This window comes from Panthera tigris, chromosome D3, assembly GCF_018350195.1.
Source record: "Panthera tigris isolate Pti1 chromosome D3, P.tigris_Pti1_mat1.1, whole genome shotgun sequence".
NCBI lineage: Eukaryota > Metazoa > Chordata > Mammalia > Carnivora > Felidae > Panthera > Panthera tigris.
The window spans coordinates 91317243-91458790 of NC_056671.1; the positions used below are offsets into that span (position 1 = coordinate 91317243).

Sequence of the window (141548 nt, forward strand, 5' to 3'; positions counted from 1 at the left end):
GGATCCCGTCTGCTGGAACTTAATCCTTGGGAGCTAAGAAAAAGACAACAGCAGCAAATTGAAAAGTCCAAACATCGTAAGACTTGAAAAGTGTGCTCATGTTAACCTCTCCCATAAAATTCGAGAGAAAGGAATACTTCACAATTCCTGTTAGGAGACTAGTATTAACTTGTTACAAAGACTAGAAAAACACATACTAGGAATAAAAACAAAACAAAAGAACTACAGACTGAGGATATCCCTCATGAACACAGATGCCAAAGTTCATAACAAAATGTTAGTGAATGCAACAACATTCATTCATGATGGAAGCTCTCGCCATGTAGGAAAAGAGGGGAATGTCCTTAATATGATAAAGAACAACTACAGAAAACCTCTAGCTAATATCCTAATAGTGACAGACCGAATCCTCTCCCCTCTCATATCAGGGAGGAAAAAGATAGTTGCTATTACGCCATCTACCCGTTAGTACCATAGCTATTATCAGAAGTTCTGGCCAGCGCTCAGGGCGCCTGGGTGGTTCAGTCAGTTAAGCATCTGACGTCAGCTCAGGTCATGATCTTGCAGTCTGTAAGTTTGAGCCCCGCATTAGGCTCTGTGCTGACAGCTTAAAGCCTGCTTTGGATTCTGTGTCTCTCTCTCTCTCTCTGCTCTCTCCTGCTCGTGCTGTGTGTGTCTCTCAGAAATAAACATTAAAAGGATTTAAAAAAAAACTTAAAGTTCTGGCCAGTGCAATAAAGCCAGAAAAAGAAAGAAAAAAAGGTTCCATATTGGAAAAGAAGTAAAACAGTTTATTTTCAGGAATCATAATCAGTTACTTAAAAAAAAATCTTTTGGAATCTATAGAAAAAGCTATTTTAAGTTTAACAAGGTTTCAGGATAAACAACCAATATCAAAAAATAAATTAAGCAATCAGTTTGAAACTACATAAACAATATGTTTAACATAACATGAAAGATGTGAAATACTGGGGCACCTGGGGGGCTCAGCCGGTTAAGTGTCCAACTCTTGGCTCCAGCTCAGGTCATGGTCTACTCGTTTTGTGAGTTCAAGCCCCGTGTTGGGCTCTGTGCTGACAGCACGGAGACTGCTTGGGATTCTCTCTCTCTCTGCCCCTCCCCCACTTGTGTTCTCTTTCTCAAATAAAGAAACTTAAATAAAAATATATGAAATAGGAAGGATATATTTGACAAAAGATGGACAAGAGCTGATCACCAAAAACTAGAAAACATAGCTGAGAGAAATTAGACACCTGAGTAAGTGGAAAGAGACATTGTGGTCCCAGATTGGGGTAACTCAATATTGTTAAGGTGTGAATTTCTCTCAAATAAATTTATGGATTCAAAGCAATTTTTTAAGGTTTATTTATTTTTAGAGAGAGAGAGAGAGCATGAGAAAGGGAGGGGCAGAGAGAGAGGGAGAGAGAGAATCTCAAGCAGGCTCCTTGCAGTCAGTACAGAGCCCAATGTGGGGCTTGATCCCACAAACTGTGAGATCATGACCTGAGCTGAAATCAAGAGTTGGACACTTAACCCACTGAACCATCAAGGCGCCCCAGATTCAAAGCAATTCTACTCAAAATCTTAGTTCGCTTAAAAAAAAAAATTTTTTTTTTTGAAATTGACAAGCTGATTTTAAAATTCAGGAAATGTGTGTGGCATTGGAGATAAGCTAAACACAAAAAGTAATAAAACAGGGTCCACAAGAGACCCGTACATATATGATTAATTAACTTTAAACAATGTTGACAAGGCATTTCAATGGAGGAATAATCATCTTTTAATCAAATAATGCTGGAACAAGTGGATCACTTGTTGAAAAACAATGAAACTGAACTCTTATCTCATACCATTATATAGGAATCAACTCATAATGAAGAAAGACCTAAATATAAGAGCTAAAACTTCTGAAAGAAAACACAGAAAATCCTAGTGACTTTGGGTTTGGCAAAGTTTCCTTGAAATGACACAACAGGCATGGAACAATTGATAATGTGAACTTCAAGAAAAGCAAAAACTTATGCAATTCAAAAGACACTGTAGCGGAAATGAAAAGGCAAGCCACGTGCTAGGAGAAAATACTACAAAACATATACCTGAAAGAGAGATTGTATCCGGAATACGCAAATAACTCTTTATCTCAGTGGTGTGACAAACAACCCAATTAAAAATGGGCAAAAATTTGAACAGACACTACATCAAGGACCATACATGGATAGCAAATGAGCAGATTGAAAAGAATACTCAGTACCATTAGTTATTAGAGAAAGGCAAATAAAAGCCACAGTGAGATGCCATTGCGCATCTACTAGAAAGACTGAAATCCAGAAGGCTGACCACACCAAGTGTTGGTGAGTGATCGTGCATCGCTGGTGGAGACGTCAGATGATATAACTGCTTTGGGAAGCAGTTTAGAGGCTTGCAAAAAGTTGAAGAAACAGCTACCATATGACTGCCATCCTGCTCCTAGGTATTTACCCAAGAAAAATGAAAACATAGGCCTGTGGCCAGACTCAATGCAAATGTTCACAACAGTTTTGTTGTACAAGGTGAGGAGAGTGGAACATGGGCACAAATCTGAGAGGGAGCACCTCCTTGAGTGTCCCGCACAAGGTGCCTCGTTTTATCACCTCGTCTGGCTCCTGTTTATCATTGTCAAAACCTGAAAACAACCCAAGCGCCCATCAGTGGAAACTGGATTGAGAAACTGTGGTATATCCATAAAATGAGATACTATTCAGTGCCCTCTTTGGCAGCATGTATAGTAAAATTGGAATAAAAAAAAAATTGGAATGATACGGAGAAAATTAGCATGGCCCCTGTGCAAGCAGGACACTCAAATTTGTGAAGCATTCCATATTTTTATAAAACGAGTAAGAACTGAAAATATAATGTACAGCCTGGTGACTGTAGTTAATAGGTAACAATGTATTGTATATTTGAAATTTGCTAAGAGAGTAGATCTTAAAAGTTCTCACTACAAGGAAAAAATTGTAACTCTGTGTGGTGATGGATGTTAACTAGACTTACCAGAATCATTTTGCAGTATATGCAATTACATATAATTACATTATACACCTGAAATGAATATGTTATATGTAAATTATATCAATAAAAAAAGGAAATAAATACTACTTAGCAATAAAAAGGAATGAACTATTGATTCCTACAATACACGGGTAAATCTTAAAATAATTATTGTGAGTGAAAGAAGTTAGGTAAAAAATACATATCGTATGATTCCACTTATATAAAATTATAGAAAATGTGATCCAACTACAGTGACAAAAAGAACGGTAGTTGCCTGGGAATTGGGGATCAGGGAGGGGATGAGCGCATGGGGAAACAAGGAAGTGTTTGGGTGGTAGGATATGTTCACATCTTGATTGTACTGATGACTTCACATTTGTATACATGTGTCAGGTTTTATCACACTTTACTCTTTAATTTGTGCAGCTCATTGTATGTTAATTATATTTCAGCAAAGCTATTAAAAATAAAATGAGGCATAATAAGAATTTAAGACATGGGCCCTTTTTGGATCCTGACTGGGAAAATAAGAAACCTTAGAAATAATTGGGAGTCTTTGAATCTGGACTGGATAGTAAATATATTAGGAGAGTATTGGTACTTTTCCTACGTATAGTAATGATATTGTTGCTCTGCAAGAAAATGCATGAATTCTTTTTTTTAAAATTTTTTTTACATTTATTTATTTTTGATAGAGAGAGACAGAGCACAAGTGGGGGAGGGGCAGAGAGAGAAGGAGACACAGAATCAGAAGCAGGCTCCAGGCTCCTAGCTGTCAGCACAGAAACTGACACAGGGCTCGAACTCACAAACCGTGAGATCATGACCTGAGCCGAAGTCGGACACTTAACTGACTGAGCCACCCAGGCACCCCGGAAATGCATGAATTCTTAAGAGAGTCATGCTGGCACAGTTAGCGGTAAAGTGATCTGCAGATTATTTCAAATAGCTTGGCAAAAACAAAATAACAGGAAACAAAAACCACACACCAGAAAAACGAAAGACAATAGAAAAATAAATAGATAAAGCAAGTATGGCAAAAATATTAAGACTGTTGAATCTTAAGTGTTCAGTATATGGGAGTTCATTATACTATTTTCGAGCTGTTTTGCTTGTTTGATAATTTTGTCATTAAAAAGTTGGAAAAGCTTACCAAGTAGATTAGAAAAATAACCAAATTAGAAAAGATAAAACATAATTGAATTATCAAGCTCAATGGATAGGTTTAACTGACATAGCAGAAGATAAAATTGGTCAATTGCAAAAGAAATATTAAAAAATCATCCAAGGTGGAGGACAGAGAAAAAGAGAAAATAGGAAGGGAAAGAAAAATGGAGAATAAAATGAGAAGGCCTATCATAAGTCTGTCTGGAACTCCAAGAGAAAGAGAGAGAATGGAGCTAGGGCCATCTTTGTAGAAATAATCCCTGAGAATCCCTAGTGACTCCCTGAATGTATAAATGAAAAGAGTTCACACTTAGGCACACCTTAACGAACACGCAAGGCATCAATGGCTGAGAGAAGGTCATAAAAGTTTCCAGTGGTGGGGAGGGGGAGGGGAATGCCGTGCAAAAGAAAGAAGACTGATAACTGACTCTCCATCAATTACAACAGAAGCTAAGCTAAAAGTGGAATATTTTCAGTGGATTGAAAGAAAAGAATTGTTCAACCTAGAATTACTTAACCAGAAAGAGTATCTTCAAAGAATGATGACAAAATAAAGACATTGTCAGGTAGACAAAAAATGTAAGAGTGCTTGTTGCTAAGCCGTGTTCACTAAGTGAAATTGTGAAGTGTGTCTATGATACCAACAGAGATAGGAGATGAAGTCTGGAGGTGTAAGGAGGAATGTAGAGGACAAAAAAGTTGGAATATATGTAAGTAATTTACACAAATGAGACAAATAAAACAATAATATCTTCTGCATTTTAGAGTAGAATTGAAACACCAAAAAACAATAGTATATGAATTAGGAGAAGACTAAAGGTGTTGATTAACATTCTACTTTCATAAGTATCATCTTGAAGTTTCTAAAGTTACCCTTAACAGAATAGAGAATATAATTTTCAAACTAGCAAAAGGGAAAAAGCAGAATGAGAAAAAAAAAATGTCAGTCCAGAAAAGGCAAGAAAGTAGAGGGAAGTAAACTTAGTTGACATGGAACAAATTGAAAGCAAAAAATAAATATTTTTCATCCAGTGTTAAAAAAAAAAAACAAAACAAAAAACTCAACACCAGAAGGCAAGTGCAAAAATAGTCATAGCAGTGTGTTCACAAAAACAACAGAAAAACAACTTGACATAACCCAAAAGTCTGTCAACAATGGATTGAATGAATAAACTGTGGCATAGTCTTACAATGAAATGCTGTCCATCAGTGAAAATAAATGAACTCCAGCTGTATGTATCAGCACCGATTAATCTCACAAACCCAATATGAACAAAGATACAAGCCACAGAAGAACTTGGAAAAACTTTGAAAGTTGAAAAGCTAGACCAACTGACCAATAGATTAATTTAAAGCCATCTAAAAAGACGGTACAATCATCAAGGCAAGGGGATGGTTATCAGTGTCAGGGGAGCAGATACCTGTAGGAAGAGGGCAGCCTCAGGGAGGAGCACCTAGGAGTCTTCCAGGCTGTTGGTCCTATTCTCCAGCTGTGCCTTGTGTGGTGGTTCTGGGGAGCATAGGTTTTATGTCCCCCTTTTTGTGTCTCTATAGGTATCAATTTAAAAATGAGATGGAATAAAAGAGCAGCCTTCCATGGAACCCTCTGAGACATCTAGGAATATGAGTCTAGGAAACTAACCTACATACAACCTACCAAGACTGACTCATGAAGGAATAGAAAATTTGAACAGACCAATGAGTAAGGAGATTGAATCTAATAAAAAAAAAAAGTCTCCCACCAGAGGTGGGGCGCCTGGATGGCTCAGTCAGTTGAGTGACTCTTGATTTTGGCTCAGGTCATGATCTCATGGTTATGGGATTGAACGCTGCGTCTGGCTCCATGCTGGGTGTGGAATCTGCTTGGGATTCTCTCTCTCTCCCTCTGCCTCTCTTCTGCTTGCTCTCTCAAAAAATCTCCCAGCAAAGAAAAGCCCAGTAACAGATGGTTTCACCAGTGAATTCTACCAAACATTAAAGAATAACACCAATCTTTCTCAAACTCTTCCAAAAAACCGGAGAGGGAATACTCTCAAACTTATTTTAGGAGGCCAGGGTACCCTGATACCAAAGCCAGGTAAGGATACTACAAGAAAGCAAAACGAAACAAAACAAAACTATAGGCCAATATCCCTGATGAATATAAATGCAAAAATTTTCAATGAAATACTAGCAAACTTAATTCGGCACATTAAAAGAATTATACACCATGATAAAATGTAATTTATCCTTGGAAAGCAATGCAAATTAATGTGATACATCACTTTAATAGGATAAAAGATTCATGTTCATGTCAATAGACACAGAAAAAGAACTTGACAAAATTCAACATCCTTTCCTAATAAAAGCTCTCAACAAATTGGGTATGGAAAGAATGTACCTTAGCACAATAAAGGTCATATATGACAGACCCACAGCTACCCTCATACTCAAGGGTGAAATGTTCAAAGCTTTCCCTCTAAGATCAGCAATAGGACAAGGGTGTCCGCTGTCAGCAGTCGTACTCAACATTGTGCTGAAAGTCCTAGCCAGAGCAATTAGGCAAGAAAAAGAAATAAAAGACATCCAAATCACAAGAAGTCAAATCGCCTTGGTTTACAGATATGTTGTGTATGCATACGGATGGTAAGGAAAGAAACAATCATAGGAAACTACATAGGGATATGGTGATAGGGATACAGCTGTTTTTTTATGGGTAAGAATCTTATAACTAATCATGCCTATTTCTTGGGCTAAGACACCTGCAGTTCAACTCCTAGTCTCCTTTTATAAGTACATTGGACTTTATTAGTTTAGGCACTTACTCCCTTTGGTTTCCTACTTTCTTCCTTCATCCCAATTTCCTCATTTGTATTTTCCTGTGCTTCACGTCTTCTTTGGAACAAAATATTTGGAACAAAACATTTATACACATCGTCATCATCCAAATTGACTTACAAATTCTTATGATCTGCTTCCAGTCTATCTTCCCGGCCTTATACCTATGCTAGCCCTGATACACACGTTAATACTGTCCTACTTTGTCTAACCTTAGGCGTATTTCTGCTTTGATGCAACTGTGTACATGGGACGAACCAGTGAGATTTGGTTTGCACCTTGGGCTTGCTGACAGGCTAGGTTCTCTTGATCCAATCACTTAACCCTTCTGAACCTCAGTATCATCTGTAAAATGGTATTTGCAGGATTGTGAAAAACACTGAAACGTTAAAAACAGCGGATCGAACGTTATTCAGTACCATTTGCCACTCATTGGCCAGCTGATGTTGCTTAGATAACTTGTCTGCGCTTGTTTCTTTTCCAATAGGATCCTCTGCTTAGTTTTCTTTGGCTCCTTGTGCCGTCATGTCACCTCACTCTTTGTTGTCCCCTTAGTGTCGGAATTCTGTGGAAGCTGGTATGAGCAACAACAGAAATAAAAGACCAACACCTTTGAAAGTGTACATTTTAATGCGTTAACACCCGACGACAGGAACATCGGTGACGTCTGGGGCGGTCTTCGCCGGTCCAGCCGCCTGGGTTCGAAGTTCGGCCGTGAAGCGTGTGCCGCGGGCGGGTGTCAGAGGCCTTCCCGCGAGACCCCGCAGGACGACGTGCCGGGTGTTCCCTGCCTTAAGTGACACACGTAAACGGACACGGACACGTCCGGGGCACCTGGCACGTCAAGGACCCTGGTCTTTTTCCTTCTTGTGTGTCGCCTCCACCGGGAAAGCGCTATCTCAACACCTGTGCCAGTCCAAAGGCCACCTTTCCGATTTTCCCGACGGCTGTCCCAGCTGCGGGCTTCGGCCTGACACACTGCCATGCCCGCCCCCTCAGGCCAGACGTGGGGACGGCGGGTGACCGAGGGTGACCACAGCCCGCTCCCCTCGGACCAGGACCGAGGAGGACCACGGTCGCCCACCCCCCCCCCCCTCAGGCCACTGGCCCGGGGAGTGACCGCGGCCCTCCCGTTCCCCCCAGGCCGGCCACTGGGACCCAGGGTGACGGAGGAGGTCCACATGCCGCTCCCCTCCGACCAGGGCCGAGGGCGACCGATGGCGACCGAGAGTGACCGCGGCCCGCCCTGCCAGGCCATAGGGGCCCAAGGTGACCGAGGGTGACCGCGGCCCTCCCGCTCCCCCTAGGCCGGCCGTCGGAGGCGGCGGCCGCCAGGCGACCGCGGCCCCGCCAGGCCCGAACGGCGGAACGCGCATGCGCACGGCGCCTCTCCCCGCCCCCACCGCGCACCCGCGCCCAACGCCCCTAACGCGGCCCGCCGGGCCATGGAACCCGCCGAAGTCGGCTCGGTGCTAGCTCTCCCGTTCTCTCCCTCGGGCGCCTTCCCCCCGTGAGGCCCGCGGGCGCCCAGACAGGGCTCGGCGGCCGCCCGCCCTCCCGGGCCGCTCCGCCCGCCTCCGTCGCTCGGCCGGGCGCGCGCCGCGTCCCCGCGGCCGGTCCCCGCGCGTGCGCGCTCCGCCGAGTGTATGTGTGTGAGTGTGTGTGCGGCCGAGGGGTGGGCCGCCGCCGCCGCCGCCGACGATGCCGCGGGGCCGCCCCCCGAAGCCCAAGGAGAGCAAGGCGCGCGGCGACACCGGTAAGCGGCCTCGTCCGGGCCGGCCGCGCTGTGCCGCTCCGCGCGAATATAGTCCCCGGATGCGGCGCGGAGGGCGCCGGGAGCGGCCGGGGCCGGGGGCGGCGGGGCCGGGGGCGGCGAGCGGGGCCGGGGCCCGCCGCCGCCGCCGCCGCCGCGCCCGCCGCCGCGCCCGCCGCCGCCGCCGCCCGAGTGCGGGCCGCAGGGCGCGGGCGGAATGATACCGGCGCGGCGCGGCGGGCCCCTCCGCCGGGCTGGGCCTACTTTCCTGGGCCGGGCGGGCGGCGGCGGCGGGGGCCGGGGGCGAGGTGCGCGCCGCCGCCGCCGCCGCCCTCCTCCCTCCCCCTCCCCCTCCCCCTCCTCCCCCGGCCGCCCTCCTCCCCCGCCGTCCTCCGCCCGCGGGGATCCGGCCTCCCCGGCCCGCCCGCCGCCCAGCCCGGCCCGGCGTTCCCGGGCGGCGGGCGGCCTTCCTGAGGGAGGCGCCCTCCCCGGGCGGGTCGCGGGGACGCCGGGCCCCGCCGCCATCTCCGAGGCCGCGCGTAGCGTGGGCGGGCGGCAGGGCCCGCCCTACCCGCGGGCCTGAGGGAGCGGCGCCCCGGCCCGCCTGGCCGCCCCGGAGCGTCGAGTGCTTGCTCGCTGCGCGGCCCCGGCGGGGAGGCCCTGGGGAGGCCCTCGGGCGCGCGGCCCCCGGGGGGGTGGTGGGGGTGGGGAGGGTCGGACCTGGGGGACGGCCGGGTAGACCGGCCCCGGGGCCTGGAGGCCGGGGGACCGGGAGGGGACCAGCGGGGCCCGGGGGACTGGGGGATCCGGGGGTGGGGTGGGGACCAGAGCCGGGGCGGTCGTAGAGGGGGCTGCGTGGGCGCCGGATCCGGCTGTGCGGACTTGGAACGCGCTCCCGGGGCTGGTACCTGTCGCTGGCTGGTCCCCGAGCCCGGTGGCCCAGGCTTACCCTTCCCCGGAGGAGGAGTAAACGGGGACTCACTCAAGGGCTGGTGCCAGGCGGCGCGCACACGCACTGGCTTTCAGAACGGAGAAAGGTCAGTTCTGGAAACTGCAGGTGGATAGTGTTTAACTGTGCCCTTCGTCGCATTTAGGGAGAGAGGTCGAGACCAGCCAGCGGTGTAGACTTACTGACGGGACGTACCGACCAGACGCTCTTACTGGTCTCATCACCGATCAAGTTAACAGACGGGTGAATGAAGGAGACGTTAGGACAGGAGCGCGTGTGAATTTGAGCACGAATCCGCACGCCTGGGACAGCTCTTAGGGAGCTTAGTGGGCCGCTGGCGGGGGAACCGTGCAGGTTTGCAGATTTGTAGTTGGGCAGTAACTGCTCAGAATCTTGATTAGTGGCTCTTGGCTTCTGGAAGGAGTTCTGAAAGACCTCACTGCTTTGGCTTTGGCCTCATTTCGTCTAGTGTTTGTACTTTTGTTAATGTGCCCGCTGCCAAAAATAATAGAAGGTGCAGTGCCTCTCAGGTGCTCTAACGAAGGCTTAGGATGGAGAATGTAAAATTGGCCTTGACGGAGGGCTGGGAACCTAATCCCCCCCATCTTTCCCATCTTCCTGAATGGCATCACCGGTCACTTGGGTTTTCCAGCCCCGAACTTAAGAATAATACTCCTCTTATTCCTGAAGACGGTTCATAATGAAGTCTTGTGGCCTCTTCCTCAAAAATGTGTTTGCAGTGAGCCCCACCTCTTCTATCGCCAGTGTCCTTGGCTCCCCAGCCCCCTTGTCTCCAGGTGGACTTGAGTCCCGGGTAGTCTGGCCCCAGCCTAGGCCCATCACCTGTCCGTGGAGGGGCTCTTTAAACGTACATCAAAGGGCCACACCCTGATTAAAACTCCTCAAAGGATTTCTCTTGAAGTAAAATCTACATTCCTGCAGGATCCTAATTGATCTGGCCTTTGTCTAGGGCTCGTTTCCCTCTTTCCTTGCTGGAGCATTCAGTTCTTCGTGTTCCTCGCAGATATTCTGAGAATCCGCCTCCTCTGACTCCTCCCTTAGGTCTCAGGGCGTCAGCTTCCTAAAAAAGGCCTTCCTCAAACCTGCCTGCAAATAACTTCACTTTGCGCCAGTCTTTTTCTACCACAGTGGTTCTCAAAGTGTGGTTCGTGGACCCCTGGAGTTCCCGGAGGCACTTTCAGGGGTCTGCAAGGTGAATCTTTTCACAGCGATACTGTTTGGTTTCTCCACTTGGTTAACATTTGCCCTAATGGTACAAAAACGATTAGGAGTAAAATTGCTGACGCCTTTGCATGAATCAAGACAGTGGTGTATTTCACTCAAAACAGCATACTCAATCTAGCAAAGTAAAATAATTTGCAGGAAAATGAAACACAACACATTGATGGCAACAGAGAGAATGCAGAAGCAGATAGGATCCGCTTGTTGTGTCAGACATTAAAAAGATTTCTAAAAGTGAAAACTCTTTTCACTGTTTTTTTTCTTTTTTTGAGAATATACTTTTCATAAAAATATGTATTTGCATTAACATACGCCAGATGTTTGCTTTTAATTGAAGAGCTATTTTAAACAGTGCTCAGTTTGAGTAGGGCGAATAATGATGTAGTCTATATAAACTTAAGGTCTTCAGAGGCCTCAGTAATATTTAAGAACGTGAGAAGATCCCAGATCAAAATGTTTGAGGACTGTTGCTCTGTCACTCACTCTGTTAACGGTACCTCTCATTGCCTGAAATTACCTTGTTTTCTGTGTTACCGTTAATGAATTTTATTCCTAAGAAAATGTGGAAGATCGGTGGGGATTTTCACAGGCGGGGAAAGGCAGCTCAGAGAGGTGAAGGGATTTGGAAGGTTTCCCCGCCTAGTCAGCACAGTTGACATTTGAACCTACGTTTGACCAGACGGTGCGTCGTATTGTTCCACCTTGATAAACCTAAAGCCCTACACATGGGTTAGTTTATTTAAAGCGTTTTAAAGCACTGCCTGTCGCCGTGTAGGGGCTGGGTTGCAAAGTTCGACAGCAGAGAGGTCATCTCTGCCCTGGCCCCTCAGGACCCTGCGTCCTGCGACGGTGGGGACTCTGCTTCGGGCGGCAGGTAGCGGGCGCTGGAAGTGCGGGGTTCCCGGAGAGGATGCTGTCAGTATGGAAACCTCAAGAGGCGGTGGGGGTAGGCCCGCTGACAGACCTTTCTGGAAGTAATTGGCTCAGGACGAGTGCAGTGGTCCACCCTTCTCCGCAGTTTCCATTTCCATCTGTTCGGGCCCCGTGGGCCGAAGCACGTGATCCTCTTTGTGGCCTGTCCTCAGGAGGTCACGGTGGCCCCACGCCGTGTCCCCCTGCCTCCCAGGCCTGAGGTCACTCACCTCCCTTCATCTGGTCACGCGGGGACTGTATCATCTGTCCTCGCCAGAAGGGCGGGTGCAGCACAGTAAGAGAGAGGGCGACCCCACGCACACGGCTTCTGTAGAATGTCGTCACAGGTGTCTACTCGGTTATTAGTTCTTGGTGATCTCGTACTGTGTGCAGTGTGTGCTCAACTTTGTGGAGGTGTGTAAGCGTAGGAAAAGACCCGATGTGCAGGGTTCCACGCCCTCTGTGGTTTCTGGCATCCGCCGGGGATCTTGCAGGACACCAGCTGCGGGGGGGGGGGGGGGGACCCCGTGGTGAGTAAGCCTGGGCTCCCAGCTGAGGGGCGTGTTTGTCGAGCCCTTGCTTGGCGCCTGGCACTCTCCTGGGCGAGTAAAGCTGGGTGAGATAGGAGTGCTTCCTCCTCACGCTTTAGTTTTGCTAAGCAGTAGTGACCTTGATGGAAGCCACATTTTGGGACCTTGTCTGGCCTCCGTTTGTTTTTTCCGGTGCGCCGGTACGCGCTTTTTCTCCCAGGCTGTACCTGTGGTCGGCCTCCCGCTCGCTTTCTGTTTTCTGTCGGAGGAATATTTGTAACGCTTCATTTCCAGAGCTGAGAGCTGAGACGGAGCTTGAGCCAAATGGATCCACAAGTCCTCTGTTGCTCAGATGATCACTTCAGGCCACTCCAGATTTTATTACGCGTGTTCAGGAAGCTGCTGTCCCCTCCAAGGGCACCGGGCTAGTGGGAAGGGCTCAGCAGTAGGATTTTGTGTGCGAGACGGCAGGAGGCCCCGTGCCCTCAGATTTAGAGGTGAATCCTCTGCTTCAGCGGGCGGAACTAGGTACTCCTGGCGGTAACAGTTAAGGGGAGACAGATTCTGCTTCGAAGAAGAACTTTCTGACAATATCAGGTGTCCAAGGATGAAAATTAATTTATTTTGAGACAGAGAGAGACAGCATGAGCAGGGGAGGGGCAGAGAGAGAGGAAGACACAGAATCCGAAGCAGGCTCCGGGCTCTGAGCCGTCAGCACAGATCCTGACGTGGGGCTCGAACTCACGGAGTGTGAGATCATGACCTGAGCTGAAGTCGGATGCCCAACCAACTGTGCCACCCAGGCGCCCCGAAAAGATTTTTTGATAAAGGAGTACCCTTCACTCTCTGTAGTTGAACTTTTTAGGTAGGCAGAAACTTGGAGTTTTTAGTATTTTGAGGAAAGTGTATTAGGCAACACAAAATTTAAAGATTTTACTATCCTGGAAACAAGTAGTGAGTTAACATGAGTTCAAAATCTTGGTCTTTTCACAATAAAGGAAAAATATTTCATTATAAGGATGAATTTAAAAAAAAATCTTGGTCTCTGACACAAATACAGCCTGGGAAAACTGTACTACACCATAATTCTTCATTAGATAAAATCAATTCAGTGCTTTTTAAAATAATCGTTATCATATATCAAGGTCTTTATATTTTCTCTGTATACAAAGACTGTGTCTCTGCGCCCAACTGTTTTTCAAACTACTTTTAGTGTTAGAACTTTCTTCCGTGAAATAATACAGCAAGGTCTCAAGGGGTGGTTTTCATCCTTGGCGAAACGTTGATGAAATTACCTGAGGAGATTTAAAAAATCCCGATGACCGGGCCTTGAGTCCAGTTACTTCCAAACCGGTGAGGTGGAACCCGGGTGATTCTGCTGTGTGGTCAAGGCTGAAAACCATTGATCTGTGGCAGGGCTGTGCAGGTTGAAAGGCGTGAGACTGAGGGTTTCCGAGATGGCCCTCTAGGGTGCCGTCCCCCCAAATTCCTCTCAGCAGAGCGGGAAAACTGTTGCTTTAGTGGATTCGAATACTTTACCTAATAAGCAGCACCAACGGGGGTCTGAATTCTGAATATGGGAGTCAGCCACAGAGGCTAGCAGAGCAGGGGAAGGTAACAGGTGCCAGTGCTTCTGGGGGTTTCAGAGAAGTGTGGGGGTCCTGTTCTGTCCACGGGGGCGGGTTCCTGCTCTGCTCCGTCCAGTTATCGCCGTGGCTTGTGATTTTTCAAGAGAAGCCAGACCTGTATGTTTTTGAAAGCCTTATTACCGTATTTTGGTAATGATGTTAATCAAACAGAACATCTATACAGGAGGTGTGCGGATTTTAAAGTGAAGAACTTCACGTAGGCACAACATCGGTGGTATCTTAAAAGTTCCTTTTGTTCCTCCCAGTTACTACCACCTCCCTCTCCGCCCCACTGTCCTCTTCTGATACCTCAGGTTAGTTCGACTTGCTTTCAAACTAAGTTGGGTTCACAGTATGTACCCTTTTGTTTCTGGCTTCATTCATTCAGCGTTTGCTTTTATGCGATCATCCCTGTTCTCGTTTATGGGTTTTATTTTTTAATGCTTTTATGTATTTATTTTGAGAGAAAGAGCAAATGGGGGAGGGGCAGAGAGGGAGAGAGAGAATCCCCAGTAGGCTCTGCGCTGTCAGCACAGAGCCCTGCTGGGGGCTGGAGCTCATGAAACCTGAGATCGGGACCTGAGGCAAAATCAAGAGTCTTGACGTTCAACTCACTGAGCCACCCAGGCGCCCCTCCCTGCTATTGTTTGGCAGAGATAGGTTCATTCACATGGTTGTATATCATTCCACTGTGTAACACACTGTCAGTCTGTCCTTTCTGCTCTGGGTGCTTGGATGGTTTCCACTTTGGGGCTATTACAGGTCAGCGCTGCTGTGAACTTGTATGCGTTTCTGGGTCCCAGCAGACACTGCCGAACAGTTGTGTAGTGACTGTGCTAGTTTAATCTCCCACCGGCAGTGTCCCAGAGTCCCGTCTGCGCTGTCCTTTTAAGATCTTAACTATTCCGGTCTGTGTAGTGTCAATCTTGACTTCTAACTTGCGCTTCGGTGCTAATGAGGACTTTATGTTCATTAGCCGTTTGTTTTCTCTTGTGAGGCTCCTGTTTAAGTCTTTTCCCACTTTCCTCCTGGGTTGGATATCTTATTTATGTATTTTTAGTTAATAGACTTTGCTTTTTATAGCAGTTTCAGGCTTACGTTAAATTGAGCAGAGAGTACCTAGTTCCTCTATACTTCTTATCCCCCCCCCCCCCCCCCCCCCCCCCCCCCCAGGATTTCCCCTCTTATTCTCATCTTGTAATAGTGTTATATTTGTAACAATGGATCAATTTTGTAGTAAAGTCCCTAGTTTACATTAGGGTTCACTGTCTCCATAGTTCTGCCTGCTCTCAAGTGGGAATCATACCATACAGAGCTTCGGACTGCCCTCTTTCACTAAGCGATACGCAATTAAGATTCCCTCACATCTCTTCATGGCTTGACAGCTCATTTCTTTTTATTGTTGAATAATATCCCATTGTCTGGATGTGCCACAGTCCATTTATTTACATTTTGAAGGATATCTTGGTTGCTTCCGGTTTTGGGCAGTTGCGACTTGCTATAAACGTTTGTGTGCCGGGTTTTTTGTGCGGACATAAGTTTCCAGCTCGTGTGGGTAAACACTGTGCTGGATGGTGTGGGGAGACTGTGTTTCGCTCTGTAAGAGATCGCCGCCCTCTTCCCAAGTGGCTGTGCCATTGTGCATTCTCATCAGCAGAGAATGGGAGTTTCTGTTGCTTCACATCCTCGTTAGCATTTGGTATTGAGTTTTTTAGACTTTAGTCCTTCTCCTAGGTGTACGGTGGTGTGTCATTGTTTGAACTCGCAGTTCCCTTCTGAGATACAGTGTAAACCATCTTTTTGTATGCTTGCTTGACATCTGTATATTTTTGGTGAAGAGTTGTGTGTCTTTTCATTATTGATTTATAGGAGTTCTTTGTATATACCGTGGAGGAGTTCTTTTACTTTGCCCTTCACTCTTCTGAGGATATCTTTCCATGAAAGAAATTCCCAATCTTAATATTGTCTAACATCAGTTCTTTCACGTTTAGTACTTTTGGGACCTGTGTAGGGAATTTTTGACAGTCGTAAGATCATGGAGACCTTTCCTTAGGTGTTCCATCTAGATGCTTCATTGTTCTACTTCTCACCTGTAGATTGACAATTCTTCGTCTACTATTTAAGGGCATTTGCATTGTTTTTAGCTGCCGGCTGTCATAGTAATGCTTCTGTAAGCATTTTTAAACATGTGGTTTGATTTTTTTTTAAGAGAGGGAGAGCACGTGTGGGAGAGGGGCAAAGGGAGAGAGAATTTTAAGCAGACTCCACACCCAGAGCGGAGCCCAGTGCGGGGCTCGATCTCAGGACCATGAGATCATGACCTGAGCTGAAATCAGTTAGATGCTCAACCGACTGAGCCACCCACGTGCCCCTAAACATGTTTTTGGTCCACGTATGTGCAGGTTTCCGTGGGGCTATACCTGGGAGCTGAATTGCCGGGTTCAGGGTTTATGTGCGTTCAGCTTTGGTCAATGCTGCCAGATGGTTTTCGAGTGATTGTAGTGATTTTAACTCTTTCTCATGGTACATGCGATTTCCAGTTGCTTCATATTTCATCAATCCTTGTTTTCGTCTGTCTTTTTAATTCTGGCCTTCCTAGTAGATGTGCATTTTGCTTTTCTGGAGAAGTATTTTTTGTTTCCTATTTATTATGACTTGGATTTCCACAACCACCCTGTAAGTTCCCTGTAAGGAAACCAGCCTCATCTTTGGAGGAAGAATTGAGCCAAGCGACGGATTATCTGGTTTGCGGAGACCTTACTGACCACCTGGCAGGACGGACACTCAGAAGTCTCATGACCGCTAGGCCTGTTTTCATCACCATCTCTCTAATCTGTGACCCACGACCCAAACTTTTAAGCTATAGTTACCCGTTTTTAAAGATAGGTACGTTAAAAATAGCATGTCCTACACATACATACGTCATTGGAAATCGGGACAGGCTCTCGGACGGGGCCACGCACAGTTTTCTGTGGCAGTCTTCATTCAGCTCTACCCGATTGTTGTCGCAGTGCTGACATGAACCGTACGTTCGCAGAGATGAGAAACAGCGTTGGCAGCGAATACATCAATAAGAAATGATTCTGTCACATATGGGAAATTAGTTTTGTGCATCGTCTAAGGAGGTTATTCTCAGCAGTAACACTCTCAGATCAGTCTCAAAAAGGCCCTGTTACTTTTAGACCTTGGGCCTAGATATGTTTTAGCTAGCTGGTGGGGCTTTAGATCCTGGAGGCTTTATTTTGTTGTAATTTTAATGCACTGTAGTTTTGTTAAATTTGGATAACGTGTGGTGTCTAAATATACAGCCACCTGAGTTTAAAGTCTTTCTTTAGAAATCAAAATTTACAGGTAATAAAAGCAAATATTTGAAAGAGGATTTGATACTCCTTTTAAAAGCAGAGAAAATGTAATCTGAGTCATGAAAGGGGACCAGGTACCTACTGACGGGCATTGAAAGTGCTCCTGGGTAAAGGTGAACTTTACCGTGGGAATATGAGCGGCCTGACCCTGTTAGGGATCATGTAATGAGTTTCTGACCAAGTATTTATCTTTAACTCTGTGCCACAGATATGTTTCATATCATGTATCATGAAACCAGTGCCAGTGTTTCTGACTCTGATTCTCATTGAAACTCCTCATGGTTGTTTTTTTTTTTTTTTTAATGTTTGTTTATTTTTGAGAGAGAGAGAGAGAGAGACAGAGCATGAGTGGGGGAGGAGCAGAGAGAGAGGGAGACACAGAATCTGAAGCAGACTCCAGGCTCCAAGCTGTCAGCACAGAGCCTGACATGGGGCTCGAACTCACCAGCCATGAAATCATGACCTAAGCTGAAGTCGGACACCCAACCGACTGAGCCACCCAGGCACCCCAAAACTCCTCATGGTTTTGACCAGTGCTTTGGCCTGACAGTCCGTTGAATCTATTTTATACGGAAAGAACACAAGCAGTCTTGGGCTGATAACTGACATAAAGTACTGTTGATAGAATCCCAGTTCATCTGCTGTTTTCACAGTAGGCATAATGTTGAATTTGGGGTCTTGTCTCAGAAATCAGGACCTTAAGAGGCAGGGAAGCCTGATTCTAGGACTTGAAAGTCACTCCCACTTCTGCCCTGGCTTATTGTGTGATTTTGACCAAGGTATGGACTGTATAACTCACCATTCCCCCAGAGTAAATTTTATCTCTTACTTTTTAATTCTTTTTGAACAGGTAATACATTCTAATGGTCTGGAATTTTAAAAAATGGAAGTCCCTTTCCCAGCCCTCGTCCCACTCACGTAGTTGCCATTTTTACAGGTCACCAATGCTGTTATTTTTTTCTGTAGTTTCTCAAGGATATCGTGTGCACATAACAAGCAAACGCACGGTAAATCTCTGCCCCATCGTCCCTTTATTAAAGCAGTAATAGCACCGCGAACATACTGCTTTTTTCATCGACTACATTTTGAGAATTACCTTCCATTTCCAAATGAATATTTACTTAATAGTAGATACATTTGAATAGATGATAGAGGTCAGATTCAAACAGTGCCAGAATCTTCCCTGACAGTACTCGCCTCTCTCGGTGCGGGCACTCCTGAGTTGACAGATGCTTGTTCCTTCTGAGAGGAAAGCGGGTGCTTGTGGCTGGAGCTGTTGACCGGAGCACTGGGTTTTTTGGAAGATTCTAGGGAGAAGATAATGGCTCCTGGAACAACCGCATGGCTAGAGAACATGTGCGCAAAGTCAGAATGGTTGGTGGGTACGCAACAAGCTGGAGAAGTACCGAGTGTAACTTAGGTCATTTTGAGGCGTGAGTCAGGCTGAAAGTGGAGATTAGGTATGTTGGTCTTGGGAGCTTCAGACAACCGGGGAGAGACCGAAAGAGTCATAACTTTCATCTTATCTCCGACTACTTAGCAAATACTCGCTGGGCGCTCAGGACGTGCCAGGCTTTGAGCGAGGCTTTGGAGACACCGTGATGACCTAGATAGGCTCATGGGCCCAGACCCCCCCATGCTTGCCCCTGAGCCGCTCCTGCCCGAATGCTGGCCCGTGTGGGGGGAGCAGCAGGAATCCGAGAACAGGAGCAAGTAGGAAGCGGTGAGAGAAAGGAGAGAATGGTAGGGAAGTGGCCCCCGCATGAAGCAGGGTGGTGGCTGTCAGACTCCCCGGGGCCCGCGGGGCAGCCTCGGAAGGCAGCTGGGGTCAGGGGGCAGAGGTCACGTGGGTAGAGAGCTGGGTTCCTGGGGACAGGGCGGGGTGTTGGAAGACGGGCCTATCGCAGAAGATAGGTCAATGATATTTTGGAAGGTTTTTATTCAAAAACATGAAAAGAGATACAAAGTTTAGGGGTTAGTTCAGTCTAGAAGCTGAAACTGGTGTATCTCATTTTAATATTGATTATATAATTATAATTACATAATTAGTATGCACACTATGTAATATATAATTATAATTATATCGATTAATAATAATTATCGATACTGATATCCGATATTTAGTACTGAGAATGCCTCGGCAGGATTTATGGGTAGCCGAGGTCATCAATGCACGGTGCTTGAGAATTTCAGTCAGGAGATGCAGATTTGAGGTAGGTCAGTGGAATGCTATAAATGTAATAGATTTTGCGGAACTCTCATGTCACAGACAGGCATTTTGTAGGAGACATCAACTTAGAGGGGCACCGGACTGGCTCAGGAAGAGGAGCACAGAGCTCTTGATCCCTGGGTTGTGAGTTCGAGGTCCACACTGGGTGTAGGGATTACTTAAAAATAAGATCTTTGAAAAAAAAAAAAGAGAGGGGGGCCTGGGTGGCTGAGTCGGTTAAGCATCCAACTTCAGCTCGGGTCATGATCTTGTGGCTTATGGGTTTGAGCCCCACTTCGGGCTCTGTGCTGACAGCTCACAGCCCGGAGCCTGCTTCTGATTCTGTGTCTTCCTCTCTGCCCCTCCTCCCTTAATTGGAGATGAGGAGCAGACCTTTGCCATTAACATTTAGCTGACTGGGCTGAGCTGCCATGCCCGGTCTGGGAAGAGGACCAGTTCGTAAGAGAGCTCGTCCCGTCCCAGGTCCTTACAGAGCAGGCCTGCATAAAGCTGTGGAGCCGTGTGGTTGTGGAGGGCCGTGGAGGGCCGTGGAGTGGAAGGACAGCATTAGAGGTGGCTGTGCCCCTCAGTCATTGGCAGGCTTGTCCTCGTAGTGCCAGGAGGCGCTCTCTGTCTCATTTCATCTGAGCGACTCTGAGGCTTTATTGTTTTGGGGCTGGTCAGTTATTACATACTCTTGAGAATCTCCGTGTGGAGTTAAATGATTCTGAAACTAGCGTTCACATTTTTTTTCGAGGAAAACAAAGCTGCTCAAACAATTTTTTTAAAGTTTATTTATTTTTCAGGGGTGGGGGGGGGGGAGAGGATCCCAAGCAGGCTCCACCTCTGCGTAGAGCCTGACACAGGGCTCGATCTCACAGACCCTGAGATCTTGACCTGAGCTGAGTTCAAGAGTCTGACTCTTAACTGACTGAGCCACCCAGACGCCCCTGCTCAATTTCTGATCTTTGTACAGTCAGTGTTTGTTTAAATTTGGTGGTGAATTTGTGTCCTTGGAGTCAGGAAGGGCAGACAGTTGAAGAGAATGTGTTCGTGCCTGTGTGTGTTAGGTGACTGGGTAAACTGATCTCAGAGTGATCATCCCCTGCCTCTGGGGGCGGGGACGGGCAGAAAGGCGTACTTGAAAAATCCTGGCCTGAGTGAACTCTTAGATTTGGGCCCTGCTGGATGCAGGTGGCTCTGTGCTTACTCTGCGTGTGTGGAGTCGGGTACCGAGGACACCGACCTGATTTGGACAGCATCAGGAACGTGTGCTGCCCGAGTGTCACGTGACGTTCCTCGGGCCGCTTCTTAACAATGCAGCTGTCCCCAGGAGGGCGGACCGTTCGTGTGATCACGCCTTACTTAGATCCATGGCCCCTTAAACAATCTGGTGGCCTCTGTGGCTGCGGACATGCTACCTCTCCCCCAGCACAATGGGAAGTGCGTGGACGTGTGGGTTTCACAGGGTTTGTGGACCTCCTAAGCTCATCCTAAGGATACATTTGTTTCATGGGCTTCTTTCTGAACAACACGTACTCTGTGGACCGGAAATTGGAAATTTGAATGAACTTGAAGAGGTGATAGGCGAAAGAGTTCTTTGTAAGGCCCGGGACGCTGTCCGGAAAGAACAGTGTGCATGATAGAGCCCACCTCGCCCTGGGAGGAAGGCTTCGTACTTTCTCAGTGCAGAGAAATGACGTGTGCAAAGCCTGTGCCCCCAAAGCAGAGCGAAAGTCGAGAGATGCTGTGGATTTTAAAATTATGCTCGCTGTGGAAACTAAGACATGTTTTCCCCTTGTAGTTACGCTTTGATTTGAATAATCGTTTTAAGTTTGTGTTTGAACCAAATTAATAGTGTATTATCACTGGTGGAAGGGACGTACTGAAAACATGATTTTAGTATGTTTTGAGCTTCGTTAAGGAGGGAGGTCTTGCTTCTTAAGATAAAAATCTTCCCTGGAAAAGTCTTAATTCGTAAGCAAAACAATGTGATTTTCAGGTTTGAGTGTATAGTCTCTTATCTCTTGGGTTTTATCTGTTAGTTGCAGGTAATTACATAATTACATCCTTTCTCATTTTGGGCTGTCATTAAGCAGTTTCAGCATAGACGCTATGAACATTGTTTCGTTCTACGTCCCGAAGTAGCCTTTTAGTTTTGTGTTTATTGAGGAGCTCTGTCACCACTGTGTTCAGCCATTCGGTGGAAACAGTCGCTACTGAGTTCTTAAAACACAATTTTCAACAGTTATTTTACTTGAACATTCTCAACCTCCCAAACTGTTTCTTTCCATAGTATAAACTTTTCCAAAGGGAATAATATATCAATTGATGTCCCAGCAACCATTTTTGGGGGGACCTGGGGAGTCCTAAAACATTTGTTACTAATTTACTGTAGAAATGTTGAATGCATGTCTGTGAACAGAATGTGGATATAGTTGAAGATAAATAGAGTAAAAGTTATGTGCATCTTTTCTATAGTAGACCCGTTTGTTTCTGGATGAAGTTGTGGTCTATCGAACTATGTCAGTGTTTCTAGAAACGAATCGGCTTTACCCGGGGTCCGCCGGAGGAATTCTTGAAGGTGCCACCCACTCTCTGTGCCCGGCCACCCCACCTCCTCCCGTGGCCTGGCCTCTGCCCCGCCCCCCCCGTCCGTGGCCACACTTCTCCTTCAGGGCACTTGCACCTTAGGAGAAGGACTTTTGGCCAAACTTGGAACTGTGGCTTCTTTTCTCAAGGGAGGCATTTAAAGGTCTTTTGAAAATGTGGAATGCCCATGTTTACCACATGGACGTTTGAGAAATAGAACACTTTCTGGAGCTTACTTTAACACTAGAGTCTTAAAATCAACCCTACTTTACTTCCAGATTTCTAAATTTTAATGTTTTTGAGTCAGATTTGATACAAAGAGTCGTACGTGCTGTTATTTCTAGCTCTCGTATCATTAACATGTATTATGTATTTGTGTCTAAATTATAGGAAGACTTGGAGTTTATTTAAAGAGTTGTAGCAGTTTTGGACATCTTTATTTCCTGAAATTCTTGACGAATTTTTGTGATTATTGCATATTTTTATTAGAAAATACTCTTATGTTTGTAGCTGTTGACCTGAGTGGTGTCGAGAAGCGTATCGTGAGGCCCAGGGCTCATCCGGAGGGAGCACCGCCGGCCTCCGTCCGTCTGACCGGTAACCGTCGGGGGACGAGTTTTCTCCTCGTTGACTTATCTTGCTCTGCGGCAGTTTTCAGAGGTGGATTGAGTGCTCCGGTTAGCTTTTCTGTCTCCACCCGAGTTTTGTTTGCTGCGTGATGGAAGAGGAACAGTGGGGGTTATCGGTGAACCCTCAAAGTGGCTTAGAGGTGAAATGCCTCTGCGATTTCAGGTGGCTTTGAAACCATGTTAAGGCCAAAGGCAAGGCGAAGAGACTTGGCTTTCGTGTGTCTTTGTGTGGATATCAAGCTCAGGAGTTTAGCTTCAGGTTTCTAAAAACCCTGCCACGGGGACTTAGAATTCTTTCGTGCTGTGCCTCAGGCGTCCCAGCGTTTCTCGTATCTAATTTAAGAACGTGTCCGCCGAAAACATTGAAGATACCATTAATTTCTTCTAAATTCTCTCGTAAATCTCTGACGTCATTTGGTTTCTACATAATAACCAAATAACTTAGTTTTATTTATGTGATGAGAATAACAACTGGTATTTATTGTCTATACTTATGCAATTTTGTAGATGGAGTTTTAACATTGAATGCGGAGAACACTAATTATGCCTATCAAGTTCCAAACTTCCATAAGTGTGAAATCTGTCTGCTATCTTTTCCAAAAGAGTCCCAGTTTCAACGCCACATGAGGGATCACGAGCGAAATGACAAGGTATGTATTCTCAAGAGGGGTGTCAGAAATGTGAGCGTTGAAACTGGAGGTATTGTGAAAATCACCACGTCAAATAAGACTTTTCCTTGTAAGTTAGATTCCTCAGTCGTGGAGCGTTTTATCTTACGTCAATAAATCGTTGACGTTTTGTGTTAAGTTGTAGTCGTTTCCTAGCCATTATATTGGTTAATGAGACGAAGGGGGGGTTCGCCTAGGGAATCTAGGTGTTGAAGTTCTCTGTCAGCGGACGAAAGAAATAATCTCGAAACGGGACTTTCAGTAGTTCGCTTTCTGTATGCCTGAACACAACATTGGTGTATCTTGATGGGTTTGTCTCCAGCAGGGAGCGTTATCCTTAAGGTGTCTTGCATTTTATAAGAGATTCCAGATACTTTAGGTCGAATTTCAGCAGGGACTAACACTATCTTAAATAGAGATTTGAATCTTTCTTTTCAAGGCCCCTTGTGGGCTAGGTTAAGAGTATTAGCGTCCTAATGGAATGATCTGCCCGATAGATAGGAAGTGGCATTAGAACCACCATTAAAAAGTGGTTGTTGACTTTCCTCTGGCTGAGGAGAACGTAAGCCGGTGAGCCATTCGAGTTCAGATGACCAGGGAAGTCTCCTCTGGAGAACAAGAGGTGACTCACTCTGGCTTTGTCTGCAGTGCGAATATTAGAGATAACATATGACCAAGTATAATAACGTTAGTGCTGGTACCGACTGGGACCACCCTCCCAAGAGGAAAATCTGAAAATACTGACTCTTCAGGGTCTTGATACTTCAGAAATGCCAGCGATTACTTTATCTTTCTACAAGTAAGTGGCAGAATACTTTTCATTTGGGGGAAATTTTAGACCGTGAGAATCAACTCTCTGAAAACCTAAAAATGTTGATTACTTGTTTTACTTGAAGTGATGTTGTTCAGAGCAGTAGAGTTGATCAGCAAAGAACGGAAAAATCCAACCCAGTGAGTTGAAATTTCTCCCCTTTCTTTTCTTTTCTTTTTTTTTAATGTTTGTTTGTTTATTTATTTGAGAGAGAGAGAGAGGGAACACGAGAACGCCCAAGTGGGGGAGGGGCAGAGAGGGAGGGAGACAGAATCCGAAGTAGGCTCCAGGCTCTGAGCTGTCAGCACAGAGCCCTACTCGGGGCTCGAACCCACGAACTGCGAGATCATGACCTGAGCTGAAGTCAGACGCTTAACCAGCTGAGCCACCCAGGCGCCCATACGTATATTTTTTTAAATGTTTATTTATTTATTTTTGACAGAGAGCAAGAGAGCATGAAGGAGCACAAGTGAGGGAGGGGCAGAGACAGAGAGACAGAACCTGAAACAGGCTCCGGGCTCTGAGCTGTCAGCACAGAGCCCAACGTGGGGCTTGAACCCACAAATTGCGCTCAGTCGGATGCTCGACCGACTGAGCCACCTAGGTGCCCACGTTTATTTTCATAGAGACTATATCCTGATGCATTTATATGCAGCATTTCTTTTTCAAGATATTTTCTACATACACGTGTTGTCATCCTTATAATCTTCTGAGGAATTTTGCCAGGAGCTTTGCTGTGTCCATTTTGGATTTATTGACTTCAGGTCCAGAAGAGACTTCAGAAATTCCTTAGAAAGATTGTAGATCGTGGTACTTGTTGATATTTGAATGACATTTATTATGGAAAGATTGTGTTTCAGTGGCTTCTTGACTTTTCTCTCCAAATAGCCACATCGATGTGACCAGTGCCCCCAAACATTTAATGTTGAATTCAACCTGACACTTCATAAATGCACCCACAATGGGGAAGACCCTACCTGTCCTGTGTGTAACAAGAAGTTCTCCAGAGTGGCTAGTCTCAAAGCGCATATTATGCTGCATGAAAAGGAAGAGGTAATTATTTTGGCCTATACTTTGTTCATGGATTTTTAAAATGCATCTAATCCTTAGGGGGATTTTAGGTGGAAACTAGTGTAACAAAGCCTTGCGTATAGATTTCAAGGAGATAATTATCACTAAATGTGCCTTGGCTGAATCTCTAGTTGACTGACAAAACGTTTTCTTTTTCGGCTATGTCAGTACCTTAGGGCAGAGACCCTTCAATGTTTGGTATATTTCCCCTACCCACCCCCCCCTTTTTTTTTTTTTTTTTTTAATCAGAAATGAACTTTTGTAGGATTCTGCAGTGGCCAGAAGTAAAGATTCTGTCTCTAAAGACGGTAGTGTCTCCTTGCTTGGCGTCTGAACCCCCTGAGGTGTGGGAATTTGGGGGAAGAGAAGTTCATGATGACCCAAAGCAGGTTAAACACCACAGTCAGGGACTCTGTGAGGACCACAGGTGTGGTATTGGGAGCACTCGAGGGCCGACGGGGCTGCAGTGCTGAAGAGGGAAACGCAGGCTCTCTGTCGCTGGTGAGGGGGCGGGGGTGCTTGTGTCTGCAGTGTGTAAATGGCTGCTGCTTTGAAAATATTAACCCCCCCATATCTCTGCTTATTGTGTAAAATTAGGAACATGCAAAAAAGTAAAAAGGGGAAAGTAAAAGTTTTAATTCTACTCTCCAAGGATGGTTACAGATAACTGTTTGGTATATTTTCCTCCTGAGACAGAAAAACAAATACATGATTGAAGTCGCATGCGGAAAATTTGCATCCTAAAAATTGAGTTCATACTTTCTACATAGGTTTGTCTCTTCTTTTTATGTGTCTTTGCTTTTTAATACAAAATAATGTGTTTTTATCTTTTTGAAACTTACTGTATAGGTAATATGTATTTACTTTGGAAAAAAGCTGGAAACTAAAGATTAAGAAGAGTAACATTATTAAAAGAACCAATGATCACAACATTTAGAGAGAATGCGTGTATAATCTTTCAGACTTTTTTTTTGCTATATGTGCTTTCCATAATAGTTTATATATATATAAGAATAGTTTAAAATTGTTTTTTAATGTTTATTCATTTTTTGAGAGACAGAGAGAGATAGATCATGAGTGGGGTAGGGCAGAGAGAGAGAGGGAGACACAGAATCCGAAGCAGGCTCCAGGCTCCGAGCTGTCAGCACAGAGCCCGACGTGGGCTCACAAACCATGAGATCGTGACCTGAGCCGAAATCGGGTGCATAACTGACTGAACCACCTGGATGCCCCTATGCTTTTTTAATATTATAAATAATACATCTTTCTATGCATCTTTAATTATTTCATTAGGATAGATGCCTACAGTTGGATTTGCTGAATTGATAATACTTTTTCAGGTCTTTATAGAATGCCACGTTATGTTGTGGGAAGCCCGTGCTGCTTTATACGTTCTCCCGCACGGTGTAGGCGTGCCTTGTCTCGCTCGTTGTTTTTGGTTTTGTTTTTGTGTTTTTTGAAAAGCAGAAAACGTGTGTGTTGAACAGTCTATTAAAATATTCTGGGCTAATTTCGACACGCACGTGGTAAGAAATCCGAGTGGGGAGGGTGAGAGCAAGGTGTCGAGGCGTCCTGGAAGCGGTGTCTGTCCGCTTGCCTGGCATCCCGGGCATGTGCAGGTCTCTGCAGCCCGGTCGGTGCGCGCCGTCCGTCCTGCTCCTGTTGTCTTCAGCTGTGCAGCCTCGGTGGCATTCCGCCTGTGTTCATCTGGGCCGTCTCATTCTCTTCAACAACCACACGGTGTCACCTGCAGACGCACGTGCGGAAGTCGGCAGGCCACCGTCCCTCTTCTAGGTGGCCTTCAGCTTTTCGTAGATACAGACAAGGCTGCAGTGAGCAGCGCGTTCAGTTCCAGATCTGGTCCCTGGGACTTGCTCGGAACTCCTTCCCGCATCTAAAATTACTTTGCAAGGCCCCGCCGCGTCTCGCGGTGCAGGTGCACGTGCAGCGCGGCACCCGCACCCGTTGCACCTCGCGGGCGCTCACACCGATCCCTCGGTTCCGGTCCTCCTGTGGGCCTTGCGCTTGCCCCCCGGCTCGGCCCGCGTGTCGGCACGCCCCTCCCCTCCCTCTGCCCTGCAGTTGTCCCTGGAATAGTTCCACAGCCACCTGCTGGGACCCCTGTCCGCAAGCCCAGGAAGCCTCGTCCGTCTGGGGAAGTCAGCGCCGGGCTCTGGCGTCCAGTCCGCTTCTGTTTCACGTCCGCCCCTTTCCGTCGGATTAAGCACCCGCCCCGGCTTTGGGTTCAGTGAGTGTGACCACACAGCCCACAGCAGAGTAGGGATTGAGGGGCGAGGGGGCGTTCGGTTTCGAATATCTGCAAGGTAGCCTACTAGTAGAAGTCGAGATGACAGAGAGTGGCATCAGAACTGCCGTCTCCCTCTGCCCGGTCCTCTCGCGGCTTCGTGGGGGTCACCACCTCCTCGTCCTCCACCGTTGTCTTTGCCGTGGTCCTCTGTGACCATAAGCAAATGTTCGTATATTTCCTGTTTTCCTTTTCTGGTTTGTTACTAATGTGAACTTGAGAATTTTGCCTAGTTAGAAATCGGTTGGTATTTTTATTTTGTTTGAATTACATTTTTAGATTGTTACGGCTGAAAATTGAATGTGTTTACAATATTGAATCTTTGTTGTCAAAACATCTCAGTAATGTTTTATTCAGTGTATTATTTACACTCTTAAGTATTTTAGGATTTTTATTAGCATCGTTTAGGGTTTTTTTCTGTATGTGTTTGTCGTTCGTCTGTAGGAAAGCGATTTTGTATGTTAGCCTTTGTACCTTGCCATTCTGCCAGTTTCTCTGTAAGGTTTTAGCTACACAGCCTCGTCTAGAAATAGTAATCGGGTGATAAGACGTTCTGTTTTCACTAGCATATGGGGGGAGCGTCTCCGATAAAACCAGCTTCTGATCCTGTGTGTCATCGTGGTGTGTAGTCAGTGGTAGCATATCCCCTGACTTTTTATTCTGAAAAAGTTCACACTGAGACGGGTCCAGTGAGCACCTGAGAACAGTGAATCCTTTACCTGGATCGCCAGGCACACCTCTGTCCCCCCGGCCCCACCGCATTGTCCCACTGCTGTTGCCCGTCTGAATACTTGAGTGTGTCATCTCCTGAAAGCAAAGACCGTTTCCCTCGTCGTTGCAGAACAGTGGCCGCGCTCCAGAATTTAACACTGCTGTAGGGACTCATCCTCAGAGGCGGCACCTAGCAGAGCAAGGGATGACCCCCTGTGGGGGGGCTCACGGGGAGGGAGGGCACGGGTTTGGGGTGGACACCCGGCGGCTTCTGCCGCACTGGGCAGACTTCCCAACATGTCTCAGTAAGTTTTTTCGGAGGCCAAAACCTAAGAGTTCCTTCTTTCCCTCCCCTCCCCTCCCGTCTTTTTTCTTTTCTTTTCTTTTTCCTTTCCCTTCCTTTCCCTTCCTTTCCTTTCCTTTCCTTTCCCTTCCTTTCCTTTCCTTTCCTTTCCTTTCCTTTCCTTTCCTTTCCTTTCCTTTCCTTTCCTTTCCTTTCCTTTCCTCTTTTCTTTTCTTTTCTTTTCTTTTCTTTTCTTCTCTTTCCTTCTCTTCTCTTCTCTTCTCTTCTCTTCTCTTCTCTTCTCTTCTCTTCTCTTCTTTTCTCTTTCAAGTACTTAGATCCAAACAGCATAGTGAGTATTGGTCTTACTGAGTTATGTGAAAGACTTCCGTGCACGGATTAGGTGCTGCACAGCTTTTTGAACCCCGGGATTTCCCATTCCACACTGATTGCCACTCAGTCCTTGCTTGTAACCACAGCAGGTACCGAAAGCCAGCTTCGCAAAGGTCTGATGACAGTGGAGCTGAGTGTCTGGAGCCGCTCGTGTGTCCGGGACCGGACAGCAGTGAGCATCGCACAGCCCTTGACAATGTCCGCTGTCCCGGCCCCGTCGTGACTTTGCCCTGGGGCACGCGGTGCCCCGTCCACAGCTTGGGCCTGTGGCTGGCTAGCCTCATTCTTCTCGGTGAGGTGGGAGCACTGCTCTGTCTTCATGAGGCCAAGAGCCAAGGCAGTTGGACACAGAGCGGGCGATAAGAGCAGAGCCTGATCAGAGACGCGAGCCGGGCGGTGGTGCAGGTGACGCGTGGCTCGTTGCTGAGAATGGGCCAGTGTGTGTTGGGTACGAGCGAATAGCTGTGTGCAGCCTGGTTAGTGCTTCTGGAGCCTATGTTTTGTGGGCAGAAAGCGTCTGGGCTGGGGTGTGTGTGGCTCCTCCCGCAGGATCACTCAGGCGGGGGCGAAGCGGGCCGGGGCGCCTTCCCCGGGGCACCCGCTCTGGCCCCTCGCGGCCACCCGCGGCTCCCCGACGGCCCCACTCCCCGTGCTCCCCTGTAGCCCTTCTTCGGAGTGGCCTTTTGCAGTCGGCTTGGACCCTGACAGTCGCCTCTCGCTGGCAGGAGTTCTTAGTTCCTCGTACGTAACTTTCGGAGTCGTCCCTTGGTCGTATCTTCTCTTGCACACGCTTCGTCTGTATCCCTTCCCAGGTGGTTCCTCCCAGTGGAGCTCACCGTCCTTCCCTCTGATCACGGTCTACGGTTTCACTTCCCTCGTGTCAGTTGTTGTTAGGCTGCGAGACGAGGCCCCGCCTGCAGGCAGCTGGTCCCACCTGACCCTCAGCGTCTTTGCCTTTTACTGTCATGGCTGTGAGAATGTCAATGTTCCGTACTTTCCGACTCTGTTACAGTTTTTCTAGAAAGTCTTCTGAGAGACGTGTCTTCCTGAGATGAGGGGACTCCACGTTTCTCTTGCTGCTGTCCCTGCGATCTGGCTCCTGTCTCATAGCAGCCGGTCTCAGATCGTGAAGGATGGCGGGAGGGGAAGGGCGGGCACCGTCGGGGAAGAGAGGTCTGCGGCACGTGCAGGGACGCGTGGGTGCCCTGTGTGTGCCAAGAAGGCTTCCGGAAGCTGGAGGCAGATACTCGGTGACCTGACTTAGTAACCCCACGCCGGGCAGGAATTTGTGTCTGGGGGGCTTTCCAGGGGCACAAGAAAAAGGGCTTTGCTGTGCTTACTTCAGGTGTGAAAAACGTGTTGGCCTTACGTGAAAAGGAGGGAGCTCGTTCTTGTCTTAAATGCTTGTATCAGGCTCCATCCAGGTTCTGTTTCCGTCGCTCACCTGTCTGGCCCCGTGCAGCTCAGAGCTGGCAGGGTCGCGCTGCCCCCTAGGCTGTCCGGGACCCCCTCTGCCCTCCTCTCTCTTTGAGGTAACCCTGTCGCGTGGTTCGATGAGGAGGACGAAGAGGGCTTCTCCCGAGAGTCACGGTCCTCACGCAGGCTGGTGGCGGGTGAGCAGGATTGGGAGGTGGAATATTTGGTCGGGTAGGAAATCTGTTACTGTGTAAGGAAAGTCTAGGTATTGGACCACAGTTCTCCGTCTTTCCCACATATGTGAAAGTAATACGGTTTTGGCTGCCTTTCTCTGTGCGGTATGTTTGTATTTCTGGGTGATTGTAGAAGAATGTGGTGTATGAATGTGACTCCAGGCGGAAGTCCTGTAGTCAGTCACATGCAGAAATAGGCCGTAAGAATCCAGCTAACACGGAGAAGCCCTTCGTCCCAGGCCCCCTCGCGGCTGAGATGCCTGGACGAGGCGGAACGGGCGGGTGGAGAGGGCCGGGGGAGGTGGGAGGAGGGCAGGCAGCTGGAGGGCGGGCCTCGGCTTCTTTCTTTCCTCCCCTCCACCTGGGCGGGTTGCTGGAGGAGCCTGGTGCCCCTGCCAACACCGTAGATGAAAGCTGCTTCCCCGTAGCCAGAACCGGCAAAAGAGTGGCCACCGTGGGAAGTCTTTCTGACGATGCCCACCCTGCTCCGGCCAAATACCAACTGAAAACCCGCTCGGCAAGGCTTCCAGTGATCTTTCACCACGCCCCGTCCCTGTTCTCAGGAACAGGTGGCCCTCTGATCCCGTGACCGCCTGGGAATATGTAGGAGCTGATCCTGCAGCCCTCCCCTGGTAGGAGGCGGCACCCAGGTTCCCCCACCTGATGGTGCCCGTGGAGCCGGGCTGGGACCTGACCTCCCATACTCTGTCTGGCAGGTGCAGGCAGTGGTCCGATTCTCTGCCCAGATAGTGTCCTTTGAGCCTCACCGCACCTGGCCGCAGCAACATTGAACCAGTTGGTGCAGGAAGGACTAGTCTGCCCTGGGCTTTCCACCCGTGGGGTCAGCGGGGCCCTGCGAGGTGAGCCTCTACCCCTGACCTGGTCCTGTGCTGCATCTAAGCAGAGTGACTGCCTGCTGAAAGATAAGCGGAGATCTAGAGTCTACAGCATAATACCCAAAGTGTCCAGGGTACAGTTGAAAGTCATCGAGCAGACCAAGAGCCTCGATAGTTCCAACTCTAACGAGGAAAGACAGCAAATACCAACACTGAAATGACCTGGCTGTTGGAATTATTTGGAAGGAATTTTAAAGCAGCCATCCTAAAATTGCTTTACGAATGGTTTTGAAATAAACGAAAAGAATAGAAGAGCCAAAGGGAAATGATAGAGCGGAAAATGCAGTGATTGAAATAGAGAACGCAGTTGAAGGGCTCAGCAGTGGAATAGAAATCCCAGAGGCACCGGAGAAGGCCAGGGGCAGAGAGCAGCCTTAGACGCTGGAGCCTGGAGGGTGTGTGAGCGCGTGACTGAGAGATGGGGCGGCAGGGAAAGATCATTCGGTGGCCCCAGGGCTGGGGAGACGGAAGGACAGGTGTTACAGGGGGAGTGGTCCCAAGGCAGTTAGTGTTATCATATTTTATACCCTGACTTGTAAAAATTCCGTCTTCGGCAAGGTGGAGGCTGATTAGAATGCCATGCATTTCCCTTGACGATTTCTGCTTGCCACTTGTCAGTGAGGGAAACTACGCAGAAGGGTCTGTTCTAGGGGAGGAAGCAGTCGTCACTTCAGCCTCAAAGATTGCCGTTAGCTCTGACTATGGAGAATGCGGCACAGTGAGAAGACCCTTAGCTGTCCTCCGTGGCTCGAGGACAGGCTCCTTGTCAGGCTTCTGCAAGTGCCGCCAGCTGGCGGGAGGGCGGAAGGCGTGTCCTGGCTCCTTGGGCTTTCCCGGCGTGAAGCAGAGACCATGATGACGCGCTCCATCACGTGGCCTCTTGCTTTGGCCCGGGGGGTGGTTCTTGCCCTTGCTTTTACCAAATGAGCAAACTGCATAACCAGAGTTTTCACTCAGAGAACTGACAAACGTAGAGCTCTCCTAAGATGTACTACTCTGATCATTTGGTAAAAAGGTAAGTAAAAAGAGGATGGGTCTGAGCCAGAGCAATAAAAGAATAAGGTGAGGACAGGGCAGGGTGCTGGGGTCAAGTTTATTTCACAGTGACAAGATGGGAGGCCCGGGGGGGTCCTTAGTGAACGTGAATATTTTGCCATACAAATTGAGGAGCGTTTTCTAAGAGATGCAACAAATTAGGTGTATTTTTTCTTTTTGACAGTTTCCGGGAGAGAGTTTTCTTATTATCGGCAAGATGCTAATGATTCGGTAGTTCATTATTTCCTTAAATTATTATAAAAGAATACTAACTTAAAGTTCTTTGAATTGAAATCATTATGGGGTTGCCCAATATATTCCATTCATCCCTGTCTTTTCCTGCTAAGGATTTTCTCAGTGTCAGTGAACCAGCTCATTTTAATAGGGTTTACGCACATCCACAGGGCCATGATGTATAGTAAATGGAAGAAAGTCTGTTGAAAGAAATGGTTATATGTTTTGTTATTTGGAGGCAATAGTTTATGCTCATTGACGGGTTACACTCACTTTTTCCCCCTTGCTGGGACAGTTTATTTTGCGGATCATTTAAAAAATTGTATTAGGAACTCTGAACGGGTAAGCTAATCAAACCTCGTGCTCAGTCAGTAGCCCCTACTGATATGTGTCATGCTGAGTTCTTCCTCTGTGCCGCGCTCTATGCGGTGTCTTTAGAGTACCGGTGAGGGCGGGCGTTACTGACATCCGTGTTTCACACACACAGTGGTTAACACCCAAATGCACGTGGCTCGTAACTGGCAGGCTTCATGTGAACCAACCCAACTCCAGAACATCTGGACCAGCGTTACCTAATTGACATACGACTGATTTAAAATGTATAGTAAGTAGTCCTACTACAAAAGAAAAAAAAAAAATTTTTATTTTGGTATATTTTGTATTGAAAATATATCCAAAATATTATTCACATATTAAAAGTTACTGACCTGTCTTATGTTCTTTGCTTTTTGCAGTAAGTCTTTGAAATCCCGTGTGTATTTTATACGTCCTCACGGCACTGTTCAGACCACGCCTGTTTCACGTACGGAGCAAGCCAGGTCTGGACAGAGTCCCAGACTTTTCTGTGATAGACTCCCTGTAAACAAATTGCAACAATGAGAAATGTTTCCATTTAAAAATTTGCCAGCTGTTTTGTTTTAAGGTAGTCTATTAAACTATAATCTTAAATTGTGTCCTGACCCTTCTGTGGAGGTGAAGTCGTTCTGCCTCTCTAATGTGTCCACAGCACAGAAGGACAAGATGCCAGTTACAACAGCCAATTGGAAGCCGTTCACTCTGCCCAAAAATGGCAGTGTTCTCTCATCCCTTTCCCTACGTTTCTATCTTTTACTTCCAATAAAGATTATTTTTATATACTCACATTTGGACATAACGATGTATTTTTTGAGGCGAAATCGTGCTTGTTCCAGAGGAAAGTGTAATCTGTGTATTGACTGTTCCCAACACCAGTTCTTGTAAGAAGTGATGGTTTTGAAACGCTTGCTCTGCTCACGAATGGTCTTTGCTGTTGCAGAACCTCATCTGCTCGGAGTGTGGGGATGAGTTCACCCTGCAGAGCCAACTGGCCATCCACATGGAGGAACACCGCCAGGAGCTGGCCGGGAGCCGCGTGCACACCTGTAAGGCCTGTAGGAAGGAGTTCGAGACGTCATCACAGCTGAAGGAGCACATGAAGACTCATTACAAAATTAGGTATGAGCCGGGGCGCCTGCGGGGGTCAGTCGGCTGAGCGTCTGACCTCGGCTGTCGTGATCTTACAGTTCGTGGGTTCGAGCCCCATGTCGGGCTGTGTGCTGACAGCTCGGGGCCTGGAGTCTGCTTCGGATTAGAGCCGAAATTTTAAATAGACAGCAGGCTGTATGGGTAGAGATTTTTCGCTAGCATAGAGTATTAAAAGTTGTAGAACAAGATCCTGGCAATACGTTTTTACAGGTAAGTAACAGGGTTCAGATAAGCACCCTTTTTCATGAATCGCTTTATTTATACCGTCTGTTTAGAACTTTTGTGTTCCGAACGCTGCGCTTAGCGTGTGTATAAAAACACGTAAATAAAGCTTAGTTTAATCATTACGAGCACCCCTGTAAGACCGGGTTGCCTTGCGGATGAGAAACCCGAGACTCCGGGACCAGGTCACTTTCCCACGGTTGTACAGCACCGAAGTTTCCAGTGTCAAGGAATCAAACCCTCATCGTCTGCTTTCAGAGCGCATAATGCTGGCAGCATGAGTGTGCTTAAATACCCGTGTGCATTTACTGCCAGTAAGACTTAACACCTCTTTCAAAGTTTCCTGTTCGATTTATTCCTGATTGTGTATTCTTGTTGCAATTTCACTTTCTTGATGCAATGGGGACGGGCTCTTCCCGGCCTGTGCTCCCGGGGCCTGGTGTCGATGCTCACGCGTCACACTCGCGGAGCCGAGTTCTCCGCCAGACCCTGAGAGCCAGCATCCGTTTTCTTGTTACCTACCCTGTCACTTTGGCTCGCCACCGTTCCAGTCCCAGAGCTTAGGGAATATGCAGACTCTTAAATAACAACCACAGCCACAACCAGAGTGTCCGCAGCGGTTAATAAAGTGTGTGCCCCGCGGCCTCGGCGGGGCTCGTGTATCCTCTCGGGCGCTGTGGTTTGGATGTGGGGCCTGCACCCCATGTGGGGTCAGAGCTCTCTTCCCCTTCCCGCTCCCTCCGTCTTGCCTGTTGATGATGCAGAGCCCAGCGAGGACGTCACCGTTTGAGCCGTGCTGCGTGTGCCCCGTCACACTAGATTTTTATTCTGATGAGGTTTTAGCGCAGGTGGTTTTGATGTGTCTGGGAGGGTTTTGGAGAGATGATTAAGGATGACTAGGTGGTGGGCTTGCGCTCGGCCACGCTGGCTTCTGAGTCTGCTGGGGCCGAGGGACACACCGGACAGACAGACAGCCTCGTCCTCACACTCCGTGAGGACTGCTCATCTACTCCTCAGGAGGCAGGGAGGCAGGCAGTGAGTGAGTGAGCGGAGAAGGGCGGTGGGTTGGGAGCCGCTGTGAGGAGGGGTCCTTGCAATGAGGAGGGCCCTTTGGGTCCAGGGCAGGGACCTGCAGCCAAGGGGAGAGCAGTTACCACAACTCAGCAACGGCGAGTTTTCTGCGTTTGAGAGCAGAAGGGAGCCTGGTGTCTGGGAGCCCACTGTGGAGGCGAGTTTGTGGCGCTGAGGCCATCCTGGGCTGAGGATTTTATCCCCAGGGTAGTGGGAAGCCCTTCCAGGTAGGCATGCCTGTCCCAGATCGTGAGCGAACCACCCTGGCGCCCCGTCTCGATGGTACTGACAGCGGGAGACCGGAGGATGGGGGGACACTTGGCAGCGTAGAGCTGTTTACCTTTGACCGTCACGGTAAAGCTTTGTCCACAAGGGACGTTCTGACCTCCGCACGCCCCGCCCCCAAGAAAACAAGACAAAAGGAAGTTTATCGTTTCATTATGTAGCAAAAAATGAATTTTATGGTAATGAACACACAAAACAACTGCATGTATGTGTGCATCTGTGTGTACGTGTGTGTGTGTGCGTGTGTGTGCACGCGTGCATACACACACTCCTCTGATTTCTCACTGCTGTGTGTTCTGACCACCAGTCAGCCACACTTTCCGGTAGCATTTGAATTTTGGAATTGTAACACAAAGGAGATGACTTCATGAGTGTTTCCCCCCTGTGTCACACTAGGGTGTCAAGTACAAGGTCTTACAATCGGAACATCGACAGGAGTGGATTCACGTACTCGTGCCCACACTGTGGAAAGACGTTTCAAAAGCCAAGTCAGTTAACTCGGCATATTAGGATACACACAGGTATGAAGTACGTTCACTTTTGGGTGATTTATGAGGTGGTTTAGAGGAAAGAACGAGTGCTCTAGAGCTAGCTAGACCTGGAAGATAATCTTGGTTTTTCGTCCTTTGTCGTGTGCCCGTGGTCTTCATGTTGACTAGGTCGTTAGATACATGAGTCTACAGTTATGGGGCGGCGTTCTGTCTGGACAGATAGGTTTTGGGTCTTGAGTTTGGTGGAACGTATTTCTTAGCTCATCCGGGGCTCCCACACTATGGACTTATATTTTGAGCATGTTTCTCCCTCCCTAGGTGAAAGGCCGTTTAAATGCAGTGAATGCGGGAAGGCTTTCAACCAGAAGGGGGCGTTGCAGACGCACATGATCAAGCACACAGGTGAAAAACCCCACGCCTGTGCCTTCTGTCCTGCCGCCTTTTCTCAGAAAGGGAATCTGCAGTCACACGTGCAGAGAGTTCACTCGGAGGTAAACGTCGCACGCGGGTGGGTGTGGTTTTCACGGGGCCGCGCTACGCGGCTCTTGAGCCAATGGGTGAGCCTGAGACATTCTTTTCTAGATTTAGGGTTGGTGCAGAGCAGACTTTGTTTTAAACAAGAAACAGATACCTGTAGATGGAAACCTTTTAGGCCGATATGGAAGAAACATAAAATATTATCCCTATGTGGCCTTGCACTGTCATAGCTCTGGTGAATAAATGTTTGAATATCATCATACCTTTGCTAGTTGTGATTGTTAACCTGTTTCATCCCTTTAGCAAACTTGAAACATGGACACTCTGAAGTGTAAGAAATTGAAAGATAAGAGGGGCGCCTGGGTGGCTCAGTCGGTTAAGCGGCCGACTTCGGCTCAGGTCATGATCTCACAGTCCGTGGGTTTGAGCCCCGCGTCAGGCTCTGTGCTGAAAGCTCAGAGCCTGGAGCCTGTTTCAGATTCTGTGTCTCCCTCTCTCTGACCCTCCCCCATTCATGCTCTGTCTCTCTCTGTCTCAAAAATAAATAAATGTCAAAAAAAAAAAAATTAAAAAAAAAAAAAAAGAAATTGGAAGAAACAAATTGAGGAAAAAAGTATTTTTCCTATTATTATTATTATTGCTAAACTTACATGTGGCCTCATTCGCATTTTTTGTCAGACAGACCTCTGGTCTGTTTATTTCCCTCCGTGTTAACTCTTTCAGTGAAACTGATGTTGACAATTTTTTATTGTCTGTAGATCTTACCGACTTGCAAAGCTTCTGGAAGTATATCTCTTAAGCAGGTTAACATTTGTTCTTACTGACTATCATGATTTGGTGTTTTTATAATCTAATTGTAGACTATAAATAAATGTTTAAGCGACACAAATACTTTTATCCAGGATCTGTTTATTTTGTGTAACTTTTGCAGAATTAAAACTCATATGTTTTCTTAATTTTTTGTTTTTTTAAATGTTTATTTATTTTTGAGAGAGACAGAGACAGAGCTTGAATGGGGGAGGGGCAGAGAGAGAAGGAGACACAGAATCTGAAGCAGGCTCCAGGCTCCGGGCTGTCAGCACAGAGCCCGATGTAGGGCTCAAACTCACGGACCGTGAGATCGTGACCTGAGCCAAAGTTGGACACCCAACAGACTGAGCCACCCAGGCGCCCCAGAATGAAAACTCATATTAAAATCAAATGTGTCTCTTTTTATTTTCCTTGGAATGAAGTCTTAAGTATCACTAAAATAAAAAAAACCTACACCCTTCACGTAGTTTATAAACAGATTCAGACTTCCGTATGCAGTGAGTTACTTTTAAAAACCAAGGCTTACTATCTCAGACCCAGAAACATGAGGAAGAACACATAAATACTAGTGAGGTGGTAACAACGTGAGGTGAGGCTTCCTGTAGATCGCAGAAGAATAAATGTGGCCTGCACGCGGCGTTCTCCCAGAGCTGCTTCTGCCCAGACGAGGTTTCGGGATGACCGTTCACTTGTGTAGTGCCCAGAGAGACCTCGCTGGGACCCCGAGCCGCCCTGTGAGGTGCTCACCAGAGCTCCTGAGTTTGGAAAAGCCCTCCACATCACTCCTTATCTCTAGTCCACTTCTGGCTACGTCACAGTGGTAGAAAGTAGTTGCTGATGTGGAATATTGGAATTGGTGATGAAAAATGTACACACTGGGTGACCATCTGTCCTCACGTGTGTGTATGAGCTCCCTAAAGGCTCAGTTAGGGTGATGTTTATATCTAACTGTGTAGCCTTTCTTTTTTTTTTTTTCTTTTTTTTTCTTAACGTTTATTTATTTTTGAGACAGAGACAGAGCATGAGCTGGGGAGGGTCAGAGAGAGAGGGAGACACAGAATCTGAAACAGGCTCCGGGCTCTCAGCTGTCAGCACAGAGCCCGACGCGGGGCTCGACTCACGGACCGTGAGATCAGGACCTGAACCTAAGTCGGACGCTTAACTGACTGGGCCACCCAGGGGCCCCAACTGTGTAGCCTTTCTAATTGAACATTGTGCTTAGCAATTTAAGAATTGAGAGTGTAAGTCAGATATTTTTACCAAATTATAGTAACTGAACACTTCTTACTTCCAAACGTGTCCTGATTTATAGAAAAGACTGAAATTTCAATTAATCTCAGATTGGCATTATTGATTAAAGAATTGGGTCATTGATTTTAGAGCTGTCTAATTTGAATGAGGAGGTAATGTTAAATGGTTAGGCTGTTTCCGTCATTTTCAATAGAACGGTAAATTAGATTGGCTATAATTTAAACATTTTTATCTAACTGTTAATTGTAAAAAGCATTTTTTCCTTTTTTGTTCCTTAAGGTCAAGAATGGCCCTACCTATAATTGTACAGAATGTAGTTGTGTATTTAAAAGTTTGGGTAGCTTGAACACTCATATCAGCAAGATGCATATGGGTGGACCACAGAATCCAGCAAGTTCTGCAGAGACGGCGCATGTGTTAACGGTGAGTTTAGTAAGCTGGTTGATAAGAGGATAATGTCTTACCGAAATCTGTCATCCCAATTTTGACCTTTAAGATTGAATATTACTTAGAGTATTATTTAGTGCCGGGGCACCTGGGGGGCTCAGTCGGTTGAGCATCTGACTTCGGCTCAGGTCCTGATTTCGTGGTTTGTGAGTTTGAGCCCTGCACTGGGCTCAGTGCTCACAGTTCAGAGCCCGGAGCCTGCTTCAGATCCTGTGTCTCCCTCTCTCTCTGCCCCTCCCCCACTTGTAAAAAACATAAAAAAAAATTATTTAATGCCATAAAGTGCTATGAAAGTTTCTAGCAGGTGAGGGCTGCTTTCTTATTTTTTTAGTTAGTGAAAGAAAATCAATCTTTTTAGACTTCAGAATGATACCAGATGACCCTGACTTATGGACTGTCATTTGAACCAGTGAAAAAAGGACAAAATGTAATCATTAATTTCTGAATTTGTAATTCCTTCAGTGCTACTGACAATTATTATTGAATGATCTCTATCCCTATGTTATTATAATTTAAGAATCAGTTATCCTTTCCAAATAAGGTTTCTCCATGTCTGATGTGACAGTGATAATTTTTTCCTGAGACTGTGGACTTTTGGGAAACTAAGTTGTATCTTCCAGTACACGTGTTGAAAGTTGTCTGACACACAAACTTTTGGGAGGAATCTCCAGCTTGGCCTTGGTCTGTTGCCTCTATAATGGCAGGATCTAAGCGTAGGCTTGTTTCCACCGCCGCAGACCCACTGCGTCCAGGAATCTTGGAAGCGTTAGTGTGTGTTCGTCAGCACCTGCCTCCTGCCGGTGTAGACACTAGGCAGTGCTTAGTTCCTGAACGTGAGGGCCTCGTGTGTGCTTTGTGTTTTCTTCTCTTTTCTGCAGTATCTGCGGCATGGGATGGTTCCTCACCTTACCCCTGATCAGGGGGATTGTTGTCCATAAGTTCTGAAACTGGAGAACAATTAGAGACTAACGATTAAGTCTTCAAATGTCTATTTTGGGCTGTTTTTTAAATTAAAAAAAAAAAATTTTTTTTAAATGTCTGTTCATTTTTGAGAGCGAGACAGAGAGCACTAGCAGGGGAGGGGCAGAGAGAGGGGGAGACACAGAGTCCGAAGCAGGCTCCAGGCTCTGAGCTGTCAGCACAGAGCCTGACGCGGGGCTCGAACTCACGGACCGAGAGATCACGACCTGAGCTAGAGTTCTATGCTTAACCAACTGAGCCACCCAGGCGCTCCAGCTGCTAAGATTTTTAAATTCTGAGACTGCTCCTTTGCCATCTGATTGCTTCTTTCTTTTCTGGTTTGGTGAGGTTTCCTGGGAAGCCTAGTTAGCATTTTCCTTTTAAAGTTCTCTTCTGCTCCTTGAGTGGTCTGCCCGGGGCCACTGCCCACCGTGCCCTCGTCGAGATAGCCTGTGGCTCCCGGTGGCCGGTGGTGCTGTCGTCTTGCGCAGTGAGGCGGCAGTGGGCCCATGCAGGATGGAGCTGTGTGGCCTCCAGAGCCACTTTACAGGCAGTTGACCGGGGACCCAGCTCTTGAACTTGGGGTCCCTGGGGCAGAACGCAGACTTTGTTTAGTTGGGGGACTAAGTGCCAAGAAGGTGCCCTGATCCTCCCAAGGCGCCCCCGTTGTTGCCTCTTCTAGAGATAATCCCCCATTTCTGTTGCCTCAAGGTAAGGGCCTGTCACTTGTTCTGTGGACAAAGACAAGGGACTCACTGTCAGCCCTAAATAGTTTTCCATCATCTTTTTTTTCTAATTAATAGACTTGATTTCTTAGAGCAATTTTAGGTTTGCAGGAGAATTGAGCAGAAGGCGGAGAAGTCCCGTGCACCCCACCAGCCCCATGCGTGGCCGCCCCGTTGCTGCCCCCTTGTGTTTCCGTGCCGCGTCTGTCACAGCGGATGAGCGAGCGCTGCTGTGCTATAGCAGTGACTCGGGTCCACGCTCTGTGTCGTGTGCCCTGTCGATTCTGGCAGACGCGTGGCGTCCTGTGTCCACCTTGATGGCACCACACACACGAGTGTCTCTGACTTCCACCCTCTTCTTGGTGTGGCATTTCAGATTCCTGAGTTTCTGGGTGATCAGGTCGGTCCCTCCTTGGATATTCTTGTCTGTAGCTTCACTGCGCATTTATTCCTCTAGCGCACGTGTTTTCCCGAAATGTCTTGAACTGTTTTGGCCACGGTGGTTTCTCTCTTATTTTATTTCGTAACCCTGTGCTCAAACCCCCACCTTGAACTGATTGTCTCTCCTGGCACTTAGAAAAATTTAAAAAGTGAGGCGAACAATTCACCGCATACGTTCCTTTAACAGCCAGTATTGTGCCCCATGTAAAAATCAGTGAGACGTTTTATTTAACATTTATCTTTTGGGATATTGTTAGATTTTAATGGTCGTAAGGAAGAGGTGCTGTTCTTTTTTCTGGTAAATTGAAGTACAAGTTAATGTGCTTCTTACATTTTCAACGACAATGCTGCTACGTTTCAGGCCACGCTGTTTCAGACGTTACCTCTCCAGCAGACGGAAGTCCACGTCACGTCCGCGTCGAGTCAGCAGAATTCCCAGGCGGTGACCGATGTCATCCAGCAGCTCCTGGAGCTGTCCGAGCCGGGGCCGGCTGAGTCCAGCCAGCCCCCTCAGCCCGGCCAGCAGCTCAGCATCACAGTGGGCATCAACCAGGACATCTTACAGGTGAGACGCACCTGCCTGTTCCTGTCCGTGCTCGTCTGCGCCTGGGCTTCGTGACCGAAAAATAAATAGGCGGGGGCTTGTCAGAGGAGAGGAAGCATCAATAAAGATGTGTCCTAATTGAAAACATTCTGTCGCAACAAAATCTGCTTATTGAGTTGCTTATGGACAGTGCGGAATCCTAGATGGTTAATGCATAAATTTAGAAATAGTTTAAAACTTTCATTTCCTCCATGAGCGATTTACTTGAGATGAATAGGCTTTTCAGAACCTTCCTGTATTTATCCCCGTTGACGGAGGCCTAAGACATACCTCGTTCTTTGTAGAGGCTCTCGTGTAACTGTTTCGAGAGAGTCAGTCTCGTGTCTCCTCGGCCGTGTGGATGGTCCACGCTCCGGTGGGAGAGCAGCAGAACGAATCGGGGCAAAGTGCTCTTTTCTGATGCTTTCGCCCCAGGCCAGCTGTATCCTCAGACCCTTCCTTTGCCAACAGAGACGGCCTGCCTTCTCCACCCTATTTAGTTACTTGCCGTAACAACTAACCCGTCTCCTCTCTGTACCTTTTGGGACGAGTTGGTATAAAGAATCTCGGGGCGCATGACAGCCGACGTAAACTTTTGGGTAGGCTCGCTGTAACTGAAAACGGCGAGTCCCAGACCCGTTTGGAGATAACCAACGTGGTCTGGGGTAAAATTCCTAAAAGGCTAATAAGGAATTAACTTCAGTTCCTTTTGATTTTAGCGTAGCGTGTTCTGGGTGGAGGGGAGGGGTCAGTTGTCAGAGCGGACATTTCAGCTTCCTAGGGTTGGGGGTCGAGCTTACAGGTGTCGATCGGCGGCGTGTAGAGCTTTATGTCTCGCGGGGCGGAACTAGGATTCTGTGGGCGAGCCTCGTCGCACCTCCGTGGTTGATTTGGGCGGGCGGGTTCGGGCCTCACCCCTGCTAACCTGTCAGTTCTGTTCTGTCTCAGCAAGCCTTAGAAAACAGTGGGCTGTCTTCAATTCCAGCTGCAGCGCACGCTCACGGCCCCGGCCACGCCACGACGCCCTGCGCGCAGGGGCCCGCCGCGGACACGCCGCACGCCTCGAGTGAGCCGCCCCCCCCCGCCGATGCAGAGCCAGACAAAGAACAAGAAAGCCCGGAGAAGTTGGAGAAGAAAGACAAAAAAATCCTGAAGAAGAAATCGCCACTTCTCCCCGGTAATTTTCATACGCGTCAAGGCCGAGACGTTTAGGCTGCCATAGTGCTTATCTTTTAAGAAACGTGCCTCCTTTTTTTTTTTTTTTCTTTTCTCGAAAAGGCGATAGGTCTGTTGAACGTTCTGATGGTCTCAACCCGTTTGTTTGATATTTCAAAACCACGACAGTTGTAAAACTTAGGCTGCTTTTCTCCCTGTGATTGGCGTCTCCTCCCGACAGCCCCTAGGGCTTTACCCCGGCGGTCTCTGCCTGTCCTCGACGCAGCAGCCTCTCGGCCACCCGCGTCCTCCCTTCCACCACGGCACCGCCATCCCGCCGGCTGGACCCTTGCCGGTTCCGTCCGCGCTCACTCCTCGCCCCGTGGGTCCGTGAGCTCTCCGTGAGCCGGCCCCCGTGCCTCTGCGGCCTCCCTCCCTGGCCTTCGGGATGCTGGCTCCCCGGGCGTTTGAAACAGTCACACTCTTTTTCAAGGGCCATCCTCTGCCACGGGCCTTTCTTCAGCGGGAGTGTCTTCTTTCTCCCCTTCTCCGCCGCGTCCCTGAGAGCTCCGGCAGGCCTATGAGGCCATCCGAGGCCGGCACAAGTGCGGCCTCCTTGTGGAGGCTCGGAACCTGCCCTTCCTCTGCTCAGTGCCCGCAGCGCTGGCCCTTAGAGCCCCCGTGCAGACTGTAGCGACATTCTGTTCGTTCCTGAGCACCCGTGGGGCTCAGCGTGGCTTCATAGAGGGGCAGACGTTCCTGCATCGTTCTTGAAGGAAATAGGTTTCTGTCTTTGGGGCAGGAGTGTTCCCACAGAAATGTTTTCTTGGGGACCGGCTGTGTGTCTCCCGGAGTCTGGGGAGCAGGTGCTCTCTGAGGGGCAAAGCGCTCATCTGTTAACGCTGCCTCCTGACACGCATTGCCTCAGTGTTGACATGTGGCCACAAAATCCTTGTTTCTCAGCCCACAGACCACGGTGGTTCTAGTCCCCTCTTCCCCTTGATCTGGCCCCTCGGCCCCAAGTGAAAAACCGGAGGTTGGAATCTAAGCAGTTTATCATCCGGGGATCCCCGCTGTCCAGACAGGAGAGGAGGAAAAAAAGCACGTTTCCACATACTTTTATTCACTGTACGAAGCCTCTGGGTTAGAAGTTCCCCTTGCATTTCTGAGTATCTGCTTCACGTGCACGAATAAGCTGCTGGAAATCCGCAGCCCGTGAAACCTCTCCCGCGAGAGAGCACCGGCCACTGTCCGGTTACTGGGCCAGAACCTTCCAAGGTGCTGTGAGGTGGCCGCAGGCAGCCAGACTCGCTTCCCCACAACACTGAGGCGCGCTGGCCCCCCAGATGGGGGGAGGCACTCGGCCCTGGGCCCGGAGACCGCGCTCCCTCCTGCCCCGAGCGCCGGATGGGGCTCCAGAGGCCGTGAGGTCACATGCGGCGCTCCGCCTGGAGAGCTTGCACGCAGTGCGTCCGTCTGTTGGGCTGTGACCCGAGTAAGTCACATACACGCGTAGACCGCTGAGCAAGTTCATGCGGTTCTGCTGCTATTTCGGTCAACTGATCCTCAGGACGAGCTGGAGCTGGCGCTTGTTTTCTTCGTGTGCTGAGGAAAGGTTGAGAGACGGGTTGAGGTAAAAGCTCTTTCTTCTGCCTGACACTTTTCAGGGAGGAGCGCACGTCTAGCATAGGGACTGTCTCTGCAAACACCTGTTGGAGGGAGGGGACGGCTCTTGTCGTCCTGAGGAGACCTCACGAGTCAAGGTTTTGTTGCTAGCTCATAATTAACCACATATTTCCAGATCGAACACACTCCATCTAAAGCTGTCACTGTTTGATTTATTTAGTTTTGTGAGAGAGAATGTTTTTAGTCGAATTGGGTTATTTGAAGGGGCATTTTGCATATTAATTTAAAATTTAATATGCTTTTTTGTATATTTGTCGTAAAACTTGTGACGTATAAATCATTCTTAAAACTTCACAGAGTTTGACATTTGTTATAAACTACGGGCTCCCTAGGAGTCACAGTGAAAGGTGTTTTGAAAAGCTGGCAGCTTGTTCCTTTAGGTATGACAGTGGTTTAACTGCTCCGTGCGGACGTCTCTCCTAAGGCCAGAGAGATTTCACCCTCTTACACCAGAGCAAGGTCTTGAAATCTTAACCTCTTCTTGATGACTTAGGACCGTGAACTTGACCCCTGCTCTGTGCTGTGATAGGCCGGCATCTGCTTGACCTGTTGCAGGACCTGGGCCCCTGATGCTGTGGGCTTCAGTTCCTCTGCCCTGGAAACTACATTTATTATGGCGTGCGTATTGTTCTCAGCTCCCTGTAGCAGTCTTGTCCCGCTCTCTTATTTTGCTGCTTGAGGTCTGCTAAGTGCTTGCAGCTCTGATACCGGGGGGCTTTTATAGCTGCCTGAAAAGTAAGTATGAATCGGGGCACCTTGGCTCAGTCGGTTAAGCATCCTGGCTCTTCATTTGGGCTCGGGTCCTGGGATCGGGCAGTATGTTGGGCTCTGTGCCGAGTGAAGAGCCTGCTTGGGATTCTCTCTCTTTCTGCCTTCTCTCCCCCAAATAAACAAACATTTAGACAAAAGTAGAAATTTGTTCTTGGTAAGAACTTTTGCAACCATTATACTTTGTCTAAAAATAACGCGCATGAGCTTATTTGGAGTTTTATGTCTACGTTAAGTAATTCAAGAGAGTGGTATTTTCTTTTTATTCTTCCTTTTCTTTCTCTTTAGATGGTCTGTGTTGTGAATAAAGAAGATTTCTGGGTTCGTCGTTCAGATACATTGCTTGTTATTTTGTATTGTTTTATGCTTTTCATATAATACAGTATAGAAAAACTTTAAAAAGAAAAACTTATTCATTTGGACGTAGTTGAATTTAGTTTGAAAATTCCATGATTTATCTCATTTGTGTACAATTCTTTGATGGTAAGATTCAGAGTTTAGAGGATTTTCTTCAGGTTTTGTTTTGAATTATTTGTCATTTGTAATTAAATCTAAATATTATCTTAAATTTTTTTTTAATGTTTATTTATTTTTGAGATAGAGAGCATGAGCGGGGGAGGGGCAGAGAGAGGGGGAGACACAGAATCCAAAGCAGGCTCCAGGCTCCGGGCTCTGAGCTGTCAGCACAGAGTCCGACGCGGGGCTCGAACTCACGGACCGTGAGATCATGACCCGAGCTGAAGTCGAACGCCTAACCGACTGAGCCGCCCAGGCACCCCAAATATGAATATTATCTTTACTTAAGACCTTTATTGTTTTGAATGGTAGTCTGGTTTTGAGCTGAGTCCCTGTTATGTACTAAATATAACATACCGTCAAGTATCAAAAAGGACACTGAGCTACCAGACGCTTATGGTGTAGCGGAGTCTGTGTGTGGACGGTGTGCGGCAGTCGAAAGCAGTGTCGCGGTCGCAGAGGTGTATTGTTACAGATGTGCTCCGAGTTTAGAGATAAGAGAGCTCAGAGGACCACAGCGAGAAGGTGAAAGCTCTTGTGAGTTAGAGGGACGAGAACTGAGTACTGACGGAAATAGAGTGAAGCGTGTGGAGGCCTCGGTGAGGGTCATCGTGACCAGTTCATCACACTTGTGTTTCTGTATCAAAAATTATTTTAAAAAAGTTCTAGCGTTAACTTCTGCTATTGACACATAGCTCACGTTGTATGCAGACTGAACATTTAATTTTTTTTTTTTTAACGTTTATTTATTTTTGAGACAGAGAGAGACAGAGCATGAACGGGGGAGGGTCAGAGAGAGGGAGACACAGAATCTGAAATGGGCTCCAGGCTCTGAGCTGTCAGCACAGAGCCCGTTGTGGGGCTCGAACTCACAGACCGCGAGATCGTGACCTGAGCCGAAGTCGGCCGCTGAACCGACTGAGCCCCCCAGGCACCCCCAGACTGAACATTTAGATAAGGGTGTATTGGGTCGTGGTCTCACAGAGGAACCGTCGCTGCACAGCTCGCGGGAGCACCGGCGAACCATCCTCTGCAACCAGGCCTGAGATTTTGGAAGGACCTGATAAGTCCTGCACTGTCTCTGCCTGCAGCCCATCCTCTTCTGTTGGGTTTTTCTTACTGATTTGTTGAAGTCCTTTCTAGACCCTGGATTTGCTTTGTTATTTATTTTTTTAATTAAAAATTTTTTTAATGTTTATTTCTGAGAGAGAGAGAGAGAGACAGAGAGAGAGAGAGAGAGAACAGGGGAGGAGCAGAGAGAGAGGGAGACACAAAATGAGAAGCAGGCTCCAGGCTCTGCGCTGTCAGCAAGCTGGAACTCATGAACTGGGAGATCAGGACCTGAGTACCTGAGCCAAAGTCAGATGCTTAACCTGCTTAACTGGCTGAGCCACCCAGGTGGCCCTTTTTTGTTATTTATATGTGTTTTGAATACCGTATCCGACACTCCTTAAGGTGTCTTTTCTGCCACAGTGTTAAGTAGACAAAGTAGGGAGAGTGGTCCCTACATAGTGCAGATGACAACTGCCTCTTGCGTCCTGCCTTTTAAGGGGTTTGGTTTTAATGTTTTAAAACCAACCAAACAGTTGGATTTGGCTTTTTACTATAGGCTTTTCTTAGAACCTCTCAAATTTGGGAAGCCGCCTTCCATTGTTGGTTTAGTAAGAAGGCTTTTTATTTTCTTCTCTATGTTGAATATTATCAAATGCTTTTTTCCCCCTCTGTTGTTATGATCATGTGTTTTCCTACTTTAATCTGTGAGGTGGTAAATCACAGTAATTGATTAATGGGAAGCAAACCACGTCTTCTGTTTGGGCTTTGATGTGACTCTTTCTGTTTCTCTCTCCCCCTCTCCTCCCTCTCTCATGTTTTCCCTCTATTGTGTTTTTTTATTACACATTTTTGAATTTGCTTGGCCAATATTCTTTTTCTCAATTTCACTTAAGAAAATATGCCTTTTTTTAAATAAAAAAATGGATAACCGGTACTCACTTTTAATTTTTTTTTTTTCAACGTTTTTTTAAATTTATTTTTGGGACAGAGAGAGACAGAGCATGAACGGGGGAGGGGCAGAGAGAGAGGGAGACACAGAATCGGAAACAGGCTCCAGGCTCCGAGCCATCAGCCCAGAGCCTGACGCGGGGCTCGAACTCACGGACCGCGAGATCGTGACCTGGCTGAAGTCGGACGCTTAACCGACTGCGCCACCCAGGCGCCCCAACCGGTACTCACTTTTAAATCAGCGTATGAAACCGTTCCTTTTTATAGAATGTACATTGGTCTTAAAACAAGAAATGTAATTGCTCTCTAGAAGAAACTAGTTTTGATCATTGTATTCCCCTCCTACTTTGTGTGCAGACACATAAAGGAAAATTTTTAAACATTTATATCCAGCGGTTTTTAAACAGTACAGTTTTCAACAGTGGTGGTCTTTGTAAAGGCCTTAAGGAGTCAGATAAATGCAGTTTAAGGTTCTAGGTACTAGGATAGGTCTGTGACGTTTTAGCAGCATTTCTGTATGCAGGGATCTGCGTTGGCTTGTAAGCAAATTCTCTGGTTGTCTCTCACCTGCGTCACTTGGGGAAAACTACACCCATTTTACAGAAAGTTATAGTACGGACACTGCAGTAAGCTCAAAGCAGTGTTTAAGAGTTCAGTGTGACCGGCGGAGAAAATTCCTTCTTTATAAATTCCTTCCTGGGACGAAGCAGGAGGGAGACGGGCCGTAGGCTTTGCTTTCTGGGAGACACCTTTGCGTCACTTTGAAGGACTTCCGCATCAGGCTTCTGGAGCGCTTGCGAAAACTCGTGAATTATTTGCAGGGCTCCCCGAGAGGAGGGTGGGTGTTCTGGTGAACACCGCGCACCGTGGGCTCCCTTCCGGGTGGATTGTTTCTGGGACGCCGCGCACACCCGTGGAGCCGGCTCCGAGGTTCCCGCTGCGGGTGCTGGGGAAACACGCAGAGAGGCGCTGCCCTTGGGGTCAGAATCCGCGAGGCCGCTGGCTGTGTCCTCCACCCTCGACTCGGACCGGCCCTGAGCGGTCCGGGAGCACGTCCTCTGTGCACTTGGGTCTGGATATCGGATTGCTCCTCGGGGACGGTGTCCCCGCACCTTGCTTGCCCTGACCCAGCTCGCCCAGTGACGGTTTGCGGGCGGCAACGTGGCTCCTCCGTGAAGCAGCAGATTGGTGGTTTTCTCCCCAGAGCAGCACCTCCAGAATTGCATGAAGCCGAGGTGAGCAGAAGTAGCGAACACGAGGCTTCGTGCGGCATCACCGTGCCTGTAATCTGGTCGATGGAAGGCACCAACTCCCGGGGGGACCTGTGCCCCAGCTTCCGAGCAGGTGTCGGGAGGTAGATGGAATGGACGGCACCTCCTGGGGGCAGTGGGTCACGCGGGGACGGAAGCGGGGACTCCCCTGCTGAGCGCACCCCTCTGCGAGGGGCAGGGGGGCGCCGGCAAGCCGCGCGGTCCACATGCGCTTCGGAACAGCCGCGTGTCCCGCGGTCTGTGGAGCAGAGAGCCTTGCCGGCCCCCCCGGCACATCCACAGCTGGCTCAGTCGGCCGGGGAGGCCTGCCTTCCTCGTCTGCGGCAGCGAAGGTTCTTCTGAGGGGACCTGGAGCCTCTCCAGGAGCGGAAGGGACAGATCCCTCCCCGAATGCTCGCCGCCTTTCCTCCGGGCGCCAGGTTCCGGCCGGCCCCGCAGCTGTCTCGTCGTTGGCACCTGCACAGGCGCTCACGGGGCGGGTCGCCCTCCTCCGCCGCCCTGCCATACCCGGGAGAGCTCTGGCGCATCTCGTCTCCCGTTCAGGGTGCCCTCCGTGAGAAAGAGGTCAGTGGTCCCACCGTCCCCCGTCCCTGGAGGGCCGCCGGCAGGGGAAGGATGCCGTGCTTTGGCGGTGAGAGCTGCTCCCTGGACAGTTGCAGCTTCGGAGATCTCGGGGATCTCCCGGGAGAGCGAACCCCCGACGGTCCCTGCGTCCCTCCCCGGTGGAGCACCCGCTCTGGGACGCCACGTGGGCAGGGAGCACCGTGAGACGGGGGGCGGGGGGCGTCTGGCGGCAGGACAGCGCTCTTACTGCCCCTACCTCGGGGCAGCACGGGGTCGCCGGTTCAGCGGGACCGGGGGCCCGGCCCAGGGGACAGCGCGGGGTCGGGGAGACTCAGTCACACACAGCACTAGTGCCGGCTGTGTCCTCTTCCCTGCAGACCTGGCTTCCTCCTCCCCCCTCACTCCCAAACACACGTGCTTTATCTCAAGTCCGGTTGTCAGCCGGCCCGCACGGTGGCCTCCGCCCCAGAGCCACGTGGGCCGTTAGAGCAGGTGCCATCGTGCTCAGGGCCCATAGCTGCCACGGCGCCCGTTTCAGCGCCTGGGGTTGCGTCTGAGCATTCCTGCTGTCTCCCTGCCTCATTGATGTGGCCCAGCCAGCTGCCAGTGACCGTCCCCTCCATTTCCCGCTCCGGGAATCCGGCCAGGAAGTCCGAGGCGTCCTCCTACCGATCGCTGAGAAACCCGGTAGACCGTGGGACTGGACACAGAAATTTTGCGCGGTCCACTTTATCAAGAGTCTGTCCCTTTGTGTACGACTCCAAATAAGTGGTCCCGTGGCGTATGGCCCAGCAGCCTATTTAACGGCCCCCCCACCTCGGGACGCTGGCCTGTCACTTCCGAGTGGGTGTCCCAACGTTGTGCAAGATTCGGTGTCCTGCCTCCGCCAGGTGCGGGCTGCACTGTTCCCACAGGGCGTCTTTTGCCAGAGGATCCTGCGGCCTCTGGTTTCCACGTCACTCCACGACCCACTGGCTGAGTCGGAGGCCGCGAGGGTCCAGTGGTGCTAACCTCTCTCGCAGTCCCGTCTGCCGCTGAGACGGCGTGAACGACAAGGACGGCCGTCCAGGCTGGGGCCACGTAGGGAGACGCTGTGGAACAGAGAGTGAGGGCACACTTGGGCTGCTTTGCTTCGTTTAAAGTCTTCTCTGTAGATTCAGCATCTGAACGTGGATCCTGAGATATGAGCGTCTCCCCGGTTGTTGTTGAACAGTAGTTAAGTCTGAGTGTTTGTATTCAGCTTGATGTTCCAGTAGAAAGCAGAACGACTTTCTGTGACTGTCACTGTATGTCCTCCGGACTGCACCTGCGGCCTCTGGGCACACCTTCCGTTGCAAGAATACGCCAGGGCCTTCGTCCAGCGTCTGAAGCGGCCCTTGGAGTGGGTCCTAGAGGAGCCTGTCTGTCTGTCTGTCTGTCTCTCCTGCTGTCCTGCAGTTCTCCGACAGCAGTGGCTGTGCGCTCTGGCCCCCGGATGAATCCACAGGCGTCTTCCCGTCCCTCGGTCCTGCCTCCCCCCTGCGGCACCCAGGTCCTCATCACCTCGTCACCCTCGTCCTCCACCGTGGCCGAGGCCGATGCCGGGGACACGGCTGGCCGCGTCCCCAGTAATTCCTCCGGTGTGGAAACCGATTCAGGAGTGAGGAGGACACCTCTAGGGTACGGTTTTCTTCGTCCTGCCGAAAACCTCTCGTGGCACGTAGGCTTTCCATCACGTCACCCTGTCTGCCTCAAGCTCTGCATCTCGCGGACCCCGCGAGACCTCTCACGCTGTGGCCGTTGTGAGCTTTAGGTTTCCAGAACTTCATACCCGGCTTTTGCTTCTTCTTTGCCTGGTAAATGTACCTCCAAAAACTGTCTTTCGAATGCAGACTTTTTTTTTTGAAGATTTCATTTTATGTTTTTTTTAAATAATCTGGACACGTTGGCCAACGTGGAGCTTGACGCATAATGCTGACACCCAGAGTCGCGTGCTCCACCGCCGAGCCGGCCAGGCCCCCGTCCCCTCACATGCGGACGTTTCTGAATGTCGTGTCTCCCCCCCCGCCCCGGGGCGAGTCCACCCTGACGCAGGTCCCTGAGCTCTGCTGCACGTGCGTGCTCGAATCCCGCACCTGAGTCCCTCCACGGGCAGGGGTCTGCCTGCCGTGGTCGTTGGCATGTGGTGAGCACTCTCCTTGAAGTGGAGCTGGGAGGACAGAGTGCTCTGAGAGAATCGCTCTCAGATTCTAGAATTACACAGATGTCAACGTGTGCCTCGACTTTTCCACTTATTGGCACCTGGCCTGGGGCAGGTTCGCTAACCTTCGTCTGTGCGATGGGGCGGTGGCAGAACGAAAGGGAGAGACCTGAGTGTGAGGAATAGTGCCTGACCCGGGATGACTGCTGCGTGGAACGCACAGATTTAAAAATGATTTTTTAACTGGTGAAACTTGCTCTTGCCACGTAATTCAAAAGATACAAAACGGTGTGCAGTGAAACGTCCCCTGTTCATCCTTGTCCTCCACGTAACCCCTCTCCAGGGCAGCCGCTGTCACTGGGGGTCTCTGTCTTTTAAACAAGTACAGGCATGTTATTATATAGTATGTATCGTATTGTTTTTCAGTATGTTGGGGGGCATACTGGGTGTGTGTGTGTGTGTATATAAAATCTATATATAATCTTCCTTGCAGTTTACTTTTTTCCACCTGATATTTTAGAAAATATCTAGAGATTGTTCCATTTTATGGATAAATAATTATGTAGGTTATTTGCAATCTTGCAAATACAGGTGATAATAAATACAAATTTATTTAATACCCCTTCAAATACTTTAGTGTGTGTGTCCTAAGGTCAAGGATGCTGTCTTCTAGAACCAGAGTATAGACCTCAACATCAGGGTAGTGAAATTGATCCAGTCCACAGATCTTGTTCAAATTTCAGTATTTGTATCACTAATGTGCTTCATATCAAAAGAAAAACAATGGGGTAAATGTTGCTGATTTTCCTTCCAGGGCTTTCTGACAGTTTATACCCCCATCCACAGTGCATTGGGGTATCTGTCCATTTCCTCACAGCCTTTTGAAGGGATTGTTATCAAAATTTGGGAACCATTTTTACTCATCTGATAGGTTAAAATGGTTTCTGATTGTAGCTTTAATTTCATTTCTCTAATAAGGAGTAAAAAGGTTGAGCAACTTTTCATGTTGAAGAGCCACCTACATTTTTTCATTAGCCTGACTTGATTTTTATTTGCCATGATACATTAAGGATGATAGTATTTTGAGAGCATATATTCTTTTCTAATTTGTCGTTTTGAATTAAAAGGGAGAAATATTTTCTATACCCAAATTGGTCAGTGTTTCACAGATTTTGGACTTCTACAATACTTAGACTTCAACGTGGACGTTATGGGAAATAACCTCTTTTATCCAACGCTTTCATACTTTCAATTTTTTTTAATGTTTATGTTTGAGAGAGAGAGAGAGAGAGTGAGCGAGCACGGGGGAGGGGCAGAGAGAGAGGGAGAGACACAGAATCCGAAGCAGGCTCCAGGCTCCGAGCTGTCAGCACAGAGCCCATTGTGGGGCTTGAACCCGTGAACCGTGAGATCATGAGCTGAGCCGAAGTCGGACGTCCAACCGAATGAGCCACCCAGGTGCCCCTCATACTTTCATATTTTAAGCTGAATCTCTGACTCAATTTAATTTTTTGTTTTTAGATGGGCACCCCGCTGTCCAAACACCATTTATGGACTAAGTCCTGCTTTCTCCACTGAAACACTGTGATACCGTTCTGTTCGTTACCCTCCCAGACCTGTATGGGTCTTTTCCGGACCGTGTTCTGGGCACGAATCTGTCTTTCTGTTCATGTCTGCTACCGGTATGCTTTCGTGTCTATGGGCCTAGTCCTTTCCTGCTACGCTTGACGGTGTGTTTTGAACGATTTTCCCATACTTATTTTTTCATGTGTACTTTAGACTTGTCTGCTAAAGCTCCAAAACTCTAGTTTTTAAAAAAGTCCTTTCGGTATTTATATGTAAGTGATTTAACCAGTGAGAATTGATGTCTTTATAACTTTTAGTCTTTGTACCGAAGAATAGGGTGTAGATTTCCATTTCTTCATATCTTTTCTCTGTATTTTTTCATTTTTTAGTGGCATTTTAAAATTTTCTTCTGGATTTTGCTTGTAGATATGATGTTGATTTCCACATATTAAAATGTGTGCCACTTTCTGAGTTTTAAGTTTTTTAAGGCATTTAATCATATCATTTGTAAATCATGATTTTTACCTTTTCCTTTGTAGTTAGTTAATGCTGTATATTTCTGTATCTTACCTAATTTCACTGGCTTGTATCACTAGAACACAATAAATTCATGGCAGTGATAGCGGATTTTTTCTGGACTGTAATAGGATTGTTTTTAGTATTTTCCTATTAAATGAAAACATACTGATATATGTTTGTTCATCTCTTCCTGTTTTTAGACGATTTTTTAGAAATTAGACTAGATATTAAATTGTAGTAATTGCCTTTTCATCTTGAAGATGATTATAATGTATGTTTTTTCTTCTTAAATTTATTAATGTGTTTGAAGAGAAAAGCAGTTGTCCAGCACCAGGGAAAGTTGCCGCGTGGGAACGCACATCTGGTTTTCCAGAACTTTCAGTTTGTCAGAGGGTCGAAAATCTGGATTTAATATTTTAGTAGCAGCGCGTGGGCCAAACAAAGCCCATGCAGGCCACGTGTGGAGACTGCTGCAAGGCCGCCAGTTTGTAATTTCTGTTCTAGTCCGTTCTGGAAATAATTAGAACCTGGTGACAGTTGAATGTTCTGTCATCTTAGATAGTTAAAGGTACAGTTTTCATTCTTGCCTGGATGAAAACCTGATAGGGAGGGTTCCCAAGTTTATTAGCTCATAGATACTCTAGTTCTGTCGCCTTTTTATACCTTGGCTTTTTTGATTTATCATAAGATCTTTAGGTAATTACTGCACTTGTATGAATTAATTTTTACCTATTGGTTTTAAACAGCTTTAAGTTTCAGACTTCCTTAATGTAAACGGTGTCACCATAAAATAAATGCTCTCTCCCATTTTTGAAGCCACGTCCCATATTTTCTCTTCTTTTCCCTGTGGTTTGCGTGTGTTCCTGACTTGACCTAGTTTCTGTTGCGTCACTGTTTTTAGAAAAATGTAAGTTTTTTTCTTTCACCTAACCTTATTTCCTATGTTAGTCTTGCAAAGAGCATCATCTTCAGGAAAATACATTTTCGCTCCTTGTAGATTCACTTGTACATAAGGAGAATTCCTTGCATTTACTAATAACAGAAGGACACAAATTATTTTTTGTCTAATAAAGCTATGTCTGTAAAGACACAGTTAAATAAACAGTTAAAATTTCCTGATGAATTTTGTTAACCTGGCCAAAATCTTTCTAATTTTAAGTGGGTTCTTGACCTCACTGTAAGTACCTATTTAATTTCAGATAAATAAAGCTAATCAAAATTATAAAAGATAAAAAGTGGTTCTGCTGAATTTTGTTTTTAAAATTTTTATAATTTAGAAATCATTTTACTTATATTTCAGTAAACTCGTGATTTTTCTTTGGATGGAATAGTTTTATTTATTTATTTATTTATTTATTTATTTATTTATTTATTTATTTATTTATATGTTTATTTATTTCTGAGACAGAGACAGAGCATGAGCCGGGGAGGAGCAGAGAGAGAGGGAGACACAGAATCCAAATCAGGCTCTAGGCTCTGAGCTGTCCGCACAGAGCCCGACACGGGGCTCGAACTCACAGGCCTTGAGATCGTGACCTGAGCCAAAGTCAGACGCTCAAACGACTGAGCCACCCAGGCGCCCCTGATGGGAATAGTTTTAAACCTGATTGAAAGTTGAACGATAATATTTAAAGTTACAAAATAGTCTTTTATGTTTGGTCGTGAGCTATTTCTTTGTCATAAGTATTTATGAATGCCTTTTCATAGGGCAAGAATTCATGGTCTCCCAATTACTTGCGTGGGGATTACTTGTTTGTTATCCGTGGTATCAGATGGGCTCAGACAGTGCTTTCTCCGCCTTCGTCTCCTCATATCCCGAGTTCACTTTGGAGTCGTTTGGTCACATGTGCTTTTATTCACATGTACAGTGGCCTGAGTTTGTACGCTTGCCTTTGGTTTATGTATATTACCTGTCCAGTTAGCCCTCTTCCCTCCCTCGGGCCATGATTTGTGTTCTCATGTGACTGTGAAGATTTTCTGCAGGATTCACTCATAGTCTTCCGTCATTTCAGTGATTATGGAAATTTCACCTTTTTCCCTAACCGATCGTACATCTTCTGCTGTGGCAAAAAAAGTAGATAGCTCTTTCATAGGTACGCTGTTGTTTCGATCTAACCCCAGACGGTCAAGTGCCTTAACGGTGGGTAGAAAACACAAGGGCCAGACAGGCCGAGCTGGACTGGTTGTGTTTTCTTTCGGCCCCAGGTTCGATCCGCGAGGAGAACGGTGTCCGGTGGCACGTGTGTCCCTACTGCACCAAGGAGTTCCGGAAGCCGAGTGACCTGGTGCGCCACATCCGCATTCACACCCACGAGAAGCCCTTCAAGTGTCCGCAGTGTTTCCGGGCCTTTGCCGTAAAGAGCACCCTGACCGCGCACATCAAGACCCACACGGGCATCAAGGCGTTCAAGTGCCAGTACTGCATGAAGAGCTTCTCCACGTCGGGGAGCCTCAAAGTGCACATCCGCCTGCACACAGGTGCCCGGGGCTCGGGGCCTTCCCCTCCCGTCCCCTCCGATTCACGGGGCCTGCGGGCAACAGCCGAACACCCTTCCCAAGTCTCTGTGATCACCTTGGTAGGCTAGGCTGCAGGTATATGCTGGTCCACAGAGTGACGGGACTAGATGCCCACAGAGCCCGCGGCTGAATGAGGGAAGCACTAAGCCCTGGCACTCGGAATGAACACAGGAGGCAAAGGGCCAAGAGAGGGGTGTTGGGGGCCACCGCATGCGGAGGTGGAGGAGGTGGGCCTTTGTAAGGAGACGCCTGGGTGGGGGAGGGGGGGGCAGGGAGGCAAAGCCTGATGCCTCTTCACCCTTTCAGATGTTTTGTCGTCAGGATGAAGGCATGAAAACATTCATATTTAGGCTGTAATTTCGTTTAGGATCGTTTTGTTGTGATACATTCACAGATCATAAAATGGACTCTTATTTTGCGGTGAACTCAGAATTCACTTTATTCAGAAATTGTGCAACCCACCCAACTGTCTGTTTTCAACGTTTTTAGCATCCCGGCCCCACCAAAGAAACCCCGTATCCATTAGCAGAAACTTCTCCTGCCCACCTGGGGTTCCGGGGCTGAGCTGATCATGTGGAGGAGTGTTTAAAAAAGCTGACATTTGCTGGTTTGGTTATGTGCCCTTCTTTGGAACCTCCGTTTTCGTTTACCGATAAAATTGTAAATGAAGGAATTTCCTTCAGGAAAGGGAATGGATAGTAGAGAATTGTGAAGAGGACATTATTACTGTCAGCAGCAGCAGCATTATTATTATTTACCATCACTGACAACTACCATTTACTGCTGTTTACTAAATGCTCGGAGCTGCTGAGTGCTCGTTAAACATGAGTGTCTACAATCCTGGCAGCCAGCCTGGAGGCAGACGTTGTTCCACGTTACGGATGATGATTTGAGAGAGAGCAGTCTTACTGCCCTGGAGTATTCCTAGGGACTGAATATTTGAGTATCTGAAGGTTTAAATGTTTTGCAATGCGAGGATAGCAAATCTTTTTTACTTCCAATGATCTTAAGACATACCTTAACGTCTATAGTATGCACTGTATGCAGACAGGGGAAAATAGCTGCATGACACCCATGAAATTGTGCGCGTGAAGCGACAAACTATTCAAGTCAATATTAAACTACTAGAATTTTATGTTGGCATTAATTGTTGAGACGTATGTTCTTGAAATAATTCTGCCGCGTACTTTTATTTTTATTAGGAGTCAGACCTTTTGCTTGTCCTCACTGTGACAAAAAGTTTCGGACCTCAGGCCACAGGAAGACTCACATTGCTTCTCACTTTAAACACACGGAGCTAAGGAAGATGAGGCACCAGCGTAAACCGGCGAAGGTTCGAGTCGGCAAGACGAACGTTCCGGTCCCTGACATTCCTTTGCAAGAGCCGATTCTCATAACTGACGTAGGTAAGATTCTCTTCCCTCTTGCACCTTGCAGAGAGTATATAAGTGTTTTGTCTACACAGTGGTAGACCGATGGTTACGGGGAGACAGTTTTAGCATGCTGTTCACAAAGTGTTTGTGGAGCACTTTTGCTTTACGGCCCGGTATGTTCCACAGTCAAACTGAAAATCCTAGCTCTGTCTGAGCTACTGCCCAAATTGTGTTCTTGGTTAAGAAAGAAAGGATGTGTCCAGCTGGAGATACTGGCACGTAAGTCCTCACTGAAGACAAATTTCTGCCTCAGTGGCACCGTCAACGTGGACGAGGGTTCTTCATGTGAGATGCGCAATCCGCTTTGTTACTTTCATCTTAAAATCCCTACGTGACAGGTCACAGGTTTTATATGGGCTGCTTTCATCTTTGGACTTAAAAGGAAAACTGCTAGCGTTTAAGGCTTTTTTTTCCCAGGCTCAATGTTATTAAGGTTAAACTATGATTTTATTATCTAGAAACACTGCTTATGAGAAAGTGCTAAACAAAATTAAAGAAACTGCATTAAATTCTGGGATAAAACTTATATTTTTATACAGTTTCTGTATTTTATTAGGTCTTAAGCAAGATAATCCAGTCCATGAACAAAATTAACATCAAAGTATAGTTTAATATAAATAAAGGTCATGTGGTATAAAGGGAGATATTTTAGATTAATATGAATTACAGTTTGCTAATAAGATGATCAATAATCATGAATTTTTTTTAGTTTATTTTTTTGAGAGAGAGAGAGAGAGAGAGAGAGAGAACATGAGCAGGGGAGGGGCAGAGAGAGAACGCCAAGCAGGCTCTGCACTGTTAGTGTGGAGCCTGACGTGGGGCTCGAACTCACGAACTGTGAGATCATGAACTGAGTGGAAACCAAGAGTCAGACACTCAACGAACTGAGCCATCCAGGCACTCCTCAACAATCGTGAATCTAAAGAAAAAAAAATCATGAATCTTTATTTAGGAGCATAGCATCACATATATAAACCAAAAACAATTAGAAGAAAGGAGAAATGTTCAAATTGTAAAGTATAGTGAAAATTCCTCAATTAGATCAATTTAACTAAACGGTGAAACTGAAGCGGATTTGAAGTACACATATATATAAAAAGGGTTATTTAATAGCTTCATAGAATCTTTTACTCTATAATACTCTTTTAAACATGCACGGAATTGAAGTTGGTCAAATCCTAGGATAAGGAAGAGTTTCAAATTTTCAAAAGTAGATACTGTACAGGACACAATCTTTGATTGTAACTCAATGAAAACAGAACAAAGCTAAATGTGTTAGCTGTAGTTCAGATAGCTAACACATTTGAAAAGTTAGATGAAATGGATCTTTGCTAGAATCATGTTCTTCTATCATGATTGACTCTAGAAGAAATGGAAAACCCCCAAACAGACAAAAGATTGAAGGTCGTCATCCTCCCCAGAGTATCATTCTCTGTTGATTTTATGTGTGTGTTGTACTGAGCTTCCTGGAAACTGTAATTCTTAGGGTATTAATTGTTCAAACCCTAGAAACTGACAAAGCTCCCATGGAGGTTAGAATGGCTTGATGTTCTTGTCCACTTTTGGTAGCTCACAAAGCAAAACAACACACTAGTTTAATGTGTATCCGATCTTCACCATAATCTTTAGGTTCTCAATGGTTTGTGTCATTCCTGAAATGAGGAAAGTCTCTGAGAGTCAGGACAGATTCAACATTTGTTTAGTGGCCCTAGAATTTTCCTTCATGCTTTCAGAGTTACCCTCAAATTACCAGTTTTTTTTTCAGGTTGCCATTAATAAAATTAAACATCTGTGGGTTTCTTGACTTTAACTTTCTAAACCCGTAGTTAAACTACAGTCCTGATACTCCAGACTTTTTCCCAGGTTAAAATGGGTACATTTTACTTGTTGGTTTCACAGATAGCTGGGAAACCAAACTTAGATCAAATTAGTGGCAGCAGAATTCTCCTTTGGTCCAGGCTGAGTGAGACACATGAGGGAAATGATTCATATAGAGAGGGCTTCCCATTATAGAAGGTAAAATACTGTAAACAATTATTTACAATGCTTAACGTCATTGTCATTTATATTTGTGTCTGTCTCTTCTTTCAGACTCTGAGCTCCTCAGGGGCTCTGTAGAAAAGATGTGACTTTAATAACCTTCCGGGGACAGATTTTGATAAAAATGTGACAGAGAGGGTTTTAGCACAGATTAGTTACAGTTACTTGACTTCATTGAGAGATGAGCTGTTCTAGTTTAGCCAAGTTACTTAAAACACAATATGTCACTTAGGCTAAGACTGTCACTTCAGAAAGTTAGAATGCATTAAAACTACCATAGCAAGTAATTTAGTCTGCATATTAAGGAAGCACAGTTGGTGGTATGGTATTATACGGTCAAAAACTTTGAGAGTTGTATAGGAACTTGAAAATAGTCATTCAAAACTTCTCTACATTCTTCATTTGTACAGATATAAAAACTAAGCTCTAGAAAGAGTTATGTTGCTTTTACATTATACAACTAGTTTGTACTCATGGTAGAACTAGAATTCTGGATCTTCTGGCTTGTAGACCAGGGTTGTGGTCAGTAAAGTTCCCTTCCTCTGCACATCCATTACCATTGCACTCCCAGGCACAAAAGTATGGGAGAGCACACCATGATTTTCAAGGAGTCATTGTATCTTGGTATCAAGCACCAGTAATTTTTACTGAACTTGAATGTTGTGAACTTTATGGTGTGTCAGGGATTGTATTTCACTAGACATGCCCTCTTGTACTCTAAATGTTTTTTCTTCAAATTCAAAGACTGAATTTTAAATACAATAATGTGTAGACTAAGGAGGTATCGGAGTCATAAGGCAAGCATGATATTCAGAGGGAGCTCATTGTTACCATCATAAAAAGCTGAGAGAGATCATTACCACCAGACCTTCTTATAAGAAACGCCAAAGGGATTTCTTTGAGTGGAGGCAAAAGAACAGTAATTAGCATCATAAAAACATAAAAAGATAGCATGAATCTCACTGGTAATGGTAAATATGTAGTCATAGTTAGATTCTGCATTACAACAATAGTGGTGCACACTTTACTTAAAACTCTGGTTTAAAAGTTAAAAAAAAAAAAGGTTGTAAAAATAACCATAACTATAGGCATTTGCTGTTACATAGTATAGAAAAAACATAAATTTTATCAGCAGTAACCTAAAATGTGAGGGGGAAGAGAAGTAAAAGTGTAAAATTTATGGATTCTATTGAAGTTATTATCTGTTTAAAATAGTATAAGTTTAAGATAGTCTGTGTAAGCCTCATAGTAACCACAAGGGAAAATCCTACAGTAATCCCACAAAAGAAGATGGTAAAGAAATTAAAACATACTGAGGTATCAAAACATAAAAAGCAGGATAAGAAAACAAGGAACATAGGATTCAGAAAACAATTAACCAAATGGCATTAGTAAGTCCTTACCTATCAATGATTACTTTAAATGTAAATGGATTAAATCCTCTAATCCAAGGACACAGAATGGCTAAAGGGAGAACAAAACAAGATTCAGTGATAATGCTGCCCAGGAGAAGCTCAGGTTAGCTGTGAAGATAACACAAAGAGAGTGAAGGGGGTAGAAAAAGACATTTCAAAGATAGTAACTGAAAAAAGCAGGAGTAGCTCCACTTGTATCAGACAAAATGGACTTTAAGGTAGAAATGGTAAAGAAAAAAAAAAAAGACAAAGGAGGTCATTATATAATGATAAAGGGGTCAGTACATCAAGAAGATATAACAATTGTAAATATTTATATGCCCAACATGGGAACACCCAAGTATATAAAAGGAGAAACAGCTAAAAGAAATAAACAGTAATACAGTAATAGTTGAGGACTTCAGTACTCCACTCTCAACAATGAACAAATCATTCAGATGGAGAATCAATAAGGAAACAGCACATTTGAACAATACTACACACCAAATGGACCTAACAGGAAAATACAGAACATTCTAACCAACAACAGCAGAATACCCATTCTTCTCAAGCACACATCAGACATTTTCTAGGGTAGACCATACGTTAGGCCACAAAAAAAAGCCTTAGCAAATTCAAGAAGATTGAAATCATACCAGGTATCTTCTGTGATCACAGTGGTGTGAATCTAGAAATCAGTGAGGGAAACTGGAAAATTCACAGACACATGGAAATACTCTCCTGAACAACCAGTGGATCAAAGAAAAAACTAAGGGGGCGCCTGGGTGGCGCAGTCGGTTAAGCGTCCGACTTCAGCCAGGTCACGATCTCGCGGTCCGTGAGTTCGAGCCCCGCGACGATCTCGCGGTCCGTGAGTTCGAGCCCCGCGTCAGGCTCTGGGCTGATGGTTCGGAGCCTGGAGCCTGTTTCCGATTCTGTGTCTCCCTCTCTCTCTGACCCTCCCCCGTTCATGCTCTGTCTCTCTCTGTCCCAAAAATAAATAAAAAACATTGAAAAAAATTAAAAAAAAATAAAAAAATAAAAACAGCTCTTCTAAAAAAAAAAAAAAAAAGAAAAAACTAAGGAGGAAATAAAAAGAGTCTCTTAAGGCAAGTGAATATGGAAACACAATGTACCAGAATTAATAGGATGCAGCAAAAGCAGCTCTTAGAGGGAAATTCATAGAAGTAAACACCAAATAAACAACACCTTAAGGATCCTACACCTTAAGGAACTAGAAAAAGAACAACAAACTGAGCCCAAAGTTAGCAGAAGGGAAAAAGTAGTAAAGATTAGAGCAGAAGTAAATAGAGAACATAAAACAATAGAACATATTAATGAAACTAAGAGTTGGTTCTTTGAAAAGATAGACAAAATTGAGAAAACCTTTGCTAGACTAACAAAGGTAGAATGAGAGCATCCAAATCAACAAAATTATAAATGGAAAGGAAAACATTACAACTGATACCACAGAAATACAAAGGATCCGAAGAGGCTACCATGAACAATTAAATGCCAACCAACTGGACAATCTAGAAGAAATAGAGTAATTCTTAGAAATAGACAGCTTACCAAGACTGAATCAGGAAGAAATAGGAAGTCTGAATAGACCAATGACTAGTAAGGACGTTGAATTAATAATCAGAAGTCTCTCAATATAAAAAGCCCAGGACCAGATGGTTTCACTGGTGAATTTTACCGAACATTTAAAAAAGAATTAATACCAACCCTTCTCAAACTGTTCCAAAAAATCAAAGAGGAAGGACATTCCCCAAACTCATTTTACAAGGCCAACATTATCCTTAAACCAAAAGCAGAAAAGGACAGTACTAGAAAAGAAAACTAGCCAATATCCCTAATTAATATAAATGTAAAAATTCTCAATACAATACTGCTAAACCAAATTCAGTGGCACATTAAAAGAATTATTTACCACGATTAAGTGGGATTTATCACAGTGATGCAAGGATGGTTCAACATATGCAAATTAATCAGTGTGATATGTTACATTAATAGAATAAAAGGAAATAGTCATATGATTCCAGTAGACACAGAAAAAGCATCTGACAAAATTCAGCATCCATTCATGATAAAGAAGTTTAACAAAATAGGAGTAGAAGGAACATAACTCAATGTAATAAAGGCTACAAGACTACAGCTAACAATATACTAAATGGTAAAAGGTTGAAGTCTTTTTCTCTAAGATCAAAGCAAGACAAGGGTGCCCATTCTCACTGCTCTTATTCAACAGAGTACTGGAAGTCCTAGTTAGATCAATAGCATCAAAAACAGTAAAATACTTAGGAATAAATTTAACCAAGGAGGTAAAAGGTCTCTACTCTGAAAACTACAAGACACTGATGAAAGAAGTTGAAGAAGACACAAATAAATAGAAAAGTGTTCTATGGATCAGAAGAATTAATATTGTTAAAGTGCCAATACTACCAAAACCATCTATGGATTCAGTGCAATCCTGTCAAGATTCTAATGGTGTTTTTTTACGGAAGAAGAAGAATTGGTAAGGAACCACAAAGGACCTGATTAGCCATGGGAATCATGAGAAAGACGAACAAAGCAGAAGACATCGCACTTCCTGATTTCAAGTTATACTGTAAAGCTGTAGTCATGGTTATAGTGTGGTACTGGCATAAAAACCAGTAGACCAATAGAATAAAATTGAGGGCCCAGACACAAATCCAAGTGTATGTGGTTAACTGATACTTGACAAGGGAGCCAAGAACACTCAATGGAGAAAAGATGCTCTCTTCAGTAAATGTGCTGGGATAACTGAATATTCACATGGAAAAGAATGAAACTAGACCTTTATCTTATATCACTTACAGAAATTAACTGAAAATGGGTTAAATACATAAATGTAATGCTTGAAACCATAAAAGTTCTAGAATAAAACCTAGGAACAAAGCTCCTTGATGTGGGTCTTGGTAATGATGTTTTGGATATGATGCCTAAAGCACAAGCAGCAAAAGAAAAAGTAAGTGGGACCACATCAAACTAAAAAGTTTCTGTACAGCAAAGGAAACCATCAGTAAAGTGAAAAGATAGTCTATAGGATGCAAAAAAAAAAAAGTTTGCAATCAGTGTATCTGATAAAATGTTAATATCCAAAATAAATAGAGAACTCCTCACTGAATGGCAAAATGATAAATAAATAAATCTAAAAAAAATTTAAAAAGTGGGTAACAGACCTGAATAGACTTTTCTCCAAAGAAGATAGTCAAAAGGCTGACAGTTACGTGAAAAGATGCTCAACATCACTAGTCATTAGGATATGCAAATTAAAACCACAGCGAACTATGCCTGTGGGACAACAAATGCTGGTATGGATGTGGAGAAAGGGCAGACTTTGTGCACTGTTGGTGGGGCTGTTAATAGGTACAACTGCTATGGAAAACAGTAAGGAGGATCCTCAGAAAATTAAGAATAGAACTACCATATGATCCGGCAAATTCTACTTCTGCGTCCATCTCCAAAGGAAATGAAAATACTAACTCAAAAAGATAACCACACCCCCATGTCCACAGCAGAAGTATTTTCAGTAGCCAAGAGATGAGAACAACCTAAGTGTCCATTGATGGACAGACGGGTAAAAACATTATGGAATATTATTCAGACATAAACGACGGGGAAATCCTACCATTTGTGGCAACGTGCACAGACCTTGAAGGCATTTTTTTGCTAAGTGAGACAAGTCTGAGAAAGACAAATACCATATGATCTTACTTATGTGTGGAATCCAAAAGGAAGAAAAAACAAAAACAGATGCATAGAACAAGAGGTCAAACTAGTGTTTATCAGAAGAGGGGAGTGGGGGACAGGGAGCGTTGGAGGAAGGGGGTCAAAAGGCACACACTTCCAGCTGTGAGATAAATACACAACAGCGATGAGAAGGCCGCCGTGGTGACTACAGCTAGCGCTGCCGTGTGATGTGCAGGACGGTTGTGAAGAGTAGGTCCTCAGAGCTCTCATCACAGGTAGAACTGTTTTCTTCTTTCCTTTCTTTTCCTTTTGTTGTATCTTTATGAGAGGATGGGTGTTAGCCGAGCCCACCTCAGTGACCACGTCACAACAGGTGTCAGACCATCCTGCCGTCTGCCTTCCTCTGTGGCGATGTGTGCCTTTCACTTCTCAGCTTCTCAATAAAGCTAGGGGGGGAAGAAAAAAGGAGAAGCGATTCTGGTCTATAGTTGCTTCTCAGTTTTCAACTCAGAGATACGTCTATTTTTTTAGAAGTCACTGTTTTTCCCCATATGTGACGACGTGTATGTGTGTGTATAAGAGTAATGTCCCCATTTCTTCATTTTGTGTAGCACAGATGTTTGAAATACCTTTTCTTTGAAAGGGAGCCGGGCTTTGGTTATCTTTTATTTAATTTATTTTTTTATTAAGTTTATTTTGAGAGAGCGAGCCCAAGTGGGGAAGGGCAAAGAGAGGGAGAGAGAGAATCCCAAGCAGACTCTGCACCGTCCGTGCAGTGTCCGATGCTGGGGCTCGAGCCCGTGAATCGTGAGATCACGCCCTGAGCCAAAATCACGACTCGGACGCTTAACCGACTGAGCCACCCAGGCACCCCATGGTTATCTTTTATTTTAAACCTCAGGGGTGTGATGATTGATCTTCCAAGTTTATCTTCATGTTTTAATTATATTGATATTAGAGCATTTATCTTGCTTTTTAAAACACATTCGTCTCACCTCAAATATCAAGTTCATTTTATATGGTGTGCGTTATCTATAATAATGTTATGTTTGTCATCATGTTGCAGTATTTGCATTCTCTTACTGTTTATAACGTGTGAAAGCTCTTCTAAGGCTTAAATGTATTTCCTGAAATACTGTAGCAAGATAAAACTTTTTCTCCTGTTACTCCAGGAGGAATTTTAGGAAGTTGTAAGCACATTTCCAGTTTATTTTTGAGACACGTTAATCAACTAGAATTTATTCGTGCCTTTCTTTGAGAAGAGTTTACTTGATATATGTATATATGTATATATGTGTGTATATATAGGAAATTTATGTATGTTTAATTCTCCCTTAATTTTTTTTTTCGAAGATTGAGACCTTATAATTAGTCTGAACTTTGTAACAGGAATTTATGTTTGTAAAATTATAGGTGAAAAAGCGTCTAAAAAATGAGGCCTATAATTTTGCTGCCTTAATAGCTCACAGTAGGGAGCCCCCTCCCCCCACACACTTGCAAAGGACTCAGGATCATTTAGGGGTCTGTTTCTCAATACATGTGCCTGGACACCACCCCAGAGGTTGTCATTCTGTGCGTGTTGGGGAAATGACTAAGGCAAAGAGTTGTGTAGACTGGATTGTTCCTTGCAGCACTGTGACAGTATACAGTTAGGGCAATAGAGATACTCACCAAAAGTGTGTGATACGCACTGGACACATTGACCCAGGGGAGTTCCTTGCAGAGGATGATGAGGATGTCCTAGGTACTGACCTGGAAAGGTGGCAAATATGGAGTTGAAGTATAACCAGAACAGGGTGTATGGCCGATCCCGCTTGCGTTTGTATATAACAGACCCTTTTGTTAGAACACACGCTGTTAATCATTATCTCTGAGAGCGGGTTCTTTCACTTCTCTCTTAACGAGCTTCCTAATTACCGGAGGGGGGCCAGAGGACTTGCAGAGTACATAGGAGCGCATCGGCGAGGGGTTGGATACAGGACTCTGCTCATGGAGTGGCAGGCAGGTCGGGAAGGAATGATGGCAGACCAGGAGGCAGCACTGGGCCAGGGCTCAGGGCGAGGGCTCCTCGGCAGAGAAGCAGCAGTCACTAGGAGTGAGGGTGCGAGCTTCAGGGGACTCACTCTTGAAGGTAGGCTCAATGTCGTGGAAAAGAAATGAGGCACTAAACATTGTGTGAAGTCGTTTACGGTGGAGGACGTAGGTTCCAGAGTTCCCCACCCCAGGGTTGGGTGGGGAGCCACGGGGGGCTGAGGGGTCCCCGCAGAGGTAGGTGGCTGGGGTGGGGCTTGTACGATCTTGGTTTGGATTTGTGTGTGTGCTTCTTTCCTTCAGTCCCCGGTTTTCTCGACACTGCGGGCAGGAGCATTCATTTCTTTGGTCACGATCCCTGTCCTCCTTGGCAGGTGACTGTCACGGGCTCGGGGCTATGTCTGTGACCATGGCACACGTCCTGGGCTTCCGCTGCAGCCAGTGGAGGCGGGGAAAGAGACCGGGAGAGTGAGCCAGAGGGGCTGGAGGGAGGGTGGGCGGCCGGGTGGAGCTGCCAGCGCCAGCGGGCGGAAGGCACGCCGAGCGGTGCTGATCCAGAACCCGGTAGCAAGCCACGGAAGGCCTGTGAGCACGTCGTGTTCTTCAGTAACAGGGTCTTTCTGTTGGGGACCGGAGAAAGTTGAGCAGAACCGCGATTTGATGGAGGCGTCGTCGCGGCATATGTCTCCGTGGGATTCGGTCTGTGGGTCCTGGGGGAGGCGACTCCAGCTGTTTTGAGCGGGAGCCGAGTCCCCAGGACAAAGCCGGGGAGCGTGGAACAGCGTTGCAGCTTCCAGAGCGAGAGAGTGACTCTGAATGGCTCTGATTTGGCTCTGCTGGTCCCAAACACTCGTGAACTGGGACAAGTTTGGGCAGTTTCAGGTTTGTGCTGTGTCGATTAAACACAGGTCACAGGGAGGGTGCCGAGTTCTCTTTGAAAAACAGGTGGGCTTCTGGTGCAGGCATCAGGAGGTACAGGTCCCTTTCCTGAGTCTGATATGGGAGTGACGTGACTTGCTGAGCCTCTGAATCCTCCCCACCTTTGCTTTTTCCTCCGCTGTCTGAGATTGGCGGCAGCGGGAATGAAGACGGGGAAATAGGTCTCTGAGGCCGTGGGGACGTAGGGCCCCCAGGACGGCAAAGGACCGAACGAGACCGGGGAGGGAGTTCTCAAAAATTCTGAACTCCTGGCCCCATGTGACTGGGGGGATTGTCGTTCACGTGCAACAAGGAGAGTTGGGAGGGAGAAGTAGGTTTTAGGGCAGAGAACCGAGCTGTGGTCTGGAGTGTCCAGGAAAGCCACGGTGTCCTGAGAGGTGCCTGCCAAGAATCCTCACACGGGAGTTAGTGGCCCAGGATCCTGACCGGCAGCCGTGTGGCCCTGGGGCAGGAGGGGGCGCCTGGGCAGAGCGACGGTGAGGTCTCCCTCTTAACGTTCCAGGTGAATAGGAAGCGATCGAAAAGGCTCAAATGCGTGTTTGTCCTGAATTGTGTACTTAGCTCGATGGCTTGATCAAGACCTAAGTTTCACAGTCAACCTAAGGGGGTTCTTTATTTATTGAAAGTCGGTAAAACCTGGAATACTTCAGTTACCAGTTTTCCTATTCACAGATAACCCTTTAGTAGCATTTCTATAAAAATAGACTTTTTTTTTAGAACAGAAGGTCACGTTAGAGTCATTTGTGTTTTGAGTTTATTGTCGTCCTTGGGGTACAGTCTTTATACCGAACAAATAAGGGATTCAGAGTCCTGGTTAACCTACGGTTTGGATACGGTTCTTTTGATTCCATGCCAGCAAATGTAGGAATGCATTAAAAATTGGCTCTAGAACCAGAGGAAGGAACTGCAAAGTATGTATATTCCTTGTGTTGGAAAATACCTGTCTTACGTTAACTTTATAAGTGTTTCCCAGTTTTTTAAAATAGCCAGTTTCTAACACAATTAAAATAGCATTTAGCTGCAACACTGGAAATCTAGATCTTAACTCCTCCAAATTTTCATCTTTTGGGGAAAACAGATGCCTTTTGACATTTAACTTTTTTAGTAGCATTAACAGTGAATTATTCCTGATTTTCTTTTGGTTTGTAGGTCTTATCCAGCCCATTCCAAGAAACCAGTTTTTTCAAAGTTATTTTAATAACAATTTTGTAAACGAAGCAGACAGACCGTACAAGTGTTTTTACTGTCATCGTGCATATAAAAAGTCTTGCCACCTTAAACAGCACATCAGGTAAGGTGATGTCCACCCAGAAATGGGAGATGTAGCTTAACTGCAGTGATTCGGTGAGCGGGGAGCTTGTAGAAATAGTAAGGACAGTAGTGTTTGTTTTTGGGATTCGAAAATGTCACATTTGACCCCACAGTATTTATTGGTGACTGATATGTTTTTTTTTTTATGTTTATTTATTTTTGAGAGAGAGTGTCAGCATGAGTGGGGGAGGGGCAGAGAGAGAGAGAGGGAGACACAGAATCCGAAGTAGGCTCCAGGCTCTGCGTTGTCAGTGCAGAGTCCCGACGCGGGGCTCGAACTCACGAACCGTGAGATCATGATCTGAACTAAAGGCCGACCGACGCTTAACCAACTGAGCCACCCAGGCGCCCCCGGTGACTGATACGTTCATTCATTAGTGTTTTGACTAGACCGTTCTACCCAGAAATTGTCACCGCATTTTATTTGCACTATTATATGTCAGCATTTGCAATTTCTAGGACGTGTCAAACGAGTACTGGGTTTGTTGAGTTACAGTGAGGTACTGCAACGGTTTTCCAGATTCATTCATCAGAATTTAGATGAATGCTTGGTGCTAGCAACAGTGAAAAGAGAGCAGAGACTTGGTCGCGAGAGATGGTGAGATGTCATGAAAACGTTGAGAACTTCGAGGCGGACTTGCCATAGACCTTTGTCTCCGCCGTGCGCCGCTGTGTGGCTCAGGCAAGTCCCTCGAGCTCTGAATCTGCGGCGCTCTCGCTGGTAGAATGTCCAGAAGGGTGTCCCCACTGCCGAGCCTTCCGCCGCCGTGGTGCTCAACGAAACGGTGGACACGTGTGCTCTAGTCTAACGTAGGAAGCATTGTAACGTTGTAAGACGCTCATTCACTAACATTTTTATTCTTTTTAGATCACATACAGGTGAAAAGCCTTTTAAATGTTCTCAGTGTGGAAGAGGCTTTGTTTCTGCGGGAGTGCTCAAAGCACACGTCCGCACGCACACTGGAGTCAAGTCTTTCAAGTGTCTGATATGTAACGGGGCTTTCACTACTGGCGGTAGCCTACGGCGACACATGGGTATCCACAATGACCTTCGTCCCTATATGTGTCCCTATTGCCAGAAAACGTTTAAGACCTCGCTAAATTGCAAAAAGCACATGAAAACCCATAGGTAGGTGTAATTCTGATGGTCCTTTTTTAGTTATCTGTAATTCCCAGATGGGGGTGCAGAGTGGTTTTGAGAAATAATGGTCTTTGTTTCTTGTTTTATTACTTCTAGCTGAGGTGTATGGACTAGATAAACTTTTATGTCATCGTCTAAGAGCCACACGCTCAAAACATTCACTCTTTTGCTTTTAATGTAACATCGAAGTGGTGTCTGTTGGGCTAAGTGCTTTGTAAATTCTCTCCAAACAGTCAGCAGTCGCCCAAGTGCGGGGTAGACCGTGCCTGGTACAATCAGGTGGTGAAGAGGGCAAAAAAGAAAGTGGTAGTCCCGCGCCCCGTGATTTCCCGGCACATCGTTAGTGTCTCCGAACGCTCATCGCTCTGTGTTGTTGAGTTGAAAAGAACGTGTGTTTTAGCGATCACACAAACCCGTCATTAAAGCTCGCTGACGTTTGTATCTGATTCGAGGACTCTCTCATCTCCAGATGGAGGTGACCCAAGAAGCCCTCGCACCGGTGCATTTCTGGCTATGTCTGGGGCTCATTCACTGGGATTTCTGTGAAGGCACAGTATTCTGTGTTGTACTGGGAAGGCTGCACAAGGTCACCACATCCCGGGATACTGTGACAGGAAGAGTCGCTAGGTCTGCCGTAAGAGAACATTAAAGCTTCTGCTCCCGAGTATTTCCTCTTCAGGCGGTATTTTAACCCAGATATCTCTGCCTGATACCATCAACAAGGCCAGACCCCACGTGTTAGGATAAGCTACTTGGGAGAGGTAGCTGTTTGGTATTAGCCCTCTGGATGCCTCAGCACGTAGGACAAGGAGGAATGGTGTTTGATTTTGGCCCAGTTGTCACTTAGCTGCGAGGCTTCACTGCTTCTTGAGACCATCCGAGGGCACGTGATGGTGCTGGTGTCGACCAATCTGTGTCCGGTTTATATTTTCCTCCTTTTAGGGAGTAAATGATGTGCTTTGTGTGCATCTGAACTGGGGGACTGGTGGCCATGGAGGTTCAGGGCTCTGTGCTCCCTGGCTGCTGTGCGGGCGTGCCTGGGAGCAGCGTGTGCTAACAGGGTAGAGCTTGGGTTCCACCTGGCCTGGGGGCAGGCGGATAATACTTTTTCTCCGTCAAGAACTCAGGCCTTTTCAAGTCTGTGCACTTGCCACAGTAGCGTGGGGGTCCACGTCCGAGGCCTTGTTTATGGACTCGACGGCCAGTAGTAGAATTTCTGGGAAGTAGGTCAGCTGTTTTTAGCTGGGTCACCTCTCTTAGGTGGAGTGTCGAATCGGCCACTGCTTGTCACGGGTTATGCTGTGGGACGCCTGCCACAGTTACTTGAGATGAATGTGTGACTTTGAGGTGACAGCCTGGAGACTGGTAGGTCTGTCGTGGGGCAGAGCTGGGTGTCCTCTTACAGCTTGGATGTGTCTGAACCCACCTGCAGGCAGCCCGTAGCTCCGGCGTTTCATCCCTTTGTTTGAAGTGGTGGGAATTCCTAAAATGCCATACACAGTTATATCAAAAATAAGTGTACAAGGCAAAAGTACAGAAAGCAGCAAAGGTGCAGAAGTTACATACAAGATGCACTTCCGTCCTCTGGGGAGTGACGGCAGAGCCGTACGCGACTGTCACGGGCTCCCCACAGTCCCCAGCGTTGTAAAGCTGTGACCGTGCATATTTCGTACTTGTCCGTTTTATTACATTTTGTTTCCCCTTCTCAGTGAAAGTAGTTTAGAAGTGACTGGTTTTGATATTAGAAAATGAAGCAGGTAGAGTCTGTTTGGAGCTAAGAATGGAATTCCCAGGAGGCGGATTCACGCGATTCTGGAACCAGGCAGATGGTGGAGTGTATGTGGGTGTGACCCTGGCGTCTTAGAGGGGAGCAGACTGTTCTTGTCCTAGATGTTGTCCACCTGTTAGCCAGGTAATCGTTTCAGCTGGGATTTTACGTTCTTTGATCCACTCACTGAATGCCTTATTCATTTCTATCTTTGAAAGCAAATTGTTGACCTTGGTGGAAACGTACCGGGTATACTTACAGTACGTAAAAGCAGTACTAACGTGAATACAGGTTCTGCAGAAATACGGAGCAGCCACGTACATACCTCATAGTCTGGGCCGTGTCACGCGTGGGTCCCTGGAAGATGTCTGTGTCCCCAGACTGTGGGGCCAGCAGGCCACGGCACTCGGGCCCTCTTCTGTACTCCGCATTTGTTTAGGATACTGAAATCTGTCCGTAAAGGTGCTGTCTTGTTTCGTTCGGTTCTTTTTCTGAATACTTGAACTCCTTGCAGAATCTGCACTAGGACAGTTTTACTGTGAAACGTATGGTATCTTTTAAACTCTTTTTTAAGACGTTACCTATTCTGGTGCGTGTTCTGCTCTCTCCTCTTTGCTGCCTTCATATCCCTATAATCTGTGAAAGCACTTAGAGTCCGGGCAATGTGATTTTTTTTCTCCGGAACTCTTACTAGCGTTTAATTTGAGCTGGATTGCCGCCACGGCTTCAAGATGAAGTCATTCTTTTAAATGTTGTTAGTAAGTGACCGACCTCGCAGCGGTCCTTCGCGCCGGCGGTTCTCGGCAGCCCCTGACCGCGCGGCCTCTCGTTGCTGTTCTGAAGGTACGAGCTCGCCCAGCAGCTCCAGCAGCACCAGCAGCATCAGCCAGCTGCCCCCCTGGACGACAGCACCGGGGACCAGCAGAGCGTGCACGCCCCGACGCACGTGCAGGTGGACATCGAGAGTGAGGAGCTGCGGCGGGCGGCCGCGGACACCGCCAACCCCGAGGCCATGCTAGACCTGGAGCCACAGCAGGTCGTGCGCACGGAGGACGCGGGGCTCGGCCAGCCGTTGACACACCAGCCTCTGGAAGCGGACGAAGGCAAATATTCCAGAAGTCCTAACGTTTACAGTCACCGTACGGTTTTTGCAGCCGTCCACGCTCCCTCCGGTCTGGGTTGGGGTCTCTGATCTCGGAGTTTTCGGATCCCAGTTTGTGCCGTGTGCGAGCCTGAGAGGGTCTGCTGGGATCCCGAATTCCAGAGATAGGACCCTTCACACACACTCCTCTTGTAGGCACTTTTAGCCCTTCGTGTGTCGAGAAGGGCCTGCGTGCTCAGGGAGTGTACATCTTTGTGACCTCTAGCATTGTGTCATGGCGCCCTGAGCATCTGACTCACGGAATGGTATGGCTCTGTGAATTGTCGCGCATCCGCAAGCGCGTAGGCCCCGGACCCAGCGGGTTGCTTTCTTCATCAGTAGGGTCTTGCTGCAAACAGATGTCAGCTTAGCTGTAGACAGTGAGCTCGGTGACGTGGTTGGTTCGTGTCTGGCACGGTTTCCTCGTCTTTCACGAGCCTAACGGATGGTTTGCTGGCCAGGTTACTGTTCCGTGTTACGGGGCTCCCAGACGTATTTTGTCTGTGAGCACGATTTTGCGCTTTTTATCCTCTGGGTTGCCTGGAACAATGCCCATCCAAAAATATATATTTTTTTTAAATGTAATTTTTTTAAGTTTATTTATTTATCTTGAGAGAGAGACAGCACAAGTAGGGGAGGGGCAGAGAGAGAGGGAGAGAGAGAATCCCAAGCAGACTCTGTGCTGCTTCTGCAGAGCCCAGCGTCGGGCTCGAACTCACGAACTGTGAGATCCTGACCTGAGCTGAAACGAAGAATCCGATGCTTAACCGATTGAGCCACCCAGGGCCCCTGAAAAGGTTTTAAATAGTCACTGAATGTAATTGCATTTGGGATATTTTCCCTGTAGAAGAACGTCTAAGTTTTAGGGTAAACTGTGAAGTGACATTCTGGAAGTACAAAGGTAATGCCTCAACTATAGTATCTATCTGTCGTGTATTTTGTGTTGTGTATATATTTATACAGGTACATGTACTTCCTACTGTCTTTCCAAAATGAGGCTCATTTTTGAGAACTCACTAAAGTATCCTTTTGGACGGATTGGTAGATCTGAAATGACTTCGGAGTTTACAACTTGCCCCTTGTGTTTACATGTCTACTTCAGATGGGTTCGTGGCCCCGCCGCCCGCCCTGCCAGGGCCCGTGGACCAGTTTGAGGAACGGGCTCCAGCACAGTCCTTCGAACCGGCTGGCTTGTCGCAGGGTCAGTGAGCTGCACCCGGGTCGGGTTGTCTTCACAGCAGCCTTCGGTGTTCGTTTTAAGGCCCTTCCGAAGTTTATGATTTCAAACCGATAACTTTCTGCATGGATCGTGTGTGCGTGTGTGTGTGTGTGTGTGTGTGTGTGTGCGCGCGCGCGCGTACTGCGTGTGGCCGCTCAGTCGTCTGGAAGGCGCCTTAGTGACCATTCTGCACGTGGTTTGTAGCCGAGCAGTGGTGACTGAGTAGAAGGGGACTCTGGGGTGGCTGCGTAGATGGGCTCGTGCGCTGGATGCAGCACCTGTTCTCAGAGCCTGCCGATGTCGGCTAATCCTCATTCTAGTTCAGAGGGTAGAAATGTCCTTTTAAACATCTTTATTTGTAAAACCGACTTTTTTTATTCTTTTTAACCTTCTTTGTGTGTGACCGGAGTATCTTTTGTAGGACTCGTGCTTTCTGATTTGTTTCAGGCTTCCCCGTGACGGACCCGTACGGTCAGCAGACCGCGTTCGCGCCTGTCCAGCAGCTGCAGGACTCGAGCACGCTGGAGTCTCAGGCCCTGTCCGCCAGCTTCCACCAGCAGAGCCTGCTCCCCGTGCCCGGCTCTGACGCCATGAATGTGGTGAGTGTGCGTGGCGTGCCCGGCGCCGGCGCCTTCAGGCTTCCCTGTAACCTCGTGGACGTCGCTCACTTAGGAGGTCAGGCTGACGTCTCGTACCGACAGTGTCGCGTCGCCCGTGACGCTGAAACGTTCAGCATGAGCGTCTTCTCTTTGAAAACATTTAAACTTGGCTGAGAGATTTCAGTCCCGTGACGTGGGATTTTACAAAACTTCTTAGAACTCAGGGAAGTCAGTAACGTGTAATAACGTGAAGGATGTCATGTTGCGTTAGTGACAAGCTATGTGTTTTTATTTGTGGAATCTTACATCTCAGAATGGAAATACAAGGGATGCTGATGTCCTAAAAATAAATATTTGAATACATCATTTAAAAGTTTTACTCAGTCTGGGGCACCTGGGTGGCTCAGTCGGTTGAGCATCCGGCCTCGGCTCAGGTCACGATCTCACAGTTTGTGGGTTCGAGCCCCGCGTCGGGTTCTGTGCCAATAGCACAGAGCCTGGAGCTGCTTTGGATTCTGTATCTCACTCTCTCTCTGTCCCTTCCCCACTCACGCCCTGTCCCTCTCTCAAAAATAAATCAACATAACAAAAGTTAAAAAGAAAAGTTTTACTCAGTCTCATTGGAGACATTTAAGGTTTTGTTTTGGTTTTGATTTTTTCCACATTTGGAAATTTTTCAATAGTGAAGGAATGACCGGCCGATGAATGGTTCGCTTTCTGTGAAAGCCACTGTTGAAAACAGCCGGAGCCACCGTGGGTAGCTTCTCCAGCTACCTGGACCCTCCAGGCCTGGACCCTCCAGGGAAAATTCAGAGCACTTCTTCAAAGCTTAGAAGGCCTGTGGTCCAAATGCTGCATCCAGGTAGGACCTGGGGAGTGGATGACAAGCTGTCTCTCCCTGTGGTTCTGTGACAAGCGAGGCAGTGGGAGTTTATTCATTTTCAGTAACACGAGAGCAGATGAGTAATCTCTCATTAAGAATTATAAAAAATATGGAAAGGTCAACAATTTCATTCTTGGCTAGCCTTTGTATCAAAGCAAATTAATAGAAAATAAGTAAGTATTTACTAAAATTGATATGAATGATTATTTTGTTTTTTGAAAAACATTTTTTAATGTTTACTTATTTTTGAGAAATAGAGCACGAGCAGGGGAGGGGCAGAGAGAGAGGGAGACACAGGATCTGGAGCAGGCTCTTGGCTGTCGGCACAGAGCCCGATGCGGGGCTCGAACTCGTGAACCGTGCATGGGATGTGTATGACCTGAGCCGAAGTCGAAGGCTTAATCGACTGAGCCGCCCAGGCGCCCCTGAATGATTTTTATTATTAATCTAGCCAGATGATTATATGGAGCTACTTAGCGTTACTCCTTTGAATCTGCGTTTATAAATCTTATCCTTAGTTGTTGGTTGTTTTGCATTTATGTATAGATACTCAGGTAGTCTGCTTTATACTTGTGCTAAATTTTAGACAACTCGTTTGATCCAAGAGTCGTCCCAAGAAGAACTGGAACTGCAGACCCCACGCCCCGAATTCCTGGAGGCCGGGGAGGACCAGGGCCGGCGCTCCTACAGGTAGCTGTCTGCACGGGGGGCCGGCGGGCGCCGGTCCTGACCGCCACTCGCCCAGCGCACGCGTCACCCTTCCCAGGGCCTTGTGATTTAACTCGACGACTCTGAACGGGCTCTGTGCTCATCCCATTTTATTATAACTAAAGGATCGGAGACCAAAGAGATTAGCTTGCTAAGATTTCTACAGCTGGTTAGTGTTCGCCACCTGCCTGTGCGTTTCACCTGCCGTGCGGTGACTTCCTGTTACTGCCGAGAGCCACTGTTACCACGTTTTCAGAAAAACTTCAATTTGTTGGGTGTCTTTTTGTTCAGGGTTCTGTGCGTGCCGTATATATAACAGCCAAGGAGCACCGTGACCGCGGAGACTGCGTTTACATTCGCCTGTTCCTCATGCTTCCATTCCCTTAGCCATGTGCGCCGAGTGCCTACGGTGGCCGTGTGCTGTTCGGGACGCGTGCGATGCCCTGCAGAGTGGGCAGGCCACAGCCCAGCTCCCACGGGATGGGAACGCTCACAGGGAACTAGATAGACATACTCGTATACAATTAAATAGGAGTATTGTCTTTGTAGAGATAGTCTTGGCTTTATAATATTTTAGTAATTTTATTATTTGCTGAAAATACTTTTGAAAGTCTAAATTTAAATTTTTTCCACAGCCATTTAACAACAACAAAAAATACTTTATAGTTACTCTTAAAAAATGGTGAGCTATCTTATCTCAAGTCAGTGGTCTTAATTGAGGATTTTGAAAATGGCTAAGATTTGCCAATGTCATTAAGCTGTAATGTGTAATGTCACTCTCCCATTTCCATAGGTTTTGTTTTTCACACACAACCTCAAGTACCTTGAACTGGTGTTTTTATACAGGAGGTTTTTTACTTTTGGGAGCATATTATCCTGAGATCTTCACGAATTTGCAAATCCAACACAGTATTCGTGCAGTGGTTGCTAATTCGGGGATCTGAGATACACAGAGATGGGCCTCAGGACTCCTGAGACTCTCCTTCTGTTTTATTCATACTTTGATCTATTCAGCGGGTATTCACTTGCTTGTGTTTAAGTGGGATTTTGCATTGGTATTTTTAAGTGAGATTAATCTGATTGATGTTTTCTCATGATTCCTTTGTGACATGTGCTTGGTTTTCCAGGACTTGTGGCCTTGCATCATTTGTGCATTTATTCAGTGTTTATTAAGAACCCACTAGATTAGTGAGCAAGACAGAACAAAAGCTTCAGTCCTCAGGAGTTGACAGTCTAGTGGGAAGAGATGATAGCAAGATGGATGGGCGAGGTACACAGCAGATGGGGACAGAGACAGCAGGAAGGGGTGGTGGGTGCTGGGTGGCAGCCAGTGGGAGAGCAGGTGCTACTGTCCTGGGACTGGTTGTAGATGCCATATCCATTCAGAAGGTGGGGTCTTCACGGGACCTCCAACAGGCAGAGGTGTGGGAGGAGGGGAGGGGCTGAGGACGGCCTCTGGGACTCTGACCTCAGAGCTGGGAGGGTGAAATCACTGCCCCTAGAAATGGGCCACCCCTGGGGGAGCAGGTATGGCACAAAGACCAGGACTTGGTTTCATGTCATCAGGGCTGGTAGATGAGGGGTGGCGTCATCAGGGCTGGTGCTGGGGAACAGCAAACGGTTTGCCCTCAGTGTTGGCCTCTGTGACCCAGGCCGGCATTGGACACGTGAGGGGACAGCTGTGTGATTGCACAGCGGGCAGGGTAGTTCGTGAGGCGAGGGGAGGCAGAGAAGGGTCCTGTCTCCGCGTGGACGGAGGCTGGTCCTGGGGCGGGAGCGTGACTGGGCGGGGGTGACGTCCTGGCTTCAGACTGTTCTCCGAGGGCCGGTGTCTGTCCACACAACTGCCGATGTTGTTCCCGTGCTGGAAATTGGTCATGATCTGTAGGTGTGGGCGCCGGAGGCTTCCTCAGCAAATGTTGTGTGGTGTAGCGGTACTCAGTTCTGCAAATGGAGTATTTTCCTCGGCTGCCCTATATACAGAGCCAGTCCCGACTTCGTTGGCGGAATTAGCTTTCTCACATCAGCTGGTGAATGCTGTTTGCTTGCTTTTCTGGTTTTTTCAAAAAGCAAGCTTGCGTCAGAACGAACTTTGGAAACGCATCTACATTTGCCAGTCTTTAGATCGGTGTGGACACTAGGGGGCAGTAACTGCATCTGCAGATGCCTGGTCCTAGGGAGCGTGGTTTGGAACGTGACTAATTTCCTACTGCAGGTAAAACTTGGAAAAGCTAGGGAAATATAATAGAAGAAGCTTTTCTAAATCTTTTTTTTTTTTTTTAGTTTTTAATAATATGTGAATAAGAATTTAGAAGTTTATAATTATTTTATCCTTGAAGCAATTTTGGTATATTCTGTAACAACTTAGGGGAAAATAATACTGTACGTTTACATAGTATTCAAAATAGATCTAGGAAAATGTGTTTTATGAAGTATTTTATAAACCAAAAGAGTATATGAACTGGCATTTCCAAGTGTCTGGACTCAGGAATGATTCTGACCCTGAAGCAGTAGAAGGTTTCACAGTGTCTCCTGTGACTTAGTAAAGAAAATAGTACGTGATAAATTATCTTCCTGTTCTGTATAAAGGAGGAGTTTCCGGCCAATCAGATATTACGCCTGCTGGGGATCGGTACGGGATTTACCACCATTGAAATAATAAAATACGTGTAAGACCACAGGTCCTCTGAGCGGAATTTGATCTTATGTGATAATTTCTGTAATGGCGATGCCTGATTGTTTCCTGGTGCAGATTGTTTCTCTTCCAGTCTCAGGTGTCCGATCCGAGTGAGCTCTGAATGAACGCGTTCTCTGCTTTTCACTCTGTGTTCGCAGGTGTGAGTACTGCAACAAAGGCTTTAAGAAGTCCAGCCACCTGAAGCAGCACGTGCGGTCGCACACCGGGGAGAAGCCCTACAAGTGCAAGCTCTGTGGCCGTGGCTTCGTGTCCTCGGGCGTTCTCAAGTCTCACGAGAAGACCCACACAGGTCGCCGTCTGCCTCGCACTGGGGTTTTGTGGTTTTCGGTGTGTTCGTGGAGGGGCGCAGCCATCGCCACCCCCTGATCCTAGAACGTTGTTGTCATAGCCCAAAGAAGCCCTGTGCCTGTTGTGGCCCCTCCCTGTTTTCCCTCGGTGCCCTCCCAACCCCAGTGTCCCAGGCAACCACACATCTGCTTCCGTGCGTTGGCCTGTTCTGGACATTGCATGCAGGGGGAAACATACAAGATAGGGCTCCTGGTACCGAGCATGTGTGGGGGCCGGTCCACATTGTAGCGGGTGTTAGCAGTGCGTTCCCTTTTGTAGGGATAACCTTCCCCTGTGTGGGTGGACCCTCTCATTATCACCAGTTGTTGGTCCCGTGAGTTGTCCTTAGGCTTCTAGGAATTAGCCTGCTGTGAACATGTGCATACTTTTATGTGGACCTATGTTTCCATTTCTCTGTTTACTGGTGAAATTGCCCGGTCATATGGTAACTCCGTGTAACCCTTCGAGTTGATCAGCCTGCTTTCCAAAGTGGCTGCGCTGTTTTACTTTCTACCAGCAATGGATGAAGGTTCTGGTTTCACTCTCTTGTCAACACCAGGCCTATCGTGTGTCCCTTCTGTTATGACTGTCCTTGGGAGTGTGTGGTGGTGTCTGATCGTGGCTTTGATTTGCGTTTCTCTAGTGGCTAATGGTGTGGAGCATCTTTTCATGTGCGTGTTGAGAAATGGCTATCCTCATCCTATGTCATTTTTAAATTAGATAATTTGCAAACATTATTGCATTGTTTAAAGAGTTTTCAAAATATATTCTTTATCAGATCTATGATTTGCCGTTGAGTATATTTTAAATATATTTAATTTTGTATTTTTATTTTATATATCATATCTGTTTTACATCAGTATATTCTGTATAAGGCTTTATCTGAAAATAAAAACATACAGACAAAACAAGGGAGCGGTCTGGCGGGCGCTGGGAAGACAGGCCGAGGGCAGGGCCCGTGAGGGCAGGTCTGGGGTCCTGCTAAGGAGTCCGCTGTCCCCGCAGCAGAGAGCAGCCTGTACGACTCCTGCAACGAGCAGCGGCTGATGGCCGCTGTGGTCAGTCAGGGGGGCCTCTGTGCCCTCAGTCCGGAGAAGAGGGTCCTCCCATCGGGCCCGACTGGAGACTGAAGCTGTACAGAGGGGCTGTGGGCCGCTCCCCCGTCATTTGCTGTGGGAATGAGGAAAAAAGATGGATTTGAGAAAACGTCTCAAGGGTACAGTCCACGGCATGTTGTCAGTTTCAGTGTAGCGGACGGAGGGGCGGAGAGGACTTGGCGTTGGTCTGGAGCCGCGCGCTCGGAGGCTGTGATCGCACGAGAGAATTAGTAGGAAGATGTGCTGTCGTGGCCACGTCCTGGCACAAGACCAGGGCGAAGACGGTCTTGGGTTTTGTGGCTTGTCGAACGTATCTCTGTGTGCCCTCGAGTACTTAGGGCTGTAAGGTAACGAAATGCGGTTCTGTTGTCGCAGGAGTGAAGGCGTTCAGCTGCAGTGTTTGCAACGCTTCGTTCACGACCAACGGCAGCCTCACCAGGCACATGGCCACGCACATGGGCATGAAGCCCTACAAGTGTCCGTTCTGCGAGCAGGGCTTCCGCACCACGGTCCACTGCAAGAAGCACATGAAGAGGCACCAGGCGGCCCCCTCTGCCGCGCCAGCCCCGGGGGAGGCGGACGGAGGAGGTACTGCCCGCTGTGGGTGGAGGCCCGGGGAGCGGGTGCTGACGTGCCCAGAGATCATGTACGTGTCACCCCTTGCAGTGGTTTCTTTTCTGACGACCACGGCCCGAGTGCCCTGAAAACCAGGTTCGGAGAGGCGCAGAGAGGGAAACCCCCCGTCTCCGGTCACTGCACCCGGGGCGGCTGTGCACGTGGGTGGAGGTGCGGTTTCCCACCGGAGAGGGGTTCGTGCTCCGCATCGTGGGCGTGTTTGGTACCCGGCACAGGTGCGCGTCGGGTCCGGGGGCTGCACGCACGTCCCTCGTTTCCTCTCACGCGCTCCCCACGGTGCACGCACCGCAGCGCCTCTGCCGATCCACGTGGCGCACCGCGCGGTTCCACGGGAGCAGGCTGACCCCCCGAGTGGGCGCAGCAGCCGTAGGGCCGCCATTCCGCGCCGGCCAGACCGAGTCTTTGCAGCACATCCCACGGCGGCATGTCCACACCGCGCAGTCGGCGCCGCATGTCGCCGGGTGGGCGTGACGGGGCGGGGGGTGTGAGTCCCCGGGCTCCTCTCCCCGCTTGTGGCCCCCGTGTGCTCCGTGTTCAGCTGACCTCAAGGTCACGGTCGTCCCTGGTGGCTCCCCTGGGGAGCGAGTGCTGTAGCTAAGACCTCTGGTTTGGGGAAAACGTCTTTCAAACGTGCCTAACCCGCCCCAGGTGATAAAAACCCCGGCCTCCCCGCTGCAGGCCCGCTGCTCCGGCCGCTTCTGCAGGCAACTCAGAATGTCGGCCCCTCCTCCGTCACACAGCGCCAGCTTCCACCCTGCCCGCTCCTCGCAAGGCCTGGCTTTCCACTTCCGTCATGTAGGACCTCTCCCTGCGCTGACTTACAGATCGGGGGCATCCTCACACGGGTTCTGGAACCCTGTAGGGGGAGGGCGCCGCCTTGCCAGCTGACGCTGACCGCCTGGGGGCTCCCGTTGTGGCCTCGCCACCCCCCTGCGTACACGGCGTGCACCCGAGGGCCTGGCGTTCTCCTCGGTGGGGTCCCTGAGAAACAGAGCTCCGCGGGAGCCTTCTTAGCCGCAGAAGAAAAGCCGCTTGCGCTGGTTTCTTTTACCCAAACCTAGAGCCACTCGGTGGGGTTTAACCTGCTCTCGGCGTTGGGACAGTGAGTCTGTGTGGCAGACCCCATCGGATCCTGTCTCTTCCGTGCGTGGCGCTCCGTTTCGCTCGCCTTTCCCCGCCAGTGGCTTTGCCCTATGGATGGGGTTCCTGGTACTTTAAGTGTTCGAATAGTTTTCTCCGCATTTCGTGACCCGTGCTGGTGGGGCCACCAGCTCTACCCCACTGCCCCCAAATCTTTCCAAACTGTATTGTCTCCTTCACAGCCGACCTTTCCTCCCCCTCCCCTGGCCTCTCTCTTCCCTTCTCTCCTCCCTTCCCTCCCTTCCATCTTTGTCCCTTTATCCTGACGCGGCATCTAGTTAGTTTTTATCACTGTTGGGGTGTTAGCCACTGTCCATTTGGCGAGTCAGTGTTTCTGTTGAGTCCTTATTCTTTTATTTTTTAGCCATCTGTGCAGTTCTGACCTCCCTCCCAGCCAGCTCTTTTCCTTCTTGGGTTTTAATAGCACCTTCTTCCTGTTTACAATCCATGTAAATACATCCTCACGTCTCACTCAGAGAACGCTTATATGTATATGTTTGAATTTTTTTTTTAACTCTTCAATTAGGGCCTTTTGCTAATTTATCTCTGGTCTTCCGTCTTGGGCTCTGCTGATTTCTTTATGCGACGACATTTCAGGTTTTGCCCGTGGTAGTGCGTGTCTGCTTAGGAATGCCGGTGGCCCGTGTGGACACCGTGGGTCAGAGCTGTCTGCCGGCTGGTCCTTGGGCTCTGCCCCCACGGTGACCGCTGTGCCCCTTCCTCCCGGGGACCCCGCTAGGCCTGCCCCTGGACTAATTGAGCTTCCCCGAGTGACCCACTCTAATCCTACATAGGTGTTTGGTTTTAATATATTTGTTGTGTTAAAACCTAAGTTTTTATGATGATTTGGTCCTTCCTGTTTTGTGTAGATATGTGTGTGGAGGAAGAGGAAGAAAATCCCGAGAGAAACCCATCTCGAAAGGCTCGTCCCGAGGTCATCACCTTCACGGAGGAGGAGACGGCACAACTGGCCAAAATTCGGCCGCAGGAAAGTGCGACGGTGTCGGAGCAGGTCCTGGTGCAGTCGGCGGCCGAGAAGGACCGCGTCAGCGAGATGAAGGACAGACAGGCGGAGCTGGAGGCCGAGCCCAAGTTCGCCAACTGCTGCTCCTACTGCCCCAAGAGCTTCAAGAAGCCCAGTGACCTCGTGAGGTGAGGTCGCGGTGTTGCCCCGGGGGTTCGGGAGGGGCGTCCCCGGGAGCCTTCGATGCTGCCGTCGCGGGGGCCCTGTCGGAACCCGGTGCCTCGCGAGGGGCTGAGGAGTCTCCCGAGTTACGGTTTGAAGCCCGCGTAAATTTTGAGGCTTCCCTTTGAGCTCATTCGGGAAGTTGGTGAGAAATGAGTTTGCTGCGTGGATTGTACTCATTTCTGTAGAGCCGTGGGGTGCGGTGTCCCCCCTCATCCGCGGTTTCTGCTCGTTACCTGAAGTCAACCGTGGCCCATAAGGGGGCGACCCTCCTCCTGAGCTGGGTCACGTGCCCATGTCTGTCACCTGCCGTCATCTCACGTGGCCGTGTCATGATTGCCCGTCATCACGGAAGGAAGGGCGGGGGATGTGGCACGATCCGGTATTTTAACTTCTATCACAGTGTGTTGTTGTGACTGTTCCCATTCATCATCAGTTGTCATCAACCTCACTGGGCCTAATTTAGAAATCAGACCTCACGATAAGTATCAGGTATAGGAATGAACAGTGTAATACGGTTTGGTACACACACGGGGGGTCTTGGGCCGTACCTCCCGCAGAGGGGGGGTGCTGCTCTAGTTTAAAAAAGAAAAGAAAAGGAAATGAGTTATTTCTTGAAGACAACATGGTGCTAAGCTTTGTACATTTGCAAACAGCATCAGGGACATCCTTATCCCCAGGGGTGCTGGTGTGCGTAGGGAGTGGGGGGCGCAGGCTCAGGCCGGGGCGGGAGCGAGGGTGTCAGGAGGCAGCGTGCAGTTCACACCAGTCTGTCCAAGCAGTGACTGACGATGTGAGGTCAAGTCCAGCAGGATGATGCAGACTTGGAAACGGGACACTGAGGGCTGGGGGCCAGGTCAGCCTGCGGGAAAGACGGGGAGGTAGAATGTTCTCCTGCAGTCTCTGCAGGGTCGCTGTGGACGGGTCAGGATTAGGAGCAAGCTGGTAGGTTGGGGGATACCGGGCCCCCTGACACAGGGAGGAGCAGTTCGGAGTTGGGAGGCGGGGGAAGGAGCAGGCTGCCCTCCAGCTCCTCCTGAGCCCTCAGCGCCCTCCATGTGGGTGGGGCTGGTGGCAGAGCGGCCACTGGGTTGGAAGTGCTCATCAGTGAGCCTGGGTGACCGCTGGACTGCCCTGTTCTTCCCACCGCAGCGAGGGTGGCGGCGAGGGGGGGTGAGTGGGGCGACGGCGCGTGCCGAGGAGGTGGCGGTGGTGTCCCTTCTGGGCACCCGGAGGTCAGGTGCAATTAAGTGGGGAGTAAGACAGCAGAGCGTTCAGGGGGAGAGGACCAGGTCCTGTGATGAAGCAAAACAAAAGAAAAGCACAGCCCGGGACACCATCAAGTGAGAAAAAGTCCTTCCTGCTCCCCAGAGACGACCGCTGTCAACTGGTTCTTATGGGTTTTTCCCAAAAATGTCCACGTGTCACCATTAAGTTCTACAGTTTTATTTTTGGTACAGTTTTTACATATTGAGTCGTAGACACCCTTCTTTGTCTGTGCCTGCAAGCTTGTTACCTTCTTTTCAGTGGTGACGTGCGGGGGAATGCCAACTTTTATTTCATGGCACGCTTTCTGTCTCCAGTCACTACAGGAGCCCTCGCGGGTGCACCTGCAGGGGGGTTGGGTCACTGCCGCCAGGTGGTGCCCAGACTGCCCCCCTGACTGAGTCCTCATCTGACTGACGGCAGAAATGATAGCTTAGCGTTTTAATTTCCTCTTTTTCAATTCTGGGTGTGGGTGAAACGCTTTCCTGTGGCTTTTGGCTGTATTTCTTCTCTAAGCTTCCTATGCATTGTCCGTTCTTCTACTGTGGTGTTTCTGGTCTTATTGCTGATTTATAACAACTCTTCGGTTTAAGAAAAGTTAGCCCTGTGTTCGTCCATCTTGCAGATGTTTTTGTTTGCTTCTGAGTTTGTTTCTGCTGTTTTTGTGTAGATGGAGATCAAAGGTTTTATTTGGCCGAGTTTATTCAGCCCATACTAACACATATTTTTTACTTACAGGTATAGTTACGAATTTAAAATCATGAGATTGCTTGTAAATGTGTATAAAATTAAAAATAAAAACACTTAATTGTAAATGCTTTCTGGTTAGGCACGTGCGAATCCACACTGGAGAAAAGCCATATAAATGTGATGAATGTGGGAAGAGCTTTACTGTTAAATCGACCCTAGACTGCCACGTGAAGACGCACACAGGTACGAGCGGGCGCCTGTGCTCCACGTCGGTGCCTTATGATGGCGCTTTGTAGAGAATTTTAAATGTTCATTCATTTATTTTGAGAGAGACAGAATGAGCAGGGGAGGGACAGAGAGAGACGGAGACAGAGAATCCCAAGCAGGCTCGAACTAATGTCCTTTGAGATCACAACCTGAGCTGAAACCAGGAGTTGGCTGCTAACTGACTGAGCCCCCTAGGCACCACGATGGCATTTTGTATTTGTCCCCGTCTACCTTTCAAGATCATAGGAAGCTTAGAAGTCAGGAACCATGAAGAAATGGGTATAAAAGGAGTTTTGATTTCTGACTTGGGAGAAAGGATCCAGAAAACACGGAGGAAAAGGAGCCCGGTCTCCGATGCCGAGCTGCCCACTGTCAGTGTTCTTACTGCGCCTTGAATACCTTTGTTAAGAAAATTATTTCTTAGTCTCATTTAGGCCAGAGACCTTTGGTTTGTCGAGATTTTACAAGAACTGGGGATTTAGCCAAGCTGATTGTAGTTACCAGCTAATAATTCTTTTCAGGTGGGGGGAAATCTTATAAAGGAAAAACATTAATGTACGATTCCCAATGGCCATATTTTTCTTCATCTCATTTGAGGAACTGAAGGTTAATGGTGCTCATTAAAATACAGCGAGGCTTTGCTGCTTGTCCTGCACAGGGTGCCCAGTGGTTAAGGGGCAGGCCTGCACACCCCGCGCAGATTTGACGTCTGTGCTCACTTCCGGGCCATTTCTCGGAGCCTCTGGCTGTCGCGGGAACTGTGGTGAACTCTCAGTAAATGGGAGAGTTGTTCATGTGATTCATAGGATTATGATCGTGAAACTCATTTATATTCTTAATTTTTGGTTCCCAGCAGAATTGACCAAAAACGTACAAGGGAATTTCACATGTTTATGTAAAGTCTTATGATTCTTTTCTGATGGGTTAGTGTTTGGAATTTAATAGATAGATACAGGAACTTAGCGTGCGCCCCTGCTGTGGGCAGTGTTTCCGCTGGTTCATCGGGTGCTGTGTTTTTGTCCCTCTCGTGTGACGCTGTGAGCCGCCAGGACCAGAAGGGGCCTCTCACCCAGCCAGTGCCAGTGGTGTTCACGATGGCTCGCACGCGGGGATTCTGTGTTGGCCCCTGTGCCTGAGGCCCAGAAAGAAAAGTCTCTGTGAGAGATACCTTTCAGGCCTCTTCCTGCACTCCGGGCTCCCCGGTGACCTCTGAGGGCCCCGAGCAGGGCTGGACAGCTGGCCTCCCTAGTCCTGGGGTGGGTCCCAGCATGCCCGCCCAGTTAAATAGAAGTCAGTATTGTTTCTGGGAGAAATAGAGAGAAACAGAAAACCGGGATGCTTTTGTCCCCCCAGAGCCTCTCTGGGGCAGGGTAGGCGGGTGACCGGGCCCTCGGCCCCACCTCCCGGCCTTCGTCATGCCCTTGGCTCAGAGTCCCAGGAGCTGAGCATGTGATCCACACCTGTGGCCACTCCCCACCTGCGCAGGTGTCCCGGGGGCCCCCCTGCAGAAAGAAGATAGACGTGTGCTGACACGTACAGGTGCCCTTTGTAAACCGAGGGGCGAGTGACAGCGACACGGGGCTGAGCCGCTTAGTGACCCCACCCCGGGTCCTGTTGAGGCTTGGTGAGAGGCGGGGCAGACGCCCAAGTGCTGTGGGGTCGTGGACGCAGGCTGTGGCGGTGCTCACCGCGAGGAGGTCTCTGCGCCAGCACCCACAGAACAGGGTCCTCCTTGACGTACCTGGCCCCCCGCCCCGTGCCGGCCGCTTGCGCGTGGGTGTGGTGCGTCGTGGGCCCCGCTGACCCTTGACCTTTCCGCAGGTCAGAAGCTCTTCAGCTGTCACGTGTGCAGCAACGCCTTTTCCACAAAGGGGAGCCTGAAGGTGCACATGCGCTTGCACACGGGAGCGAAGCCCTTCAAGTGTCCGCACTGTGAGCTGCGCTTCCGCACGTCCGGGCGGAGGAAGACGCACATGCAGTTTCATTATAAACCCGACCCGAAGAAAGCCAGGAAGCCCGTGGCCCGAAGCCCGTCGGAGGCGCTGCAGCCCTTAAACCTGCTCAGCCCGTCAGCCGCCGACCCCAGCGTGTTCGTCATGAACAACTCTGTCCTGACGGGGCAGTTCGAGCAGAACGTGCTTCCGCAGGGGCTGGTGGGCCAGGCCATCCTCCCTGCCTCCGTGTCGGGTGAGCGCCGGGCCCGGGCGGCGCTGGTGTGCCGGGAGGGGGGCCCTCCGTCCACGACGTGCGCTTCTCTCCCTTGAGGTCTGCCCGTGTGAGGCAGGTGGCAAAACGTACATTTCACTCTTGAGACGAGTCACCCTCCCGTCCCTGTTCGTCCCGCCACAGCATCTGCTTCTGAACACTCCACGGTGCTCTGAGCTGCTTTTTCTGGGTTTACGTGCGCCTCTTGCTCTGCACCCACAGACCTGACAGTGACACACGTGACCGGTGACTCCCATCCGACATCGTGTGTGCTGTCCTAGAGTTCTTTAAATAATCGCTCTCGGGTCACGTGGGTCACCCAGTGCTTGAAAAATAGGAACTTTCAGCCATTCGGGCTTGTCGTGCACTTACGAGTCACAGAGTGAGTGTCAGCAGCCTGTGGATGTGACCCGTGGGGCCATTAAAGATACAACACAGCCGTGAGTTGTTGTTTTAGACCTTGGGCCAGTCGGCGTAGTCTCTTTGAGCCTAGTGGGCTCGTGTGCTTAAAATGCGCAACATCACCTATTTCAGAGGATGCTTGGTGTTGGGTGAATTAGATCACGCGTGTGTCTGGTGGCGATATTAGTATGCGTTAACTACATCCATCACGTTGATGTACGAATAAGACCGTGTACACAAAAATTCCCATACGGAAATGAGGGGTTTTTGTTCTGTTTTGCTTTCTAAGAAGCCTTTCAGATATGCAGTCATTCCGGGTCTCTTCCTCTGCAGCTGGTGGTGACTGGACAGTGTCTTTGACGGACGGGAGCTTGACCAGCCTGGAGGGCATACAGTTACAGCTGGCTGCTAACTTGGTCGGGCCAAACGTCCAGATCTCTGGAATCGATGCCTCCAGCATTAACAACATCACGTTACAGGTACGCCGCTTCTGAGGTTTTCTGGGCTTTAATTGGTCAAAATCGCACGTGAGCGCGCGTCCCGTCACAGGTACCTTGTTACACGATCACACGTGAGCGCGCGCTGCCCGTCTCAGGTACCCGTTTTGCCTTTCAGATTGACCCAAGTATTTTGCAGCAGACGCTACAGCAGCTGCCAGGGGAGCCCGGCCTGGCCTCCCAAAACAGCACCTTGCAGACACAGGACAGCACGGTCCCAGCCAGTGTCGTCATCCAGCCCATCTCAGGCCTGTCCTTACAGCCCACGGTGACGTCTGCCAGTCTGACCATCGGCCCGCTGTCTGAGCAGGACCCCGTGATGACCACCAGCAGCGGTAAGCGGCAGCAGGGGGGTCCAGCTCCTTGCTTGTGGTCACGCATTTGCATCTAGGGCTCCATGGCTCCCCTTTCCTCTCCTTACCAAGCTCAGCGAACACGTGGAGCGTCCCCAGCACACGCGCACTTTTCCTCTGCTAAGTGATGTGCATTCAGTCTACGCACATCCTTTTCCGCCTGCACGTAATTCCCGCGGTCCTGTTGCCTTCCTGTTTCTAAGGCGTCTTGTCTTTCCGGATGAGGGAATTCTACACGTGGTTGATGTTTTCTTCTGAATCTTCTTTTAAAATAACAGCTTTATTAAAATATTAACATATACGATTAAAATAACATTAAAATAACATATATGAAAGAAAATTACTATTCTTTTAAGCCCAGCTTTGTTTTGTTTTGTCACGACGACCAGGGACTCAAGACCTCTCTCAGGTGGTGACGTCGCAAGGCCTGGTATCCACCTCCAGCGGCCCCCACGAGATCACCCTGACCATTAACAACTCGAGTCTGAGCCAGGTGTTGGCGCAGGCTGCCGGGCCCGCTGCCGCGTCGTCCTCCGGGTCCCCGCAGGAAATCACCCTGACCATCTCTGGTTAGTCACTTAACGTCTTAAACGTCCTCCCCCCACAGTTGAAGTGTGTCTTAGTCGTATGTATGTGTGTTTTCGGCAACACCGAATTTTGCGCATAGCCGGTGCTCCGGAAGTGTTGGTAACACGTGTGGGAAATTCAGGCTTAGCGAAAGACCGTCACAGTTGAGATCTAACCAGAAGTTAAAAGTGAGAGTTCCTCACGTCCACTCTGAGACCACTGTTTGGCCACCTCGCTCTGGTTAGCAGACAGCAGGAAGCCGTGGCTTCATGTGCCGGTTTCCTGCTACGTGAAACTAGAGGACTGTGGTCGGCACAACCTGAGCGCGAGGACGCTCTGGGCGCCTCCTGACTTCCCAGGACTCTGCACAGACCGTGTGGAACAGCGTTAAATGTGGGGTAGAGCACCGAAGAGTGGAGAAACGGGAAGATGATGGCCTTTGGCAGTGGAGGTCACTCGAAGTTGGCAAATTGATCCTGTGTGTCAGCCGAGAGCAGGCGTTCCGTGTCTCCGGGCTGTCACGTCCACGACCAGACTTCCCTCCGTCTGTGTCGTGTGTGGCCTAGCTCAGCCTGGAACACGTTTTACAGTGGTGCGCTGCCCACGTGACTCTTAGCTGTGAGCCCTTTGTGGTCATAAAGAGTCATTTTTAAATTTAGCAGCACTTTGTATGACCCTTACTATGTGCCAGGCGCTATTCTAGTGACTTTTACAAATATGAACTCATTTAATATTCATTCATTCAAGCCTCATAGCAACCTTATGAGGCTGTTGTTACAAGTGAGAAAAACGTTTCGCTGGGAGGCGAACGCTGCCCCTGGAGAGAGGGTGTGATGGCAGAAGGGGAGCGTTTTCCCTTAAACACCGGGGAGGGTGGAGGGCGGACCAGGTAACGCACTCGCGCTTCAGGGAGATTCCTGCAGAGATTACTATTGCAAAAGGAAGAAAATTTACTTAGAAGAAAACTGAAGAAAGCTTGCTTTCTTAGGGAGCATCTTTTCCTTTTAACGCGTGTGAGAAACTTGAGGAGCTTTTCTTGGAGTTTTGATTTTGAGCGACGTGAGTGATTTTAGACGCTCTTAGGCAGTGGAAATTAACTTTCAGTTTTATAGAATTCAGTAACCTTCCTACTTTTGTTATATGCATCTGAATTTTAATGTTTTTTATGTTGAGAAACCTTTGTTGATCAAATTAACTTTTTGGTGTGCCCTCCGTGTATGAGGCATTGTGCGAATCCTGTACAAAAGGCACATAATCCAAGATTCTGGCTTATACTTTAGAAAGTGTGTTATTTAGCTTATGGGTTGTGCTTCTGTTTCTCCTGTATTTTCCTATCATTGATCATGTAGATACTTTGCTTATTGGCATATTCAGAATAAGGAAGTGAATTTAACTAATTGTTTAAAAGTTAGCTTAAAAGGTTTACCCTAGGAGAAATCTTTAAATCAGTTGATGAGAGGAGGTTTGCCCAAACTTTGGGCCGGAGGCTTCTAATTCTCAATTCTCATTGTTACGCATCATGAGAATTGTCAAGTCACAAGTCAGCGTTTCCTTATTCCTTTTCCGTTCGGAAAAGGCTATAGGAAAACAGTTTGCGGTCTCTGTAGAGATTTTCAGTTATTTTTTCCATTAATGTGTATAATTATAAATGCTTGTCGGTGCTAGAAAGCAAAACTTTGATTAAGCTTTGTAGACTCTTAGCAATTCAGAAGTCAGTTGAGAAAAAAATATGGGGTACAAGGCAAGGATAGCCCCCGGGCTCCCCAACTTGTCTCGTGCCTCTACAATAAGGTCCTCTTCTCTGACGGTTTGGTCCAGTTTTCAGTGAAAAGTTATGTCAGGCAGGGAATCAAGAAAGTGATAACCTTCATCCACAGATCCTTTGAAGACGGGTCTGCTCTTCTGATAGGAGTTTGCGTTTTTCCTTTTGCCCGTGCTCATGCCCACAGCACTCGGCTTCATTTCGTGTTCCTGTGTCTTTACCGAAGCGTGACGATGTCGATACTTACACAGCACGGTGGCAGTGCAGCACTCCTTTGTCTTTTGACGCTTTCCCCCTCCGGTTTAGTCTTGCGTTTGCCTAACTTGGCAGCAGATGTTTTTAAAGTAACTCGTTCACGTCCAGTCTTTCCAAAGATTCCGTCAGCAGCCGTTCCCCTTCTCTGTTCGTCTGTTTTCCATGCAGTTTGCTTACGCTTATGTGACTCCTGTGGCTATCGAAGCTGGCATCCGCGGGCGGGTCTGGAGGCGAAGGCCAGCGCTTCCTGGAAGGCGGGTGGCACAGGTCCCTCCCCTCGCCCGCCCTAGTGCCGAGTGTCCCCGCCGCGCAAGCCCGCTCGGTGGCGGCTGGGTACGGGGGCTCTAGGGTCACCTGCTTTTACAAACATACCTAGCCACACCTGCCAGTCTATCACATTTGGAAGTATTTTCAAGTCAGTTTAAGTTTTAGTCAACAAAGTGTGTAATTTTAAGTGCCTAAATACGGAGTTAAAATAGAACTCTTAGGAAGCACTTAAAAATACTTAACAGCTTAAAAAATGGGAACAAATACTGTCATTTAGGGAAAATGTATTGCTGGTCTTTTCAGTTTTTCTAGGAATATTATTAAAAGTGAAATAGCTTTAATTTTAATAAGATGTTATTATGTGCTTAGCACACGTGCCAGTATGTAAGTTAACATGTTATTTTCAGATACCACAGTATTAATTTCCATTTAGGTCGAGACCTCATTCAGCACAATTCTTACGGAAATAGTGACCTAAACGGAAGCATAAGATTGTCAGCACCTGCAGTCAATGATCAGTGTCCAGGTGCCACCCTAACCGGGGCAGTGATCAGCTGCTCTCGTGGAGTGTACCACTGAGCTCTTCAGGTGTGCACGCGGCTGCTGGCTGAGCCACGGACACAATGTGCCACGGCGTGGCCATAGGGCTGTGCCCCCGGCCGGCGGGCGGGAGCAGGACCCCCGTGTCATCTGTGCTGTCACGTGTCACGTGATTCTATACTCCCTGGCCTTACCCGTGCGTGCGGGGTTAGCAGCCGAGCTGAAATTCTGCTTACCAGGGAGGGCAGGGGAACGGTCCTGTTCCGACACACGAGGCGCGATGGAGTCGCGCGAGTTAGCACGTGGAGGGCTCGTCACAGAACCGTGCCCTGTTCCCCGTGCGGGAACCCAGCCCGTTCCTCCGCGCCCTGCAGCCTGAGTCTCCTGTCACCCACCGCCGTTAGGAGAACGCAGTTTTAAAATCGCCTCTTGCTAAGCTTTTCAAGTGTAGAGTTCTATAAAAACTTAAATGAGCTCCAGTAACATAAATGACAGCTTCACAAGTAATGGTCAACGGTTTCCAATGACATGCCTGTCTGGTTTATCTCCCCTTGTAGAGATCTTGTTAATTTCTTAGCCTTCTTATTTTCCAACTCTCTATATCATTTTTTGAGAGGAAAAATTTAATTTTTACATATATTTGGAGGCGCAGCTAGGCTTTTTTTCTTTTTCATGCTTATTTGAGATGCTTTCTTATCCGGTAATTCATTTCTTCACTAACAGACTGTATAATGTGGACTGTGTGATAAGAATTGTACTCAATCTGGGAATAGAATACTGAGCAAGGCAGACGTAGCGCCTTTGCACTTAGGATCCTAGGAACTAATAGGACACAGGCACTTCCTGAGGAATCCGTAAATCATTGTAAACTTGTGGCGGTAACGATGTATAAAGGAAAATAGGTCATCGGTCCTGGGGGATTTGACCTGGTTGGGACAGGGCTTCTGTGAGAGTGGGGCTGGGAGTGTGGGGGCGTCTGTCCACCCTTGTCGTTTGCTGAAGCATGAAATGAGGCCTGAGTGGTTAAGAACTTTGTCTGAATCCCGTGTCGGCAGATCCGGAGTCTGGATTTCTGGCCCGTGATGTCCCCTCTGTATCTGATCCTTGTGTCTCGTGGGCCGGAGCGAGTGGCCGTCCGGCTCCGGTGCGGACTCTGTTCTGGAATGCTAGCCATGTGAGCTCTCTCAGCCCGCTCCCCTGGGGCCGTGAAATCTCGTGTCTCCCTGGAAGCTCTGCTTAACATCTTTTTGAATCCTGGGCAAATGGTTGGAAAGACCAGTGGTTTCAGGTGTTTCAGTTTACATGGAGTGGTTTTCTTGTGCTGCTCTGGGGATCCTGGGTGTTTGCTGGTGCAGCAGATAATTGAAAATGGGAGATGTTCCGATCAGGATGGAGAAGTGGATGGCCTGAGGGCCCTGTTTTGGCCACCAGTATACTTCGTTACAACACTGTCGTCTGGTTAGACAGGAAGTGTTTTCCCTTGGGATCGCCCCCGCACAGAGCCGTAGAGCCTTGCGTGCAGGGGAGGGTCCCTCGTGCAGTAGAGCCGATCACAGCCAGTTGTGCGTAAGGGTCTTGGGTGTTATACACTAGCGTTTCTTTGAAAACAACAAACGAGCCCTTTTCCATGATTTAATTATTTTTCCCTTTGGACTTACTGTTTTAGAGCCAGCTGAGAATACTTTCTTTTTGATGTCACTTGAGCTTAATTTGGTGCCTTATTCAAATTTATTTTCCAAGGAATTTAGTGAAATAAAAGTTGAGCTCATAACGTGAACACGTTTGTTTAGTGATGTAATAGCAGGTGTCATAAACCCAGGATCGAGTTTATACGACCAGGTCAGTTGTATTATGTTCTCGTGTACCTTTGCCATCTTTGAACGATTCCAGATACAGGAAGAAATTCTTCCACACGCTGAACTACTCAGGCCTTGATAGCTGGCAGCTATTTTGAGAGGTTTGCGTATCCACTGGTACCGGTGATAATGCGGGAGCTGACCCGTCAGTACAGTACAGGGCGGGACATTGCTTCTTGAAAGGGCGGCGTTTTCCTGAGCGTCAGAGTCACTCCCAGACCAGGCTTCAGGCCACACCGTGCAAGAGTTGAGACCAAAATGACTTGGACACATGACTTAGACATGCCTCTTCTAAAACCCTCAGTGATTTTACAAAACTTCTGTTGCCAGCCAGTCCTTTAGACCAGAGCAGGCTGGCATGCCCGTGACTGTTCTCACTTGTAGTTCTTTCCATCTTGCTCACAAGATGGGCTGAGGCTCCCCAGCCCCCCGGGACGGCATGCATCCTGACCGAAGCGTTGAAAAGAAGTGTGTTACGTTCCAGGGGGCTATACGGGAATCAAAGTACTGCAGTCAGCGTTTCACATGCGAGACAGAAACACGAGCTTGTGCTCGGGTGTCTGACACGGGGCCGAAGGCCATTTCTCTGGCTCCACGGGCGTCCGCGACAGCATCGGACACACGTGCTTGTATCAGAAAACGGTCAGATGTGACGCAAGTACCCTTTCAGAGGCTTGAGATTTAGCACAACTTTTTAAGGAATTGATCTCAAACGGGAATCATCTTTTTGTTCTTACCCTCGTCCACTGTTAAGATAATTTTGATGAATAAATTGGGTTATGCTTTCAGTGAAAAAAAGGAATTCTTTCCTTCCTTTGTAAGGTTATTTTAGCCTTGGTGTCTTCTAGATTTAAGTATAATCAATTACTTATTTCCCATTCCCCATTTGTTGGGTACATTTTATAATTAAGGAGGACATTCTCCCCACTTTCTCCTTGGAAACGAATGGCTGGACTGTGTGTTTCCCTGTTCCCGTGACCCCCCCCCCCACCCTTTCTTGCCACATCTTTGTTTATCTCAAGAAAAAACTGATCTCACATCCTTTAAACTACTTATGAAACTTTCCCAAATCGTAATTAAGTTTTCTTAGAAGCTATGAAACCTTATCCCAACAAAGATTGAATACAGTGTTGGGTTTGAGGACCGTAAGAGATTTGTTAATCCTTTAGACGTTCCTGTTTTTGGAGTTAGAATCATATGCCGAAGTAGGACCTAGCCGTCTGTGGTACAGCCCGAACGTTTGTGCTTCAGAGCCGGTGAATGAAAACTGAAAGTAAGACTTCGCAGCCTTTGCTCCAGTATTCAGTCTCAGTTTCCATGTTGAGAGTATTTGAGTTAAAACTGTGGTTTCTGAGCTTTAAATAAATCTTTTCCCGTAATTTAGAACTATATATTGAACAAATGTGATTTAGTTACTTAATTTCATGCTGAAGAAAATTCCATTTTTTCCTACTCACATCACCTGTTTTTGGACCATTTTGAGGATTGAAATTGTACTTGAGCTGATATCCTCTTTGTGGGAAATGTCTTGAACGAAGCACGCACGTGAAGTGCACCCCACACTTGGACAGAGACGTGAGCTCCAGGCGTTGTGTGAGGTTAGTGTCTCCACTGGCCCGTGTGTCAGGATTCGCTTCAGCGAAACGACACACAGGCTTCTGTTTTCTCGTTGCGTTTCTTGTGCTGCACAGCCCTGGACCCTCTCCCTACGTTAATAATCGTCAGAGAGAAAGACGCTACTGGTGGGAGGGGAGAAGAGGTCTCGTTCCTTTACTTCAGGAATTCCTTTACTTCGGGTGAGGTTTGACCAAGTCTTGGCCATCCGAGGAGCGGCTCTTGGCTTTGCTTCTCGTAGATCTAATCCTGGCGAGCCTGGTGCCGGCACGCCTCTCTCCGCCCGGCGCTTTGACAGCCCGGCCCCCGTCTTCTCCTTAGTGATTTTGACCGACATCGGTTCACCCGTCTGGTCACTGCCACGTTTTACAGGATCCTTCTTTTTAATCTTTGCCCACTCCTGTTAAAATCATGCTGGTCTGCGAGAGTAAGGGTGCGTGGAGGTGAGGTTAGAACACGAGCTTGACCGTCGTGCTGGTAACTGGAGTGCTTAGAACATACACCCTCCACAAATCCACACTCCTCCGGTCCTAGCGTGTCTTAGCAGTCCGCTCTGCGCAGATGCCCGGCAAGGTGGGAGGGGTCCGGCGAGGTTGTCTTTGGAGCCCCGGTGGCTGTGCAGAGCAGAGACTCCTAGCCTCCTAATGGTTATACTGCTTTTGAAGGTTCCAGGTCTGTGCAGCACAGTGTGGGACTCCAAGAGTGTGGATCTATGGAGGCATTGTATTTGGAGGACTCCAGTTACAAGTAAGTAACCTAGCTTCCCTGTTGGCCCCTGATCAGAGCAGAGGCTCTGGACCGATGTGACCCAAGTCACTGCCAAGGATCCTCAGGAGTCTCTTTTTGTTTTGTTTTCACACCTAATGAGGAAATAGTGTTTTCAACTCTGCTGCAGTTACCATCTTGGTGTATCTGTAGCACCGAGCCCAGCGGCTGACACCGTGGATGATAAGTCATGTTTGTTAGGTGAATGGAAGCCTAGATCGTGAGATTTGTGCGTGCGTGTGTGTGTGTGTGTGTGTGTGTGTGTGTGTGTACACGCATGTGCATGTGTGCTATGCTTACCAGTGAAACCTCACAAGCGTGTTTTTGTCGGTGCGGACCGCAGGCCCTTGACACCCCGTGCTCAGCCCTCTCATTTGCCAGTCGGGTGCATGAGTTTCTGTTTCGTAGAAGAAAAGGCCCTCCTTTGCCTGATTCTGTCCCAGATACCTTCCTTTCTCTTCTCATTGGCTACAGGGGGAAAGTGTCAAAAAGTCTTGTTGTCTTTTCCAAAGAAGAGTAAGATATCACGAAGGATAAATTAATGTTTATAGGGCGCATGAGGTTCATTTCAGACGAAGCAGACCTAAAGGAAGTGGAGGGGAGGCCTCGGCAGAGATGGTCACGTGAGCTTTGGAGCCGATCGGTGCTCAGGGGGTCACATTCGGTGCCTTCAGGCTGCTCTCTGGTCCTCGACGGGGACGGTGTCCTGGAAATTCTTGGCAGTTTCCTTCTGCCTTAGCGGTAGTGACTAGGACTGTAGGGTCATATTTTTACTCTTCTCGTCCTGTTTTGTTTTTTCTCTACATTATACTTAAGCAGAGTGTATTTATGTATATAAAGATATTTAGGAACTATAGAAGCCTTGCCATGAAATGGGAACAAAAGATTCTCTGATTATCTTGATGCAATTTCAAAAGCGGGGGCGATATAGACGCTGACGATGACAGACACAGTTCCTCTATGAAAGCCGCTCTTCCTGTCCCAGCGGAACCGGGCTTATCTAGCTCCGCCACTGACGTGTTCATTCTTCTCTTTTGCAGAACTTAATGCTACAACTGGAAGCCTGCCTTCGACGACACCCATGTCTCCGTCGGCCATATCTACTCAGAACCTGGTCATGTCTTCATCAGGGGCGGGGGGAGATGCCAGCGTCACGCTGACTCTGGCCGATACTCAGGGCTTGCTCTCCGGAGGACTGGACACGGTCACACTCAACATTGCTTCTCAGGTAGAGCACGGCCTTTCCTTCATGGAGACTACCCTTTAGTTTATTCTTTCCTAAGTGTGTATTCTGATCGTCTGTTTCAAAATTGTTTTTTTTTTTCCTGATGAAAATACAAGTAGTATGTTCAATGCACAAAGGAGAGAACAAGAACATTCCGATAATACAGAAAACTGTTTTCAAAAAATCCTCCTCCCCAGGGGTGCCTGGGAGGCTCAGTCGGATGGGCGTCTGATTCTTGATTTCTGCTCCGGTCACGATCCAGGGTCATAGAGTCAAGCCCCAAGTCGGGCTGTGTGCTTTGGGTGGAGCCCGCTTGCCATTCTCTCCCTCTCCCTCTGCCCCTCCTCTGCTCGCAGGCGCTCACGCTGTCTCTCTCTGTGTCTCTCTCTTCCCCCATCTCAAAAAAGAAAAAAAAATCCACTGCCCAAACGGAACTAGGATTGCTGTGTTAGTATATATATCCTTGTAAACCTTCACGCGTTAACGTTTCTACAGAAATGAGTTCGTGTGTACGTGGCGTGGTGGGAACCTCTCGCCCGCTACTGCTCGGTGAGTATCTTCCCCGTCAGTGATTTCAGGAATACGCAGTTTTGGAGTGGCTCCGCAGCATGTAGCTCTAGGAGTTTATTGAGGGGCGTTCTGTGGCCCTCAGGGGCCCCACAGGTGGTGGAGGGATCTCACGCTCTCAGTCACTGTGTCCTTCGATGAGTCAGCAGGTGGCCGTGCTGGATTGCAGGTGTGCGTTTTGAATAGTGCGTTGAGCTGGGACACCGCAGCACGTCTCCGTTTAGTTGGAAAAGCCACGATACGGTAGAACGAAGGTAATTAAGGAGAACCTAGTTTCCCTCTGACCCCCTGGCTCCGAACCCCTTAGGACGCAGAGCGCGTTCGGGCAGCACCATCGTTCCGCCCCCCGGCGGCCCTGTGCGGAAGGGTACTTACCGGGCCCCCGGGGCGACAGTGTCCCGGACCCGTCATGCCAGGCGCACGCTGGCTGTTTTGACTCTGCAAACGGACTTCCCTCTTCTAGGTTCTAGTTCTTTCCATTTGTAAAAGAGGGACGTTTCCCGCCTCGCCCCCTGGCCAGTGCTGAGCCAGTTTCCAGCCGTAGGAACACAGGCCGTCGCGCTTGCGAAGTGCTCGAGGGCTGCTGGCCAGTGGCCCTGTCGGGGCCCCCGGGGTGACACGCACGCGGTGGCGACGCTGCCCGGGCGCCCCCCTGGGAGGGCCACTTGGAAGCCAGCGTCCGTGAACCTCATCCTCACCGAGTGGCCTTCTGTGGAAAAGCGTGTGGTGGGCGCTGTGCGGGGGGGGGCGGGGGGGGGGGCACCTGCTGAGTTCTGTGCAGCCAGTCCTTGCTCACATCGTGTGACAGTTACGTGTTCTCACGTGTTACTCAGCACCTGTTTTCATGACACAGTCACCCTTCTGAATACCGAAAATTAGCATTGTGTTGGTGGGGGCGCCTGAAAATTAGCATTCTGATGTGGGGGGGGGGCGCGCCTGAAAATAGCATTGTGTTGTGGGGGGGGGCCGCCTGAAAATAGCATTGTGTTGGGGGAGCCTGAAAATTAGCATCCTGATGTGGGGGGGAGGGGCACCTGAAAATAGCATTCTGTTGTTGGGGGGGCGTGTGAAAATGAGCATTGTGTTGTGGGGGGGGTGCCTGAAAAATAGCATTCTGTTGTGGGGGGGGCGCCTGAAAATTAGCATTGTGTTGGGGGGGGCCTGAAAATTAGCATTCTGATGTGGGGGGGGCACCTGAAAATACCATTGTGTTGTGGGGGGGGGCGCCTGAAAATAGCATTGTGTTTTGGGGGGGCGCCTGAAAATTAGCATTCTGATGGGGGGGGGGTGCCTGAAAATTAGCATCCTGATGTGGGGGGGGGGCGCCTGAAAATAGCATTCTGTTGTGGGGGGGGGGTGCCTGAAAATAGCATCCTGTTGTTGGGGGGGGGGCCTGAAAATTAGCATTGTGTTGTGGGGGGGCCTGAAAATTAGCATTCTGATGTGGGGGGGGCACCTGAAAATTGGCATTGTGTTGTGGGGGGGCCTGAAAATTAGCATTCTGATGTGGGGGGGGCACCTGAAAATTAGCATCTGTTGTGGGGTGGGGCGCCTGGGTGGCTCAGTCGGTAGAGCATCAGACTCGATCTCGGGGTTGTGAGGTCAAGCCCTGTGTTGGGCGTGGAACCTACATACATACATATATGGGGCAGGGGGTAGCCGTCTTAAGAGGTCCATGTGCTGTGTTTTCTTTCTAGATGCAGGATGCAGGGAGCCTGATTGTTTTCTGGTGAATCGCTGTGTGTTGTTATTTCCTACCCTGATTCTAGCGCGTCCGTCACAGGGCTGGGTTCGGGTCATCCGTGATCCGGGGCGGGCGGGTGGGGAAGGAGGCTGCGCAGAAAGTACCTTTTACGCACTTAACTCTGCGAAGAACAGACTGCCGGTCCAGGTCCACGATGCCATAAAGGGCCTTAGTTTATTTGCTCCACCTTTGACTTGCTGCTAAGCTGCCGATTTTATATTCACACGGTGGTAGCTGTAGACAGGACCTTGTATCGTGGTCGCCATTCAAAGCCTGACCTACGCATGGTGCCGCCTTGCCCTTGACCGGCTGTGGCCGGCGCTCGGCCTCGGCGACGTGACTGCCGTCGTGTTGCATTTGTCTCCAGCCCCCGGGCCGTGTCCCCGTGTGCACTTCTAGCCACGTAGTTCCGGAAGTAGCGTAAGGTAAAAACTATTCAAGGTACAGATTTTAATGAAATTCAGTGCCTTTGAATGACTTTTGTGGGGTGGGGTAAGGTTTGATCAGAAAGAGCCAGGGAACCATTTGCTTTTCTGATTATGGGTTTATTTTCTGTTGGTTAAATTAGATCGCTTTGTTTTCTGCAACAGTAGTATTACTGATCTCCAAGAGAAATTCTGTGGTTTTACTTGAATCTTTCCTGTCAGCTGCCAAACTTGGATTCACAATGATTTAAAACTGAAAATTTGAAAAGAAAAACAGAGCAAACCTGTCTTAGCTTTAGGAGTGTAATTTTTCTAAGTGTAATGAATTGTTGTACAAATAAAACCATCATTGTCAAGAGGTCAGTGAACATCTATGGAAGTGTCTATAAATATGTAAATTATCAGGATCGATTATGACTATAAAAATGTGACCTGGAAATCAAAGGTATTTGTGAGAAATTAATCGTTCTAGCAGTAAGTGTTGCATACAGGCGAGAGTCACTAAGACGCAAAAGCCGAATGGCTTAATATTAGTCCCTTAAGACTATTCACAACATGTGCTGCTTGAATTCAGTGAGGAAATAAGTGAGAGCAGTGAGAAGGAGCTGCTGTCTGCAGGTGAAAGTCACACAGCACGTGGAAGATCAGGGTCCCCCTAAAGGCACGGGAAGGACACGAGATTGTAAACACGTGAATTACAATTTAAGGAGGCAGTATATTTAAAAAGTAATACACTTTTTTGAGTGTCATTTTTCTATTTTTCTGTGTCTGTTTATAAAGTCCACAAAAGAAAATGGTTCTCAAAACAAAAAAAGGTGGTCTTAAGTAGTTTACTTACATCGTATCGTTAAATAGTTTTTAGCCAAGGGTCGAAGTTGAGTCTGTCGTAGCAGAATCTTTGAGACGAATACATTTATCTAAGACCACGATTAATCGTAATTTAAAACTTGAAACTAGCCCAACTAGAGAAGAATATTTTGTGGGGTAAATGATCATTCTGAGACAGAAAAGAATTAGTTTATTGAAAAATATAATGTGTTGAAGCCAAAGTTAGAATACAGTGATGTGACACACACTTGGATTAAGAAGTGACTTTGTAGTTACTCCGCTAGGGGAAGTATTAAAAGAAAAATTGGTGGGTTATGAAGATTGCTCTTTCAACTGCAAACCTGAAGTTAGGTTTTCTTTCCAAATGTTGGACTGTTGTTGGTGGGGGTGGGGATCAGGCCCAGGGTGTGTCGTCGCTAGGTGGCTAAGTGTGACAGTTTTTTTTGTTTGTTTTAAAAAATTTTTTTTCGTGTTTATTTTTGAGAGAGAGAGAGAGAGAGAGAGAGAGAGACAGAGCATGAACAGGGGAGGAGCAGAGAGAGGGAGACACAGAATCCAAAGCAGGCTCCAGGCTCTGAGCTGTCAGCACAGAGTCCGATGCGGGGTTGGAACCCATGAATTGCAAGATCATGACCTGAGCCGAAGTCGGACGCTTAACCGACTGAGCCACCCAGGCGCCCCTAAGTGTGACAGTTTTATAAGGAAATAAGTGCAAGCATATGTTTAAAACTCTGTTCAAGAAAGCAGAGTGATTCTTCAGCATTCTGAAAACAAAAAGAAGTAACTGATTCTTGATGGGAATTCTATTTTATATGAATTCTTGTGGGTTTTGGTTTCTTGTTTGTTCGTTTGGCTTTTATTAACTCTATTAGTACAGATAACTGGCCCGGTACCAAACATAGGAAACTTAGTGGTTAGACATGTAAAGGTGGTTTTCCGGGTCTTAATAAGAAGTCAGAATTTGACAGTGGGGTGAAGCGGACACTGACAAGTCTGATTGGAGACTCTCGATGTGAAAAGCAGCCGGTTCTGAAGCAACGGGACTTGTTTTAGCCCGGGCTGCTAATTCCAGCTCCTCTGCTTCCTTCCTGTGCGTGTCCCGTCCTGGTCCTGGCTTGTTCTAACTCTCGCGGCATTTTCATTGAGGCGCAGGGTTTATTGTAGTTCATTAAGAGTTCTACAGGGAATTGAGGCCATGAGCTGCTACGAACATATTCCTGGTGAGATTAGCACATGGGAATATTAAATTAGGTTGACTTAGAGGGACCTGACAGGGAGTCAGATTTGCCGTCGTACCAAGTCTCACCCATCAGTGTGGCAGCTCTTGGTAATTTTGCAGCAGTATTTCCCAGACTTGTTTGCACGTGAGAATCCTTGGCTCTCGTCCTGCAGGGTTGATTCAGTAGTAGTGGGTGGGGCTGGAGTCTGGTAGTGGTCCCCTCCCTCCCCGTGACTCTCCTGCAGCCCTCGGCCCAGCAGTGTTCAGGTGCTTGCAAAACCCACGTGTGCTTGAGAGCGAGAATTCCTGTAACTTCCAACACAGTGCGAGCCAAATATAGCAAAAAAATACACTGTAAGCAATACTGCGAAGCGAAAAGAAATGACTTTCAGATGGCGTCATTTTAGCAGATTCAGGTCACTGCATTCATGAGTGTGGCTGATGGTTGAGCATTTATTTTACTAGATGCTTGATTTTTATATATTAAAAAAATTTTTAACATTCATTTATTTTTGAGCGTGTGTGAGAGAGAGCAGGAGCAGGGAAAGGGCAGAGAGAGACACACACACCCACAGAATCCGAAGAGGCTCCAGGCTCCAAGCTGTTAGCACAGAGCCCGACATGGGGCTCGAACTCAGAAGCTGCGAAATTGTGACCTGAGCTGACGTTGGACGCTTGATCGACTGAGCCACCCAGGTGCTCCTGAATGCTTGATTTTTAAATCAGGGTGTATACGTTAGGAAGACTTAATATTAGCAGTTGAACCACCAACGATAAGCTAGTAAGTTACGTGTGTTTGGGGTTCTTTTCATTAAACTTTTTGAGATAATTACCGACTCGTCGTCAGTTTTAAGAAACATACGGGGGGAGCCGGCGCACCCAGTGGTAGTATCTTGTGAAGCTGCCGGTGTAGTATCACAGGACCTCCCATCCCACAAGTTCCAGCCCACGAGGTCCCTCACGTTTGATTTCCTGCATCCCCTTCCCCTGACAACTGCTCATCTGTCCCTCGCTTCTGTAATTTTGTCACTTCGGAACAAAAGGAGCTGCGATTTCTCCTCGAAAACCCTATAGGAGCTGAGTATCGCAGAGGCCTTAGCTTTCTTTGAGAGTATATGGATTTACCGAGCCAACGCTGGTTCTCAGGTGAATCAGAATTTCTGGCCAGCAGTTGCATTTGTCTTTGACGGGTAAAATTACGAAATGGGAATTGACGAATTTTGATCGATGCCATTCCCCCAAATCGGGTGGTTTGGCGAGAGGGCAGGCAGAGCCGGCCGCAGACAAGGCACCACGGACGGTGCGGGAGTCACCAGTACTTGAAGGGAGCCGTATCGAAGCGTCTTCCCCACCAGAGGGGGATAGCGAGCGGGAAGCTCTGTGGATGTAGATCGGAACTTTTCAAAATACGTCCGTGTAAAAAAATTTGATATATGGAGACACCTAAAATATCATTTTGGTTTTTTTGTAAAGGTGCCTGCAGAAAGCAGAGAATCCAAATCAATTTAAGACGCTCCTTTTGTCTAGAATCTATGACGATGTCCTTGTAAATTTATGTTCTGCCCCATTGCCTCTGTTTCCCTGTGTGCCTTGGGAAGTGTCTTTCCACAAGAAGTGGACCTAAAATTCCTTCACTGCCTTCTCAGTCCATTTTCCACCGCCCACCCCTGCTCAAGTCTCTGCCCCATTGGAGCACAGCTCGCGCAGTGTCCCAAAGACACAAGAACAGCCCTTGTCTTCAGCCGTGGGGGACCTGTGACACGGGCCACGTTCTTTACGACCCAAGTTCTCTTGGAGACTCCTGGCCCCTTCGTGCGTGGGTGTTGGCTCTTGAATCCTTGTGTTTCGCGCACACGTTCTGATCGCGGGTCGGCCGTGTCGGAGTCTGTGCCGATTCGGCAGCCCGCGCTGTGTGTGTGCGACGTTTGCGTGGCTCCCGCGCTGGCGTGTGCGGTCGGCCCGCCGGGCGCAGTGGGAGGTGTGCTGGAGCAGGGGAAGGCTCAAAGGAGCTGGTGGGCCACAGCAAAATGGAATGTGTGGTGTTCTGGGTTTTTTTTTTAAAGTTGATTTTGAGAGAGAGAATGAGCAGGGGAGGAGCAGAGAGAGAGGGAGACACAGAATCCGAAGCAGGTTCCAGGCTCTGAGCTGTCAGCACAGAGCCCCATGTGGGGCTTGAACCCGTGAACCGCGAGATCATGACCTGAGCTGAAACCAAGAGTCAGATGCTTAACCAACTGAGCCACCAGGCACCCCCCAAATGTGTGTTTTTAAGCGCGAGTGCTTATGATATATATATATATTTACAACTTTGTTGAGATATAACGTGTGTGCTGTAGTGTTCACTTGTTCAACTTAAAGTATACAACCTACCGGTCTTTAGTATGTTTACAGAGTTGCACACACATGATCACATCTAGTTCGGGAACATATCATCACCTCAGAAATGTGGCACCGTGAGCAGCTCGCAGTCACCCCCGTGTCACCCCTGCCCACCTCTCGCCGTCTCCCCCGCCCCTGACAAGCACCAGGCGCTCTCCCCTTCTGTGGACGCACCTGTTTGGGACGCGTCACATGAGTGGGTCTGCACCGGCCCCCCTCACTCAGCGTCTTCTGTTTCCACGGCTCACCCTTCTCGTGGCTGAAAAAAGCGTAGATACACCTCGGTTTACAACCCCTTCTTGGTTGCCGCGAATGTTCGTACATAAGCGTCTTTGTTTCCCTGGGGCAGATACCTGGGACGGAGCTGCCCGGTCACCTGCTGATTCTGTGGTTGTTTCCGAGGGCCTGCCAGCTCATTTTCCACAGTAACGGCTCCCGAAGCGATCTTTTAAATTCTTCCTGGGTTCGATAACGGTACGGCCTCTGACACAGTCTGTCTCCAGCAGGGTCAGCAGTTCCCAGCCTTACTCACGGATCCCTCGCTCTCCGGCCAAGGGGGAGCGGGCTCCCCACAGGTCATCTTAGTGAGCCACACCCCCCAGCCCTCCTCCGCTGCTGGCGAAGACATCGCCTACCAGGTACGTCACACTCAGCCCCAGGTGCTGACGCACACGGACCGGGAAGGGCTGGTCCCTCTGGGGGGGCCGTCTGCACCCGAGCAGGGATGAGGAGTGGGCGCTGCGGGGCAGCCAGTGGTGAGCGGAGGACACTGGTCTCGTCCGGGCGGTGATATGTTGCTTGTTGGGTGGGCTTTCCGTATTGCAGGGTCAGGTAGAAACAACTCGTGAGTCTGGTTGTAAATTTATTCCTCTGGCCAACCGATCCGATTTCACTCGGCCGTTTACCTGCGTTTAGTTCTTTTCATAGGTTTTCTTGTCAAGCCTTTGCTGATTGTTTTAAGTCTGCTTATACTTTTTCATGCATCACACCTATATGTGTCTGCATGACCTATTTGTCATTTGACCAGTTTTGTACTCAAAATGCATGTTTTCAGGGTCTAAGATTTAGTGAATGATAGTTCTAAATATACAAGAATCTAAAAACTCTTTCCTTAAAACTTTTCAAAGTTAAAGTACAGATAATAAATACTGACTGTAAGCAGCATTACATTTTATGCAATTTTAGCAAGTAAGTTTTCAAGAAAATTTCTCATTGGCCTTTCAATGGGATGAGGACTCCTTTTTTATTTTTTTTATTTTTTTTTATTTTTGAAAGAGAGCACGAGTGGGGGAGGGGCAGATGGAGAGAGAGACACAGATTGTGAAGCAGGCTCCAGGTCTGAGCTGTCAGCACAGAGCCCCACGTGGGGCTTGAACTTGTAAAACCATGAGATCATGACCCGAGCCGAAGTCAGATGCTTAAGTGAGCCACTCAGGCGCCCCCCAAGGACTCCTTTGTGATGAAGAATTGAGACACGGTCAGCCTCATGCAGCTGCATGTCAGCGGGGGTCATGGTAGCCCACTTGTCTCCGGGGCTCTCGGGCTGTGCTGCCCGTGGAGGACGGCCTGGGGAGGCTCCCCATCTGATCTTTCACTTGTGGTCCCAGCGATAGGGCGCCGCCTCGAGTCTTCATGTCTTGTGATGGCGTCCAGTTACCATAGCTACTGGGAAGGACCGGCGGAGGAATGGAGGCACGTCAGCGCCATTAGCTCCCAGGGTCTGTTTTAGGGACTGCACTTTTTGCATCATTTGCTTTAATCGTGTGGTTTGTTTTTGTTTTTGTTTTAATTTTTTTTAATGTTTATTTATTTTTGAGAGAGAGAGAGACAGAGACAGAGCACGAGCAGGGGAGGGGCAGAGAGAGGAGACACAGAATCTGAAACAGGCTCCAGGCTCCGAGCTGTCAGCACAGAGCCCGATGCAGGGCTCGAACTCAAACTGCGAGATCATGACCTGAGCCGAAGTCGGACGCTCAACCGACTGAGCCACGCAGGCGCTTTGAGTCTGATTTATTCCAGGGGTTTTCAGACTTTTTTTTGACTCACAACAAATATATTTTATGCGCTGATCTGAATACACAGTGCGTCCTTGTTTCTTTGCTTTGCACACACCGTCACATGTAGAAACGTGTACCCCTAACAGACACCACAAAGTGACACCTATTTATGGCATGTGACGCAACTGTGCCTCTCATGTTTTCTATTTTGTTTTTTCATTCCATTCTTTTTTTTTTTATTACAGCACAGATTAATAATATTAGAGCACCTTGTAGAAATCTTTTCTTGTTAGGTGTTTAAATTTTATCCACTTCTGTATATTACAGTATTATGAAAAAGTACTTGATAAACTAGAACAAAAATGTTGAAAATCCCATCAATTATCTTTATAACTATTTCTGATTTTCTTCCACTAAATTGTTCTATATAAGTTTTCACCTGCAAAACCAAAGTCTTTTTTATAAAAGTGAGTAGTAAACTCCTCTGGCTTTATTTATTCTCCGGGTGCTAATAGCATCCCATTAACATGATTTGAAAACCTAATTCATTGTGGTTAAAGTTTGGAGAAAATGCTCTCATCCAATCAAAAGCTAAAAACCCCTTCTACTAAGTATTGTTTATATTGCACTTTGCTGAAAAGATCTTCAGCCAAGGCAGCAGCATTGTGGGGGCAGTGTCCTTTATACTTGTCTCTGCTAAAACTACCATCACGAGTAGCATTTCCTGAGTACGTGCTGTAAGCCAGGCGTCATTCTCAGGACCTTTCATGGGTTACCTCATCGAACCGTCGCCAGCCCTGATAGTTACGGTTGACCAGACGAGGAAGCCAGGGACAGGGTGGAGAAGCTCTCTCCAGAGCAGCCGGGACGTCAGGTGGGAGCCGAATTTGCACCTGGGAGGTCATGTGTGCGGAACCGCGTTCCGTTCTCTAAACTCTGCCCCGAGTGCGAGAGCGGGCCGGTCAGATAGGATGCCTGGGTCCCCGCCGCCCCCCCTAGGGTGACAGACGACGCTCGGGGCTGGGTGTGCCTGTGTCGGAGGGTGCCTCTGTCGCTCTGCTGCGAGCCGCAGCCGTGGAGTAACGCCCGGGGTTTCCGGCCCCGCCGCAGGTCGCTGACGTCTCTGCCAGCCTGGCCCAGGGCGGGCCGCCCGAGAAGGAGGCCCGGCTGCACCAGTGCGTGGAGTGTGGCCGCGGCTTCGCGTCGGCCGCCATGCTGCTGCAGCACAGCAAGGAGGTGCACGGCCGGGAGCGCATCCACGTGTGTCCCGTGTGCAGGAAGGCCTTCAAGCGCGCCACTCACCTCAAGGTAGGCTCCCCTGCGGCCCGGCCGCCGTCCCCCAGCACCGCCACCCCCTCCGAGGGTGACCGACGCGATTCGGTGGAAGTCCCGAATCTCACCGGTGGAAAGAAAAGGGTAACAAATGTGTCGAAGGCACCCGGGAACCCTCTGGAAGAGCTCCCGGCGGCCAGAGCTGGAACAGTTGCAGCAAGAAAAGGTATGAGGTAGCGTTGGGTTATAACCCACGGCGCACGATAAATCCCCGCGAGTCCTCGCGGGCGTAAATGTGCTTGGAGAAGTTAATGGCCAGGAAGAGGAGACAAACCCAAGCAATCTGGACACCGCCCTCGTGGCGTCCCCTCCTCCTTCCTTCTTCCCCAGGGCGCACGAGGATGCGCGAAAAGCAGAGTTAAGTGTGCCTGGGAGGGGCTGACAGGTGAGATGTCAGCCACGTGCTGCAGCTTGTCCACGGTCACGGTCATGGAGCAGCCTGTGTGCCCCTGATAGTCTGGGACCGAGACACCTCCTTACCCCCTAAGCCCAGAGCCACGGTCCCGTCACGGGAAACATTTCAGACGGTTCTCAGCTGACGAACATGCTACAGAATAGCTGAGCGGTGCTCCTAAAAACCGTCAAGGTCACGGGCAACGAGGGAGGACAGAGGCCCTGGAGAGCCTCACAGCTGGTGCCCGAGGGCGGCGGGGTCGGCCTGCTGTGTCCGACCCGCGGGGCGGGGCCCCGGGTGGGCCGTGCCGCGGCCGTGATCCCGTGGCCGAGTTGCCTTTCCTGTCACAGGTCTGTGGTCCCGGCGTGACCCCAGGTGTCTTGTGTGGTCGTTAACAGGAGCACATGCAGACGCACCAAGCCGGCCCTTCCCTCAGCTCCCAGAAGCCCAGAGTGTTCAAGTGTGACACCTGTGAGAAGGCGTTCGCCAAGCCCAGCCAGCTGGAGCGGCACAGCCGCATCCACACAGGTAACCGGGGCGCCGCCGACGAGTAAGGGGATCGCGCCACACGTGCCCTGTGGAGCTGGGCCTGCACGCTGCCGTCGCTCACTTGGCACGCTGGCTTCCGCAGGCCACGGAGTTTGTGGTCTCCTGGGCGACCACAGAACTCACGACGCGGGAGGCGCCGGCTGCTGCGTCCTCCGGGGCTGGGCCCGCATTCGGGGGCCCTTCCTTCCCTTCCCCTGCATCCTCAGGCTTCTCTGTGCGGACGTCCTGTCCCCACCTGAGCCTGCTCGGGTCTGTCCCTGCCTCTCCCGCCCCGTGACGCGCCACCCGCCCTGACCCGGCCCGGCGGCCTCTGCCTCAGCGCCTTCCCTGCTCCGCCGAGGCCTGGTCTGCCTCCGCGCCGGCCGGGTGGAGACCCTGGGGGGCAGGCGGACGTGGCCGTCTCGTGCCCTCTGAGGACCTGCAGCTGCGCCTGCTGTCCCGTGACTGGCGTTGCTGTGCGCGACCTGTGCTGGCCTCCAGGTCTCCCTCCGCCCGGCCTCCTCTGACTCCTCTTCAGGTGTCAGCCCCGACACCGCCCCCCACGAGGCCTCTGCGCCCTCCGGTGCCCCTGGCCGGCCCCGGGCTCTGGCGTCCTCGGGGACGTCCCCGGTGGTCCGCACAGGCCGGCACTCGGCAGCGTGGGAGTGAAAAGCAGCGATGCCCTACCTGCTCGTGTATTGACGCGCTAAGGGGCTTTGCCAACGAGCGGGGTGCGCACGGAGGCGTGGAGAGCCCGCTGCTGGCACGTCGCCCCGTGCGCTGCGTGCCGCTGACCGGGACCGCCCCCCGTCCCGCGGGCGCTCCGTCTGCAAACCAGCGGAGAGCCCCGTGCAGCCTCCGGTCCCTGCGGCCGCCTCTGCTCCGGCAGGGTGTGTGTGGGCCCACAGGGACGATCCCCCCTCTGGGTCCCCCGAGTCCCCTCACCGGTGGTTGTAATGACGTCTGTGATACGGTTCCCTGTGTGTGAGGGAGCACCGTCACAGGTACGACGTCCTCGCGTGCAGAGTCCCGGGGATTACGGCAGGACAGCGTCGGAGCCCTTTCACGGCTCTGCCTGGCACCGGTGAACCGTGGTTGAGACCTCCTGTGTCTCGGCCGCTGGGTAGCAGGGACGGACTTGGCGTGACACCCTGGGAGCATGCAGGGCAGGTGATCTCTGAGCCACCGCGCGGTGCTTCCTGCTGACACGTGGTCCAGGAAGGCCGGGCCGGGAGAGGGACAGACCCCTGACCAGGAGGCAGCCGTGCAGAGTCCACGGGAAAGAACCTTGTAGGCCCAGAGGAAGGGGTCGTGCCCTGGGGGCTTGGCGGTGGCCCGGCGTGTGGGGCAGAGGCAGGGACGGCGAGGGGCAGGGCTGCGGGCCGGAGGGGGCACTGGAGACGAGCCCACTGCCAGACGGGCTGGCCGCGGGAGGCCGACATGGAAGCTTTGCCTTCAGTGTTCAGCTTGTGCATTAACTCAAAAGCAGCTAAAATGGCATTTGAGAAAATACTAGATAAATCAGCCTTTTAATTAAGTGGTTTTGATGTTCTCGCCTGCTTAATGTTTTCTTGCCTTACTGCCTAAGGTGTATCAGCAACATTTTGTGTAAGCCACGGGCGTTCTCCTTTTATTTCCAGATGCTTCTAGGAGTTGCAGTAGCTTTTGATTCAGCCTTTATTTTGGGTCTCGCTGTGGGGTACATTCGCCCTAGCACTCTGTGGAGGCTGCTCAGGACGCTTTCCCCGTGTGTGCCCTCGGGCGCGGCGGCGCGGGGGGCGGAGGGGGGCGCTCCCGTGTGCGCCGCGTCCGGAGGGCGCTCACGTGTGTGGTCCCCCCAGGGGAGCGGCCGTTCCACTGCACGCTCTGCGAGAAGGCCTTCAACCAGAAGAGCGCGCTGCAGGTGCACATGAAGAAGCACACGGGCGAGAGGCCCTACAAGTGTGACTACTGCGTCATGGGCTTCACCCAGAAGAGCAACATGAAGCTGCACATGAAGCGGGCGCACAGCTACACCGGTAAGGCCCGCCCCCGCCTGCTACGGCCCGCCCCGGCCCGTCTCCCCCCTCCCCCCCGCCCCGGCCCGTCTCCCCCCTGCCCCCCGCCCCCCCCCACCACGGCCCGTCTCCCCCCCTGCCCCCCACCCCTCCCCCCACCACGCCCATCTCCCCCCTGCCCCCCGCCCCCCCTCCCCCCCCACGGCCCGTCTCCCCCCTGCCCCCCGCCCCGGCCCGTCTCCCTCCTGGTCCTTGGTGGCCCGCACAGCACCCGGCTGTGCCAGGGAGGCAAGGGGAGCACATGGCCTCGCCACGGCCACCGTGGACACTGCTAGCTGAGCGGGAGGCCCGTGCTTCTGTGTCTCGGGATCATGGTTGTTCAGGACGGCGGGGTCCGGGAGCCAGCGGGACGGGCCTTCACCTGGGGCGGGGCATCCAGAGAGGGAGCCTTTGTTGTCACACAAACATTCTGTGCTCCTCGTCCTGTGAGGAGGCCATGCCCGCCGTATTGGTGGGATTCGTGATTAATCGCTCACCACGGCCCGCGTTGACGTGACCGTCCGGCAGCGAGCGTGCGCGGCAAGGGCCGTTCATTCACATTCCAAGAGCGGAAGTTGTCACCCCCATAATTATTTAAGCTGCAGCTCAAATGATTTTTCCAGTGGGACGGAAAGCGACCCAATTTAGAGATCCCTGGTCTCTGTTTAATCGTCTCTGTGTAAACGTGAGCAGCCGTGTGCCGCTGGCCGAGCCCCCGCCTGCTCTTTCCCGTCTGTGCTGCAGGAAGCGTGCAGGAGCCCGTGGCCCCGCAGGAGCCCGGAGCGGAGGAGCTGAGCCGGACCCTCCAGCTGGAAGACGTGGTGCAGGAGGCCGCGAGCGAGTGGCAGGCCTTGGCCGGCGTGTTCTGACGCGCCCGTCCCCGCCTGGACGGCCGTCCCTCGAGTCGCATGTGGCGGAAGAACAGAGCGCTTGGAGTGTCCGTGTTGAAGCTCCAAGTGTCAAGGATGTTACCACCGCGGTGTTTCAGTTATAAAATTATCTAAGAATCATTGTCTTTCAGAGACTGAGAGGAAAAAACCGGGGACGGTGTGAACGCGGTGCCGTCATTTGTCTACGAATCATTGAGCTCAGGTACTACGATAGGTAGTTTCCCCCTCTACTCGGCGGCCAGTGCATCTAGTTAAACAGAACTTAACTGGATCTCACTGTCCTCGTGGTGTGACGTCTTTGTATTGGCAAAGACGAAAGTTACCACGGAAAAAGTAAGATAGTTTCCTTCATGCTTTCTGTCGTAAGAAGCAGAGCTTATAAAACACACATAAAATTAGGTGCATGAAGTTCGAAAAATGTCAGAACACACAGGGAAGTTTTTTCCATTTCTTTTCCTCTGTGCATTTTGAAGTTAGAAATGGACTGTTTTTGGTCTACCGTAAGTTAATCTAACTAGTTCCTTGAGAGCTGGCTGGACCAGTTCTCTCCGCATTACGTTTGTCTGACCATTAGCTACAGGAACACAGCATCGGGGCAGAAACCTGGGGGGCTGTAAACCCGACGCCGAGAAGGATTAAACCGTCCTCACGGGAGGGGCTGCACTTGCTTCTTTAGTCGACATCCAGGTACGCGGGTTAGACGGTTGCAGAAAGCACAAGCCATACGTCACAAGCAGGGAAGGGCAGAGCTGGCTCCCGGGGGTGAGGGCGCCGTGGCCCTGCCCAGCCCGACGCCTGAGAGGTGCATTTGTAGATTAAAGGTAAGGACCGTACGAGCCCCGTGACTTTCTCTTCACGCATAAGCAGGTGTATTTTTTATTTCAGGGAATTCTTTACTATCATCAATGGTGCCACATTGAACACGTCCCAAACCAAATCCCACCCCGTGCGGGGGGCAGTGTGCGTTGCTCCTACAGCATTCCAAAGATGGAAAGTTCTTTACTTCATGTGAATTTCTCCTTCAGAGTTATTTATATGTTCTATATATAAATACATATGTACATACGCAGATATATGGGCCTCTGTGTGGCTGAACAGTATATTTTGTAAATAGAAGCTCTAGTCCCCAGATTCCAGAGAGAGCGTCAGAGTTTTTAGCTCCCTGCGAGCACTTCAGATCAGTATTGTATTCGTTATATTCACAAATGGGTATCTTTTCATTGTAACATAAAGGTGGGGTTGCTTTGCCTTTGGTTTTTTCTTCCTGAAAAATAATTGCTTTTATTTTCTCTCATTGCCTCCCTGGTTTCAGAAGAGAGCAGTTTTATTATAAATATTGTATGGACTTTGTATATTAAGAGACGGGCTCATTTCAGATTCCTGAAGAAAGAGACATTCTCACTGTTATTTTTTCAAAGGGCATCTTTTGATTTTTTTTTGTTGTTGTTGTTGTTGTTCACTTTGGGCATATGTATATAAGTAATATTGGTGGTGATATAAAAACTTTTGTTATGTGAAAATATTTAAGTCAGAAAACTGTTAAATAATATTACTTTTTTTTCAAACTGCTTTGTGTATTGTATATTTTTTTAAGGAAAAAAAAAAAAAGCCTTATTTGACTTATTCTTGTGATACTGGACTTCTATATCCTGAGGTTCTCCTTGAATGTCATTGTGTACCGGCAGTAGTCCATATATTCAGAATAATTGTAATTGTGCCAGAGTTTTAAAGATTCTGCTTTTAATGCACTTTTCTTTTATAATTTTGTATTAAAATATTTTAGAAATGTTGATTAATTTTGGTGAACAGAGATCTCCAAAGTTGAAATTATTGCATTTAAAAAATTTTGTTCTCGCTAGGTTATTTATTTTGGTTGTAGCATTAAATGTCATCTCTCAGGACAGTGTCTAAAAGGGTTTGATTCCTACTTGTACAGAAAGCGTAGTTCAGTGAACTGTATTGGTGAACTGCCTGTTTACGTAAGGCCTTACCAGGTGAATCTAAAGCCTACTTTTATTTTCGTCAAAGAAAATGAGGAACAATCTATCAATAATTCATTTTGTGAGTTTTCTCGATTTATTAACTCAGCAGGCAAACACAAGACATTAATATATTATTTTTATTTACTTCCTAGTTATAAAAGCTGCTTCTTTGCAAAACATTCCTTGAAAATATAAGGTTTTGTAAAGACATAATTTCACTTGAACCTTTGGTGGAGTACAGGTTGATCTTTATATTTTACTGGTTAATAAATGTCTTCTGACAAGAGATTTCTAGCCTCCTGCATAACCAGGGTTTTGAGAACAGATAACTGTATTTTTAGAAATATCTCCTCATAGCGTACCTGCTTTGGAATAACAATAAATAAAAAATGAAGTTAGGAAGTGTGATTAATTTTTTTCTTTTAAAGTATTTAATACGTAATAGTTTGGCACATGAATTAATTTCAAGTTCAGATCATTTTTAACAGAGCAGAACTTTAGCGATCTTTCCCTTCCCCTCTGTGAAGGCCGGACGACGAGGACTTAACCCCCTGGAAGGTCCCTCTGAGGGGCTCCAGACCTCACAAATCAGGATGTGGGTCAGTGACAGGCGCACCATCCATGTGAGCTATGAATGTCCCTCCTGTTGTCCGTTGTCTTCATGATTGGCCACCTTAGACAATCCCCTGGTCACTTGGGTCCCTCTGGAAAGTGCGTGACTGTCCTGAACCCACTCTGGTGGTGAGGGGAGGGTCCAGGAGCACTCACGTGAGCCTAGAGGGTGACCTGCCTTTGCACAGACACTAAGAACCAGGGGATGCTTCCTGGGGCGGGCGGGCAGCCAGGGTGTGGCGGGCGTAGGGTCCCGTCCCCTGGAGGACACAAGGGTGGTCCTGTTTTCCCAGAACAATAGAGTAAAATAAAAACATCTCTTCAGAAATGTAAACCGAAGTGTCCCTACCCCGGGCCCTCCTCTGTGGGTCCCCCAGTGCTTGCACGGGTCGGGGGGAGGGGGGTCAGACCCCACAAGGGACTGGGGGAGACGCCTGCCTGGCTGTTCGGTGCAGACCCGACCCCCCGCCGCCCAACGCGGATGGGACGGGACCATCTGTTCTAACGAGGAATTCCCACTGACTGCCCCGTCGGGTTTCTGTTCCGAGCAAGTGAGACACTGAATGGGGCAGCGACTCTAGCTTGATATCCTGTGCTCCCTGCCCCATTGCCTGTAAGGGAACGTGAGCTTGGCCTTCACGATTATACCCAGTTCTCCCATCTCTGAACCTCCCGTGGAGCATTTATGTGCCAGAAATGCTTGCGCTGGTACAGGTACAAGGTTTTCTTAGAAGTGTGAGTAGGTTTCTGTTCTCCTTCGCAGACAAATATCTGTAACTCATGAAGGTGCACACTTTTGACATTAAATGATCACTCAGATTTATGTAAGTAACACCTTTGAAAGAAGATACGTAAGATACGTAGGTCTGCTTTCTGGGTGTTCTTTTTAGAGACTTCTCATGCCTGCTTTTTTGCCTGTTTTTTTTTTTTTTTTTCTTCCCAGAAGTTTATTTCAAAATCATTATTGTGTCCCCACCACCACCACCAAAAAAATAATAATCCAAGGGTCGGTCATCGCTAATCTATTCTTTTTCTCAAATCTACGTAAAGTGAGGCAGAGATGAAATTATATAATTGGCACTTTGTAGTAATCTAGGTTTTTTTTTTCTCTTTTTGCCACTGAATCCCTATTCATGCAACGTAGGGGTTTGGGTTCTTAGAACAGAATTTCAAAGGTGTTGACATCCCGGGGCCTCTAGATCTTTGCCTTATCCTAATGAAAATCAGGTTTTTAAAACCTGCTTTCATTTTCACTGTTTAAAAAGTGGAGCCACCCCGCCATGTCTGTGCATCTCCGGTAAAGACGTTTTCTTCGCCTTGGTAAGTTTTGTAAGTCAAGTTTCTCTTTGTCACTGTTGACCTGATCTGAATGGACTGCCCTTCCTGAGGCATGTGTGCGTGTGTGCACACACACATACACACACACACACACACACAGATGAGCTCACACTCCCTGTCATACCCCTGCCCTTCACATAGAGGCGCTATGGTAGGTTCTCATGGATGATGAATAAACTATTTGAAGCACTAAAAAAAATAAAGATTACGTGGCAGGAGCAATAGGCAGTAACCTTAAGAAATTTTGCTATTTAATCTTTTTTACATGTAATGCTTTACAACATGAAGACTTTTGTATTAAATCAAGGTTTGTAATCTATTTGACAAATCCTACAATGACACAGTGATTCACTCTTGATTCACCAGTAAAGAAAATTAATTTTTTTTTTTTATTTACAGAAGAATTTTTTTTCTACCCTTCAAAATTGTCCCGTGGTCTATTTATACATTGGATAATATTTATTTAATCCAATTTTGTATTAGAAATGGATAGTTCTGCCAAAAGCCACTGTGCTGGCTTTAAGAAGAATAAAAATAGTTTTGGTATTATTTTAAAGCTCCTGTATATTTACATTTTTTGGGTTCGGGGTGAGTTACGACTGTTTTAAAGATGGATGTTTTCTGTAGGTAGCGTTTTCAGCAAGGGTTAACCCAACACAGCGACGCTGGATTTGCAATGAATTGAGATCCATGGGGTTTGAAGAGTGTGAGCGGGTCTTCTTTTCTGTCCTTGAGGATAACTGTTCATTTTCTCTCTCGCACAAGGTATTTGGGAGTAAAAACAAGGAAATGAAACGCCATCACGGTATCACTGTGTTTGTGAGCTGTGTGGGGTGTTAGACTTCCTCAGAAACACCAGTGGAGTTTGTTTATATTATTTAAAGATCTATTTAAAGATCTAGTTCCAGGGGCGTCTGGCTGGCTCAGTCGGTTAATTGTCCTACTCTTGGTTTTGGCTCAGGTCATGATCTCACGGCTTCGTGAGTTCGAGCCCCTGCTTGGGATTCTCTCCCTGTCTCTCTCTCTCTCTCTGCTTCTCTCCCGCTCAGCGGTCTCTGTTTACCTTAAAATAAGTAAATAAATTTTAAATAAGTAAAGATATATTTGCAAACTTTTAGAAGTTGGAGGTTTATGAAGTCCTTGTCCTGTCGAGACGACAAACTGAGGACATCCCTGTGCACCTTGTTCCTAGCACAGAGTGGAGGCTCCATACCTTGTTGCACTGAACTACCTAAAATGATTTTGGGTTTTCTTTCCTGGACTTACATCAGAGGGAATGGTGAGAAATTGACAATTCTTGTTTGTCGGAGGAATATTGCTCTAACAGGTTTTAAAATGTGATGGGTGGGGGGAAGGGACTTTTTAGAAAGAATTCCCAGATTCTGGAAGATCTGCTCTCTTCCAGAGAGACAACAGTGGTCGTCTCCACCGTTTAAAACGCTTCTCCAGATGCATTTTCCCGGGCCGCTTGGCTCTCTGATGATGTAAGAGTCTTTGTGTCCAAACACAAAGGCATGAGTTCACAAAGCTTCCTGTGCGCCAGCAAAGCTGAGGGGCAGGGTGACTTGGGACCTCGGGTCAGACCGGTCCTGGGGCTGATGGCTGACCGTGTCGTCAGGACACTCAGGTAACTTCTCAGGCCCTGTCCCCTCACCTATAAAGTTAGTTCTCCATTAATGAGCCGTCACGGGTGGGAGGCCACGCTCCGCAGGTGCCTCGTTCCTGGGCGTCCTGGGACACAGTGCTCTCTGCCTTTGACCCAGGATCTTTCCGAGGCTGTTCGTGTAGGACGCGGACTCTGGAGCTGGGGAATCTTCAGAGCAGAGCCATGCTTGTTTCCTGACCGGTCTAATCAAGACGTGTCTTCCTCTGGGGCCAGGTCAGGCCAGCTGGCTGCCTTGTATAAAAGCCCCGGGTTCCCTAAGCCCGGGCTCCTCTCCTGCACCACGGTGCCCTGTGCGTGCGGGCATCACCTGGCCCACTTTGGGTCGCCCTGTGGGAGTCGGGCGTGGGGATATCCGCACAGAGGCTGATGCCCTGCTTCCCCGGTGCTGTGACCGATCACCCCCTTTCTCTCTGACCCAGGAGCCCTCTGCCAGCGCCCAGGAAACTGGCGTCTTGTGAGAAGTTCAGATGCATCGCGGCTGCTGGTGCTACGTCGTCCGATCACTCGGGAGGCCGTGAAGTGTCCCTGGCTCGGCTTGCTCTCTCAATGGGAATTTTTATTACAAACGTCAGTGGCCAATTTACCCCACACCATCCACGATGCCGTCCCCGTCACCGAGAAGCTGTTATTGTCACGTAGCACCTTTGAGGTATTGGCTCTTTTTAGTCCTTCAGGAAGGAGTGAAAAATGGAAACTGTCTACACCCACACACACTGCTTCACACTCTCTACTGACAAACACGTTTCCCTGATTCCATTATCCTGGATCAATCAAGAGACACGGTCCTATGCCGCCACTCTTGTATCAGAACCAAGTTACCCTGGTAACCACACTCCCTGGGAAGACGGTCCTATGACTCACGCAGAGCAGCTCATCTTGACGTGAGGTCCGCCAGTTTCTTGGTGGCTCTGTGCCAAGTGGGACAACAGCTGGCCACCTGCCCCGGGGCGCTCTTCACGGTGCCCTTTTCCTGCTTCCCTTGGGGTGATCTTTCTTTCTCAGGTTTAATGACCCACCATCTCTTTTTTTTTTTTTTTTTAATGTTTATTTCTGAGACAGAGACAGAGCAAGGGTGGGGGAGGGGGAGAGAGAGGGAGACACAGAATCTGAAGCAGGGTCCAGGCTCCGAGGTGTCGGCCCAGAGCCCGACGTGGGGCTCGAACTCACGAACCGTGAGATCATGACCTGAGCTGAAGTCGGACGCTCAACCGACTGAGCCACCCAGGCGCCCCATAATGACCGACCGTCTTTATCCCTTCTGTGTACCCCTGCATTTCTGAGGCGGTTTCAAACTTCCATACGAGTTACAGGAAGGGCACGGACAGTACCGCCCTCACACCAACAGAGGGCTTCAGGCTCCCACCTACCCTGACCTTCGGGTCGGAACTGCACCCCCTCTGGCCGTGGCTCCCGTCACGGCATTTCTGAAAAACGGGCCGGTCATGCAGGAGGCGGTCCCCCACTTTCTCCCCCAGGGTTTCTTCATGACGCACCTTTGGTCAAGACATCACAGACGTGATGCTGTGTTCTCGTCGTGTGGCTTTTTAAAACTTATTTTGAGAGAGAACGGGAGCGTGGGGCAGGCAGAGAGAGGGAGAGAGAATCCCAAGCAGGCTCAGTACTGTCAGCACCGAGTCTGACACGGGCTTGAACTCAGGAACCGTGAGTCAAACACTTAACCAACGGAACCACACAGGCGCCCCATTATATTTTTTTAGTTTCAAAAACCTGTCTTACATGTCCGTTAAGATGCCCCTGAAAGAATACTATTTTCAAAACGTGTCTATCTGTGCATGAGTTTCACAATTCGTCAGTCTGAGGGTTTGGGTCCAGAGGTGGAGACGAGAGGGGTCGGTCCCGGCCGAGCAGGACGGCTTCCCCGTTCGTTCTTGGGGGAATTCGCACGACACCGGGCCCGGGGCCCCTGGAGAAGGGCTCCCACAAGCATCCCAGAGTTGGGGGGCTTCCCTCGCTAACCCGCAGGCGTGCACGGTTTCTCATGGCTGAGGCACTAGGGAGTCCGGGATTTTAGTTAAAAGCAAAACAAAACCAAGTGAAAACTTTGGTTTATCTTTTGGAAACAGAACTTCTGTAACCCACAGCAGCTAACACACAAAATTTCCCAAACCCCTTATGGTTGTTGAGGTCTCCGTGTGGCAAGAAGTAATTTCTCAGAGTTTCTTCAGCTCACGTTAACAGGTGTTTATTCTGGTAAAACAATAAAGTGTAAATACACTTCAACAGGCTGTTCAGGGACAAATTGAAAATTCTTTGCCTTGTGAGTGAGCAAACCAGTGCCCTAACCATGACCTGTGTTCCACTTTCTCTTACCGGGAAAGCCGTCCGGTGATAACGCACTGACCGGCGGCTCAGCCCCTGCTCAGGAAGCGCTCACGCACGTCGCCTCCGAGACGCGACTTTTGCTCTGTTTGGCTTGCGGTCCACAGACCAGAATAAAGATAAAGTAAGACACCCGTACAAATATCATTAAAAGTTTATTATTTTATTTCAATATTCAAGAACAGTGTGTACTTTCCATGAGACCCCCCCCCCCATCACAGCGCACGCTGACGGGGTGCGTAGCCACGAAGAGAGATCACTCGGTGAGCAGTCGGCTCAAAGATGTCGAGTGTGTGTGTTGAGCAATTTGGAGGTTCTGTTTCTGGAATTTTGTACCTTTTTTCTACCCCCCCCCCCCACCCTCTCATCGTTGAGGCTAGGTATTAATAGACACTACATTAAACCCACACCGAACAGGAATTAGGACAGGATTACGCTCACTACTCCTCATCTGGGTTCTAAGGGGGCGGGGGTGCCGGTGTGGGGCTCTTCGGAAGGCCTGTGAGAGATACGCTAAAATCAAAAGGTGGGGTCAGTGTGTTAGGAAGGGCGCACAGGAAAGGTCAGCGCGCGTTAGAAGAGACACAGCTCAGAGGAGTCCCCCTCTCCGCTCGCACGTCCGGGTCAGCGATTCGGGAAGAGAACCCTCCGAAGCCTACCGACTACGCACGTCTGTGTCTGGGATGCGGGTGGGCGGGACGCTACCCGTCCTCCCAGGGTTAGTGTCTGCTGTGTGCCGTGCCGTGGTAAGCATACCGCCGGTCACCTCCCGCGGTGACCAGGGTGACGCCGCGAGACCACCCAGAAAACTCCTCCAGTCCCGCTCAGACCCTCCTGCTGGGCTCTGGGGGGAAACAGGCGGCTTGCGGGGGCCGCTCTGGCTCCCGCTGCGCCATCACCTAATGTCCAAGAAGACCCTGTTTCCTGTTGGGGCCGCAGCCCAGCCCAGGTCTGCCTCCCTGTTCCCCTCTCCTCCACGCCTGAATTCCGCCAGCCGGCCGTGGTGGGCAGCCGCCCCCGCAGGCGCCCCCTCTGCGCCCACCACATGGGACTCTCCACAGCTGCCCGCCCGCACTTCACATACCGAAGCCCCCTGTGCCGCTCCCGACTGCCTAACCCTGGAGGGAGAGTGAGTGTGTGTTAGGAGGTGAGCAAGGGCAGGGGAAGAAACCAAAGGAAGCTCGGATCAACAGTCCTCACCGCCCCGCACGTGTCTCTGTGTCCACAGCAGCGTCGCCACGGCAGTGCCCAGGAAGCCGAGGGATGCCGAGTCAGCAAAGCGAGTCCAAGGACGGAGGGTGAACTTGGAGGCGCGCCGTGCACCTGCACCACAGTGCGGCGGGGCCGCGTCGCAGGGGGATGAGAGTCCCAGGGCGTTTATCTTCAAACTCAGGGTCGCCGTTTAATTTTCTGTCTGCGTTTTCTCCGTTTAGCTGATGGCCAGAAATTGCCAGTAGGATGCGGCGTGCCTGCCCCTACTGTGTGCACAACTCAACGGGCATTAGGCAAGGGGGGTTTGCTACAAGTAGGTAATTTATGTGAACAGTATTAAAATCTTAAGGCAGTTATATTAAGAAGCTGAGGACGGGATTCTATAACAACAACGGGGCAGGGCTTCAGCGTCTAGCCATGGGTGATCCGGAACGACTGTCTCTTCCTCCCTGAGAAAAGGAAACATGCAGTTAGGTGGCTCGTACGGGCAGCCTCGGGCATGCGTCCCGCTTGGGTGGAAGCCGGGCCACAAACCAGCCGATGCGGGCGCTAATTGCCCACCAGGCAAGGGCCAGACCCTGCAAAGTCATCCCCAGGAACAGTCCTGTTCGTGCTCTGCCCCGCCTCACCCATAAAACCAGCTGCCCAGAGGGGTCGTCCATAGACTCGGTCATCAAGGTCTTAAAACCACGAATGGACGTATTTTCCGGACGAACGGAAACCCAAATTGGCGATCGCCGAGGTGGCACACAGCTGTGCAGAGACCAGTGGCGGAGAGGGGGCTCGGTTGAGACGTCAGCTCCCCAGGAGACGGGGCCATTTGTGGGTCCAGATGCCACTTAGACGGACCCGGGGCAAACGTACCTTTCTTTTGGCATTCACATTTTTATTCAAGGTTTAGGCTCTTTCTCCTTGGATTCCCCTTTTCTTCTTGGATTATGAACGAACAATTAAGTCACCTCTCAAAGATTTCCTTGAGACTGCGAGCCCCCAGAAAGCAAGATATACACGAAACATCCTATTTGCCCAATGACACGTGCACTGAGCCCACCCTGACCTGTTCTAATCACACGTTTGCCACGTTGCCCGACAATATCAATAATGGGAGCGCTAAAGCCAAAAACGCCTTACGAACAGCACAGTCAACAGAGTGAGGTGACGGTTCTGATTTGTCAGGGTTTTACGTTTCAACTAGTGGGATTTTCTGTTCAGAAGCGAAAACGCTTATGGAATTCTAGCCTCTGAAGTATCTGAAGGACTCACCGGAGGGGGCCTTTCTCCTACACCTGAGCCGGGTCCTAGGGGCCAGCCCCCCGCCGGTGTGCCTGGCTCGCCTTTGACCACCGGCCCTCGGCGCTGCCCTCGGGAGGAGCCAGAACAAGTGCGCACTGGCTTCACCGTTCTCTAAATTCCCAAGAAACCCACCTGCGGGCGTCCCTGTACAGTGTGATTTATTCCCGAAAAGCAGCAGAACCACTGCTCTATAGAGCAAAGCCCGTCTGTGCTGAGATGGACCAAGTTCCCCACACCCCTCGCAAGACACCGGGCTTGAGGCCCCATCTTCACTTCCTGATGGCTCCTTCTGAGATGGACACAACGGTGGACATTTGGTTTTGTTTCCTGTTGTTGTACCTACAGCTTACGGAGTGTCTCCCGTGAGCAAAACCCATTACATCTGTTTCCTCTGAGGAAAGAGAAAGCCGATCCCGGAGGCAGGGATTCTTAGCTTCCCCGTTTTACAGTCGGAGGAGCCAAAGCACAGAGACGTTGAGTTATTTCCCCAAAGTCAGTCAGCCAAAGGCGGAGTCGGGTTTAGAGCCAGCACCCCTGCTGCGTGGGTCTCACGCTTTTCTCTCTGTCGGGTTTTTAGCACGTTTGAACCGACTGATGTCCAGCGCTTGGTCGGCCCTGGGCTCGGCCGAGTGGATGAGGCTGGCCTCACTAGGAGAAGGCTGGCCCGAAGCTGAGTCGTGGGCTGGGAAGGAACAGGACCTGCCGGAAGGTCCTGCGCCCTCTCCCCACTTGTACCCCAGTGCAGGGAACTGTTTCAGCTGCGTATTTGGAAATAGCGAACTCCAATTACATTTTGATTCCGTTCCCTGACGAGTGGGAGAAATACAGTGCTCTCCACCCAGTTTGCAACCAACGAGGAAGGAAACGGCACCACCGTAACTACCGGGAGGTCTCTGCCATCTCCCCCCCCCCCCCCCCCGAGCCCTTCTCACTTCTGGAGGGATCGTTTTTAATCTGTCACCGCACTGCGGTGGCTCTTTCAGCAGCACGTGACCGTAGTCGGCCAGTTCGCAAACGTTTAACGTGGTAAAATCTGATCAAAGCCATATGAATTGAAATTGGAAGTTTCCCTGGGTCTGTACAGGAGTTTTAAAATTTCTAAACCACTTTGTACAAAAAGAAATTCGTAGGAAAAGTGCTGAACCTACAAAACCCGAATGGGCCTCAGGCTTGTGTTAGTCGTGAACCGTAAATGTGCGGGATAGACACGGGGCTCTCTCGGTGGGGCTGGTGACCGGGCTGGCACACAGGCACGTTCCTTAGACAGCGGTCCCCCTCGGCCTTCCCTGTCCCCCGGCCATTCCGTCCGCGGGATGAACAGTCACCACGCCGGAAAGCACAGGAACTGCTTTCCCCGAGTGGGTACGTCCGCATCTCTCCGACGAGGGGGAGGCCTTCCAATCGCGCACTTCCGGGCTCCGACCCGACCCGGGGCGCTCTGGGGCAGGAAGCCTTGGGGGGAGCCCAGGAGCGGCGTGGGCACCGTAGGCAATTCAGACGCAGGCGAGGGCACGCCTGGCCAGGCTCTGGGCACCTAGGAAGCGCTGCTCTCCCGGACGCGGCTCTGGGTTTGTACCCGGGGCCTCCACGCGGTGCTTTTCCTCACCTTCTCGTCGCCACATCTCAGAACTGAGCAAAGGCATCGCGATGACCTCAGTTACTTGAATGTGCGGGGTAGGATTTGTCTTCTTACTCAGATTTGCTTTAGAATTGACCTTGGGGAGAAGATCCTGCCTGCACTTTACCTGACATAAGACGACTTAGCAAGTCAGTTGGTGACCACTCACTTCACAGATTTGAGCCTTCTCCCGGATACGGCTGACTTTCCTCAACCACAGTCCTGCTTCCCCTCACCTCTGTGTGGGCCCAGCATCCGCGGAATCTGGACTCGCCGTGGCGGGGGAGGGGGGGATTCCACACGCACGCGCTCACTGGGCCGTTCCCGCCGCGTGTCCCGGCCACCGGGCACACCACTCATGCGACCCCACGATGGCTAGTTGGGCCACACGCCAAATTATTCCGGCACAAATCGTAAAACGTCGGCGTGTTACGAAGCCATCAGCAAGCTCACACAGGTCGGAGGCCTCGTGTCAACGGCGAGTCGGGTTGAGGAGCCTCGTGCTTGGCTGGCGGAGACCGAGCCCGAACCGGGCGTGACCTGGAGCTTGCGGGAAGCGTGGGTCCCCCCTTTCAGCCGCCCAGTCTCTCGGGGCGACACCGCCGAGCCACGTACAGCAGGACCTTTTAACGTTAGATTAACTTGTTCACTGGGACCCCTCGCGTGGTCTGAGGACAGGCGGAGAGAGGCCGACCCCGTTCTCATCCGCGACCAAGAACACCGACAACGTGCAGTTTCCGTGGAAACACACGCCTCCCCCAGGATGTGACCACTGGCCTGAAGACACAAGGTGAGGTGGCCGTCATGTGGAATAAGAACCCGGGATGCTTTGTCTGCGATGGCTGGACGCCGCGGACGAGCACGGACGGAGCAGGTGCGCCCGTGCTGGTGTCTGGGAACCAAGCCCAGACCATCCGCCCCCCGCTCCTTGGGGCGACCACGTCTTCCGTGTTCTACAGCAACGCTCGCTCACCTTTCTTTCACCCGAGAAAGATAAAAGCGAAATCTTTCACGATTTGTGGTTCTCTCGGCAGGGCGCTGCGGGCATCGTGGGGTTTTGCGCCTTGTCTGATGCCTTTCCTGCTGTGACACAGGAACCCTGTCTTTTACGTGCGGGCATCACACTTGTTCAGGTCGGACTAAGGGCGGACCGGGCCGCCTTGCAAATACTCGCGGCTGGTTGTTCAGAACCGGCTCTGGCGCCATCAAGCAAGGAAGGGGACGGCCTCGTCTGCATTCAGAGTGGAAACCGGCTCGTGGTGCTACTCTAACGAGAGTGTGTGAGCACACCGGCCAGAGAACGGTGCTCCCCGGGGCCTTCAGTCAGCCTGGGGACTGTCCCGCAATGCCCAGAGGGGCGATGCGTCCCTGCTGGGGCCGTCCCTCTCCTTTTCCAGCCGCGGGCCCTCGAGTGGTGGCTCGGCCACCAAGACCCCGTGTGGGTGCCGCGGACACCCCAGCCCCACTTTTACAGGTCTCTGCCAGACCCGCACGGCTGGCCCCTCGACGCGCACACGTAAGGTGTAGGTGTCATGGGACCCAGGTGGCAAAGCCCTCGGGAGGTCAGAGGGCCCTCTGTGGGGGGAGCCCCGTGCCTCACCCACGGTCTCCCCTCAGCCGGGAGGCCCCTGGGTGTGAGGCCAGCTCCGCAGCCTGGTGGGGCTCTCTCCCTGGAGCCGTGAGCAGCTCTCTGGGGCGCGGAGGCCCGTGCCCCCCGTGGGCCCTGCCCTGCCTCTTCCCTGTAGCACCCATCTTTTTCCGTCCCCACCACGAGAACCCGCTCCTCTGGGAGGCTGTGGATTCATCTGTGCGGGGGAAGGTCCCGGACCCCCAACAGCACACGGTAATGCTCAACAAGCCCCTGAGCCCGACGAGAATTGTGTGATTGCAGGGATGGGACGCCTGGGCAGCCTCGGGCCTCTGACTGTGAGCTCACGGCCTGCCCGCGCTGGGAGCAGCCCTGGGGGCGCAGACCAGTCACTGTGCCCACCCCCGGGGACAGCGGCTGCCGTCAGGTGGGTCCCGTGGCCGAGGCCCTCGGACGTCCGGCTCCCAGGCAGTTACAGCCTGTTCACGGCAATGTTCTTCCTGCCCTCCGGGACCGACAGTGAACCCGGGACGTGACCGTGAGCCACGACAGGGGCCGGGAATGAACAGAGGCCAGACGGGGCCCTCCCACAACCCAGGGGCAGGTGGAGGTCTGGATCCCAGCCCAGAGCGGGGGGCTGCGGGGCTCTCTGACCACCTGCTGTCCTTACTCTGTCTCCCAAGTCCCGTCCCGGTGTCCGGGCCTTGCTGAGCTCAGGCGCTAACAGATGGTGGCCCCTGTGACTGCAGCGTCCACATCAGCCAGTGCGGCTGACCCCCGTGTGGCCTCTGGGGGGCTCTGCCTGATGCAGTGACCTCCCCTCTGTTCGCTCGGCTCCTACTCCTTCCCTTGGGCACGTGGGACCCTCTGTGTGTCCTCAGGCCCCCGAGGGAGCCCGGCCCAGCCCAGGGCTTGCTCACATAAGCCTGGAGAAGGCCCGCTGAACCGGCCAGCCTGGCAAGCTAGCCCCGCGGGAGAGGCGGTGTGGAAAGGCTGCAGGCTGCCCCAGGGCCCCCCACCCGCAGCCCCGACGCACCCCTGACGTTAAGAGGGGCTACGTTACCAGTTTGAAGATTTTGGAGAGCGTGCCCTGGGCGTCGGCCCCCTTGAATCCCTTGTGGGCTGCAGCTCGGCCCCCGTAGCCAAATCCCGGCTTCTGCCCCTCGGCTCCCTGCAAGAGACCAGACGGCTCTCAGGGCGGCGCCTGCGGGGCCACGTGGGGCGCGGGGAGACCCCAGCACCGAGCCCCACTCCGCTCCTCGCTGCAGCGCTGGCCCAGCCCCGGCCCCCGCGTGAGGAGCCGTGCACCCAAGTGCTGTCACTGAAAGACCAGATCCCTTCCTCACGCCGTGTGGCTTTCAAGAGAAGTGCAGCGCGTCAAGCAAAAGCCTTCTCCCCCCACGTCTGTGGAAGGGGGTGGCTCGTGTCCCTGGAAAGGAGGGTGTGGGAGGGCCGGCACCTGTCCTGGGTGTGGGGAGGGGGTGGGTGGGGTCCCTGCCTGCTTCTTCGTGCAGACCCCTCACCCCTGCCCCCTCCTGCTAGAGGCCTGGAGGGTGCAGAGCTTTGCACTTAGCACTCTGCAAAATTTTGAGGCTCAGACTTTTTCTAAAGCAGAAAGAAGATCCACATTCTCTGGCTTCGAGGAGGCTCTCCCAGGAAGCACCACCCCTGGCCATGGCTTGGGTCCCTGAGCGCCGATGTGTGGCACCAAGACCAGAGTCCTCCTGGGGGCCCTGGGATCTGGGCCGGTCGTGAAGAAGGAAATGGGGCGGGGCCGGCCAGCAAGCCAGGCACCAGGGCGCAGCCTGGGCGGTCTCAGCTCTCCACTCCCTAGCTGTGTGACCTCGGGCAAGTGTCAAAACCTCTCCGAGCCTCAGTTTCCTCTTCTATAAAATGGGGATAAACGGCCCCTCCTTACGGGGTGGTCAGGAGGCTCTGCTCTGTGAACAGAGCCTGTGGGCTCACGGCGTGTGTGTCATGAAGGAGAAGCCAACCCCTGCCTCCAGCTGCCCGCGGCCCCCCTCACTCCTCACTTCCGGGTCTGTGGCCCAGGGCAGTGGCCGCTGACGGCTGAAATGTAAGAATATCTGTGTCCCTACGACCGGCGTGTTTTCCCACACGCTTGACTTTCCTCTGCGATCACGAGGAGGGGTGGGGCTCGGGGTGTGCAGACACGGTGAGGTGGGCATTCACGGTACACGCTCCAGCCTCAGGTGCGACACGGGGGCCAAGCAAGCCGCTGGGTGTCGGCGGAAGGTCGCCGGCAGCCCCCCGGCTCTGTCCTCGGCAGACAGGCCCCGAGATTTCACCGTCGTGCCAACAGGACGTGGGAGACTCCGTGCCCCGCCCCCCAGGAATCGAGTCGACGGGACAAAACCGTCCTCTGATGGAGCCCCCAGGACCCCGTGCCTCGGCCTACAGTCCTTTCGACTTTCACAAACGCGTTAGGGCTGGAGGGGACGGGGGAGCCATGCAATCTGTGTCTTGCTTTCAAAGGTGCCGGAGACGGGGTCAGGCAGGGCTGTGGTGGCGCTGCCCCGGGGTCCAGACGTTTCCGCGGACATGCTCCCTGCACGGCCGCACACGGAGGGGCACGTGGATGGCTAAAGCGTGCAGAGCCGAGCACAGACACGTGACGTGGCGGAAAACCGCACCCCACACGCCAGTGCTAAATCCTCCCGTCCCTGCGGCTTTTCCCCGAAAATGAAAGCTTGCGAGGACAAGATTCAAGCATAGGTTCTCAGATTAGCAATCTGCTTGACTTTTCTTCCTTTCAAATTCTTGGTCACTTATGTCTTTGGGCAACCTAGAATTTACCGAGAAACACTCAGTGTAGTTTAGAAAGAGAATAAGGGACACTCAGAAACTCCAAGCGGGAAGACAGTCCTGTGGCTCGAGAAAACGGACAAGCAAAGGAAAAACGTGGAAGCATCTTGCTTTGGAAAAAAGAGAAATTGAATACACGTTAGTAGGAGCCGGAAGGGAGATGTGGAGGGAAGGGAAGGTCCTTTCGGTCAGCTGTTGGGCCGAGTGTGCGGGGGACGCCCAGAGGGACAGAGGTCCTCTTGCCCCGGCCACTGGCTGCGAGAGTGCCCGGGAGGCCACGCCTAGAAAGTCAGGGGGCAGACCAAGGAGTTACGGGAACAAGAGTTCGTCCTTCCATGTCGTCTGTCTCCTGCTGGCAGAGAAAGTCACACGTCAATCGGCTGCGGGGGTCAGCCCATGTGACGGTCCTACACTGTGTCACCTTTTTGGCAAATTGATTAGCTTAGGAAGAGGCTCAACTATATTCCTGTAAAATGGTGCAGCAAATATCTGCGTGTAGTTCAGCATAAGTGCATCGGACCGAGGCAGCCGCTTCGTGGGACCCCCCTACCCCTGCGGGCCTCGCCCTCCCCCTCGCTCCCCTCCTCCTTACTGGTCTTTCTTCCCTCTTCCCTTTCTCTTTCTTTCTCCTAAAATTTATCCATTTGTTTATATGATGCTTAATTATGCACCACGTAGAGGCGGGCTCTGTGCTAGAGAATCAGGATGTGTTTCCAGGATGGACATGACTCCCGGCCTGTAGGTTAGTGGCTTTTCTTCTATTTTATCCCGAAAATTACAACTTTTGTCAAGTAAGAACTCTACCTACCATGACTACTGAGTGGAGTCTGTGGGTTTGGTTAGACTCTACCAACGGCCATTCTAGGCTGGCACAGACACAGATTTCACTGGTACCTGGAAGGTGGGCAAGCTGGCCGTTGGAAATCTTCACTGACACTTTGTTCTTAGTATTCAAAAGCCTAAAATTCCTCAAAAAGGCTTTTCCTGGATGGCTTGATATCTACGCTGTGGCTGTTACCACACCATAGTCAAACCCCACATCTCGTGGCTCAGTTAGGCTGTTCTGAGTGTGTAACCGAAGGCAGCGTCCTGTTTCCTCAACAAGGCGTCAACCCCGGGGGGGCAGGGGTGGCCACGGAGGGTCCTCTGGCCGCGGGGCCTCCCTCGGCCAGCGCTGCACGGACTCGTCTCCCATCCCCTGTGCTCCCATCCCTCCAGCACGGAGCCGCACCCTCCGGGGAGGGACTCAGGTCCAGCGTGGCAAGGGGGCAGCGGCCCAGCGCTGGGTTCCCCTCGGGAAAAGCAGGTGGCCCCCCGGTGGCCGGGCCAGCGGGCTTGAAGGGGAAGAAAGGGGACCGTCGGGCAAAGGAACGGAGCCCAGCGCAGGAGCTGGGTGGCTGTGAGAGCAGGAAGGAGAGGCAGCCGCGTGGACATGCGCGTGTCACCTACCCAGCTAAATCTGCTGAGGGACAGTCCTCGCCCCTGTGTGACAAGAGAGAGAAACAGACACTGTGATCAAGGCAGGAAAAAGTAAAGTCTTTTGACAAACCAGAAACACCGATCGGGATCGTGCTGAGGGGGTGAATCAGTTTTAGGACACTTGCCGCTTCCCTGGGAGTGGGGGGGGGGGCGGCCGGGGGAGGGTCTGGGACCAGGTGGAGGGGGAGTGCGCTGGGGACCAGCAGCACCGAGTGACCGGCGGCCCCCGGGGCCTGTTCCGGCCGGGACCACGTGGTGAACATTCCGGGGTGAAGCTGTGAGTCCGGCCCTCTTCTGGGTACGTTTAGGGATTCCGGGGAAGGCCTACGCACCGTGATAATTAACGACAACACGCGGAGGTCTTACCTTTCCTTGCGACGGAGGAGGTGTGCGCGGCGTCACCTACAAAGACACGCAGACCGGTGAGCGGGGCGGGAGCCTCCCTCCCTCCCGTGTCCCCACCTTCCTGCTCCCGGGGCCCTCCTGTCTGCTGGGGGCCCCCGGGGTCTAACAAGTCACCCGCTGGCTGCCTGCCCACCCCGCCCCCTTCCTGTCCTAGTTCGATGTCAGGGAACGGGAACGGGAGCGGCTCGGCAGGCAGGAACCAGCCCTCCCGGGGCACGCCTGCTGCACGCGGGTGGAGACGGTGAGCCTCCTTCCCCACGGTCCTTTCCCGGGTGGGAGGTGAAGCGTCCCCCACCCTTCAGGGCTTCAGACGGCGCACTCTCAGGTCTGCGGCTCCTAAAACTCGCTTGCAAAACACCGTCTTACAATGCCTGCTGCAGAAACGCTCAGGGTCACAAGTGCGTGGTTTCGCTTCTGTTTTCAAACCTGAATTTGTCAGGGGCCCCTGGCCGGCTCAGTCGGCGGAACGTGCGACACGGATCCCTGTGGGTTCGAGCCCCGCGTCGGGCTCTGCGGACGCATGGGTGATGTCGTGTTCCCCCCAAACCCTGACGGCCACTCATCTTTTTGTCTCTTTGGTCTTGCTGTCCCCATGGTTTGGCAAAGCCTGTGTCTTTAAACTAAGCATCACATAGCACTGTAGTCTTAAAAGCAGTGAGTTCTGTGCTAGAACACAAAATTCCAGTGAGTGGCAGAGACGGTCTGTCCCTCGTGATGAGGCCCAACTCTCACAGCCGGCCTCACCCCGAGGAGGAGGGAGGCATCGCTGGGGATATAGTCACGTCCCTTGTGGGTTAGCGCCCAGGGGCCTCTGGGGACATACTCAGAGCCCCTGGAGGGTGCGGTGGCCAGCCCTCCCTGCCCCCTGTGGCTGGCACTTACGATGTTCTTGAAGAAGTGCACTACGGGGTTCTCGTCTTGGGGCCGGCCGTGCTGAGACTTCTGGGGCAGGGAGCCGTAGTGGGCAGTTCTTGCCGCGTGATGTCCATCCTGAAAGAGAGAGTATGGTGACCTCAGGCCGGGTTCCGCCTGTCGGGCCTCCCTGGAAAGCTGCCTCTCTTCTCCTCCGGGCATCTAGATTCTGTTAAAAATTTTTTTAAACATTTTTTATTTTATGTTTTGAGAGAAAAAGAGACAGAGAGAGAGAGAGAGAGCGCACAGGAGACGGGCAGAGAGAGAGGGAGACACAGAATCCGAAGCAGGCTCCAGGCTCCGAGCCGTTGGCACAGAGCCTGACGCGGGGCTCGAACCAACGAATGCGAGATCATGACCTGAGCCGAAGTCGGACGCTCAACCGACTGAGCCCCCCAGGCGCCCCTAGATTCTGTTTAGACCAGGACCTCACACTGGGAAGTGGCTGACCCGGCAGGGGACACTCCTGGGGCATCAGGGGACCAGGAGCATCCCGGGTGTCAGGCTGCAATGTTCTGGGCTGCGTCTCCATCACTGAGCCACGGTCTGGCTCCCCAGACGTCACATACACACCGCACAGGGGGGCGGAGTCCACCCACGACGGACACGGGGTGAGCCGGCATTCATTCCCCAAGCTGCTGGCGTGGGTAAAGGAGAATACTCTGGAATTTTGGATCGGACTGACTGCCACTAACAGCCGAAGACCAGCCTGTCTTGGCTCCGGGGTGGCTGCATCGCGTGAACTAGCGTCTGTTTCCCGTCAGCGTGTCAGGTCACAGGGTCCCTGGGCCTCCACCCCGTTTGGGACGGTCACGTCCGGAGCAGAGGGAAGGGCCGTGGGGAGTGACGCCCAGGGCTTCCCCACTCGGCGAGTGCTGCAGGGACGACACCGGATGGGGGCACCGACAGGGTAGGGGGAGACGGGGGAGGGGGGTCCGCCGAGCAGCAGCTTCCAGTGACCCCATGGGCCGAGTGTTGGCCGCGTGGGGCCACCAGCAGGAGACACGGGCTCATCCCGGCAGCGTCAGCAACCCGGGGCTTTCCTCCCGCTCGCCCGGGGACAGAACAGGGCGCAGAAGGCCCGAGGAGTCGGCGCCAGACTGGCCCTACACCCGCGACGGGGATTTCCGTTAAAGCAAGTCAGACAGATGCGCTGGCGTCACTGGGGGCACCGCCCCCATCCGCTCTGTGCCTGTTGCACGAGATGGCGCTTTCTTAGGAGACACGTGTCACCAGGATGGCTGCAGCCGGCTTCTGCAGAATGCGATGCCTTTGAGGGGCCTCCCGTAAGCGGCGCCAGCTGCACCCCCGACCGGGGTGGCTGGAGTGACAGGTGCCCTGTCCCCAGACGCCCCCTTCCCTGCCTCAGAGCACCGGGCCTGCAACCCCGCGGTCGCCCTGGCCTCCGGGAACAAGTCCTGTACGTCTCCCTTTCACATCTCTTGAGTCCCTTCCCCTCCCCCACTACTGACATTAAAACAAGAGCCGTGAGCTCCTCCTCTGACTCCTCCCTTGGCAGCCCAGACACACCTGTGAACCCTTCCCTCCACTCCCACCTCTGCTCTCCCTCCACTCCCACCCCCGCTCTCCCTCCACTCCCACCCCCTGCTCTCCCTCCACTCCCACCCCTGCTCTCCCTCCACTCCCACCCCCTGCTCTCCCTCCACGCCCACCCCCTGCTCTCCCTCCACGCCCACCCCCTGCTCTGCCTCACCAAATACGGCATCTTCTCTCTGGTTGGACATCTCGCTGTGCTGTGGACAAGGTGTCCTGTGCCCTGCCGGCCTGAGCAGACTGCTTAGGTCGCTTTCCATACAGAGCCTCACACAAAGAATTGATCCTAAGTCACTAGAAGGATGGTCTGGGAATCACACGCTTGTTTTGTTACATGCCCAGTGAAGACTGACTTGACTTGGGCTCCGGGCTGTAAATTGTCAGCTGCACAAGTAATCTGAGGTAGTCACACAATTACGACTACATTGATATATTTTTAGTGGCCTGGTACTAAAATGACAGTTAGCGAGTCATATTTCTATATACTAAGCAAAGAACAGTTAAAGAGGAAAATTTGAAAACACTACCACGTGTAATAGCATCAAAGAAACAAAAAGTTATGTACGAATCTAGAAAAGCAAGTATAGGATCCCTCTGCTCAACACCAGGAAAGGCTGGAGGAAGAAAGCAAAGGAGGCTTGGGTGAGCAGAGAGATGTACCATATTCATGGATGGGAAGACTCAACGTGGTCAAGATGTCAATTCTCCCCAGGTTGCTCCACAGATTTAATGCGCTTCCAAAGTCCCAGCGGGGTTTTCTTTAGATGTAGACAAACTGTTTCTATAACTATACAGAAACACAAAGGAACCAAAAAAGCCAAAAAAATTGCGGAAGAGAAGAATAAAGTTCGAGGAGGCACATCACTTGATTTTAAGATTTCTATACAGTAATAGTAATCAAGGGAGTGTGGTTTTAGAGGAGAGAGAGACACATAGATCGGTGGAACACACTGCATCCAGAAATAGCCCCCCCCCACCCGCCACCAAATATGATCAGTTGATTTTTGAGAAAGGTGCAAGACCATTCAACGGAGAAAAGACTGTCTTTTCAACAAAATGTTATTGGGGCAACAGCTTCTCCATACCCCCCAAGTGAACCTCAATCCCAAATCACACCTATAAAAAAGTTAACTCAAAATGGATTCTAGATCTTTATCTATAATGTCAACCTATAAAATTTTAGAAGAAAACAGTTCTTAGACCCAACACGCAAAGAACGGCCCATAAAAAACGCTGACAAACCGGACTTGATCAACATTTAGAACTGTTGTTTTGCAAAAGACACCATTAAGAGAATGAAAAGTCATGCTACAGGCTGGAGAAAACACTGGCAAACCGCACATCTGACAAAGGACTTGAAAGCAGAACATACCAGCGTATGTTAACTCAGTGGTTAAAAAAAATAACCCAGCTAAAAACGGTGGACAAAATATGGAATTGACACCACAGGAACCAGGATGGGTGGGGGGCCGATAAGCATGTGAAAAGATCCCCAACATCATTAGCCATTAGGAAAATGCAAATCAAAGCCATGGGGCGATATGGCCACACACGTATTACAACGGGGAAAATTAAAAGTACTCACAACACTAAGTGTTGGAGGGGATACGGAACGACAAACGGTCTTGCATTGCTGGCAAGATTGCAAAAACGGTGCGGTCACTCCGTAAAACCATTTGGCAGTTTCTTATAAAGTTAACCATCTACCTCCCCTATGATCCTGCTTTGAGTGGTAGAAGGAAAAAAAAATATTTTTGGAAGTGATTTTTTTTCCTAGTATGGGTCACCATTTTTGAGGGGAAAAAGTGATTTAAGTCTTAACTGCAAACTTACGTTCATGAGAAAACGCGTCCACAAATGTTTCTTCGCAGCTCAATTCATAATCCCTAAATCTGCAAACAACCCAAATGTTCATCAGTGGGAGAAAGGACAAACAAAATGGCGCATCCATCCAGGGCAACGCCACTCCCGCCATAAAAGAGAACAAACTGGCCTTCCCTCCACATGCAGCATCTCATTTCCAGGCCTGAGCTCTTGCTCCCGAGGCCGCCCTTGCCGCGAAAGCCTTCACCTTCCACATGTGTCTGTCTCCTGAGCAACGTGGTCCCTTGAGGCTGCAAGACCTCACGTGCCGTCGGACTGTTCTTTCTCCGTCGGCATCTTATCCCTTCAGCTGGATCTCAGCTTTGCGGCCTCGGCGGGGAGCACGCCGCGGGGGTCGGGGAGGCCCTGGCACCAAGGCCTGTGTGATTCGAGCAAGCCGCGACGTGCGCTGGGGCTTTGATTCGCTCACATGAGAAGCCAGACGCACTGGAGGGTCTTCCTCCTCGAATATTACCACCGGGCCCGTGAAGAGCAGCCACGGAAGGAAAATCATTCTCCAGGGAGGTTTATACCTCAGGGCGTTTTCTAAGACGCTAGACCTCGTGTTTAACCTCCTTATTTTTGGATCACTAACTAAAGAGCTTCTGCGGTGAGCACAGGAAGAAACGCTGCGAAACACACCCTGGTTGTCATGGTGATGATGCCCTCGCGCAGCGGTGGGGGTGGGGGTGCCAGCTATATCTGAGCCACCCGTTACATATGTCTCTAGTTGTGGTCAAATGTACGTGAAATTTACCGCCTTTGCCAGTTTTGAGGGCACAGTGCAGTGGCGTTAAGTAAATTTACACTGTCGTGCAACTGTGACACCACCACCTGCAGAAGCTTCTATTGCCCAAGCTGAGACCCCGTGCTCATTACACACTAAGTCCCCTCCCCAGCCCCTGGCACTCGCCCTCTACTCTCTGTCACCACGAACGTGACTGTTCTCGGTATCTCATCCGATTTGCCCTGCTACGTCTGGCTTCCTTCACTCAACATCGCGCCCTCAAGGCTCACCCATGTTGTCGCTAGGGTCAAATTTCTTTCCGAGACTTTCAAGGCCGGATAACGCTCTATCGCACGGACACGCCGCATTTAGTTTATCCGTTCACCCGTTGACCGGCACTTGGGTTGCTCCCACCTTTTGGCCGCTGGTCCGACCAGATCTGGCGAGGCCGATGTGGTCTGGCCACATTTCCGTGGCCTCCGACACCTGGCAGAAGGGACGCCCAGACCCCGACTCCCCCCACCTCCACGGCGGGAAGTGCAGCTGCCGGCAGGGGGTCTGAGCTCGAGTAGCGCAAGCACCGTGACGAAGGCCTGTGGGCTCTGCTGGGACGAGGGGCCCACCCTCGCTGGAGGGCTGTCTGGGCTGAGAGGCCGAGGCCCTCGAAGCCCTGCCCTGGCCCTGCTCAGGATGTGGTCAGAGCACGGCACCTTTGTCCATAGAGCAGCGGGAGCCCCTGGGAGCCCTGCGGAGTCACTTGAAAGATAGCGGGGTTTGGTTATTCGTCATATTTGAGTCTGTGGGGAGCCTTAGCCCTCACCGTGAACAAGGGGACCTGTTTGCTGGGACAGGACGGACGGGGATGATGCTAGGTCTGCAGGAAAGATGGGCAGCTCCCCGGGGCACGAGGGTGACCTGTTGGCCCCACGGTCCAGCTGGGGCCAGGCCGGGCAAGGGCGTGAAGGGCAGGGGCCAGGCGGCGGCCGCCGAGCGTCCCCTGTGGAAACCCTCCGAGTCTCGGGCCAGTGACTTGTCCCGGTTTCCTCCCTCAGTCCCACTGGCCCACTGGGCCGGGGCTCCCTAACAGGGGAACGGTTTTTGTCATTTAGTTTTTAAGACACACAGTAATTCTCTGATGAAGAACTTTTGTGTTCACTAAGGTTGAAAAGAAAAGGAGGCAAAACTGTTAACATTTTCCAGTTATTTCTCAAGACTGCTGTGCCCTCGCCCGCCTCTACCCCGTCCCGGGAGCTCATTTCCTCCGTAGGAGGTTAGCGGGCAAAGGAGGGCGTTCGAAGGTGGGCCACGGGCCGTGGGTGAGGGGCAGGGCAGCGGCTCCCCGTCGGCTGAGAGCCGAGACGCGGAGACGGAGGCCCTAGGAGCCCCACCCCACATCCACAGGTCTACACCCCAGGCTAGGCCGTCTCCACACGGTATCCCCGAGGCATGTGCCGCTGGACATTTTGGACAAGCGAAATTCGAAAAAAAGTATCTACTGAAGGCATTTCGGCTAACAGGCAAAATAACGCACATTCATATAAAGAAGTCAAAATTTGAAAGGTTGTAGAAGAAATTCTACCACTTAAGGATGACCCTCGTTTCTCAGTTTGGTGAAACTATGTTCAGACCTGGCTTAACGCGCCTAAACAGAGCCACGTGTAGGTGCCCTGAAGCGCGGTCTCAGGATGCACGGGTGCTACTGTGGTTCCTTTTTTTTTTTTTTTTTTTTTTTTTGGCATCATTACCAATAACACAGCAACTCCTTGATGGCAAATAACGTCATGCTGAGAAGTTTTAAACACCATGGGAGGGAAGCCAGGGGACAAAGAGCAACCATTTCTTAAATTTTGCGGGTAAACTGCTTTTTCCATTAACCTCTGTCATCCTGTTGCTTTTGAAAAACAAACAGGATTTTCCCCCCACTTGGGATAATGTCCATCACCAGCAGGGGGAGCTCATGTACTGGCTTCCAGGCCCCTCCCGCGTTCCGTCCAGACCTCGGGAAGGGATTTTTAACTGTTTTCCAATTAGCCAGGGAGCTGGGAGTTCTTAAACTGGCAAGTAATAACAGGAGATTAGTTTCCACCTGACACATCTGAAGATCAATGCACATCAGGTGGGGTGAAGATTCGTTCCTTTGAATACAGCGCCCGGCTCCCGAAAACACGGAGAAGACATTAGTCTACACCACGTTTGCATTTGGATTTGATTAGAGACAAACTGATGGGAGTCATTCCCTCTCAGAAGAAAATGGTGTATCTTGAAAAAAATTAGTATCACCGTGCCTGGGGTTTTGTGGTTACGGAAAAAAAGTTCTGGTTCTTTCTTTCTTTTCTGAGAGAGGAATTTAAAGTCGAGGGAGTCAGCCATCAGCATGTCAAGGAAGGGAATCATGGTGAATCCGTGTCTCCCGGCGGTCTGTGTGCTCAGCGCTCACGGGGCCCGGGCCCCGAGATGCGCCTGCGTGTCCCCTGTTGCACCAGGCACAGCCCAGGGAGACTCGGGTCCCCCCCTCTCACGGGCCGGGCTGGGCCTCTCACGGGCCGGGCTGGGCCTCTCACGGCTGGCCTTTCTCTTCTGGACGGGGGGTGTTGCGTGAGCGCAAAGGCAGAGCCGAGACAGTAGTGACAAATCACTAGATGCACGCGCACAAATGAAGACAGCTAGAAGATCACCCACGTGTAGACCAAGGGCTTTGATTAGCCACGGGGTCGCTGAGGAGCCCGTGTGAGGATCTGTTCTTGCCGGTGTTTTACAGCCCAAACTTCACATTCTGGTGCGTCCAGCCCCCCGTCCCTGACGGTCAAGAGTGTTCACGACCATGCGACGACTCGGGATATGTTACAATATTAGACCGTCTTTCAAAAATCATTAAGTGTGGCCCGGCTCCCCGCGGATCACGCGCGTTGACTAACACTACATTCGGTCCCTCCGCCGTTTACTCTGTCGCGCGCTAGTTCGGGGGTCGCTGGCCCTTGGAACCCGGCGCGGACCTGGCAGTGCGTGTGGCAGGTATCAGCTCCGTCCTTCCTACATGACGGACAAGAAATGAGCTCGCTGCTCCTCACACCGGGCTCTCTCCCCTCAAGCCCCGGTTGGTGCCGAGACCTCCGACCGTGCTCCCGGTCTGGCCCGTCAGCCGGCTCGCTGGTGTTCAGCAAACATCGGAGCCTGTGAAGAGAAGCCCGGAGCCGACGGAGACCCCTTGCAGCGGCCTCACTCTGTGCTACGGCCCCTGACGTCCGGCGACGGTAACGGCAGGGACGCTTTTGTTGCTGGCACTTTCCCCATTACGTAAGTCACGCCAAGTTCCAAGAGTTTCTCCATGTGTCCCCCAAAGGATTCAATTTAAAAAGGGAATTAAGAGAGCGATTGTACTCGCTTTCAAATATGGGGCGTATGATTCTTATGTTCACCCTTGCTGTTTCCGGACCAAAAATGTTGCACGGCACCCTCTGAACCAGCCACTCCATTTAACAGGTGTGACGACTGGTACCCGAGTGGAAAAGGCGCGTGCCGGCCCGTCTCTAACTTGGGAGTCTGGGGCCCGTGCCTCTGGGGTCGACGTGGGACAGAGGCTGATGCTCCCGACCTAACACTCCTCACGGGCTAGCCGGACGCCCCAAGGGAAAGGTAAGAAAGAAGAATAAATTTTTAAAACCTGGAGGTTTATTCGGTTTATTTTTGTTCAAGTTAGGAGACTTACCTTACGATAAGCTGTGAAGGTACGATGGGCTAGAAACAGAAATGTTCTCGTGTATAAGGAAAAATTAATGCGTGTTGGTGGAGACAGTTAGAGGTGTCAGCTAATGCCCAGAGCACTGGGGACCCGTGCCCTCCGCTCTTCCCTCCAAAATTGGTTCCTGCTTGTTTTGGCAACCGTGATGGCCGGGGACAAGGAGAGCAAGTCCGGTTAATGAAGCGGGATGTCTCTGCTTCGTTGTTGGTATAAAGGCTGCGGTTCTATGCACCGAAAGCTAGAAGCCAGTTCGCTCCCACTGTCCATGGGAAGTTATGGCTCTACGCGAATGACGGTCTCATCCGCGTCATTCTGCTTTGTTCCTGTCACTGAAACCAGCCCACCGACCAGCCGTCCAACAGACAAACATATCTTGGATACTTACTCGTGTAGCGGACAGGGTCGACAACACGGAGCGCTGCCCATACCCACGGCGTGGCAGGGAGGACACTTACCGTTAAGAGGGTTTCCCCAGACATCTTGAGAGGGCGGGAGTCAAGGAATGTGCCCTTTGCTTTTTACCCCCAGAGAAATCTTTGCTTCTGTGGCGGTCTCGGAAAACTCAGATCCGGGGAGCCGCGTGGTTAGTCCCTTTCAAACCCTTTGGAGCCACGGACTGTAATGGTGTCATTATTGTCCTGAGTGGCCCACACCTGAGCACGACTTGGAATCAACACAACGGTTTTCTCTTGTGAAAGTGGTCATGAGTCCTCATACGCTCTTGCATACGATGTACTTCATACTTACGAACCGTGAACAGAGTTTACTACGAAACCTGGATACTTTTCTGCCCCTTCTCTCTTACTTCATGCTTCTTCCACGGCGTGTACAAACCCTTTACGTCCACAAACAATCTTGCTTAAATGGTTTATCCTCCTGGAGGACTTCCTGAAAGACTCTGTGCCTGAACAGCCTCCTCTTTCTATCCAAGACTCCTCCGTATACCTGCCCGGCCACACCTATTTCCTACCGTAAAACTGGCCTGTCCGCCCCCACCCCCCCGCCCGTCCTGTCGACCTCGGGGAGGTAAGGACCGTGGCATCTTCCTGTCCCCACCGTGGCCACTGGCCCAGGTGTCGACCCAGGTGCCACTGAGGTAAGTGGTATCAAATCCAGCGTGTGCACCAAGGGGCACAAGTTTGGGGACAAAATGACAGGTCCGACCAAGAGGTGTTCGAGGCGTCACCTTCGTCCCTTTCAGAGCGGGTCCCGGTGTGTGGGGCGGAATCCCC

At 49.7% G+C, this 141548-nt stretch overlaps 2 protein-coding genes and 1 non-coding gene across 21 annotated transcripts in view; 2 read left to right on the forward strand and 1 right to left on the reverse strand.

The window, feature by feature from the left end:
* The first annotated feature begins 2760 nt into the window (after positions 1–2760).
* Positions 2761–2864, forward strand: LOC122232892. Its single transcript, XR_006210287.1, has one exon. It is a non-coding gene; the product is annotated as a U6 spliceosomal RNA (small nuclear RNA).
* A 5782-nt stretch (positions 2865–8646) lies between these two features.
* Positions 8647–115542, forward strand: ZNF236 (zinc finger protein 236). Of its 7 annotated transcripts, none has more exons than XM_042962868.1 (31): positions 8647–8770; positions 23328–23470; positions 25188–25352; positions 34171–34349; positions 36354–36478; positions 36767–36939; positions 39266–39409; positions 41921–42124; positions 43091–43319; positions 56573–56845; positions 58087–58290; positions 69588–69729; positions 70618–70878; positions 73502–73761; positions 74902–75000; positions 75466–75617; positions 77087–77190; positions 80044–80195; positions 81706–81918; positions 83976–84258; positions 86388–86491; positions 88337–88702; positions 89456–89601; positions 89738–89954; positions 90362–90541; positions 98639–98826; positions 106489–106623; positions 109093–109290; positions 110107–110236; positions 112078–112254; positions 113017–115542. In XM_042962868.1, exons 1-31 carry the CDS (start codon positions 8716–8718, stop codon positions 113139–113141), a joined length of 5526 nt encoding a protein of 1841 aa, XP_042818802.1. In that variant the 5' UTR covers positions 8647–8715; the 3' UTR covers positions 113142–115542. The 7 variants fall into 7 exon arrangements, with proteins under 7 accessions (XP_042818802.1, XP_042818803.1, XP_042818804.1 ...); XM_042962869.1 differs by lacking the exon at positions 8647–8770 and adding an exon at positions 9607–9804; XM_042962870.1 differs by lacking the exon at positions 8647–8770 and adding an exon at positions 19511–19603.
* A 5777-nt stretch (positions 115543–121319) lies between these two features.
* Positions 121320–141548, reverse strand: part of LOC102963012 (myelin basic protein) — a 116822-nt gene continuing 96593 nt past the window's right edge. For 10 of the 13 annotated variants that reach the window (XM_042962188.1, XM_042962195.1, XM_042962190.1 and 7 more), the window contains exons 6-10: positions 132404–132511; positions 131483–131518; positions 131087–131119; positions 127875–127982; positions 121320–122761 (exon numbers count right to left, since the gene is read on the reverse strand). In XM_042962188.1, coding sequence (XP_042818122.1) covers positions 122717–122761; positions 127875–127982; positions 131087–131119; positions 131483–131518; positions 132404–132511 — 330 coding nt within the window. In that variant the 3' untranslated portion in view covers positions 121320–122716. The remainder of the gene's footprint in view (positions 122762–127874; positions 127983–131086; positions 131120–131482; positions 131519–132403; positions 132512–141548) is intronic. The other 3 variants (XM_042962198.1, XM_042962197.1, XM_042962199.1) reach the window with 3 other exon arrangements.

What these genes read in the sequence shown, in the direction of transcription:
- ZNF236 (XM_042962867.1), top strand. Translation starts at nt 22,692, where the DNA reads ATGTTTGTAGCTGTTGACCTGAGTGGTGTCGAGAAGCGTATCGTGAGG. An exon ending in ATCACGAGCGAAATGACAAG is followed by an intron (nt 23,471 to 25,187) that starts GTATGTATTCTC and finishes CTCTCCAAATAG; the next exon opens with CCACATCGATGTGACCAGTG. An exon ending in CCACGTGAAGACGCACACAG is followed by an intron (nt 86,492 to 88,336) that starts GTACGAGCGGGC and finishes ACCTTTCCGCAG; the next exon opens with GTCAGAAGCTCTTCAGCTGT.